General features: G+C 43.6%; 3 protein-coding genes across 7 annotated transcripts; all 3 read right to left on the bottom strand.

The window, feature by feature from the left end:
- Positions 1 to 37,620: 37,620 nt before the first annotated feature.
- ANKRD46 (ankyrin repeat domain 46) lies at positions 37,621 to 56,442 on the bottom strand. 4 transcript variants are annotated; one of them, XM_034065064.1, is made up of 6 exons: positions 56,313 to 56,369; positions 53,369 to 53,476; positions 51,767 to 52,167; positions 45,574 to 45,916; positions 44,101 to 44,259; positions 37,621 to 39,701 (listed from the first exon to the last, which is right to left on the bottom strand). In XM_034065064.1, exons 4-6 carry the CDS (start codon positions 45,882 to 45,884, stop codon positions 39,485 to 39,487), a joined length of 687 nt encoding a protein of 228 aa, XP_033920955.1. In that variant the 5' UTR covers positions 45,885 to 45,916; positions 51,767 to 52,167; positions 53,369 to 53,476; positions 56,313 to 56,369; the 3' UTR covers positions 37,621 to 39,484. The 4 variants fall into 4 exon arrangements, with proteins under 4 accessions (XP_033920955.1, XP_030906428.1, XP_033920952.1 ...); XM_031050568.2 differs by lacking the exon at positions 53,369 to 53,476 and having other exon boundaries at positions 51,767 to 51,879; positions 56,313 to 56,442; XM_034065061.1 differs by having other exon boundaries at positions 51,767 to 53,476.
- A 3,261-nt stretch (positions 56,443 to 59,703) lies between these two features.
- On the bottom strand, positions 59,704 to 92,616 carry SNX31 (sorting nexin 31). Its single transcript, XM_034065594.1, is given in 18 exon segments — positions 59,704 to 59,799; positions 60,763 to 60,822; positions 61,860 to 61,937; positions 63,779 to 63,820; positions 63,822 to 63,869; positions 64,397 to 64,602; positions 65,245 to 65,335; positions 65,855 to 65,924; positions 67,717 to 67,804; positions 69,436 to 69,526; positions 72,785 to 72,895; positions 84,184 to 84,334; positions 84,813 to 84,834; positions 84,946 to 85,023; positions 86,098 to 86,181; positions 86,184 to 86,211; positions 91,456 to 91,530; positions 92,545 to 92,616. Coding segments are annotated over 18 exon segments (1,491 nt in total).
- A 9,902-nt stretch (positions 92,617 to 102,518) lies between these two features.
- Positions 102,519 to 118,133, bottom strand: PABPC1 (poly(A) binding protein cytoplasmic 1). 2 transcript variants are annotated; one of them, XM_034066675.1, is made up of 15 exons: positions 117,345 to 118,133; positions 112,462 to 112,655; positions 112,243 to 112,358; positions 110,303 to 110,442; positions 109,343 to 109,437; positions 107,798 to 107,935; positions 107,595 to 107,690; positions 106,869 to 107,141; positions 106,590 to 106,683; positions 106,290 to 106,400; positions 105,299 to 105,453; positions 104,763 to 104,847; positions 104,452 to 104,582; positions 104,070 to 104,165; positions 102,519 to 102,953 (listed from the first exon to the last, which is right to left on the bottom strand). In XM_034066675.1, the coding sequence occupies exons 1-14, from the start codon at positions 117,535 to 117,537 to the stop codon at positions 104,073 to 104,075; spliced, it is 1,914 nt and encodes a 637-aa protein (XP_033922566.1). In that variant the 5' UTR covers positions 117,538 to 118,133; the 3' UTR covers positions 102,519 to 102,953; positions 104,070 to 104,072. The 2 variants fall into 2 exon arrangements, with proteins under 2 accessions (XP_033922566.1, XP_033922559.1); XM_034066668.1 differs by having other exon boundaries at positions 102,519 to 102,957; positions 117,345 to 118,080.
- Positions 118,134 to 144,179: the final 26,046 nt, after the last annotated feature.

Raw genomic sequence — 144,179 nt, 5'->3', positions numbered from 1 at the left:
GAAATGGTTTTTTCATCTTATTGACTGGCAGTGAGTCTCCAGTAGGTGAAAGGATGTTTGGTTTAGAGTAGGAAGGCAGAAGGATGAGAGAGCACTTCAAATCAAAAAGGAAACTTTGTTGGCATAAAAAATTAACCCAAATTTCTGCTGTTGGTGGCCAGAAACCTGCTCTCTTGCCGTGACCCCAGCTCCCATCATCGGTGTATGCTTGTCTGGAGTTTTGTTGTATGTTGGTTACAGCTGTGTGTGTTTGTGCCAGGGCTGTGTGTCAGTACAACTCAGTATATTGACAGCTTACACAGAAACACCCTCTCATGGGTGCAAAGCACTTGCTTTCTCTGCTGCTTACTCCGCAGCCCAGCCAAGGTGGTAGCCTTGGGACACAGGAGAGGAAGGTGTTGGTTCAGCTGGGAAAGGCAGAGCACACTGAGTGCCCAGGGCAGGGCTTACCTGTGGATGGCCACAGTACCTAAAGGGCCCAAGGGTGTCCAGGCTGAGCTGCCAGGTCTGCCCTGTCCAGCTCTTTCACAATAATGAACTGGAACCCAGGGCAATAAATGAGGTTGAGGCTGGGGTCGAGTAGCCTGTTCTGTGCCTGAAGCATTGTGTGGGGCCACTGTCTCAGAAGCAGCGTAAGCAAGAACTCATGAGCCAGGAAAGCAAGAGCTCTTCCTTGTGCCTTGCCTTCTTCTGAGGTACAGGTGATGTGCTCTTCACTCTTACTACACAGACAGAGAGTGAGTAATGTGCTCTTAAGCTCTTGTTTCTGCTGGGAGGTGCTTTGGAATGGCTGAAATGTCATTGTAAAACCTGTCCTGCCTTTCACCTACTCTCTTTGATAGGGCAGCATATTACTCCCTGCACAGTCATTCCCTTCCTCCTCTACCTCAGCCTTCAGCCCTTTCTTGTGCAAATACGTGTAGGGTTGGAAATGGCTGTAATCTGAGTGACAGGAACTGTATGTCCATGAGAAACCAGTTTCTCATCCTTAGATCAATGAGAAGCTGCACGTGAGCTGGCAGCTTGCGCTCGCAGCCCAGAAAGCCAACCATATCCTGGGCTGCATCAAAAGGAACGTGACCAGCAGGTCGAAGGAGGTGATCCTGCCCCTCTACTCTGCTCTCGGGAGACCTCACTTGGAGTATTGTGTGCAGTTCTGGTGCCCTCAATGTAAAAAGGACATGGAACTGTTGGAACAAGCCCAGAGGAGGGCCACGAGGATGATCAGAGGCTGGAGCACCTCCCATATGAAGACAGGCTGAGAAAGTTGGGGCTGTTCAGCCTGGAGAAGAGAAGGCTGCGTGGAGACCTCCTAGCAGCCTTCCAGTATCTGAAGGGGGGGCTATAGGGATGCTGGAGAGGGACTCTTATCAGGGACTGTAGTTATAGGACAAGGGGTAATGGTTTTAAACTTAAACAGGGGAAGTTTAGATTGGATATAAGGAAGAAGTTCTTTATGGTGAGGGTGGTGAGGCACTTGAATGGGTTGCCCAAGGAAGTTGAATGCTCCATCCCTGGTGTTGTTCAAGGCCAGGCTGGACAGAGACTTGGGTGACATGGTCTAGTGTGAGGCATCATTGCCCATGGCAAGAGGCTCAGAACTCAATGATCTTAAGGTCCTTCCCAACCCAAGCCATTCTATGATTCCTGGGTGACCTGGAGCATGTGTGCCCCAGTAGTTGATGCTAATAGGGAACAGGAAAGATGTGGCTCTTTTGTTTATCCTTGTAATCCTACAAATGGTGTGTGTGTGGACTTCCTCTCCCTGCTATATCCCTGGTCTGACGCATAACCACAGTGTTACAGAGCTAAACTGTTTAAGGACACATGCCACCACTGCTCAGAGATGGTTCAGCTAGATTGATGTCCAGGCTGAAAATCAGTATACCAGGGAATGCAATGCAACACATTAATGCAGTAAAATCACAAGTGTCTCCGGAAGTTATCCCAAAACCGTCCAGATGGCATAAGAGGGTGACTTTCCCACAGATGTTTCAAGCCCTCCCATAATGACTGATGTACTCATAGTGAAGTTTTGTGTGGCAGCACCCAGATTTGACTTTTCCTGTGCAGTGTAATCCTCTTTACTCTGTTTTGGATCTGCTTCCTCATTTAACATATTCTTCATTGTACAGCTGGTTTAACATGCCCCCTATGATCAAACACATCACTATTATCTTCCTTATTAATCACATCTGATATTCAATTGGCATATTTTGACAACCTTATCAGTAAGATTTGTGTCCTCATTTGACCTCAGCCTGTTGGGGATGGGAGGACAGGGAGTCCTTGAACAAACCTCAGCCATAATGATAAATACTGAACAGAAGAGACATCTTTCTTGTGATGTCTTGCTATGCTCTGTAAGAAATAATAGGTCAGCCTATTGCTAGGCTGAGTGCCTAGACTAAATGCCTCAGGACCCCTTGCCTTCACTGGGTTCACTGGGCACAGCCAGAACACACAGTACTACACCATGTGGTACTTAATCATCTGGTTTAGTGCAAAGAATCCCATCCCTGTTCTTCCCCATCTCTCTCTCTGTCCCACGAGTATGGTTGAGTCAGTGCCTGTCATCACTTTATGAACACCAAAGCATGAACTCCTCTGAAGCTGCCCTGCCATTGCTCCTGTCATGTCTCACCAGTAAACATGGAAGAGTGGTCTAGTACCTTAGCTTTCTGAAGGGATTCACAACAACACCGGATTTCTGCCAGGAGAAAGCAGGACACCCAGTATCAAAGTGTTTAGCCACCGTTTTGATTCCAGAAAAATTACTAAGCAAGGCCTTCAGGAGTTAGCCCATGAATTGTGATTCTTGTGGCACACACAGATCCTGAGTTAATTTGAACTAAAATCATGTCAGGGAGGTCTCCTGCTGCTTCTGTTCCTGGTGGGGCAATAGTTTTAATGTCTTGTTAATTGCAAGTTGCTGCACAGGAAGCAATTACAGACAAGGCCAGAGCTGCCCAGCATCATGGCTGCCTTCCTGGCTCTCGTTAAGCATCTGGGGACAATTGGATGGATGGAATGTGCTAACAAATGTATTCCCCTGCACATGGCTTGTCCTACTGTTTGGCTCATCAGTCACATACTGGAGCCAGGGCAAATCAGGTGAGTCAGGTAAAGGTCTCAGTGGGGGATTGTCTTCAAGCAGCAAATGTTGAGGTGCATGTGTACTTCAGCCATGCACAGAGCAACCTGGGGAGGGAGGTCTGGAATATAAGGACTTTTACTATAGCTGTCCTTTGAAAAGCTCCTTACAAAGGAAGCTCCTGGAAAGGGGAGGCTACATCTCCTTACATTTTCCTAAATCACCAGATGACACTAGAGAATATGCAAGATCAGACAAAATTGTCTGGGTGTCCTGCAAGAGAGAAGCCAGAGGAACTAGCTGTAGTGTGGTGTAGACTGCAAATGCAGACCATGCACATGAGCTTGGTTTCGGCCTGGGCCACATTGTACCCTCTTTTCTCAAGCCCACTGCCAATGTGCCAGGCTGTCAGTGGGGTTACACAAATCTCACATGGGGTGTCTGTACCAAGCAGGTTATCCCTTACCCAGTAATAAGCTGTCCTGAAAGAGGTTCCCATTATTTTTACCCTCCCTCTGATGACACATTTTCTGCACCACAAAACTGCTTTGTTCTGGGCAGCTCAAGAGTCATGCTGTGCTGTGGCTTTTCCCTTTAAAACTCTTGGCAATTTCTCACACTGACAGCTATGCTTCCCCTGTGTGCCACTGCTCAGAGATCCTCCAAACCTCTGAGCAGTGGGATGGATGCTTTTGTGTAGTTCTGGACCTTTTTTCTTCCCATGGCCTTCATCTGATTGTCCTCGAGTCTTGGCTGCCTTAATAGCTGCAACTAGTAGCATACTTGAGTCCAAACCTTTCATGTATACAGGAACTTAATCTGATGTAAGCATCACACTGCTGACTCCTTCCTTGCATTCATCCTCTGCAGCCAGGTCAGCACACAGAACTTTTGCAATGTGGCGCTCCTGTTTCATGACCCACATGGATTAGGTGCAATTGGACAGACCTATCCATGATTCTTTGAAAAGCTGCCTCTGACTTCGGGTTTAGGGCAGGAGAAAGGCTAGTTTGATCTTGTGTGGTGCTACCATGTGTGTCAGAGAAATAATACTTGGAGATCTGCTTATTTAAATGGAGACTTTGGCTTCATCTGACCTGGGTTTAGTCATGACTGCTGCTTTGGGTTTTGATTCCAGTTTCTGGAGCAGATGGTGTATGGGAAGCTGTGTGCTAGCTTTCTGCCTGTTCCTGCCTGTAGCTGGATGTGGTCCTGGAATATTCTTTTGGTAATAACCATGAAGCACCAGCAGAGCCAAACCATTCTGCCTGGCAGCCTATCTGGGAAGGCTGTCCCTGCTGTCCAGCAAGGATTTTGGAACTACTGTATAAAATATTCTGCCACCAGGACAGCACTGCGGAAGCCAGCATGGGTTTCAGGCACAGAAAATGCAGCTTTTCATGGTTTTGTTCTTGACCTCACTTGAAAAGAGGAGAAGTTTTCAGTTGCCACGTGGTCTGCAGATGTGTAATTGGTGGTGTCCATCCATTTCCCCAAGGGCACTCTTCCATGCAAAAGCTGCTACCAGCCACCTCTGCACCTAGGCTACGTGACAGCTGTCCTGGCTCCTGATGGCAGGAGGCTCCCTGGGCAGCCAGGGTATGGTGTGCCTCTAAAAGAGACAGTGAGGTACACCAGGGCCCTCTGTGCCAATTAGAGATCTCTGAGCCAGACAGCAGCTCCCTGCCTGGGCTGGTGGCCTACCCCCTTACCTTTCTCATTGGCCATGAAGTGTCAATCAACGGACTCTGCTAACAAGGACTTCAGCTCACTCTAAGAGCATACAGTCACTTCGTGAAATGCTAATCCTTCAGGACTTTCCAGCTGTGCCCCTCCTCTCTTCACTTTCTCTGCTGCAGCAGTGTATAGAGGCAAAGTGAACAAGATTCCTCTTTCTCCCATCCTCCATACAGTCCTGCTCACACTCCCAACCATGCCTCCTCTTCCCTGTTGTCTGATTTATAAAGGGTTCCAGTTCCTCCAAGCTCAGTTGATTTCTCACCTGCTCCTTGCCTGCCTTTCTGGGCCGTGTTCGGCAACAAGTGTGAGCTATGCAAAATGCCTGTCTCCCATCAGGTGTAAACAGATATTACCATCACTTCTGCCCAGCTCCACTGCCAGTAATAAGGATGTAAATAATGCATGAGCTGATGCTAGAGGAGGATCAAATATGTGCAGCTGTGAGTTATTATGTGGTACTGTGCTTTAAGGTTGGTGAAAAGAGCCACTTTACAGCTACATAGGAATTTTGTATTCTCTTCCCAGGAGCTTTCATCTGAATGTGCTCACAAGATAACATCTTAATTAGTCACAGTCCTTCATTTCAGTTTTTGCTTGGCTCTTGGTTAAACACCTGGAGTCTCCCTGGATCAGGGTCACAGCAAAGCCAGTGGGAGGTGGGTGATAATGGTTTTGGAGAGTTCACTGCAGAAAGACAAGCAGAAACGTGAAAGGGGAGGATTGTTCCAAGCTTCTTGTCTCTCCCCTCACTCAGAAGTGCCCTGAATAATACAGCCTAAACCGTCCCTATCTTGAGGCCTATGGATACCTCCCATCTTTGACTGCAGGATGGAGAAAGTTCACCCTGGGCAGGATATTGGCACTGGGGAAACAAAGCAACCATTTATCTCTCCAGAACATTTTGACTGTGCTTCCTGTTCAAGTTTTCATCTTCTGTGAAACAATTGGCAAATCAGGCACAACACAAAGCAAATTGTCTCCAAAGCTATCAAAATTGTCACTTTTGGGCACTTTTTTGTTCAGCTATTGCAAGTACATTTTTCTAAATCTTTTTCTGTCTTTGTTGATGTCACTGTTTCCTGCTGAGACATATCAAAAGGCTTGCAATGCTCCTTTTTTCTCCAGTGCAAAAGGCACCTGTGCCTCATGCTGATCTGTTTCCAGCACTCTTGACATGGTTTAGTGTGAGGTGTCCGTGGCATGGCATGGGCTTGGAACTTGATGATCTTAAGGTGCTTTCCAACCCTAACTATTCTATGATTCTATGACACACACAAGTCAAATGATTTCTCTCCTGCTTCTGAGTTTGTGCATCATGAACCAGCTTATGCATGTGAATATTTCCACAGCCCAGGGCAGGCAAGCAGCACGGTAAGGCAGCGTGGCCAAAAAACAACGAGCTCAGGTCAGGAAGGCTTTGCTTTGCAAATCATCTCACCAGGGGCAACCTAACCCCAACACAGGCATGTGCTTAGATGGAAGGGCACCATGATGAGATTTCCACCCTCCTCAGATGGGAAACTGCAGGCAGCCAGAGTGAATGTCAGAGGGTCAGAGTGGAGATGCCACATTCTCAGGATGTTTTAATATTATAAAGAATGTTTTAGGGTTATACATAAGGTACTCTGGGAGCAGAGGAGGCTGAAAGGCCTGTCCCCATTCTCCCCAGAACCGGAATGGTGTCTGTGGGACAAAGTGGGGTCCTTGCTTCAGAATGCTTCTTCTCATGTGGGAGCAGAGGGCAAGGACCTAGGCCTTAAATTGTAGGGAGAAGCTTGGGCACAGCACTTCATTCATGCCCTATCACAGTGTGGTGGGGTCTTGGTGAAAACATAGTGTGCAGTGGTGTGGGGAAAGACTATTGCAATGCACAACATTAAGCTGAGGAGGTTCAGCATTTACTTGAGCTTTTTGGGTATGTCACTTTGCAGTTTCTAACCATTTTTCATCTCATCTTGTACATGGCATTTCTGTCCCCAGCCAAGCTGTTGCTTTATTCCTAGTGATAGCTCCAGCATGTTGTTCTCTCAAGAACTGTAATTAAATCAAGTGTCTTAAATTAACCTTCCTTTAGGTGGACATAGTCACTGGTACCCATGTTATGCTGTTCTTCACTGGAGTACCAAGTGCAGGCTAATACAAGGCACCAACTTGGGTCACAGGAAGGACAGTCTCCATGACGGAGGGTAGACCAGCAGCAGCCCAGCAGCATTTCTCCCCCAAGACATGGACACCAGCATTTGCCAGTGTGAGAACAGGGGTGGGCAGAAGGGACCTGTGTGTCTCTGGTGATTACTGTGCAAAGGAATGTGCGTTTTCTTTAGATTTGTCACAGGGAGAGGCTTCTGGCCTGGCCATCTGCATCCAGACTGCCTCTCAGTCCTGTGGAGGGCACTTCCTGGGAAAAATCAAGACCAATAAAAGAAAAATGGTTGGAAAGATTGTGACTTGTCAGTGCCCAAAGCCTAGGCAGGAGCAGAGGACACCAGCAAGCAGTACTCTGGCAGTGACTCTGGGAGATGAAATGAGAAGCCATTAGAGGAGCCTGGAAATTCCTATCTCTCTGTGGCTCAGAGTTGAGCACATGAGAGCAGGAGAGAGATTTCAGAAAGACCTGAGAACTGCAGGGAGTGGCTGCTGGTGCTGGCCATTTGTTTGCCCCATCTTCCTCTGTAACACCCTATTACACCATCTCAGAGGCGAGAGCCCTGGATCCTATTTATCTGTGGTCATTAGAAATCCCTTTTAAACTTTGCTGAGAAAAAATGGTCCATCCAGCACCCTCCTGTTGTGTTCCATCTAATGGCATACTTTTGGCTGAGGGATTTTCAGTGGTGCTTAAAACTGTTACACATCCAGCACTTCCATAGCTTCCTGGGTGATGAGCACTAGATTGTTGCATTGGGAATATCTGGAAATCCTGCTGGGATCCTTCCTAGTTTTCCTCTGCTCCATGGTGCTGCAGTAAGCATTCCCAGCAGCGCCTATAGACACGATCACATCCCTCTTCCATTTGCTGACATATGGAATGAATAGCTAGCAGCTTTATTGACATTTCTATGCAGGGTGCAACTGTCATAACAAAAAGATACTAGGGCATCCAATTTAGCTGTAAATTTAGCTCTGTCACACAGCCCTTAGACCTGCAATTCCAAAACACACTGCCATAAGAAATGACAGGTTTTTCCAGTATGGATACTGAGAAGTTCAGGTATTCCCACACTCTGTCATCCTTTCTGAATCTTTTTTTATATTTTGAGTCTGAAGTAATACAGCAAATCAGTAGTAAAGCCCTTGGATGACTTCTACGTAAATGCTTAAGAAAACAGCGTCAGAACTCGGGAAGAAGGGAGAGGAGCTCAAAAAGAAGAGGCTTTTAATTTCATTTAATGATGTCTACTAATATTTGCAATGTCAGAAGATGAAGCAACATCAGCTACATCTGGAGAAAAGGAAATAGCTGTAGCTCCAGTTTCAAATCCTAAAGCTTACAAAGTGACAAATGGTGTTTATCCTATCTGGAAAAAATGTTATTCTTAATTGTTATACTGTCACCGCTGCCAGCTCTCACAGCTTCAATGTGTGGCTCATGACAAATGGTGTCTTTTCAAGCCCTGTTTGGAGGATATAGGAATCTCAACAATGCTTGTTTTTTAAGCTTGGAAGTATATTCCAGAGCAGAACCTGAAGGGTGAAAAAGTGGAAGACAGAGAATTCCCTATATATTGACTTTTTTAAATCTCATAATTTTTAAGAAAGTGTGATCATTTTGTCTTATTTTTTGGTTTTCCATGATAGTAACACCACAGGACAGGAATGCACAATATGCACATGTGCACATACATGCATGTCACTTCATTTGCTGCTGCCGTGGCTCTCTGCAGAGAATATCCTTTGGTTTTACATTCATCATATTTCTACATGCAAGCCTTGTAGTTTTGCATACAAGCCTTGTAGCTTTACATATCTATTGGACCTTTACATGTATAGAAGGTGCAAGTATCCATACCATAGGATCATGAGGATAAACTTTCTGAAAGACATCTAATAATGTGGTTTGAAAACCCAAAAAGAACCTGAACCCCCCCCCCCCCCCAGCTCATCAGACACTAGACTTTCACATGGAGATACAGAGAAACTAGAAATGAAGGAGTTTCCAGGAGATGTTTTTCTGCTGCTGAAGATTGGTGGAAACATGCAGGTAAGTCAGATGCTTAGATCAAGGCAGCTGGTACACATATTTTAGCATATATATTTTTATTTGACATCAGAGAGCATTAAAAAAGTGGAACTGCCCATCTCATAGCTTCCTGGAAGTGCTGGCCACTCATTCATGTTCATAGCAGCAATGCTTCTTAGGCACTGAGCCACCACTGACTGTCACTGTGCGGAGAGAATGTTGTTGTAGGATGCAGGAATGCCTGGCTGTGACGTTTTGACTTGAAATAGACCTTGGTCCAGTCTGAGCAAATATTTTCATGCTTAGCCACAGAAAGAAGTTGTCAAGACGATGGTTTCGCACACTGAAATTAGAATATTTCTTGTAAATAGTAGCCTAACTTTGTCCCTTTGAATGTAGAGGAGCGTCACCACAAGAGAACACAGTTTATGGTCATGCTGGCATGCTTCCTGTGACAGAGAGAGCAGCAAAAGCAGCAAACCCAGGAAGATAAAGCCAGGCAGAGAGGAGGGGAGCTATAGGAGCCGGGGGAGCAGGACAGAGGACAGACTCTATTTCAGTCTCCTCAGCCCCTGCTAGCTGCTCCTTCAGAGAAGGGACAGGTATCCACAGGCGCTGAGGTTTGCCTGTGGACACTTTTGCGGGAGTATAACCTGTGGGATGCTTTTGATAGGTTGGCTGGATTTTGCCCTTTGTTTTCTCCTTGCCAGAATGGGAACCCATTCTGCCACTGTGCTGAGTGCCCTCAGCTCTTTCTGCCACTGGCTATAGCTGAGGGTGTTCCATCATTGGTTGGAGATACAGCAGTGCATCCTTGGACCAAAAGAAATAGCTCCATTACTATGGCTCCAAGCCGAGGCTTTTGATGGCCCCCCTCTTGGAAGGTTGCTGATGAGATAGTGCTCATTTGCATCTGTGAGGAGCTTTGAGATCCTTGCTTGGACCATGATGTGGAAGCATAACATCTTGTAGATAACAGTGCCCTGAATGGAAAATTCAGCAGGAGCCCAGCCAGAGGCAGCTTTTGGAGTCACTTGGAAGGAGTAGCTCAAACATGCTGTCTGGCACTCAGCAGCAGAGAGCGTGAGAGTCAGAACTTGGCTGCTCAGCCCCCATGCACTGGCACACTGCTAGGGCAGGCATTCATTTGGGCCATCCCTCTCCTTTTGGGGTCAAAAGGAGTTAAATTATCAAGCCAACAGATGATTTAAACTGCCTGATCTCACCCAGCTCATTCTGACGGAAGGACACTGGGAGCAGCCTCAGCGTGTTGAAGTGACAGCAGTCTCCATCAGAGACAAGCAGTTTGTATCTATTTGGTTTGAACTACTTGGTTTGAAGATGGCAGGGTAAAACATGTCCTTCTAGAAACAACCACAGGATATGTAGAGGATGGGGCAGCTCGTTTCCTTCTGGGATTTCAAGCAAAGGCTTGGTGGTGGCTATATTTACCAGGCAGCTGCCTACTGTGAACTAGACAACATCAGTTTTGCAAACTGTCAAAACACAAGGGTGCTGGGACACTGCTGATGTGTGGGATTCAGACCAACACCCTTCGTGGCACTGTACTTCATGTTCCTAGCAGAGCCCATCCATACCTAGAGCAATTCATAGAAATCAATTGACTCTGTTTGCATTTACACCAGAGTAGGACAGCAGAAGCCCCTGAGAAGTTCATGTCCCCAGAAGAGCCGTGTGCTTTAGTACAAAGCACACCCACCCTTTTCTCTGGCCTCTGTCTTGAGGATGACTCATGCAGACTTCTGCTTGCTGTTGCCTTCTGTCATTCCAGTGAGTCTGCTGTGATTCAGCCGTTCTCATTTTGAACTCCCTGAGAGCATTCAGTCAATTCCAGCTTACCAAGGTTGGAAACTAATGAAAACAACATGATATGATTTCCAGAGATGCTTGGTACCCTTGGTGCTCAGCCACCTTTCTCTGCTGAATCGTCAGGCAGCTTCTCCACAGGTGCATGATTAACTCCCACACTGGGTGGGACAGCAGACAAGGGGGTGTTTGCCACCACCTTCAGTGAATAGTATGTGTTCCAACCAACTACTTTTTGCCACATGTTATGAAGAAAATATGACATACTATATGCACAGAAGTATTTGGGAATGTTGTTTTAATGGGCAAGATGGTATAGGGCTGTCACTGGTGGCCTTAAGAGTCATGGCTTCCCATTAAAAAGCAGATGTCCTGTCTGAACCAGGAAGATGCAAAATTAAGACAGATAAAAGGTTCAGCATCTCCAACGGTGCTCAGTATGTGGAGCAGATGTGGTGGAAACTCCTCTGAGTAGACCTGGAAAACTGAGCGAGGATCACGTCTAGGAGCTCAAGTACAAGCTTGAGTGAAAAAATATGTATTCAGGAGATCCTGAGAAGAACAGCTGACAGGGAGAACCAGGGAAATGTGCCTATGAATCAGCCTGGCATTTTTGTGGAAAACAGGATAAATGGATACTTGAACAGGCAACAAGTTACTTTAAATGGGAAGAGATGAAGGAAAAGAAAAAAAACAAAACAGGTTTTGTTGTTTAGAAAGTTCCACTGCATTTAGCAAAGGCCTGAAGAAAGTACGGGATGAGGAAAGACTTGTTTGGGGAAGGTTGCCAACTGAGCTGTGATGGTATTGTAAAAAGCTATTTTGGGTCTTGCGCAAGTATTGGGAGGCAGTTTTTAAAGATTCCAGGGAAAAAGGAAGTCAAAGCAACAAGTTCTGGTGAAATCTCTTTTCTGCCTGCTTTTGTGAGCAATAACAACTTAAGTTACACCTGAGGATTATTCATATTGGACATTCAGCACACTACCTTTTCATTTCCAGTGAGACAATTTCCAGTGCACATCTGTGAACCATCTAATAAGTCCTAGAGCAAAAAACAGGAAAGATGAATGATGACATTAACCAGTAAAACAAAACAAGGCAAAAAATACAAAGACAACAAAAAAAAATCCTGTTTGGAAGGAAACTCCAGACAAAGGACTCCCCCTCTCCTCCCCTCCCTTTTTTTTAATATCCTATCAAGAGCATAAAGGGCACCCCTATAATTTCTTTTCCTTTGGGACACAACTGCAAACCACATAATGGCAAAAGACACTCAAAACAAGCTGGCCAGAAGACTGGAGCAAATGCCTTGCCCTAATGGAAATGCCTCAGCACTGATGCAGATCACAGGACTTCTGCTTCTTCTCAAGTAAAAGCTCCATCACTACTGCACACCCACGGACTGGGTCGGTCCTTGGCTCAAGGGTGACAGAACAAAAACTTGACTTACTGCAGAACACATGATGTTGCTTAGCCATCTGCAGAGCCTCCTGGGCACAGGGTGTGATGAGATCAGAGGAACAACCCTGGTCCCTGTGACAACAAGTTCCTCTGGGGGACTACCAACACCATCAACAAACCCCTTTGGCTTCCTGCAAACAATTGCTTTTCTTTTTAACAAGTTCCTCCCTCATTGCCAGGTGACCAGATTTCACACCCAGCTCTATACTTTGAAAGATAAGAGCACAAAGAACTCTTGATCATGCCCCAGCCATCTCCTCTCTAATGTGAACGATCCTGGCATTCCAGTCTTTCCTCTTAAGGAAGCTGATCCCCTCGGCACTTCTGGTTGCCCTTCTATAACCTGCTGTATCCTGCAGATGCAGAGACCAGAACTACGCACCCTACCTCAGATGTGGGTGCACCAAGCTGGAGCAGCAAAATAGTGCCCTCCATCTTCTTCTCAGCAAATTCTCTGAGGATGCTCACCCTTTTTCTGGCTGCCACCAATCACTGAGCCAAGGTTTTCAGGGAGCAGTCAATGGTAACTCCAAGAGCTGTTTCTTGAGTAATGGCTGCCAGCTGTGAGTTCAGTACCAGGTGAGCATGATTTAGATTATTCTCCCCAAAACATTGTCTTGCCTTTGTGTGACCTGAAAAGTCAGTGTTGAGCCTTAACTTTTCCTTTCCACTTTCAAATTACAAAAGGACCCTTTTGTCCATATTAAGTCCATGGTGACTTAGTATCTTCATAGCCTTTGTTCAGAAACTGTCAAAGCTATCTGAAAATCCAAATGCATTATGTCCAACTTATCTATGTACTTGTTATCCCTCCAAGTAGTTCCAGCAGACTGATGAGGCAGGATTGTCCCTTAAAGCAATCATGTTGATTGCTTCCCTTGACATTACCTTTCTCTGTGTGTACAGTGGTCTTATGGCCCTGCTGTAACAGGTTGGATGGAAGTCAGACTCATTGGTCTGTTGTTCCCCAGGACCCCTCTAGCTGAGAGTTACACTGGTAACTCTGCCCTCCTCCAGCACAGAGACCATCTGTAATGACAGTCTATACACCCATAGCTTCACATGGGAGCTATCATGTAAATAGTGCCTGGTCCTGCTGGTTTACTGACCTCCAGCTCTCTGGGCTGGTATTTCCTCTAAATTGAGTTCAGATTGGTCGAGCTCTTCTGATGAAATGCTATCAAGTATATGTTGCATTTGGGGCTCTCCCAGGGGCCCTTTATGTACCAGGAAAGACTGGTACATAAAACTCACTGAGCATTTCTGCTGATTCCTTGTCTTCCCTGAGTGCCCTTTTACATATTTGTCATCAAATTAGCTGGCTTCCTGCCTTTGCTATATAAAGAACTATTTATTATCAGCCTTTGCAAGATTCAACTCTTTCTTTTTTAGCCCTTTTAATTTCTGGTATCTGGTTGACTTGCCATATTTTATGGGCTTTCCTGTTCTTATAATTCAGGTAAGCTTCTAATTTTTTAAACATTAACTTACTGACTGTGATACCATCCTTAATGTTCCTGCTGAGCCATGAAGTGCATGACTTTTACCTGGGATTTTAATATAAGAATTTTTAACAGCAGTTCAGCTGCCTGTCCTCTTCTTGAGCTTTCATGGCTCTTTTTAAGGTTTGCTTTCTTTCTCTCTCTCTCTTTTTTTTTTTTAACTTCATATTTTATTCAGTCTCATTTTGAAATACTCTTGAAATTGAATATTGGGTCATTCTTTCCCATTGCAACACTGATCCAACTGTACCATGATTACTATCACAGAACTGCTCTCCCATTAACATTTGAAGGAGGTTCTGTGTACCATTCCACATTAAATCCAGAATAACATCTTTTTGTGGGTTCTAGGATAAGTTTTTTTTAAATTATATTTTATTGTATCTCTGGATCTCATGTTGATGAGGCATTGATCCAAATATGGGTAATAGAAATTTCCTCTTCCTATAACCTGCCTTAAACATATAGCTTCTTTAACCCCACTTAGCAGTTCACAGAATCACAGAATAGGTGAGGCTGAAGGACATCTCTGGAGACCCACACATCAGCCTACCCCTGCTCAAAGAAGGGTAAGCCACAGCCGGTTGCTCAGGGCTGTCTTCAGCTGGGATTTGAGCATCTCCAAAGATGGAGGCTTCACAACCCCTCTGGCGAACTGAAGAGTGTTAGACCATCTTCACAGTATGATGTCATTTTCCTTACATTTAAATGGAATTTCTTGTATTTCAGTTTGTGTCCATTGTCTCTTATCCTTTCACTAAATACAACTGAGAAGAGTCTGGCCCTATCTTCTTTTCCTTGGCTTTCTCAGAAAGGTAGGAGAAAGGGTTAGTAGCATGCTAATTAAATCAGAATCATAAAATAGTTTAGATTGGAAGGGACATCTAATTCACACACACACACACACCCCTTGAAGTGAGCAGGGACATCTTAAATTAGATTGGGCTGCTCAGAGCCCTGCCCAACTTGACCTTGAATGTTTCCAAGGATGGGGCACTTACAATCTCTAGGCAGCCTGTTCCAGTGTTTCACCACCCTCATCATAAAGAATGTCTTCCTTACATCTAGTCTAAATCTCTTTCAGTTTAAAACCACTATTGTTTGTCCTGTTGCAACAGGCCTTACTAAAAAGTCTTTCCCCATCTTTCTTATAAGCCCTCTCTAAGTAATTGCAGTGATGGAGTTCTCAGAGAGTTCAGCACAGCCTGGTCAGGTTTGTAATTCGTGATAGTCCTTTTCCTTGTAAGGATCCATGTAAAGATCCCCTCTGTTTTGTACTCCTGGGACTACATTTGGAGTACTGTGTTCAGTTTGGGCCTCCTAATAAAAGAAGGACATTGACAAATTAGAAACAGCAGAGGGTCACCTCCCATGATGGTCATGGTGCTGCAGCACACGGTGCGGGAGAAGGGACTGCAAAAACTGCATTTGTTAATCCTGGAGCAGAGAAGGCTGAGGGAGGGTCTTCATGCTGCCTACATCTACTGAATAGAAAGTTACAGCAAAGACTGAGTTACGTGCTTCTTGGACATGCACAGCAAAAGGAGAGTAGATGGGGTTACAATTTGCAAGAGAAATTCCAGCCGCACATGCAGAAAACCTTTTCACTAGAGTACTTAACCAGTGGAACAGGTTGACCAGAAAGGTGGTGGGATCTCCATACTTGGGGGTATTCAAGTATGGCTGTACTAGGCCATGAGAAACATGAAGTCACTTTGAAATTAGTTATACTTTGAGCAGTAATTCTTCCTCCTCCCTTAGTTGTTGGCATTCCTTTCCCTGAAAACTCACCTATAGCTTATGGCAAGATAATTGCCTTCTCTGGGCAGAAGCATTTGTGAATGCCAGGCTTCGTTACTAGTCAGTGCAAAGAACACATTTAATGATACAGCTGTCTGGTAATAGAACGAGTTTGGCATCTCATAGTGCCTCACAGTGCCTCGGGACATAAGGCTGAGTGCCCTCCAGGGTAGAAAGGGCAAGGCTAAAATGAATAACTCATCCATGCAAGACTCCAGAATAGACAGGGAGACTTTGCTCCTTTGCAGGCAAACTAATCCCTGCTTTCCCATCCTTTCATGTAATCCACCCACCACAGAAAGTTGCTAACTAGGACTTGGAAAGTAAAATGTGGCTTAAATGAATGGGTTTGGGAACATCTGTTTGTGAGTAACTTCTTGTTCTCTACATATGATAATGGTTATGAATTAGTGTGCAGAATACTGAACTTGTTTACAGCTCCTAGGAACTGTATGTTTTGAATCATTAATAAGGAGTGGTTTTAAATGCTGAATTTCTCATCAATATGAGCATTGCTGTTTTCCCCCTCCCTAAATAGGTGCAACTCAGTTTGCAAATTAATTATCAGTGAGATTCACTTACTGCCACTATTTCAGCAGCCACAGAGATCAACACTTCTATTATCACAGTCTGTTCTACTTGGTATGTTGATATTCATGACAGTTACCCAGCAAAAATAGAACCATTTTCACATGATCTGTAAAAGATAGTCCAGGTTTAATCTGACATGACACCCAAAGGAAGTAGGAAATATTTAGTGGGAGGTGGTGGGTCTGCTTGTTTAAAGTATACCTGGGAAACAACCTAAAATGAAATTATCCCTAGCTCAGAATATATATATTTACCATTTTTTCTCCATACAACAGGGTAGTCCCTTCTAAGGGAGATGTGCTAACCAGAAGATTCAGGAAGAGGACTCTGCGTCAAATGCTCTGCCTCAAAGAGTTTTCTATGATCTAATTCTCACCTTACTCAGCTCAGATGCTTCCTTCTCTCTTTGATTTTCAATCTATGCTTTAGGCAGCCATTCTGTTGTGGGGCTACCACCTTTAAAAGCAATAAAAATAAGTTCTTAGTAGAAGTACATATGTGCAAATCCCAGCTAATCATTACAGTGACTTAAGCTCTGGCTAGTGTTAAGCGCAGATTTGTGGAGCTGTGGATTTGCTGAGTGTCCCCCCCCCAGCACATGGGTTTTGCTTCTTCCTTCCTGTCACTTTCATCTGATATTGCCCCTGTCTTGATGCTTATTTTCTCTAGGTTGCAACGTGAGCCCCGCAAATGCTGCCACTCCTGTGTGTGACTGGGAGGTCTGCATTCCAGCTCCCCATCTGAAGCCCGTCAGAGCTGGGAGCGAGAATAGTCCGTGACATATTCCAGCAGGAATGCCTTTTTAAAAGAGTTTTTCTGGCAGCCCTCCAAACACAGCAAGTGCGGGACGGGGATCTGGTTTCACCTCTAATGCAAGAAATATTCATGTGAAAACTTCTCTTCCACAGAAGAGATTGCAACAGCAGTTTAAAGTTGTAATTAGTTTCCTGGTGTTATCTGATTTTGATAAGCATACCCATGCACCACACCCACATAACCACACTCACACCCTCTCATAGCTAAATTAACCTGAAGGGAATCAATAGCATGGTTTTTCTTGTGTCAGAAAAGACACGCAAAATGGCTTGGGGATGGCTGCACAAGTTTATCAGACAAGTTGAGGTGACAGGAAAAAATACCAAATAATGAGAAAATTCACTTTGTGAATATGTAGACTATATTTTGGATTTTTATTACTTATTTGAATTTTATTATTACTTTCCCCGGTGTAGAATTTGAGGGGGGAAGACTCTAGCTGTCATGTGCTACAGTCTTTGAGGGAGTGAGCCCATGAGCACTGCCCACCAGGATGACCTCTCCGGAACAGCCTTTAAACCAGCTTCCCATGAGAGAATATTTTTCATGAAACAACCAGCCCACCTCTGCTCACCATTCTTGAGAAAAACCCACCACAGGTAAACCTAGGAAACAATATTCACCTCTGCTAGCCACTGAAAATCAGCACAGACGTGTGCTTCACGTCATCCTGCACTGTTTCACCCACTAATCCCTCTCAGTCCTCAGGTGCTCCCTACCTGTTGCTGGACCGCCCAAGCATATCACCTCTCCCCTTGCCAACTCCCTCTGTGGTCTGTGGGTGTCATTACCTTAGTCTATTAAAAGTATTTTATTGAAAGTGAACTGATCTCAATGTGATCCTTCCCAACCAGTACCATGAAAACTGCAGCTTCTAGCTCAGACCTGTAAAAAAGATCTTGGTTGTCCAAAGATTTTTGTATAGTTTTTGATGGCATAGGTTGGTCTTATGAAAAATTAAACCTACAGTCCTCTCCTTATTTGTGTCCTTGCACCTTCAGACCTATTACAATAATAAGTAACATTATGGACATAGCCACTTCCTAGCATTATAGAAAGGCTTAGGCTTAGACTCCCTTCTGGAACCAAATCACTCCAACAACAGAGATTTCTCCTCATAACAAAGGCAGAGTGTCTCCTTTGCTGTCTCTGATGGTTTGTGTGAGTGTAAAAGACATGCAGACACAGCAGAGAAAAAAAAAAAAGATAGCAGCTAAGTGCCAACAAACACAGAAGTCTTCATAGCAGGAAAAATCCCCCCACCCTAGCACAGACTTTTGGCTGAAAGATAATGCCTTTGTTCCCAGCTCCGAGATGCTGTCACTCCTATTTCATTTCTTCTGCTCTAAAAGAAACAGATTTCTGCACATGCTTTGTAAATGAAAGGGATTGTGTTAAAAACTTTATTGTTATTTTTTCTTCTTAACAGACACTGCCTGCAGGGTCCCTTCTTTCAGCCAACAGCTTGTCAGAATGTATGCTGAAGGAGTTTGATGTGGTACCTTCATCCTTATTAGCCATTGTTGATCCAAATGAAGGAGAAGCAAATTGTACTGGGTGGATGCTGGAGTATCTGAGCAGAGACTGTCTATATAGAAAGTGATCAGGTATTTGAGCTTTATCTATCTTTGTAGTTAAATTTTCCAAGACACTGTTAAAGGGTCCCCATAGAGGGTACAGCCTGTGGTGGTTATAAGCTTGAGAGGACCTCTTAAAAAGATTAAATCTACCTCCTCTAGGGAGATTTGCACATTCCAACCCATCTTCCAGAAACAAGATCACATAGCAATATGTTATAATCCAGTCATGCATATTTTAAAAAGCTCAAGAAGAGTAGTCCATCTAGCTGGGCCTCAAATGGTTATATAATATGTATATTATACAAAATACGTTAGAACATGATGGGCTTGTTTTGCAAAGAAGAAATTCTGAAGCTTCAAGAGTTAAACACCTTTAAACAATTTAAACACCATCTTCTACAATGCTGGACATTGTATTCAGAAATACAAGTAAGAAACTCAAGAATCTTAAACTCTGCATTGCTTCTCACTGTATCATGTCTATTTTTTTTCTGATGAAGACTCCAGAGTTACACAGATGTAAAATGAGGCTACAGGAGAGAATAACGGTATGTAACATCAGCCCCTGATGATGCCTACCACACTGGCACAGTTGTACAGATTCTACGTGCCATGGCAGTTAGGTTCCTGACCTTGTCCCCTGGCTCCAGACTGTAAGTAACTCTCGTTATTTAACTGTGATTATGGGACTTCTTATGTCTGTTGCCACAGGCTTATCATAAATACAAGTGTTTTCACCATGAGCTAAAACTACTTATTAAGGCTAATATCTCAACAGCTAACACGCCCCTGCCAAACTGTGCATAACCTCTCACACGCATGACTTTATAAACATAGAGATTTATTAAAAGGGAAAGAAGAAATGAAAATATCGGAGTGATGGAAAGAAACTGAAACCCATTTGACTGTCACCTCTCTGAATGCGTCAGGCAGCATGTTTTCTGCCGCCAGCCATAGCAGGCAGATCTGGAGTAGGCTGTACACTGAGAGTATAAACACAAGATAAGAACTGCTCCAGAATGGATGGCTGCATCACCGCATGCTGCCGGCATCTTTCGCTTTAAGCAGGCACCCCAGAGCAGAGGGGCAAAGGATGGGAGCCTGCTGGTAAGCAGGACTGTGTGGCTGGGACAGGGGCCTGTGTTGAACTCTTGAAGACAAAAGGCTTTCCTGTACATGAAGAGCATTTTAAAAGCTCCCTCTCATGGCCTGGGAGCTGGTAAACAGGCTGTGCTAAGGCTATTTAAAAACTTTCCTTGCCCAATTTGGACACAGTGGCCCTGTTCAAGAAAGCAGTGTTTTTCTCTGGAGATACATCCTGGCTTTGGATGTGAAGCATTTTCTGAGGAAGACTTCATTAGCGATCTAGAAGGGATGTTTTCCCCCTCCACACCAAGAGAGGATGTGGGGTGGGAAGGGCCAGTGTGAATGGCTGGGGCAGGAAACAGACAACCAGGGAGGGGAGTGGGATCCAGGAGTCAAAGGAAGGATCCAGGATCTGTGTTTGAACAGAACCAGCATGAAGATTGTAAACAAAAGACTCCCTGGGATTCCCAGGGTGGTTGTGGGAAGCCAAGTATTCGTTCACAGGTTCTTTGGGAACTCCCACATGTGCCTGTGATGGCAAAGGGCATCTTTAAGCATCCTTGGGCCTCACCCAAGTGCCAGCCAGATACAAGTCAGTATGGCCAACTTTTGACCATCAAATCCATTCAGAATAACTTTCCCTGTATTCACCAAGCAATTTGGGAACTGGATAAAAAGTCTTCATAATATTCAAGACGACATAGTATATAACACTGCTGGCTAACATGCAGCATGGCAGCATGGTTTTGCTGTTCTACATGCTCTCCCCAAATGTCCTGTTACCACCAGCACAAAAATAACTTCCTCCTGGTTCTCCTTTTGCTACCACCATTATCCACAGTGCCCATAATGGATAGCTGGGGATAAGCATTCTCTATTGCGGTAGTGGCTGTGGTAGACACTGGTCACTCAGGCAGAGGCAATGCCTGCCCTGAAGAGCTCAAGCCTGCAACAGAAGATTAAAATGGAAAGATAAAATATCAAATTTTTAACTGAATTCAGCTGAAAGAGATGCAATAAAACTCATAAGGGCCAGTTTTTCCCCATGTTCGCCTCTTCAGACTTGGCTGAAGTCTGGGACACTGTCATGCAGATGAGAGCATTTTCCAGCTCTCACCAACATCTCCGGCAAAAGGAGTGATGAAAAAGCAATGAGCAAAGGTTTCATCTGACATTTAGGACAGATTAACATCTCTTTGCACTGTTTGAGTGATGCAGTAAGATAAAGGCTGCAGCCTTCATCACTGAAAGCATTTTTATTTTGTAGTTGCTCACAAAGTCTGGTCCCAAACTGTAGTTACCACTGCCCCTCTTGCCACACACAGAAGCACCACAGTCACAAGGTGCCTGATGACCACATGAATTCTTCCTTTTTTTTTTCTGTAGGAAGTCACTGCTCAGATCAAATAAATCATTACCGCATGAGACACAAAAGCAAAGCTCTGTCATTACGATTATAATCCGTCCTGGCACATATTTCACATTTCAGAGGTGTTAATCCCAAAATACCGGCCAACTTCTTTGTCCCCAGTTTCCTTCTGTGCCAGAAATAGAGCGGCTGCAATGTGAGTGAGTTTTTTCTTCACTGTTTGCACTGAAGCTACTGTGTGGCTCTGCACTGCAGGCACCATGTATGCCTGGTCAGAAATTTCTGACTAAAGTATTTTCCTCACCCTTTTCAGAGCTACTTTTCCAGATAGGGTATGTGCTGTGCCAAGGAAAGTGGAAGGAGGTTAGCACTTCCTGGCCTGAAGATCAGGGCACTCTTCTTGGATGAAAGAACTCCAGGTTCAGGTTCAATTACTATTTTATTACCAGACAAATAGCTTATCTTTTCTCATGTCCTTTTAGAGAAACAAAACCCAGACTAGATAAATCCTAGACAAAACCTAGAAAGGCTCTGTTTGCCTCTCTTTAAACATCACATTTGGTGCTCCTGCCCCCACACCATCCTGGTGAGCCCCTGCTGATCTTCCTTCAGTTTGTCAATGAATTTGTTTAACTGGGGAACTCCACAATGGACACAGTACTCCAGCTGTGGTTTCACAAGTGTGGAATAATAGAGAAGAATAATCTCTCCTGACCTGCTGGCTATACTCTTGCTAATACAGCCCAACACAGTTGGTCTTTACCACAGTGGCATTGCTGCTCAGCTTGGTGCCCACCAGAATACCTATTCTAAGAAGCTGATTTCTAGACAGTTGGCCATATTGAACCACTGCACAAGGTTATTCCATCCCATGTGAAGGGCCTGGCATTCATCTTTGCTGATTGTTATGAGGCTCCTGTCAGTCCATTTCTCCCACTGTCAGGCCCCCTCTAGATAGCAGCCCTGCCCTCCAACATGTCACCCACATCCCTGCAATTTGGTGTCATACAAAGGTTCCAGTTGTTAATAAATGCATTTGGCAGCGTTGGCCCCAGTATCAATCCCAGAGGGACACCACTAGTAGTAACCTGCCACTAGATGGATTTTGTGCTGCCGATCCCAACCTTTTGAGTCAGGCAGTCCAGCCAATATTCCATCCACTTTACTGACAATTAGTCCACCTATATCTCATCTTCTTACAGAGGCGTAGTGAAGATTTTGGGGTGTTAGTAAGATGCTTTGAGAGCTGCAGCCCCTGTATAAAAAAACCACAATCGATTTCAACAGAAATATATTTGTAACATTGAGTGCTTGACTTTGCAAATTAACTGAGGTTTTATTTATATCATTTATTTATATTTATACCAAGTGGGAATTGTTGATTTGGGGCTCAATATATTTTACCTGTTGGGGGTTTATTAGTGGATTCTGTTTGTTTGTTTTTCAGGTAGGTGCTTTGAAATCCCATGCTTAAAAGATGCTGCAGGAATAACTATGGGTGATTGTTCCTAATGAATCTCAGTAACTCCAACTATAGTGACCAATACTCTTAATGTACTAATTTTCCACAAGACTGCTACCTGCTGTAGTGGGTGATGTAGTTATTCAGGTTTCTCTTCATTTGCTGTGTAGTTCCATGCCATTGCTCTTCTCTGTGTCGTGTGTGGTTCACGAAGATAGCCCACCCGGCTGCAGCAAGTCACTACTACATCCTCTTCCAACTGCACTGGCAATGGCAGAAGCAGCACATCTGACTGCAGGCCCACCCCAGCGGTTCCTTCTATTCTTTCAGTTCTCACACTAGGCCAGGCCATCCTTGCAACAGCAAAAATCAGTTTCATTTGCACTGCTGAGAAACTTAGAGCTCAGTTTGAACAGATGATTAATTTGCTTCACAACCATGACTCATTCCTACCACTGAATGGGACAGCAGGGGGGATGGAAAAACTGTGCTAGAAGGGGGATGGCTTTTTGCAAAGAAACTGAAGAAATCTAACTGAGGAAACTGAGGAGATCTTTACTGTGCCAAAAAGGCAGACATGGCTTTTGGTGACACTGTTAGTTGTTGTCTTCCAAAGACAAAACATCCACTCCTGAAGAAGAGGCTTTTGTGCTAGAGGAGTAGCTGCATGTATCTGGGGCAGGTTTGGATGGTGGAAAACCCCGCATGTCACAACAGGCACATGAAAAGAAGGTCATTTGCCAAATGGGTCAAACACAGTGGAGTCAATGCAGCTCGACTGCTGTCACTGCCCATCAGGAGTGAGTCTCACTGTCAGAAGAGCTATACCAGAACTGTAGGCTCATAGCAGAAGTGGTTTTGAGATGGTCACACATAGTGGAATTTCTGTTTTGTTTCTGCTTGGGCTATGAGAAGAGCTTAGTGACAGCTTTCCAACAACCAAAATTAGGGAACTATTCAAGGCCTTAGAAGGCAGGAAAAAGAAATAGAACACAAATTGACAGAAGAGCTATTTTGAGAAAAAGAAGTCTGTATCTTCCCACACAGCAACTGCAACTGCTGAAGCTACTCAGCAGCTTGCTAAGTTGCTTTGGATATCTGGATGAAGATGGGCACTATCTGAGAAAGTGAGGCCTGAGCAAAAATAGCAGGAAGCAGAGTCTAGAGAGACTGTCATTTTTTTGTTAGAAAGCTCAACTGGAAAGCATGGACACATGGCAACAGTGAGCAAACAAGCCCCACTGGACAGATGTTGGGCAAAGTGTTTAAGGCATCACTCAGAGATCGTGGAGATGTGGCTACTGATGGGATAAAAGCCCATGCAGAATGAAAGCTTTGTAAAATCTGGCTTTGCTGTAAGATCAGATAGATGTGTCTTAGGATAGAAAACAGTTTCTTGCTTTCATCACTGAGTTTACAACATACATTTGGGAAAGAGGCCCAAGAGAGCCATGGCTTTCTGTGCTCTTTCTCTGTGAGGACCATCAGCATAGCAAGCTATGTACCTGGTGGCTGGATAGTATGAGTGATGGTTTTTATTTAATGCTAATGCAAGTATTTTTTGTGATATTTAAAAAATATCCATTAACATGAACATCATGTGTTAATAAGAAACCCCAAAGCTGATTGAAACTAATGCCACACAGAGGAAACAGACTGAAGTTACTTGTGGGGTGGAAAATGACAATTGTACAAACAGCATAATGGTGTATGCACATGCTTGTCAGAGAATAAGGAATGCCAAAGTCATAGAATCATAGAATAGTTAGGGTTGGAAAGGACCTCAAGATCATCTAGTTCCAAACCCCCTGCCATGGGCAGGGACACCTCACACTAGACCATATCACCCAAGGCTTCATCCAACCTGGTCTTGAACACTGCCAGGGATGGAGCATTCACAACCTCCCTGGGCAACCCATTCCAGTGCCTCACCACCCTAACAGTAAAGAATTTCTTCCTTACATCCAGTCTAAACCTCTGCTGTTTAAGTTTCAACCCATTACCCCTTGTCCTATCAGTCCCTAATGAAGAGTCCCTCCCCAGCATCCCTGTAGGCCCCCTTCAGATACTGGAAGGCTGCTAGGAGGTCTCCATGCAGCCTTCTCTTCTCCAGGCTTAACAGCCCCAACTTTCTCAGCCTGTCTTCATACAGGAGGTGCTCCAGTCCCCTGATCATCTTAAATGGTTTGTGCTTTCATTCTGTTTAGCATGAAAAGTGGCAGCTCTGGTCAGGACTTACTGTTTTCTACTCAGCTGAAATGGCAAACGAACTCTTCCTGCCCTACGGAGAGATGCCTCTACCTTCATTTACTTGCCAATATGCTAGTCAGAATAATTTACCTGCATTCAGGAACTGATCTTCAAACCACCTCATTATTAAATGATTTTTGCTCTCTACAGAAAAAGTCTTGCTGACTCCTGCAGACAATGGCTCAAACTCCTCTAATGTCAGCTGGTATCTTTCCAGAAATAATTTACTTCCTGATGCACCTCCTGAAGATATAAAACACCCATTATCATTACCAAGCTTGCCATCAGCAGTGCCAGCTCCAGGGTACCATGACGATTAGTATGTGGGATATGTCTGAACAGAGTTTGCCTGCTATGGAGGAACAGGATGCTTGTGCCATGCCTAACACAAACTGGTCCCGTTCTCAGCTGGGGAACCCCAGGCTACACAAGATAAAGAACATGGACAATCTTTGTAGAATGGTGAATCATGTTACACTGATAGAAAGAGGGCCAAGAACTAGAAGGCTACAGGGAAGCATGAAGTCAGTGCTTGAGGCCTGATGCAGCTTTCAGGTAAACAGGTACTAAAATCCAGAGTAACTCCACGAACACTGAATCTATTTGCCTAATTTTAGTTTGACAGAATTTTCACTATTCTTTATTTTATAATCCAAAGCTCAAAGAGAATGGGTTTTACCCATAGTATTTATGCTTCATAGCTCTGTGCAAAGCACACTGCATGCATTCCCTGACAGAGGAATCTGGGGTACATCCATAAAGACTGCATTGCCATTAGCTGAAACAAGAGCCAGTTCTCAAGAATCCAGTACCTGCAAGGTCTATGGAAATCTTTGATGATGATAACCTCATGCACATCAGCCTTTTTGAAACTACACTGCCTGTGATTTACAAAGCCTGTGCTGGACTCTCTCCTTCATTATTAGGACAACTGAAAAAAAGATACAGGGTACATAAACTAAGAAAACAGCATAGAATGTATTCTTTCCCTTCTAATATCCCTGAAGTAATCATGGAAGGATAATATCACTTTCTCACAAAGAGGCCTTTAGTGTAATATAAATTATGAATAAACATGGCAAGTAAAGACAAAGCCACTGCAAGCTCACGAGGCAGGGTGCCATTAAAATGGGGCGAGGGAATGACTGAACTGAATTCTAATGTTAAAAAGAACCATACTTCATTGTTCCAAGTGAAACAGTATTTTCCTTTCCTGAATCACATGGCTGTTTACCTGCTGTAAGTCCCTCTTTATATAGGAAGACACATTTGGTCTAATTCTTTTAGACTTCCTGTTTTCTACCCAGCTGAGATGGCAAGCTAACTCTCCCTTCCCTCTTCAGAGATGATTTTGCCTTCATTTACTTTCCAGTACGCTATTCGGAATAATTTTCCTGCACTCAGGACTTGTTTCAGGACTTGGTTTCAAACCACCCCATGATGAAAACTCCAAGTTCCCTCTTTTATTTTTTTATTTTTCTCCAATACAAAGGAAGTGCATTCAGAGTTTAAAGCTAAAGATGCTGCGAGCAGAGCCCAAGCATCTTAATCAATATTTAATTTAGACAAATGTGCCAGATAACACTGGGTAGCCAAGTTCCACCCATTAAGAATTATCTTGCACCTCCAAGTTTTATAAGCAGTTTTTACCAATACAAGCATTGAATCCCAGCACATCAGCACCTGCATCTGCAAGGACTGAGAACAGGCTGGAGTCTTGCACTTCACACTTGTTATAGATATTTTTCTTAGAATTGAGTAAGAGAGGATTAAGATCCTTTAGCTGTCAAACCATCTCTCCCAAAACTTAAGCTTATTCTGGTGTTGCAGAGAGCAGAATGGACCTAAACCAAAAAAGCTTTTGGAAAGCCTCACCCTGCTTGCCAGTACAGTTCATCCAAAGGATCAGATCTATGGCCTAGATTCACAAAAGGAGGCAAGCACCTCATCTTAGGGATGGGTCATTAAAAAACACCCCAACAAAACAGCAATTCAGCTTAGGCAGAGTAAAAGGGGTGTCAACATGGCCAGTGCAGCAGGGTGCCGAGGGGACACACTGACTGAATGTGTCACTGGCTGAGCTGTGATTTGTAATGGCAAATAAATTTGTTTGTTTGCAAATTGTAACAACTCCTGGAAGAGTATTTGGCAACAGAAACCAGTTCATCAAGGCAGCTCAGCTCCCCTGTGTCTCCCCCATTCTCAGAGAAACTGTCAATCAGTATTGCCACCCTTTTGTGTTCCTGTCACAAATTATAACCAGATGTTTACACTCACAGAGCCGCTGTAACGAAATCTACTGGGTGAGTTACTTGTTAGCTGCCCTGTTAAGGCACAGCAGTATCTCTGATGAACTGATGAGCTGCCCATACCCAAAAATACTTTTCTGGACTGGGAATCCTTGGAAAGTTGCCTCCAATGCACACAGATGGAAAGAGACAGTTTTATTTCTTACACAGTTTTGTCAATCCCTATGGGATATCTCTATGTACCATGAGCCTTAAGATAATAAAGATGGGCAAATCCATAGTCAGAAGCTTGAGTAATAGCACTGTTTCAGTGGAGCTATTCTGGATTTACAGTGGTGAAAGTGAGATTGGAATCTGGACAACTACTGAGGGTCTAGTAAGTCCTTTTCTCACCTTTTTTACCCCTAAGACAGACAATGAAGCTAATAAAAATGAATTGGGCTGAAAGAAAAGTGAAGTGGCTGTTGCACACAACAGCGCACACAGACTTCTCATAAACAACAGGGATTTTTCACCTGGGAAATTCCCTAAAAGTCTGTTTATCCTTATGGAAGATGAGCAAGCAGCCAAGGAAGGGAATGCACAGGGTAAAATTGCTCCAAAGGAAGATGGATCTTTGCAGAGGGAGAAAGATTTTTCTAGAATCAGAATTACTATTATTTTTAATCACAGAATCATAGAATCAAGTAGGTTGGAAAAGACCTTTAAGATCATAAAGTCCAACCTTTACCCCAGGACTGCCAAGACCACCATTAAACCGTGTCACTGAGGACCTCATCTACATGGCTTTTGAACACTTCCAGGGATGGTGATTCCACCACTTCCCTGGGCAGCCTGTCCCAATGCCTGCGCACCCTCTCTGTGAGGAAATTTTTCCCAATATCCAATCTAAACCTCCCCTGGTGCAGCTTGAGGCCGTTACCTCTTGTCCTATCACTGGTTACTTGGGAAAAAGACCAGCCACCTCCAACAATCAACATGACAGATCACTTAGTGGTCAATGTGGCCAATGCAGGCTGAGGCATGCACACCAAGGAGAGGGATTCACACTTGATCTTGCCCCAGCCCAGGGCAATAAAATCTGTGGTAAGGGACATTTTATAAAGCACAACGCAATAGAAAACAGGAACAGGGAATCTTACACAGGAGCTCTAAGACTGCCTAACTTGCACCTTCTGTAGCCTTAGGAGCACTCTTGAGTCTGGGTGTTTCCGCAGCACATAGGTGTCTCTCACTTAGCTATGTTGCACCAAGAGCCCCACCAAAATCAAAGTGATATTTCCAGGCAACTTTTCTCAATGCAGCAGCCTGAACACCGGAATTTTGTTCCCACAGCCCAATGCCATGCACAGTGGTTGTGAAAGCAATGAGTTTTGCAGCCAAAATAAAACCTCATAAAGTACTACCTGCCATCAGGGTCTTGAGTGCCCTTTACTTGTTTTGTCTCTGTGGATTCTTGATTGCTTTTACCTTTTTTTGTCTTTTTTTTTCTCTTCCTTCCCTTTAAGTTTTCTGATCTTCATCCTTCTGGATGCCAAAGCACATGTTGGACCACTAGCCCCTGCCTCCTCCATGGCTGCAAGAGGTTTTGGCACTAACCTCTACAGCATAGGACCCTGTGCTGGCAAGGGCTGTACGAGAGCTGAATAAGGCCTTTAAGATATGGTCCGGGGTGAGTGCCTGGGCTGGCAAGCCAGCAGGCAGAACAGGTAAGACTTGGAAATGCCATGAGAAAGTGAGCAGCCCCTCTTTAGAAACTGATCTTCACCCTGTGAAAGTTGAGTAACTGTGGGATTGCAGAAGTCTGAGCAAAGCAGCTCCACAATGAGTCCATGGCATGGCTGGAGAGCACTCCCCTAGCTTCCTGCACACAAACATGCAGTGTCTGGCCTGACTTCTGAGACTGGGCGCTGGATTTAGGACCTGGCCATCAAGTGCTGTCATTGAGTGATGTGCTAAGAATGAAGAAATGTCACTGAAGACCTTCCAAAGCTCTGATTCCATAGCTCATACATCCTCCTGCTGCCAAACTTGTTTCCAGAGTGAAAACTGATCCCCCGCTCAACAGGGAAATATGAGAGCCCCTACATCCACCAGAAAAAAGAAAGGGAAGTGCCTTGGTCACAGTCCTTCCTACTCTGTCTACACTGAACTGCAGCCAGAGGCACTGAACCTGGGAATGGATTTCTTAAGAACTTCAGGAAATGGCAGACACCTGGCTCAGCTTCTGTATTTCAGTCACCTTCCATTTTCATTATGTCGAGCTGAAAACAGGCAGGTCTTCCATACTTGGCCACGCTTCTGGGTCTAAATCACCTCTGGACACCCACTGCTCTTGCCCATAGCCACTGAAATCAATGGACTTTATACACTGGTGCATAAGACTCAGCTGGAAAGTGATGATGTGAGATCAGAGCTTTTGTCTGCAATCCATGCATGGCTAAGAGTGCTAGAGAAACAAGAGGAAACAACAATTAGTTGAATAACTGACATATCAAAGGCTATCTATCCCTTTGTCATTAGGTTATGTTTAGAATATATTGGGTAAAATTAATACAATCACTCTGAGTAAAAAAGCCTACAGGCTCTCAGTACCAGCATTTGTTTTTAAAGTCCTTTTATGCATATTAATGACAACATATCTCAAAGATTTATAAGTTATTCTGAATGTACTGGTGGGGAAGCAGAGGTTAAGTAAGTTTTTTAAGGCCACACAGCAAGCGCCTGGATTTATAACTCCGAAGTCTGCCTTCTGCTCAGCCCAGCAGGCCACGCTGACTCACTGTGGAATGCGTATTTCCAGCAGACAGTTAAGGGACAAGAGGAATCAAAAGGACCAAAAGGTACAGATAAAGTAAGTATTGATTCTAAAACATAAATGTTTTCTGCCATTCAAGAAATCTGATCCAACTTCTGTTTGTCAGACCTCACTAGCACTTAGCCAGGAACAGGAGCACTAGCATAACAGGAGGGAGAGTGTTCCAACCGGGTTTCAGCAAAACTGAAAGTCAGACACAACAGCCTGATGTCATGAGATTTCAATACAAACAAAATCCAGTCTGTGTCTGAGATTTCACATGAAGTTTATGGAGATTTATCCCAAGGTTGCTTTTAAGTCCAGAGAAACCACAACTGTTTCTTCCTTCCATGCAGACCCTGGTATCCACAAGGCTGTAAGAAACTGTCATCCCAGTTTCTGGACTATTATTTCTGTGCTTCTACTCTACATTATAGAAGTCTGCTCCTCAGTGTCAGACCTATTTGTATGTACTGGAATACTTAAAAAACCCCACCATCCCGTTTTAAACAAATTAGGAATTGAAATATTAATTTACTCCTCTTAAGGATGAAATATTTTAGGGAAACTAAGAAAATTAAATGGAACTGACCCTGCAATTTCAAAGACTTTTTGTGAGACATTAACCAAGATGAGTGTGAAAGGAAGTGCTGATTATGTGATAATACTATAACCAGACTGTCTGGAATTTGGCTCTGGAGTGGGAATAAAGAATTCATTTCCATTCCATTAAGAGTCTCCATCCATAAAAAGTTCATTTCCTTTTATAGGTAAACAGAAGGGAGATGCCCAACCTGACATAGCTCCCTGAGTAATCAGATGGGAGCTGTAAAGGCCTTAATGCACAGAGCAGTTCAAGCTGCAAGCTACCTGCTCCATGTACTCTCTTCCAGCTGCATCTCATTTATGCTTATGCAACTTGCATCACAGCATAAATCCCAGCCTGTTGCTGGCAGATTCAGATGTAAGTATCTACAGCAAACTTTTTCTGTGCACTGAGGAGGTAGAGGCTGAGATCTGAGTGACAAAATATCAACAATAAAACCCCAGAAAGTAGAGAATAAACTGAACAGCCCTGTTTGAACTTGGCTTTGGTTAAAGTCCAGCAGCCAAAAGTGCTCCTGTTCCAATACACACATGTAGAAAATAGATGGGGAAATCACTTACTCTGATACTGAATTTAGAGCCTGGCATTATAAACTTACTCTGTGGGTAGGTAAGTCAGAACCAGACACTACTCCTGTTACACATTATCATTTCAGATTCATGGCCTTCTGAGTCCCAGTATACAGAAATGCTTAAAATGATGTTACAAATGAAATTCATAATAAAAATCTTATCAGTTTTAGTCAAGAGGAAAAACTCCAATTTTGCTTATGTTTCTTGCTACAAAGCTGGGACTGTGTTACTCATTTTGAAAGCTCTGGTAAAATGACATTTGGATATTTACAACTGGAAGAATGAAAATGAAAAGATCTTCCCAAAACTGTTCTCTTCGCCAGGAGCACAGTCTGCATCTGCCCAATTTTCCTTGGAAACATCTGCAGTTTCTAAGGAAGTTGCTAAGCTCTCTCTGAATCTTCCTCCGTACTCTTTTTGATCCATTAGCTTCAGCATTCTTCCTTCATGTGCCAAAAAGTCACACTGAACCTCACACCCTAAAGCTTGCTTGCCTACCAAAAACCCCCAAACTGGGGAAGTTACCCATATAAAATTTTATGAAGAAACTGTGCTCACTCTCGTGCACCAGTGACTTTCACATGTGGTTGGTGAGCTCCAACCTGCTTGCTAACTGGCCATGCAGAGGTAAAAGTGCACAGAGCAGACCCCACTTCCTCTCCCCCCTGCCTCTGCAGCAGATGTGTGTCCACGTCTCATCTGTGCAGTACACGGCACAGCTGAAAAAGCTGAGGTACTGTCATAACCCATGGCCCCTGTGCAGCTGGTTATACCAGATCATTGATACGTGGCAGTACTGGTCTCATCTCTTAACATCTCTTTTGGCCTCATAGACTAACTCTGCCCTGCGTAAGAAGTCTTGCAACAGAAGGGGAGTGTCTCCAGTCGTGTATGTCCACTTTAGAAGCCACTTCAGCATCCTCTGTGTGACCAGCATAAGTCTATTATGGAGTCATAGCCAAAAGAAGAGCGGTAAATGCGGGGCATCCCTACGTGCTGCTCCTGTGATCTGTACTGCTTCTGTAGAATACAGGAGCTCAGAAGCTACAATACCCTGTTCAGTGGAGCAGAGGCTGGTCTCCATCTAGTCCCACTATACAGAGTCTCACAAGTGGTGCACAGACTCCTCATACCAAGCTCAGCTTGTTCACATGTCGTTTTTCAGACATTTTCTACTGAAAGATGAAGCTATCCACACATGACTTAGTTTGATTTAATGAAAATACCAACAGAATCAACTACAGCGTTAGAAAAAGGAAGTAAAAACTGCAAACAAGACTCATACAATGTTAGCTTCTTGTTTCTTTATTACAGGAAGGTAAAAAGATGACTACTACTGGTAGCAATGGACTGGTGAATTAGAGCAAACTGATACCCTCTCTTCAAAACATGGTATCTTCCACCTCACCAACAGCTTTCAGCATAGCCTCGGCTGGGCTAGGCTCAAATAAGATGCGTTACGGTGTGCTGTAAGCAGTGAAGATGACAAGATGAGATTATGTGAGAGAACTATCTTCTATGAACAAAATCCCTGGTGCATAAGAAATGGTGTAAACCTCAAGTCAAGGTGAAGCATGAGAGAAGACTGGACTGTAGGGCAGGAGACGAAATGAGAGGGAGGGGCAGAGCTGAGAAGAATGCAGTGGGAGGGCTAACTGGCACAGCTTCCCAATACAGGTCCCTGGGCCAGATGTATGCTAGCATTAGTATCAGGGCAGGGAAGCACATTGGCAATGAAATAGCAGGTACCTGAGCACTCACAGGAGGTAAAGTCTGAGGCCTTGTACCCTTACATTAGTTAAGATTTATAAACTGACTTGCAGTTAAGATTGCTTACTTGGCTTAAAAGTAGTGCACTAGGGGAGCATCGCTTGTTGCCTGGAGGAAGACAAGAGCTGACAAAACTGTTCATGTTTGAATTTTGGAACATATAAAGGCCAGAAGTGTCTACAAAGCTGTCGTCCTTCTGGCAGTGACTCCAAATGCCCAATATGAAATTCCCAGGGTCCTGAAAAGTGTGAAAATGCAGGGAACAGACAGCCCTATAGATACGTCTCCAGCTTTATTCCTTTTAATCCTCAAAGTGTTTGCTCCATCTGCATAGGCTTTCTGGAGGACCAGGTTAAACCAGGGCCAACAGCTCCCCTGACCACTGCTGCATTCCACATGAAAAATGGACAAACCAACCAAGCCTTAACACTAAGCAAACTGCAACTCTGAAAACCAGAGAACTGAGTAACATTCTGAAACAAGAATTCACTTACCATCAGTACAATGGCACGTTGGTGGGTGTAGCAACCTTTGTGAGGTAGGTAACGTGATCTACGCTTCCCAAACTGCATCACTGAGACCAATGTAATACATTAAGTCTGTGCAAGGAATAAAACCAGAGCTGGTGGTATACTAAACACCAACCTGGTGATTAAAAGCCCCAGAATTCCTTAAATCAGCCTTATTTCAAAGTAATCTCACTGGAGGCCTTGTTTGTTTTTCCTAAACCTCCTTTTGGATAGGAGTGCACAGGGTAAGGACACACACATGCTCATTATCTGTGCACATTTGCAGGCTGTAATTCTAGTAGACATTAGATAGAGAAAAAAAAAAGAGAGTTCCTTGAACTCTGAAATAAAGACTAAAGCTTTGCCTTCTGTTCTAATTAAAATGTTTGAAAACAGCCTTCAGTTCAAGCCCTGGTTAACCACTGTTCATGGACTGACACAAGGACTCAAACCAGCACCGTACATGGGAAACCCACAGGTTTGTAAGGAATGCATCTGGCAGGACTGACCAGTCCACACAGAAGCTGCCATGACTTTCACTGGGGTACTCAATTAGTCTGTATGTCCACTACAGAAATGGTGGCTGACAGCTTAAACCTATGTATGTCTACATGCTTCATTTTTTGTCTGAAAATATCTGTACTAAATCAAACCAAGCCAGATGTTCAGCCTGCAATGAGACAAAAGCAGTACGAGGATGAGCATATGGCATTTCAGTTCCTACTTGCTAGCAGAAATCCAGCAGAAATTATTAACTGGTTTCTTTCAATATGCACACTTCATTAAGCCAATGCAACCTTTACACATTCATACCTTCACACCAATGCAAGGCTCTGTCAGCCTTTCTTCCAGACCACTTACCTGACAGAGATTGTGTTATGTGAAAAAGTCCTCATATGAAGGAATTTGGCTCAATAACAAATTCATATTCTATAGTTCAAAACAAATTTGTTGTGATTTTCTTACTGCTTTACATTAAGAGAATGTTATCTGTTCTTTTTTTCTTTGGCAAAGAAAGATACTACTGCATATACTTGATCCTTCATTTTGGATTCCTGCCTTCTGGTATTTAGATAAACATAATTTAATACACCAGAAATATTTAATGTTTTACAAAGAGATTCTGTTCACATTTGGTGGAACTTCTTTTGCTAACCTGTGTGCAAAAGGATTCTTGTACGAGAGGAACCAGTTCGGGCTCCACACAAGCAGCTGTTAATGTAGGCACACATTCAAACATGCTGTTGTCTGAAATAGCAGCACTCTAGCTGCTGAAAGTCAAGAAGGGCCAGCTCAGGTTGCAGGGCTGCATGGCCACCCCTGTGCCATGGTGTCATCACCAGCCAGTGAAATCCTCCTCCTGCTAGCAGGCTGTTACTGGTCACTTCTCACGCTTCTTACAGGCATTAGGACTGGCCTTTAAGCAGTGATTCATGAAGGTACCACACTGCTCTGCCTCTCTTGCTGCTGTCTTGGCTCACTGCATTCACTTCCCTCCTATTTTCTGCAAACCACCACACAACAAATTCTGTTCTAAATGTCTCCCTATTTTTCCTTATCCAGAAGGCAGTTTAAAATCACAGACAGAAAGAACATGTCACTTGAAGCTGTGACTTGTTCACACTTTGGCTTTAGAAGAAATCCTGTTTTGTTGATTTTTAGTTGTGGCAATTTCCAGTAGATTTCCCATTCCCTTGGCAGTAATGAAGAACAATCGTTTTGTCTCATCACAGTCATTAGGAAATGCTTGTTGCTTAACGTTTAGTTACAATGATTTACAAGCTATAAATGCCTCCAGCAGAAACACATTTTTCAGGGTTCTGCACACAGACTGCTTCAGCTGCAACACCAGAGCATCAGTTCTGCTTTGCGTGAGAGCACAGGCTGCACCACATCACTGTCAGATGGAGACTTCCAGTTTTCATCTCAGATTTCTGTGGCAGAGTGACCGTGGGAACACACTGCTCCCTGGCAGTGAATTCCCTGCAAAGACCTACCAATTAGTTGCATTTTTCTCTTAATACTGTGTATCTTAGAAGTGTTCCTCCTTTGAAGCATTTGCAAGAGTGGTACAAAGATACCAGGCAACACAAAACTCAGCCAAAGCACTTGAGTAAGTTCAAGGTAACAGGTGAATCACACTACCCTGCGAGTTTGGGTACAGAATTATCTCTACTGCCACCAGAAATTAATTGCAACATGTTAATAGAGATTTGAGATTCATGATTCAACACCTGCACCTGCAGCAACTTGCTACAAGTTTCAGCACTTGCAGAGAACTGAGTTATGAAACTGTGCAATGACATTTGAATTCTTCTAGAAAGCCCCAACACCAGGGATGAGAAATGCAGCAACAATTTGCAACAACAATTTCTACATCATTCTGGATGATTTAGGAAAGTGTATCCCAAGTAACCAATCCACAAGGATTAATGCCGAAATGTAAGAAATCAACACTGAGTGAAGAAAAAGCACTCTGACGTAATTCTCACGTCATTTAAAACTTATTTTAGTTACCAATGCAAATCTGAGTTAAACAAAGAGTTGGCTTCAGGAACAGGAACAACTTCAAAAACAACTGGCTTAGAAAAACAAGTTAACTTGTGTGTCAGCTGAGGAAGAAATCAGTTCTGTTAATATTCAACTCCAGGTAACATTTAAACATATGCTAGACTTGCAAATTCTGAATGTGACAATATTAGCCATTTTTTTTTGAGTTTGCAGAGAGTTTCAATTGCAATTTACACTTTTTAGTATTACTTTAAAATGATGTTATGGAATTTCTGAATAAATTACTTAATTTGCATTTCCCTAAAGTATTACGACCAAACACATTTTGATTAGAAACCCAGCTACCTAGCTAACTAGCCCATCTACAACAGATGAGCAAGGTTATAATTTTGACTTCTTATTAAAAACAGAGAGATGGCTCATGCTAAAATCGATCTTCAGACAAGCTGCAGACCCCAAAACTGACTAAAACTTTTGTTTCAATAGCTTAAAGTGCAACTTTGCTCTTTCTCTCATAGCAGCTTTCCATGATGATACTCCTCACAGTGCCAGGTATGTCCAGTAATGACATACCTGTTGTATTGCTGCAACCAGAAACAGCCCATGACAGTCACAGAACAGATCATCTCCTTCCATAAAGCAAACTACCAATATGAGTGAAAACAGAAGCCCTTGAAGATAAAAATAGATGGTACATGAACAAACTACTAAAACATAAACCAAATGTGGAATAAATGTGAGTGCAGGGACAGCCCACTGCAGTATAGCCTAAATGCATCTATTTTATACTTCTGTTTACCTTGCATGATCTTGTCCATCAAGTTTTATAACACTGGAAAAAATCATCCGTCCATGATCGTTTCCTCTCTCAATTACTTACTCTGTTTTAGCTCATTAGCTTGAGAACAGCTTGAAACAACAATCTGTCTTGGATTTGAAGAGTGCTTTAGCAAAATGGAGTCCCTGGATCAAGGTATGCAGACTGCAACAATAACTAAATAAAAGAAATCTTACTGACCTATAGACAATCTGAACTGATCTATGTCATTACGCTGTAACAGTGAAACTCCCTATGACAACAGTTTCAAGAGGAAGCAGGCTAAAGTCTGTTCCTGTAAGAAAGACAGATTGTATTCCTTGGATTCTAGTGTAAAGGAGGTAAATTAATTCTTTAGAATCAACCTTTGAAAAGGAAGATGTTAATGTTTACAGGTATATTGAAAGGCAGAGCTGCCCTTTTTCAGTAACAGAGGTATATCCAGATCAAACCCTTCTTGTACTCAGATGTTTATCACATCCTCATTTCAAAGAATAGCAGTCATTACACAGTGAAGTTCAAACACTGCTTTGGATCTCTTTGGGTTTAAAAAGTGAAAATACGTTAATTTAGAACATACACACAATTTTTTCAAACCTTTTCAATGCACAGTTCTGAAGCTGCATAAGCAGCTGTTGCATACAGCATAAGCAAAGTGCAGCAAAGTAGGAAAGGCTACTTGAGGCTCAAGCTTTGTTTTCTTGGCTATATTTTGTACCCCTTTATAGATAATCTTATATCTCGAGGGACCTCTATACCACATGTTCAACACCTGAAATCTTATGTAAGAGAGAGACAGGCCAGACAGCACTTCAATTCAGTAACACCAGTGAAAATAAACCAGGCAAATCTAAAGAAACCATGCTCTAAAACCTCATTTATACTGACAGTGTGGCTGCCATTTCTCAGGGTGGGAACCTCCACACTTCTGAAATGCTCATCATCAATACACAACAAACAACCAACCTCAGTAAGATGGGGTAGGCATCATTAACATGCACTAATGTAATAATAAGCAAAACCATATTTACTACATATATTTATTTGTGGCATTCACCCATACGAGAATACAGTTACAAATTATGGAGATGGTACACACTGAGAGACAACATGATTATCCAAGATACAGAGTATTATTAACAGAAATGTACTTACTGAGAGAAGTGAATGTGATTTAGGTATCTACGAGTTTATAATTCTCTGTTGATGACCAGACATATAATAATTGAAATATTCAGAAGAGGAGCATGCACTGTTTTTTTTTTGTTTGGTTTGTTGGTGTTTTCCTCAGAGGCTTTTCTTCCTGCAGCACTGCAGCTGCTAGAAAAGTATCGTTTCATTAACCTCTGCCTTAACAAATGAGATCAAGAATTATTCAGACGCAATTTAGAAGGGGGCCCAGCTCAGTGAAGCCCGCGTCACATCAAAACAAAGACACCAACCCTCTTTACTCAAACCCATAAACAAGAAAGAAAAATACATGTGGTAGCAGAACAGAGAGATGTAGGTTACTTCTGCCAATACTTAGACATTTAAAATTTCTTAATTGTTATATGTTATCTAGCAACAATTCAGGAGTGGCTAAGTCAAAAAACAAAGATTCATTAGGTTAGCAGAATTCATTTTGGTTGGGATTTTCAAGGCAATAGCAAGCAAGAGAGTCATCTGTCTGATCAGCATGGGAGGAGAGGATCTGCTGTCTTTGAAAGCCTCCAACTTACTACTTAGTAACTTTCTAGCTTTCCTAAAAGAGTAACTGATTCATATCCCTAGGCTATTTACAGACAAAGGATGTCACAGCTAAGTACAGAATGGGTCAAGATTTCATTTAATTTCATACAATGTTCCTAAATAGTAACATTTAAAATCCTTTTATTCTGTGTATTCAGAAAAATAATCCATAAGCCTATAAGTATTGTCTGAAAACAACTGAAATGGAAAACAATTCTAGAAAGGAATCCTATTCAGTCGAGTCCTCTCCACAAATGCTAAACCAATACTAATTGTATGGTTCACTCTGGCCCCTGTGGGTGGAATAAGAAGTTATCCTTCATGACATGTTTCACAATGACCTTACAGAATTATTATATACAGAGCAGAACACCTAAATCACTTTTTAATCACCCTCACAAAGAAAGGCTTGCTTAGTAACATTGCAACAAAAAGGCAAAATTTTCAGCCTAAGGCTGAAACAACTTTACTTCCAAAGCACAACAAACAGCTTTGTTCTACAAGATTTACTTCAGGCAGGTATTAACAACATTAAATCCATGTAGAGAAGAAACACTACATTAACCTAATAAATAAAGGGGTGATCTGTTCATTAAAGACATAGAAAAACTCCAACTATTTCTCATTCTTTTCATAAGCTAGCAGATATGAAACTATGGAGAGGCATTAACAGAACTACGAAGTTGCAGCTTATTACTGCCTATATATCAGTACACATTATTATATTATCCAGATTTCTTGAAGAGGACTTCCAAAAGAATATTTTTCTTTCAAGCGGAGCACACACAAAAAAAATCCAACAATAGATTTACCTCCTCATAGGGAAAATAAATCAAATTTGGTTCTGTACTAGGATATATTTTTCACACCCAGGAATTTAATATTTATTAGGAAAGGCCTTTTCTAATCATAATATTTTATCAACAGAGAGGATTATCTTCACATCTTATTTGCAGTCAAGGTAAGTCAGAGGTAGCTTAGGAATGCCTCAGAATTTAGTGTTTTACTTGAAATGAATGAATCCCTCTTTCAAAGGGGTTAATAATAAGTACAAAAGGCAAACAGTATCTACAGCTGCCACTGCCTGCACCAAGAGAATAATTCCAAGAAGTTCGAAATAACATTAGAACAGGGAAAACCATGCTGTACTCCTTCACATTGCTTCAGTGCACCAGTTCAGGCTGGTTTTCTACAAAAGGAAGCACCCCACTAACATAGTATGCTATGCCAAGCGACAGAAGAGCAATGACAATGACGAGGAGCAGGACCCTCCAGAAGCCCAGGTCTTCCACAAACTCTTGCCATGTTGTCCGGAAACTGGAAAGAACTCCTTCACCTTGCTGTAGGTTTGGATTAAGGAGGGAATGGCTTTCCATCGCACTACAAAGGATTAAAGTTAAAAATACATCAGAGCAAAAGAATGCACCTTTAAGTATGACAGTAATCCTACTAAGAGCAACTGAAACATTCTAAATTAAAAACTACATCTACACCTACAGATTTACAGCATTGCCTCTGCTAAATCAAGACAAAGCAGATCAGGAAAAGACTCCTAACTCTAAACTTAATTTAGTTGAAAGGATGTTTTATTAACCTGTGTAAAAAGAATGCTATTTGTTTGTAGGCTTGCCACCTAGAAGCCTTCTAAAGTCAGTTCTCATAATTACTACTAAATACAGCTTACTAAACTTTAATGAAGCATAAGCTAAAACCTCAAAGGCACAGCTCTTGTTAACAAATTATGATGTAAAAATAACCTCTGATTAATAAAGTGGAAACTCTGATCAATATAATGTACGTTCTGAAATCTGTAGTGATCTTTGCTACTCTCCTGAATCTCTTCATTCCAGAGGCCTCTTCTCTAGCATAAAAACATCACAGAAAACAATAAATTTGGGTAACAAGAAGTTCAGAAACTTTCTGATCTTCAAGACAAATTGGCATTGCTGTGTTTTCTACCATATGGTGTTCAGCAACTGCTCTGATGTTTAACATTCCACTACCAATCCATCAGGACCTCTTAAATTGTAAGACTATAAATTAGGGACTGGAACTCTCACTTTTAAATAAGAAACAAATACAAAATCAGAATGAAGCTGTCATCTTGACAATGAATCTCCTTCAGAAAAACATAAGTTGTTTCAAATGCTGCATGGCTTCTTGTATCATTCTCCTTATTTTGCCGGTTTCACAACTAGTCTGTAACAGGAAACTGCTGCTCTATGAAAAACCTCACAGAGAATAGGGAGTTTCTCATCACTTGATTTTACTTACATAAAATTTTAGCCTTCTGCACAGTCCTGTTACTTCTCACTTAAGTGAAATTACACACACAGGTGTTTACAGGATCAGGCTTTGACAAGCACAGAAAAGAAATGGTGAAACCAACTACGTACATGATGATGTCAATACCAGAAGGTAAGCAGAGAAAACCCATTTTCCCCCCCTTCTAATTGCTTTCAGTTACCACATTCCTATATATCTCTTATAGCAACAATAAAAGAAAACATTTCAGGGAAAAGTAATTTCCATGTCAAACTAATTGCAGAAATGCCATTGTTCTTGGTGACAATAATAAACTGAAAAATGATTGTTATCAGAAAAAGGTCTCATTTATAAATCTTTCTCCTAAGATTACACCACTGAAAAACTTCCCACTATTCATGAGGGTTTTTTTCTTAGGAAGTACAGCCACTGAAGAATAATTAGCCTGAACTCCCATCGCTTGCTCAAGTATCATCATGAGCAGAAGATTTCAGAAATTGCCTATTAAACAGCTTGGCTTTTTTGTTTTTTAGATATTTACCCACTGTAAAGCTCTTTTTGCTTGCCCATAGCTGCAAGATTTAGTCATCTTCCTTGCTTATTATGCTTTCCCAAGTGAAACAAAGGGTTTAATAAGACAGCCATTGGTGCTGACCAGAACTACTCACTCACTAAGTACTAACTAGTTAATACATAACCACACAGAGGTTAAATAAAGGTGCAAGGCAATAGAAGTGAAAAGATCACATGCTTGCTCATTAAATAGAAAAGGGTACATAGAAAACACTTTTGCTATTTTATATTACAACCCAATTAAAATCAATGTTATTCCCCTGTCCTGTCACAGGCAGGGACATCTTCCACCAGACCAGGCTGCTCCAAGCCCCGTCCAGCACTGCAAGGGATGGAGCAGCCAAAGCTTCTCTGGGCATCCTGTGCCAGTGCCTCACCACTCTCACAGTGAAGAATTTTTTCCTAGTATCTGATCTAAATCTTCCCTCTTTCAGTTTAAAGCTATTCCCCCTCATCCTGCCCCTACAAGCCATTGTAAAAAGGCCTTCTCCAGATTTCTTGTAGGTCCCCTTTAGGTACTGGAAGGCTGCTCCAGGTCACCCTGGAACCTTCTCCATTTGTTCTTATTATGAATTATAGCTGCTTAAGATGGTAATGGCAATGCAGCAATGCATCCTACAGAAGAGGTTTGTGCCCCACAGCCCAGCCAGATGTTCTCTTCTGTTTCCAACACAACACGGAACTGACATTTGGATGCACTTGTGGGCACAGTCACAGGTCATGCTGTGCTGTGCACATGGACAGATTGTCTGCGCTGGAAGATGGACAGAGTGAGCTCTGCCTCCAAAGAGCACAGTGCCACTCCTCACCGGGAGGAGTGCCAAGCAAGTGAAAATAAATTTGACTCGGGAATCTAGGTCTGGCCTCTGCTTCCAGAGCAGCAGCACTGCACGTAACAAGGAGCAGAAAACTTAAGTCAGAGGCTGTTTTCCAAAAGAGCAACCATTATTTCTCCATAGGTTCATACATAATGTAAGAGAGTTGGTGTGGTGGGACAGGACAGAAGACATTCATCTAAGTGTCTCTAAAATGTGAAAATAATACCAGGAGGAACGAAACTGTGGAGGTCTCAAAAGCCAACTGTTATGAAGACATTATTTATTTACAAAGCAAACAGCAGACAAGCTCGCTTCTCTTGCTGCTGTAGGCATCTGTTATTTGTTATTTTAAAAATAACGTATTTCAGACATTTTAAACACGTTCACAAACAAGCTGGGTAGTGCACTGTTTATGTCTCTGTGCCTCTCCCCAGGGAGAGTTGCTGACTTCCTTGCCAAAGCAAACAATATAACATTTATGAAGGTCAAATAACAGAAAGGAAGCTATGTTCATTAAAGGCACACTATCGAATCAAAAACTGGAATTTAAATGAGGCTGAGCTGTTGGTCCATATGTTTAAACAAAACCAGCATAAATGCATTTCTGTGTGACAAGCAACCTTCAGAGAAATGTAGTTAAGACAACATGCATGAATTCTTTCTATACCCATGTCGTTTTCAGAATAATATTAAATTTTCTATTTCAGGGCTTAAAACAGTTTCTCTGATGACTGAGGTCACTAATGTATAAGAATGAACTTCTAATCTGCTCACTGGGAGTATCTTAGATTACAACTCCATCTACAGGGTTTAATTTTCATTTACAGTAGCAGCTGTGTACATTTTAACACAAACTGAACAACGATTATGTAACAAAACCCCCTGTCTTCTGTGATACAGTGTTCCAGCAGTCACAGTTCATGCTCATTATTAGACAATAAAAACATGACAATTTGAATAAATACAGTATAAAAGCAAGTATTCCAAGCAACACTGACATCCTGTTTCCAATATCATTAAAAAAACCCCACAAACAAGCAAACAAAATACCCACAACAAAACAAGCCAACACAATATAACAAAACAGTACTGGAAGATCTCTTGCATTATTAATCTGAGACCCATGTTCTGTCATGTTTACTGGCAATTCAGTGATCTCTGCAAGAGAATCAGCCTGCTTGGAAATGTGCAAGGCTTCTTGCCTCATCTAAATCCTACAGGAAGGCTGTCTTGGAAGCTCACTGTAAAAAACCACTCCCAGTTTTCCATCAGAAAAGTATTTGTGGTCTATCTGTGTCTTTTTTCTCCTGTGCTATCATCATCTTTTGTCTTAAATAGTCACTTTATGTTGTCCAAAACCAGTATTTCTTGTCAGCAGCCACACACCTCAGCCTTCCCTCTGCCAGGCTACACAGAGCTCTAGTTGCCTTCTTTCTCAAGGAGATGCACTGTTGCCTTGAGCACTGAAGTAACGCTTCTCCACGCTTCTTAAGGGATGAAACTTACTTCGATTGGGGCTAAAGAGCATTACAGACTGTACTACACAACATACATTACACTGCTTTTTACAACAGCACTGTCAGCTTTACACAGTGGACGTATGTCATTTTATGCTTTGTAGGACTTCACTGCATTTTCAGGGTAGCATCAGCTCCTGGAACTGACTTCACTACTTCCACTTGAACTACATCAAGCCTATTCTCTTATACCACTTTCCACTGATGAACTTCTATTTTACAGCATACAGCTTTAGGTAAATAAAATTCTAGTTCGTGTTCCTGAACCACAATTTATCCCTACTAATTTCCTCTCCCTTGTCATCCCAGGTTTTTGTCTATGCCATCCCAGTTTTCCTCTGGGTTGCCTGTATCTCACTTCTTAGTCCCACTAACATGCTACTACTTTCTGTGCCAATAGAATTTATGCAAATTCTAAATAAGCACATTCCCAGAATCAGACCTTTACGAATTCATCAGTAACTTCCCTCTAACCCAACACATTCCCTGAAATTGTCAGCAGTCTTCCTGCAATCTTCAGTTCTCCTTTAGCTCTCAAGTCAATCGCAGAAATGGAAAAGCCGTTAATATTAGTTCTCCTAGTAATTATTTTTGTTTTGTAAATACCTTTCACTTTCCGCAGTTTGCATTGTTTCCAGCTTTGAGTGAGCTCCTCTGTTAAATCCTTTCACCTCTTGCTCCTCTAAAGATTCCAGCAGTCTAATCACATCTTTATTCACACCCCTTCGTTTTGCAAGAACAAGCGGTGTTGCACCTTGGTGATTGCTAAAATGACCCCACAAAAGGAAATGAGAAGAAAAGAAACTTTTAATATAGAAATTTTGTGACAAGACAACTCAGTATAAAACATTACAATTTATTAAGTCCCCAGAACTATTTTCTGTCATACAAGACAGGAAGAAATTCCCATCTATAAAAGCTATAACGTAATTGACTATACAAGAAAATTGGTATGTTTAGGTTTGAAACTGCACAACTCTTCTAAATAAAATAAAAATTCTTAGTAGTACTGTAATCTAATTGGAATCTCTGGGTGTTAGAACAAAAAATAAGCAGTATATTTATGGCAGTGTTCAAATTTAAACTTAATTTCAAGAAGGAATTGTGCAATCTGGTTCCTCATAGTTCCTTTTCCATGGGAGTATTAGGACATCAGGCAAAAATGAAATAAAATACAGATGGTCCCTCTGCTGTTATTAAAATCGTACCGGATAGGAGTAGAGCTGCCTCCAGACTAAGCATTTTCACCAGTTGTTTGAAATGAGGACAAAGAAAGCCCAAGACATAGCCCTTTCTCTGAGTTGAAAACATTAATGACGTACAGGTGAAAAAGCAACAGATTAAAAAACTGAGAGGTTTTGAAGTTACTACTGGTTTTGCACATGTTGTAAGTATGCACAAAGTGCCACAAACTAAACAATTCCATTACTGCAATGAAATAGCTAGTTATTTTGCAGCTTGAGAGCTTACATCTGAGCCCTGGCATCTGACAGCTGCTGGAAGCCAGAAGGAAAGACTATACAATATTTAAAAGAAGAACTGAGTCATGGACTTTGAGGGAGGGGAAAAGCACTGAAAGGAAGCATTGTAACCAAAGGAGTATGGGAATGAACTGACACACACATACACTGTATTTCCTTTGTCTCATACAGTGCAACAACTAAAACAATAGAACTGGAGTGGAGAAAATTCTTTTAAAGCAGTCAATGTGATTTTTCCTTTGGTGTCAACCATCCACACCTGGCTGTCTGGCTAAACCAGGGTAGCAATGTCAGCGGTGAGGCAGGATTAGCTACAGCAGCCCCCAGCACCAGCTGCTCTGTTTATTCGCTTTGCCTGTTGCACAGACTAGCAGAAGTGGCCTCTTATTGTTTTCCTGCCTTCTTAATTTTGTGGGATTTTTAAATGATATCTTAAAGGAGAACTGCACCACATACAACATGTCAGCAAGAAACCAGTACGCAAGGCTCTGGCAAGAGAAGACTAATGTGTCACAAAATATGTACATATAAAACATTAAACTTTAAAATAAGTTTAAAGTAAAAAAAAAGACAAAAAAAAGAAAATAAAGTGACTTACCAAATATCAATTTTAAGTCCATTAGAAACTAGGAACTGGATGGTGTCCACATGCCCACACAGGTGAAGGGCTGTGTTACCTTGGTAGTCGGTGGCTAGTAAATCAGCGCCAAATTTATGCAAGAGTTGACAGATGTCTACGTTTCCTCTGGCTGCAGCAAGGTGAAGGCCAGTTCGGCCTCGGCTGTCACGAATATTGGGGTCGAAACCGCTCTCTAGCAGTCGTTTGGAATAGTTAAAATCTCCATCAATGCAAGCTTGCAGCAGCGGCACATTTGTCTGGGAAGAGTCGTTTACAAACACGTAGGACATTGTTCTGATTCTCTCTGGAGCAGGTGGCTAACCTGCAAATAAAGTGGGAAAAAATTATGGCTAAACCAGGCAAATAAACACGATTCGGTAGTGCTCAGGTTTCCCAAGCAAAAACGCAAACTAGCTCATAAACCAACTCTAAAATCTTCATGTCGTATATACTAACTCTGTGTGCTGCATTCCCTTCCAGTAATATGGAAAGAGCCCCTTTCAGTCTTACACCTCTGGAAATAGCAGCAAAGCTTTATTATTACAGAAAATGGATAAGATCAATGTCACAAATACAAGACAAGCCATTAGCTTTACACCAGTAAGATCACATGGAGTGAGTGGTATTGGTACTAAAGAGCAAAACACTGGAGATCAGAACTGGAAGGAAGAACCACGTTTCATAAACTGGGAAACTATATACAATCCAGTCAATAGCGATGCTAACTACAGTTCTTACTAGCGCTTAGCAAAGCTCCAGCATGTTTTCTACTATATGAATTTGAACTTGATGTACAAAGTACAGTCAGTCATTGAAAATGCGTGATTACTGTAAATACTAATTCCTTCATTCTGCAAGAAACGTATTTTTCAATACTCTTTGCAGAACATTATTTTTATAGTGCCACAGATATACAGATTACTGAAAAGCAAAAATAGCAACACTGACCATAGAAAACTGAGTGTATTATGTGAAACTACTCACCTTAAAGTGGAAACTGGAAGTGGGTACAAGAAGGACAATGGTAAAATCAAGTACAGAGCTACTGTGGGTTCAACTAGAACTTCTAATAAGGAAATACAAATGTAGTTTCTCTGACTTACTATTAAATAAAGGATTAAGTCCTTTTCTGTATCAGGACCTAAAAGAGGAAGATGAGTGTTTCACCACTGATTTCTTGATAGAGAGTATTTAATGAACTGTGATTTAAATTTTGCAGAATAGTATTTTAAGAATGAGTCAGATTCTGAGGTGATGATGACAGTGTGCTTATGGGACACAGAAAAGATGACTTAAAAACAATAAGGAAAAAAGGGAATGCCTATGCAAGAGGGTGGTAAAATATGCCTGAAGCAATGCTAAGAAATTAAAACATCTAAGAGACTGGACAGCACAGCTTTGCACTGCCTCAGAGAGGAGGCAAAACAGGGAAAAAATCATATTAACTAGTAAAAATCCTTAGAAGAAATCTCAATACGGAAATGACACCATTCAAATGACAGGAAGGAAAAGTGATTTTACTAGATAAACTTTGAATGGAAACTGAACTGAAACTTCACTTGAAACAGTGTATTTCACTTGCCCTGGGGTTTGTATTTTGGGCTCATGATGTAGCAGTGTTCTGAACAGCTCTTGTTAAGTGTGCTATACGCAGATTTACATTTTCTCATCTATATAAGGTATTCTTCCACACCAGTGCACTCGTTCAGCCAGGAGAACGGAAACATGGCCTGTAGCCAAAGAGTGAGATTTAAAACCTCTCCTTTTTTCAAGAGTTTATAATGTCTGTATTCTACAGCTCTTCCCCCTTGTTTTAGATCAAATTCCAGATCAAAGTACCTACGAAAGTAATTTCAAAATGTTTACACACTGGTCTGATTAACAGCTGCAGCATCTGGGGCTGCTGAGGTTAATAAATCATATTTAAACTTTATTATTGTATTTCCTATCTGGACAAATTCTGCTACATATATCAAAACTGTCTAGTTTCCCAGTGCAGGAATGCACAACTGTTTTTTTTTATTCTTGGATGCAGAAGAGATGGGAATAACTTCTACATCCTGGTATCTGTATGAGAAATGATTTTAAGCAGAGTACATTCCCCTAGGCTGTAAGCATGTTTTTAAGCACATGACGGTATACCACTGGCTCAGGCACCCTTTTCCACAGTCATTTCCAATAGCAAAAGACAGTTCACTGATGTACCATAAAACATTTCACGCAAGACTGGTGTCATTTAGGGTACTAACAGCTTTCTTATTACTCTGCCCAAGAAGAAGCAAAATGTACTTACTCACATTTCCAATGAATATGTTACAAAACCCCTCAGTGTTGCAAAGCTGGAATTCCCAACTGACAGCAATTTCAATTTTCTTGCCTATTGCCCACCCAAGTCATAAAAGATAAAACAATTTCTCTTTAACTCTGCTAGTCTCTTTGCTGAGAAAAACATCGAGCAGTTTCTGTACAATGTGATTGTGACCTTTACATTCTGAACTAAATCTTCCTTAAAGCCACATCATAAATCATTTAAAAACCTCCGATTATTAGCCATAGTAACAGCATATCAACAGCACAAAACCCTAGCTGTACTTGATAAAAAGATGGTGGTTCACTTGTAAAGTAATATTTGAGTGTTTAGACCTGTTTTATAAAACAAGACCTAACATAACACAACAGAATATTATGTGGGAAGAGATGTATGCTATCTGAGAAACTATAGCACACTCTGTTAAACGTAAGCTTTCATACCAGATGTGTATATCTACTAAACCCTTACAGAATTCCCTGTCACTTCACATATAAATCTGATGAAACATTAGCTAATAATACCAGAAAAAAAGCTGTCACTACCTTATCTCCTCAGGAAAGGAAGTACAAAGATTAGCAGTTATCAGAAAGTCATTCTGATTCAGAATTTATTATCACCAGAATCTTTCAGAATTGATCACTGAAGTATAGAAGGCTAAAGTGAAACCTTAGTGTTGTACATAAAGAAAGACAAAATCCCAACAAATCCTTCTTCCCAAGGCAAAAAATCTGGACCATCTGGTTTATTTTTGTGATTTAAAAGATTTTTTCCTACAAACACAATTCTATTTCACATATGGCTACCTAACCAATGCCAGATACGAGCTGCATACAATGCTGAACTATACACCATCTTTAAAATGCCAGCCTCCAAATGATACATTCTTTCCTCAAATTTAACCCAATTTAGCAGTATTTCTTGTCTAGCAAAACTCAGAACAAATTACAATAGCCAGCTTAATTAGATATTTTTGAATAAGCAAACTGTGGTTACATTTCTGACGACAGTATGTATCAAAAAGCTTATTGCTGTAATGAGTATCTAATGCAATGGATTTAGAAACAAAATTCCAAAGCACTGGCCATTCTCTTCAAATTGCTTCTGAAAGATTAATTGGATAACAACTCTGAACCTGCCTAGGAGCTGGTACACCTACATTAAGCACTGATAGCACAGGCATATATTAGGACAAACAGACTTGCATTAGGAACAAGACATGAAAGTATTATAAACTGAGAGTTCTTAGTATCTCTATATATTCCTGCTACTACTGGAGTTGAGTACATCTGATTTGGTTCTGTAAATTACTGCTTCTAAAAATGGCTCAGTATCTAATTAAAATATACCTTTTAAATGATAGGGTTTTAAAAAAGAAAAAAGTTTTGATGTTAATAACTTGGTCCTTTGATAGAAAATTAGGTTTTGTGAAAAAAAAAATAATCAAAGACATCCTCCCAACCAAAAAGTACCCCCATTAGAAAGCCATAATATAAGAATACATTTTCCCTAAATTTATACAACTTGGATGTGGCCTCAACACAGTGTACTGTTATTAATAGAACTGCAGAAATTATGCTGCAAGCACGTGTGCTAGTACAGGATAAGAAAATTTAACTGAATGTTTTGCTTTCAGAAGGAATGCTTATACTAAGCAATTCTGTGAGAATTATTTACTTATCTGTATTAGAAGCCAGCTGCCTCTCAGGGTACTGCGTACAACAGTAACCCAGTGTCACACATCGATCTGATGTACAACACATTCACACCCGCAGAAGACAGCAGTGATCCTGAATAACTCAAACCATAGAGCTAGATACAAGTTCTGTCACTTCTTAAACTAGTCCTAAATTGGCACTAACCATGGACAGTTTTATTTTGCAGTAAATATATGCTGTTGCCTCTGCCTTCTCATTTTGTCTAAGTTACCAAATAGCTCTGGAAAAAGGAGAGAACAGCTAGATTGTGAGACAGATTCACTAATGGGACCCATCTCTCCACTTAAAAAATGTGAATGAACTTGACAAGTTGTAATTCCTGAGCCAGTCACTGCTACATGGGATATCCAGTTCTGCAAAACTGTGATGTTTCCAGGAACATTCAGACAAACTGAAGTAATTGTCCCTATTTTAAAACAATACGTCAGGACAAGGGAACAATACCAGATTGCTCAGGACTTGACACTTCCTCAATATAAGCACACACTTCAATATCTAGAACTTACACATCAGTAAGACTACAAGAGAAACTGCCTCCTCCAAGAAATGGAAACTAAGTCAAGAAAGTGCATTTTGAGAGTACTTCAGTGGCAGTGGCTTGCAAAGATCTTCCTCTTCAGTCTTTAAATGAATGAAAAACATTATAATCCTTTGCTTAAACTGAAAGCCCATGATCTCTGAAGGCAATGTTTCCTGGTCAAATGGGATTGTTCCCTTAAAACCACTATGTGAACATAAGCTCTATTCACATATACAAGATTAAATTTTAAAGTAAGCTCAACTTAATCATTTAAAATAAACAAAGAAAAAACCCACCACATTACCTTGGGCTTCCTCTGAACATCAACCAATTGATGAAATATAAACCCAACAATATTATTCTCTTCTTTCTAGGTAGGCTGAGGGAGAAATTCCTTGCACACATTTTCATATACACATTTATTTATGTGCAAGTCACTGGGAAGTCATTTAACTGAGTCAATGTTATGCTGAGTAAAATATCTTATGATCGATTATAATTTCTGTTCACGAAAGAGCCCCTTTATCTACATGAAGTTTCACTGAGAGCTCTGTCTCTTCCATTAAAAACCTGTATCTCATGAATTCAACAGGAACAGAGTTTTATTGCTTCACTAATAAGGATTTGCTGCTAAAAGCAGCATCTCAGATTCAGTACAGCACAACGTCCATTCTACAGAGCTATATTTTGCAGCATTTTAGTTATTTTTTCAACAATTCCTCAATTCAGTATAACAGCAGGTTCATAAGACCTACCTCTCCCTTCTCGTCCCTAGCCAGACACATGGGTAAGTGGCAATACAAGAACATTATTTATACCATTCATTTTCAGTCATTCCCTTCTGCAAACATGAGACATGCAAGTATACTCTCTTGATGTCAGGACCACCCTGTGAGCAGAAACTGTGGTGTACTGCACATACCTAGTGCTTTGCATGTACAGGCTATAAAGTGCTTTATGAAAAAATCAGAATAACTATTGCTGCTTGCCTACGGATCAGCAGACAGTGGCATTGAGAAACAGGAAGCTTTGCTCATCAATGTACAGTATGTCAACATTACAAGATAAAAAATGAACAAGATCTCAAATACCATTCCAGGGTTGCAGAATACTTCCCCAGACAATGTAGTACATGCATTGTGTATTTATGTATACAAACTAAGGGAACAATAGGAAAGAGATCATTCTTTTAAAGCACCTTTATTGACAAGCAGATTCACAAACATTTTATCCTTCCTACATTTAAATGGTAAATCAATTGCATCACGTTTCAGTGCAGTTAACTTCTATCAAATATACATTTAGGCATTTTTGAACCTTGCTCATTTTTCATCTTCCACAAAGGAATTATTTAGAAAGAAAGGCAATTTACAGTTTTCTTCAAATCAGCTGTAAATTCAGCTCCCCACAACTAGCTCAGATAAGTCAGTAAATAACTGCAGTACTTCCCTGATCACTGTGGTTGGTTTGCACACATCTGCTTTTATAGGAAGTTACCAAGTCACTTACATTGGTCATATTTATCAACCTCTTCACAGACCTGTATTCAAATTCCTTCTTTGATTCTGCTGGGAACAGGTAGGGTGCTGGTACAGGCTAATCAAGAAATCATCAAAGGTCACTTACTTATTGTTTAGCGGTTGGTTTATCTGTTTGTTTTTCAACAGACCACAGAGAATTCGTCCTACTCCGAATGAAGTGTCAGCATTTAAACTTGCTGCAGAGCTCGAAGAGGCCCTCTGCAAGAAAAGGAGCAGGGAAGGATGCAGGCAGGGAAACACTGCCGCCACGCGGGGTGACAGCTCCCGGGAGGCAGTAACCGCGGCCCGAAACCCATTCACACACACCCCGCACTGTTGTGTTCCTGAGAAGAAAGCGGTGGGAGGCCTGAAAGGAAGATTTTATAAAGTCTGGTGAAGAAGTCTTCTGGAATCCAAACTGCTATTCCTCTGCGGTACAAAGAGCAACCTTCTTTAAGCTCTGAAGCTGTACTTGTGCAATGAGGACTGTGGTATGTGGCTTGAGCTCTGAAGGCAAAGGTATTTCCTTTAAAAACATATGCATTTATGCCAGTTTCTTAAAAAAACGAAAATCTCAGACCCTTCCTAGACAAACAGTAGTTCTGAGGTGACAAGTTTACTAAAACGGGAAAAACTTTCAGTGTTCAGCAGGAATCAGCAGAAGTCAGAGCTTAGTCAGCTTTATTCCAGCAATAAAGAAAACTAACAGCCAAGAACCTGTCACTAAACCACTTATTACTGTACAGTCCATATTATCTTACTTTATTTCTTACAATGTCTGTAATACCTTATGTCATCTTCGTCATACATAACCTTGATGACATGACCTTAGTAACATATGCAACACTAAATCCAACAGCCTATGAACAAAAGCAGGTCATTTTAAAAAGCAGATGTTGCCTAAACTTGTAAGTCATTTATAAGTCATTTGACTTTACCTTTAAAATATTACTCTGCTTGTTCATTAGAGTTTGTTATTTCACATTAATCATTAAACCAGTTTATCAAACCCAAATAGTTAATTACTACTTGCAAATATTCTAAATCTCTATCAATACAGCATGACTTTAAATATTTAATTGGATCATGTTGGTTCATGTTACATGACATTATAAGCAAGATGATATGGTAACACTATCAAGGTCATATTTCTAATTAATATATATTGATGCTATTTTTCATAAACAGTTATTCTCCCATGCTTAGGCTCAAAATGATTTTCCATGTAGGCAAACCTGTAGTAGTACTGTCTGCCAACACTATGTCTTAATGGACTCAAGGGGATAAATCAGCAGTCTACACGTTCCAGGGACACCTGGAAAGTCCCAGGGAGAATCAGGGAGACCATCTTTAAGCTCCTGATGTGCACAAGGGCTTGAATTGACTAAAAATATAATGGAAAATTACTGGAAAGATGTGAAATAGATTTGAAATTTTAACTATGGCACCTGAGAGTGAAGTAGCTCAACTAATGTTTACCAATTTCATCAAAGGATCCTGTTGAGCCTAGAAACAGAAAACATCACTTGTACAGGGAAAACTTCCACCTTCAAATAACTTAGTAAATGCTAGTAACATGTGAAAAAGACTTCATACTCAACATGAAAGCTGCTGCCCAGACACTGAACAGCAACAGCCATGTTTCTTTAAAGAGGTTTGGCAGGTGGTACTCAGTCCTATTTGAGAAAGGGGTGGAAAAAACCCATACAGAAGAAAGTCCATGTCGATTGTCACTCCCGTGAATAAGAAGCTCACGTAAAAGTAGCTACAGGAGATCACAGCAAAGGTCCATTTAAGCCTATTCTTCAAATGGTGGCTAAAATCAAAGATTAGGGGGAAAAAAAAAAAAGAAGAAAAAAGAATATGGCAAGTGTAGGTAACATTGCATTTTCCATTCAAAACCTTTCTCATCTGAATGGGGTTCTGTATATTTAGTACCCCTCAGTGCCCACCCTGTGAACCTGCACATTCTCCTCTTCAACACATATAATATCCACAACAGACTCTGGTAAGCTCTCCAACTCAATTCTCGGTGAAGAGCCATATCTTTTGATCTTGCTGAATCAAAGCCTCATTAGCTTCACTTGTGGACTAGCTCTCCTGCTGGAAGAATGGAAAGTTGACCATTAGGGTTGTTCTTTCCCTGCCACTCATGATTCTACAGGCCTCCTCATATACTCCTCAGAAATCAGGATTAATTTTACAGTTTCTGCTTTCTTGGCCATTCTCTATATGGACAGGGGTCTGTCTTTGACCATTCTTGCTTTGCTTCTCCTAATCTCACTAATTTTTACTATATGCTTTCTGAGCTGGAAGATGGAGTGGGGGAACCATGCAGGGCATTTGAGGTTAACCACGGATTAACACAGTGGCACAAGATTCTCTGGTTTGTTCTTTATGTGTTTTCCAATAATATTCACTATCTGATTTGCCTTTTTGACTGCTGCTAATTATTGTGGTTACTTTTTCATGGAACCGTACAATGTAACTCCAAAATACTGCTCATTACTGTGAGACCAGTATTATATATGGGATGTTAGGATTCTTTTTATGCTCTCTGAATCACTCTCCCTATACTAAATTAATGTGCCATTACATTTAGTAATCAATTACTCAGACTTACAGTGTCCTTCTGCAGCTCTTCATAGTAAATCTTATCTTTGCTACCTGTCATCAGCCAACACTAGCACCTTGCTGCTCATTGCCTTTTCTAGGCTGTTCATGGAAATGCTAACAGTTCAAAACCCAGAACTGAACCCTGCAGAACTAAAATTTTCCCACTGAAAAGAATGATCACAAGCTCACAGAAACTGCTGTCCTGGATGAGATTGATGCAGCTTGCCCAGCACTCTGCTTTCCACAGTCAGAGATCCCTCTTTGGGAGAGCACATGAGTCTGGCTGCTCTCTGCAGTCCATTCCCCAAACACACCCCAGCAGTCACCTCCCTGACTTGTCCTTTTAGCAGCCCCTCAACAGACTTCCTGTTTGTCAACTTTCCTAATCCCTTGCTGAACCCGCCCATCTTCCTCCACAACTCCCCATCACACTCACTGAAGTCCTTGCCTATTGCCATCTGAAACTACCCTCCCAGCAGCCCCAGCAAACAACCCCCATCCCAGTGCTGCGAGACTGGATGAATAACTTCCATTTTATCCACTGCCTTCATTTCATAAGTCTTGGTCATGCCCCAGCTTCTCTAATGTGAGCAATCCTGGTTTTCCAGTCTTTTGTCTTAAGGTAGCTGCTCCCTTTGGCCCTTTCAGTTGTCCTTCTATAACCCGCTGTATCCTTCGGATGCAGAGATCAGAAACACAAACACTTCCCCAGATGTGGTACACCAAGTTGGAGCAGCAAAATAGTGCCCTCTGTCGTCTTGATTTAGGTGACAGCGGAATCTCAGTAAACACCACGACTGAAATTTGCTGGACAAGGCCCATGCACTCAAGGCAGGCCTGTCAGCCTGTCTGTCATCTGTACTACAGAAAGCTGAATGCATCAGGGATCGTGTGTTTCACATAACACGTATAAAGCAATGCCCTCTGAAATATTCCATGTGCTTATATATACACCTTGTGACTATCTAAAACATACTTTGGGTGTTGCTTTAAGAACTTCATCTGTAAAGTGTGTGCTTACCATGCAAACCCATGCTCTTTAAATTGTTATTGCTCTTATTTCAAACTCCAGCCCTCAGGATCACTGAATTCTCTTTGTCTAGTACTGTAACCCTCTTCTGTATTGCCAATGCCTCCTAACCCTTCATCATTACCGAATTAAACCACTGAAGTTTTAACTGCTACATCATGATCTTTTTTAAATTTTCGTAAGATTGGTCTCAAGACAGATCTTCAAAGAACTAATTTTATAATCTTTTATTCTCAGACCTGATGGTGTTTCTTTTCAGTACTGCTCACCAGTTTGTCTCTAGTTACTTCCCCATCCTCTTTACAACTCAGGTGTGATCCCTATTTTTTCAGCACAATAATAACTCCCTTTGCAGCAGCTGATCAAAAACTTTAGTCTTGTGTAAAGAAAAAAGTAACTACTCCATTTCCCTTAAAGACAGCAATTACTTTATCAAAGACAGCTTTGAGGCCACGTTAAAAAGCAAAAACACGCATCGTCTTTTAGCCTCCTTTCTCGCCTGTTTCCTCCCCAGCAATACGCTCACACAGGCCGCAAGCCCTGCGCGCTCACTAACGCCCTGTCAGGACGCAGCCGCTGTCCTGCCGCCGTCCCCCTCCCGTGGCCGCGGCTGCCGCAGACCTCGCCGGTCTCAACCCACCGACGCGGCACCGACACCCCTCCCCAGGAGGTCTCGGCCCGGTGTCGCTCCTGCCGCTGCTCGCCGTGCCTGTCACGGCCGGGCCCTCTCCGCGCTCCTCCGGCCGAGCTGCCGCCGCCGCCCTCACCGGCGGCCTGGAGCAGCGCTGCGGCCCGCTCCCCGCCGCCGCTCCGGCCACAGCGCCGCCGCCTCGGGGCAGCCGGTGCCGCTGCTCTTCACCCCTACTCCGCGGTGCACAGTGCTCGGCAGGGCCCGGGCACGGCGCCCACCCCTCCCCTGCCCTCCGCTCACGGACAGACCGACCCACACCGGCGCTCCCCCCGCAAACCACCCCCGTCCCGCGGGCGGACCCCCCGCGGTACCTACCCCTCGGCGGCAGCTCACCGCGGGTCAGGGGAACCAACACGGAAGAAGCACGGCGGAGACTGCGCGCGCCCCCTGCTGGGCGGAGGTCGCGCCCGGCTCCCGCTACGTGCGGAGCGGAGCTGAGCGGAGCGGGCACACGCCGCCGCTCAGCGCGGCCGCCGCCCTGGAGCCGCGGTGGGGAGGTGCGGCCTCCTCCGCTCCCCAGGGGAAGGTTTGGTTGCAGCTGCTGTTGGGCTCTGAGTCCCTTACTCGGCTGCATCGGGAAATAAACCCTGCAACGGGACCCTCGAACCCTCCCCTGGAACGTCCTTGGCCAGGTAGGGAACGAAGAGCGAGAGGCAGAAAACGACGGGAGAGGGGGAACGGCTCGAATGGAACTACCCGAGGGTCTGGGAGATAGGAGAAAATTAACAAAAATTGAGGAGTTGACTGTTTCTGTTAAAGGAAACGTCACGAAGTTGTTTACCCCTTGAGGGAAACTGTATTTTTTATACCGCTGTGTGTGCTACTGCGTAGCTGAAAATGCAGGCAAGGGTATGCAGCTCCTCTGCCCTTGGAGTTGATACAGGGGTAACCAATGTACAGGGGGGATAATACAGAGAAATTGTACAAGGGGGTTAAAGGAATTCCTTTGCTTAAACAAAAGTATTGTCTGTCCTAAGTACCTGACATGCCAAGGCATTGACTACTGATGAGGGGGAGAAGCAGATGCTTAGTTCTACCGATAAGGGACAAAAGCAGATACTTAGCTCTACTGGTAAGGGACAAAAGCAGATGTTTGGTTCTACTGAGAAGCTGGGGAGAAGCAGACTGGGCATCGACCAAACCCTAAGGCCATGTGTGAAGATTAAAAGGTGAAAAGCTTAAGAAGAGGAAGACTCGTTTACTTCATCTTGAAGACCCCTACCCACAAGAGGAAGACTCATTTACTGCATCTTGAGACCCCTGCCCATGACCAGAAGGGGCACTGAGCAGGCGCAAAGGACCTTCTAGCTCATTATAACACAAAGCGGGGATAGATAATAAATATGTATAGGCGTATAACCTAATGCATATGTATACCTTAAGAGAACAAATGTAAAGGGAAAACAACCCTGAGGTGTGCATACCTTGGAGAAGCTATCCCCATGCACCTCAGTGCTGAATAAAAGCATACCTACTTTACAGCTTTAACGAGTTGTGGAGTCTATCCGTGCATCAGAATATGTCCAGCATCAAGGTGGTGTGAGTATAAGTATACAAAAGGGCTGAAGGTATTTAACTTCCCTGAAAGCACATTACTGGGGCTTTGGGGTTTGTTGGGTTTTTTTTAATTATTATTATAATTTTCACTTCCTTCCCATTTTCTCACAGCTGATCCTGCCCTTCAAAGGGAGAACACTAAGAATCCCAGATCCTTCTGGCATGGAGAGTAGCATGGTTTAGGCCCTTTAGTATCCTTGCAGTAGTAACCAAGTTAGGCATGGGACTAACGGCATGCCTACCTTTATCCAGCTACCTCAGGTATTTGCTTTCCTCAGTGTCATTAAGTGTAAACCAGCACAACTTCCTATGTAGTGACATACGTTAACTGGTGCTCTTCCCACACTCCAATTCTCCAAAGCATGGCAGCTTCTGAATCAGCAGTGACTTAACAAGTCAATAAGGGCATCACATCAGCACCACATTCCAGAAAGGAATGACTGGCCCTGATAAGGGAGATGATTGTAGGAAATCCTTTTCCACTCACTAGGAATGCCTTTTCCAGACAAATGTCTAGGTGGCAACAGATAATGATGATGATGAAGACACTTGGCAGGAACCTTCCATGGGAGTTAAAGTAGGATGGGCTTTAGAATCCCTATTTGCCCAAGTGGCAGCATATTGAAATAGAGAAATTATTGACAAGTTGATTGGTCAAACGGAAAGATTAGCTACAATAACAAAGAAGGGATTCAGAGAATTATATTTGCAACTAGAGGTGACAACCAAAATGTCCTTGCAGAACAGAATGGCATTAGACATGTTGTTACTTAAGAGCATGGTGTCTGTGGATAGTTAAAAGACAGAGTGGACCATTGCTGCGTTCACATTCCCAATGTGACTGAAGATATAGAGCACGATATTTCCCAGCTGACCAAAATTGAACAAGAAGCAGAAAAGGAAAGGGAAGATACTGAACAAAATTGGAGCATTATTTGACAGTTTGGGCCTGCATCTCTCTGGATGGGTTCGTTCCCTCATACAAACTGTAATCGTGATATTCATTGTGTTTTTGATGATACATCTGATGTATCTCTGTATCCAAAGGAAGATAGCCCGCAGCAGTGCATAGGCTCATCAAATTATAGGAGCAGTAAAGAGAGAGTATCCAAAATACCCAACACCCTCGGCCTACCTATCAGGAGACAGCTACATAAGTTCAAACAAGTGAAAATACTTGCTGAAGATGAAGTATTTTCAAAGGGGGGAAATGTTAGAAAAGGGTGAAATTTTATGTTAAAAAAATAATTATATTTGAAAGTTTGTAAATCAATAGAAGGCCGTTATATATTAACAAGTTGTAATTTTGCTGTTCTGTACCTTAGTTAGTCGTTTTGTACCTTAGTTGTAACTTTGCTGTTCTGTACCTTAGTTGTAATTTTGGCATGGGTGGATTTAAGAAAGTATTGTAAAACCTTACCCAAGCAGAACATACAGACTGACCAGAGGCAGCCAAGTGAAAACAAGAGAATGCTGGCATACATATAATGGTTGGGGCCTGTCCAAAGAACGGACAGGTGAAAAGGACAGAGAGAGAAAGACTTCTTACTTCATCTGAGGAAGACTCCTTACTTCATCAGGACGACCACCAGAGGGAAGCTGTGCAAGCACAGAAGAGGTTGATGTCGTAATAGACTGATGAGACAATCCCTGATGCATATGTATTAGTTAAGGTAGCAATTTATGTTGAATATGTATTAATTGTGAAACTTTTGATGTATAAATTGCAAGCGCGATGTGACGGGGTCGAAGCCAGATTTGGGCAAGTGCCCCTGGTTTCCCAGTGCTGCAATAAAGCACCTCATATAACCATTCTGGTGGTTATGTGTGCATTCTTACACTAACAATCATAACCCCAGTACTCACAGAAACAACTGATAAGTAAATATTTTTTCCTCCTCTAATAGCACCATTTCTAATTAGCCCTCCCCTTTCTGCTCCAACAATTTCAGTCTGGGGTGAAAAAAAGCCAAAAAAGCATCCATGTAAGACACCTCCAGGTTCTCAGCACCTTTTCAAACTGGTTGAGTAGAGTTGTAAATACCACAATGGACTCTGCAAAGGCAAGGAATTACACCAAAGATTGGGGAAACTTTTTGCCCTTATAGTTCAAAGTTTCAACAATAACTTTATTATTCCCAGACAATTTTTACAGGTCCTCTTCTCCAATTTTCTCAAATACACAGTCATCTTCATTTGGCCTAACCAAAAATCTTTTCCTTGATATAAAACCCAAATAAACTACCTGCAGTGAAACAAACAGACAGTTAAAGAGTATGTGTATTTCAATAATTATAGGCAAATACAAAATTAAGCTAGAAAATCTGACATGATACTGTTAAGGAGCAGGGATTGATCTCTTTAAGAGATACTTTAGAGAACAGATTTTATTCTTCCTGCTGGAATAGGACAAATGAACAGTTGTTTCTGCTCTTAAGGTGTATTGCAGTGTACTAATGGTGCAGATTGAACGGCAGTTCCAAATGTGGTAACACATCATACAATCGTATTGTAGAATGGTTTGTGTTGGAAGGAACCTTAAAGATCATCTAATTCCAACCCCTCTGCCACAGGCAGGGACACCTTCCACTAGACTAGGTTGCTCCAAACCCCATCCAACCTGGCAGTGAACACTGCCAGGGATGGGGCATCATCAGCTTCTCTGGACAGCCTGTTCCCATGCCTCACCATCCTTACACTTAAGAACTTCTTCCTAATATTTAATCTATCCTCTTTGTAGGAGTACAGTGATAATAACAGATCAGCATAATAGCCAATAAATTATTGTTTGAATAAACAACAGTCTAGATTTTGTAAGAAAATCAAGAACAATCCACATGCATAAACAATCCCAGCGTGGAATCCAGGTACGTCAACTATATCAGGGGTCGCATGTGGATACATGTATACATGTTTCTGTATACACTCTCTTTAACCTCAAGTGTTTCGTTCAGAAACACTTGTAAACAGCAATAAAATGAAGCAAGTTACCATTAAACCCAAACCAAAATAAATTTTTCATTCAGGCATGTTTCTTGCCCTCTTATTTCTCCGTAAGTTCAAGCTTAGCTTCTTCTCCTGCCTGAAGTAGTTCATATTAAATTTATTAGGAGTCTTCCTAACCAGAAAAACAGAGGCTGGGGTAAACAGCACTAGCAAGCGATACATACTCTATTTACATCTTGGAAACAATTTCTCACTCGCTAACCTGCTTTTGTTGGATGCTGGATTTCTTACTATTTATTGTGGATTCAGACATCTTCATCTCCTAAGCAGACAGAAAAATTTAAGTTTACAGTAAGATTGAATGCTCCCCCAACTACTGTAACAAATTATGCTGAGCAAAGCAGCATTCTGTTAAACCCAGCAGACAGTGTAGGAAATGAACTAGCATAGTTACCTTTCTCGTAATTCTGGTTTAGTCCAAGCTAATCAAGTCCAAGCAATGCTAGCAACAGCTGAATATTAAAGTAATGAATAGACATCTTCATAATTAATTGTTTACTGTATTTCCACTACAAATAAACTTGGAGAGGTCAAATCTATTCCAAAATTAAAATTGGTCTTTTCTTCTGAATCATTTATAGTTTAAAGCTATGAAATAACACACAGATCACTGCCTCATTGCTCACTGTAATCAGCATGGGTCTAGAAGATCACACATGTTCCTTCCCTTTTTTCTCTTCAGAAGTTTTCAGTTAGCATACATTCAAAATCTTTAGGTAGCACAAGGTTAAACAAAGCCATTATTAATGCTGAAAATTATTTCTTCAAATAACAAGTATCTAAACATTTTCATCCTTAAAGGCTACACAAAAGATTGCAGAAGTATTTAACTACAAACCTGAATTTCATTTAATTAACACTTCTATTTAAAACCAAAATGTTTCTCAGTGTGAATGTCACAGATCTCAAATCGGTCTAACATTGCAGCAGATGGAGCAAGCAAGTGAAGTGGGGGGGAAACGCAGAAGCCAGAAATGGATACAACAGGGTAGTGCAGAACATATAAAAATTATGCCATAGACATCCTTTATCATATGCAGCAAAATTTTAAGTCAAGGGGTGAAGGCGAAACAGATTATTAAATCTCTGATGATAATACTTTAAATGTTAAAGGTGGTTTATTTCTGTAAAACTGACCAAAGATGTACTGTTTAGTCAGTTCATTCTCTACTGAAATGTTGGAACATGTAAGATTCTTTTTCTCAATGGACTTTTCTCAGCACATGTGAAAGAATGTTTGAGTAGCAGGCTTATTTCTTTTAAATACAAATTCTGACACCAACAAACACTCATGCTCACCATTTCTTGGCCTTCTTTGGCTGCCTTTATCATCTGCTCTGATACCATTTTCTTCAAGCAGCTACTGAGCAAAAAAGCCTAAGGAGGATAAACCACAGAACATTATGATTTCTTCTATTAAAAGATGTACTCAACTCTTCCATTTGTCCTCCACCAGAAAACTGCAGTCCCTAATACTGAACTATTACTTCCCTGAGTCAGTTAATTTTGCTCTGTGCTTAGCACCCTCACAGTGCACCAGATTTGCTGCAGTTGCTTAAAGCCCATCCTCAGCATGACTAACCCTCACAGCAATGCTCAGAGTTGAGAATATGAATTTTTATGACTGGCTTTGTAAGGCAAGTTATTCTCTCTAGTTGTCTATGGCTCCTACCTTAAAGGCTGCTAAATTAATCCAAGGACTAAGTAAGGTTAATCAAAAGCATCAAGACCACTTCAACAAATGAAGCAAGCTGGAGTTCACAGGCACTCACCACTGTCAAAAATCAAAGGCCTGGTGGTTACATGAGACGGCTGGAGCTGTTTGTAGACCATCTCAGAGTCAAATCTTGCACACCTAATATGAACAGAGCAGTATGCACTCATCCCACATATTGGGTACCTAACAAAGGCACCTCAGAGAGGAGCAGTGTTGTTCCTAGTTCCTAAGGCTGTCTAATAAGCATGTACAACTCTTTGGGATACTGCAGCTCAAGTTAGATTCATCATTTGGTGCTTGACACTCTACCTGAGATGCTGCTTTTTGGAGAGTAAAGTGAGGTGCATCTCCAGGGTGCACTTCAGAACCTAAGACAAAACATTCTACAACATCAGTGATGAAGGGGGAACCATCTCTGGTTAAGCTCCACATCATCCAGTCATGCCATTTTCTGCAGTGGGCTCTTGCATCAAACCCTTATTTGTTCCACATAGAAGCATATTTCTGGCCTTTAGCTCTTCCTCACACTTCTGAGCAAAGCGGGACACAGGGTTGCTAATCAACACATCACTGCATCAAGTACAACCCTAATGGATTTCACAGAGAATTTATACTGAATTAAGTTGGTTTTGTTTTGTTTTGTTCCTCCAGCAGCAAAGAAACTAGAAAGCTTACTGCTTATGGCTCATGTTCTCATAAAACCTAAGTGTGGCAGGAAAATAACACTTACTAAATAGCTGTGTGAACTACATCATCACCCCGGAATTCAGAAGCCATGTGTGATAAATTAAGCATTTTGATTTTACTTGAAAAATACTTTCTGCTGCTGGGTTGGTCTCAGAGGCAAGAAAGAGAAGCAGTTTACTTGAATAGCAGGCTAGGCACTTTTTATAGAAGTTCTGTACCTAAACTGAGACTGGGGCTGTCTTTGATACTGCAGAGTCTGGATTATTTGCTAGGCAGCATAACCACAGACGGATGACTTGAATTCCTGGATATCTTTCTCTTTAAAGGGCTGCCTGAAAAAACAGTAGGAAGACTGGCACCCTATAAAATCTTATTTAAGAATTATTTATATGTAAAAAATATATACTTACAATGCCACATATTCACACCCTCTATGAACTTGTGTTAGCATGGCATATTAATATTTGAACAATACAATTTTTGTGGATAATGGGAGCCCTTGACCTTAGGTAGGTCTGACCACTAAATGATTTTGGATAGTTACTGAGACCAGTATAAAAATGGCTCCTGTCTACACTCCATCCCAGGCTTGCTGCTGATTGCTAGATATTTCTCTTCAGTGGAAAACAAAAATGCTCCTCCCCTTACACTAGGAACTCAGATGCTTTCCCCCACATAACTCTGTCACCAGGCTAACCTGCTTGAAAGCATCACTGCTGCTCTCCAGTAGAGGTGGATCAACCACTTCTGAAGACTCCTTATGGCTGAAGATGCATTTTAATCTGATCCTTTCCTAAAAGGGCTGGGAACTAACCTGTTTTGTGTACAAAATTATCCACTGCCATGTGGATAATGACTGAGTAATTGTACTCAAATCTAAGCTCCAGAGTGTCTTCTTCACCATCCTTTGTAGCACCCTGTAAACCAAAACCAAAACCAGCCAATGGACAGAAGAAACTACTAAAAGCAACATTAAGGTGTTCAGCCTTAAATCAGAATTAATCAATTAGGGTCATTTTATATAGCATATAAATAAAGCAGCTGAAATTTCGACCAGCACACCTCTCAGGGAGGGTGCAAGTGGGAAGCAAGACAAGGGAGTCTTCAGAAGCCTAAAGATGGCTAAAGCAGTTGTTTTGCTCCCATGCAAAACTCTCTTGACAACTCTACTTCCAATAGGAAAGCAAAGTGGCAGGTAAAGTATGACATGGAATACCACAGAAGGGAGAAATATAGCAGAGTAAGGCTAGATGGTCACTGCTATAAAGGCTGCCTAAGGGAGTATGTTTCAGAACAGGTTTGGAGGGGAATATGGGCAAGTGAAAGGGATTTAAAAGAGACTACCCCTTCTCCCCAGATCTGCCCTTCCCTGACTATCTTAGTTTTCATGAAGAAAAAATTAATTCAGATACAGAATCAGTGAAGTACTTACAAGAAAAGTAACCTGCCTGCTTCTTAACCTGTTGATTTTATAGCTCACCTCTTTGGTCTGGTTAGTAGGCAGTTTTATGCAGCAGTGAATCTCATTATTGCTGATAAAGATGTCAGCTGAGCAGCCTTCTTCTGGATAGTCACAAATGCAAGGATCAATTCATACGTATCCATAGAACTGCATTTCCCGAATCAGCTCCAGGAATTGCACCAAAAAGACAGAACTGAAATGATTTACTGTAAAGGCAAGTGAAATCTAGTGACTTATAAAGGCATATCTTTCAGATTCCTAACACTTTCTCCTGGGAGGACACAGATTCACCACAGTATGTCAGTGCTTGATTCAGAGAAGAGCACTCACAGTCCAGACTTAGTAACTTCATTTCTACACACACACACACACACACACACACACACACACACTGAATATGATGAGCTGAGTCTTTTGGATGGTTATGAGATATGATGATAGGAAGACAAAAAACTAACCAGTAAGAACTATGAGAACAGTAGTCCCAGCACTCTGAATTTCCATCTGATCTCCTAATCTGGATGACAAACCTTTGCACCTGAGTTCAGCAAATAAAGACTAACATTCACAGTCAAAAACTTCCATCTAACCTTCAGGATCCAAGAAATTCTGCTTGGATGTTTTAAAATGCTAGCAGAGATGGTAACCTTCTTTTCTATTGGTGGCTCAGTATCTAACCAGGAGATGGGATACCTGGCTCTCTAGCTCAAACCACTCCACAAAGCCACGCTCTACTTTTAAAGTCACATCATTGCTTCAAAAACCACCCCTTTGATCCGTTTATGTTATTTTTAAAATATCATTTTACCTTTACTTTGTTTGCCTTTTTTTTTTTTTTTTTAGGAATCCAAGTTCCTGCATCTGTTCTTCTGTTGATTTAACCCAATTCCTCTCAACTTCCTGGATTGCCTTAAGAGTTTTATAAAATAGCCAAAGAAGTCAACAAAAATGTACTTCCTTTTGCACACAAACATTTAGAAATACACAGAGTGCTTTTTTTAAGCAAGCCCTTTGATTTTAGGTCAAGTTCACTCCACACTGTTCTTTCCTCCTGAATAAACAGTTTCAAAAGCTAGTACAGCTCAACACACCTACAGTTCAGAAATCAAATGCTCTCACAGCATAGCAGAGTGCCTACGTATTACAGATACAGATACATCCATATACACTTGAAAATAGAGGAGACAGATACCTAAATATCCTAAATGTCTTTTTTATGCAATACTTTTCCCATGCACAAAACATAGATCGGTTAGAATTTCTAGCACATGACTTTGGATGGGAAAAGGAACATGATCAACCACAGCTACACCCAGCACCTAGAAAAGCACAAAAAGCAGTGCTAAACAGGAACCATTTACAAACATTTCAAGAAATATTAATATTGGAAAGATAGCTTTCAAAATTACAAAGACCTTTTAGCTTTACCTGCATATATAGCAAGTTCAGTGAAGCTGTACAATCCATCAGCAGCGTGTCAAGAGAAGGATCCATATACCTTTTCCAAGCCAATGGGGAAAAAAAAAGGTAATAAAATATGTAGATATGCTTCTAAATATGGCATTGTGATTTTTCAGCTAAATATGATGGGAGCACAACCTGGAAAGATCCCATTACTTACCAGATTAACAAAACAAAAATCAGTTGTGCCTCTGAAGTGTGTACTATGCTTATTCTTCATACACTGTAGCAGAATGGAAATAAACTGAAGTCTGGTGATCCAATCTCTCCACTTTGATTTTGGTGGTACCAAACATAACAGCTGCAGTTTAGAACTAAAACTTTCCTCTTCCTTTTCTCAAACAACTCAGGGTTTGTCTATATAAGAGTTGGTAAGACTCTCAGAGCATCCAGTGCCATGCTGCAGTGTTGACGTACAAGACCGTACACCAGCCAGCTGCAATACCAGCTACTGTAGAATTGCTGCAGTACAGCAACAAAGCAAGTTAAATACTCAGTTATCCAAGTGCCATGCTGCAGCATCTAGCTTGAGGTGTTTTCTGGAAGACAGCTTAGGTAAGTCTACATGACAGAATGAATACAGCTGGACATCTGCATTACATTGAGGAGGCAATACACTTTCTGCACCACATAAACCACCCCAGGGCTGCCATTTCCTACGTCTGTGCTTTGCAGCTGCATGAAGGGAGAAGTGTCTCCTCAGACAGTCACTTTGTCATGCCTTAGAACCACACAGTTCTTTTATTAGACTGCTAGGTTTTGCAGTTTATAAGGGCGCATATAGGGAAACAGAGAAAGCTTTACAGAGGTCAGGCTCTAGCCCAGTAGATCTAAACCAAATTACAAACATCAAACAAGTTTCTGTTGCTTGATGCTTGCTATCACCAAAAGATATGTATGGTCTGTTCTTCCTCTTCTGTTCCCAACCATGATTGCTGCTCTAGCACTCATTTGGTGCAGCCAATACAACTGAGCATGCAAAAACCTTTTCTTTTTTTAATTCATCATTGTAGGGAGCAGACCAAGTTACAATCACAGTTGCGAGCCATTAGCCTGGCTCAGCTATACTGCCTAACTGCAACCCCAGGGCACTATTTGACAAACAGGACTTTGGCACGACATTCCCTGTCCCTGGGGTGTATCCTCACCCACCAGTCAGCACAACTGTTTGCTGCACAGCAAACAAGACTGGGGAACTGACCAGGGCCAAAAATAGGCCAGCAAACCCATATAAATTTAACAGCCAGCAACTTGTTTTTAGGCCAGGCTAGCTCTCCACTCCAGCTCATCATGTCTGCCACCCAGTTCTATCAGCATGACTGAGGAGAAGCCCAAGGCTTGAGCAAATGAAAGGCAAAGAGTGCACTGCTGCTTAAGCCAGGCCACTTACCAAAAGTAATGCTCAAGCTATGGCCTCAGGTATCTTTTGCATTAGCATATAGAAATAAGCACTTCCGATACAAAGTAACCTCTTTCTGCCCAGAGCTGCAGCTTGCAACTCACAATTTACAGTTCTTTTCTACATTGTTTACAAGTATATCCCAATTTGTGATCACTGCATTATGCAGGTATAAAAGTTAGGGGGAAAGCAGCCACAAAGCACCTCTCTAGGTTCTGAAAGAATAGAGGGAATAAATAACTAGCTGTGGAAAAGGACACTTTCAGTGATAAATATAAGACCTGCTGGGCCAGCCAATTCCAGTAACAAATTAGCCTCAGAGAAAAATAGTTCAGTTGCTGAGGCTTAAAGACTTTGTAGCCAAGTTATTTCAAGGGACTTCTTTCTCTGTTCAGACATCTTGGTAGTTTCTCTTAAGCTTGTTGCTCACCATTTTCTGACCCCAAGCTTACAATACAACTCCTTCATGCTCGGAAGACTCACATAAGGAAGTTCAAATTCTGCCACTTTTTTCACCACTGGGAAAAGAAGAAAAACCAGAGACAGTCAGTGAAACAGCCCTGCTGCTTTCATCTATCAGTTAGTGCTGGTTACCAGTGTGCTTTTGGAGAAGCAAGAAATTTGACAAAATTAAATTCTGGGTAAAGCATGGAGACAGCTTAATTATCTTCCTCACTTCTCGAGTGTAAACTTACATAGCTCTATTACTTACAGAATATCTGCTCCCTGAGACTATGCTCTTACAGAATATCCTTCTCTCAGAACACAGCTTGGCAGGATAGATGTTTCTGCATTGAAAAGATGTTGATGCAAGCCTCCAGGACTGGTGCTTTTCTTGAACAACAGAACACCAGACAAGCAGTATAACTAACGTACAGCAAGAAAAGCATGTCACTCTTCAGAGGTCACTACTTTCCTGCTCACTCTTAAAAAGATCTAAAGGCCCAAACTTGTAACCATTTATTTCTAAGCTAACACCACAATTCAGCAGAACATCTAAATACGTCATTTTAAGCGTGCGAGCATCAAACATTTTTTGTCAGTGGACTGTGGGTTACACTTGATGTGTTTGCAAGGAATATTGAAGATGCATTGAAATGTAATTAACTGAAAGAATTTTATCTTATGCTGTGTATTTGATTATATCTCAATGCAAGGCAAAACTAATTCCATCTGCAAACACAGAAGAGTATATAAAACGTGTTATATCCAGATACATGAGACACAGTAACAGCCAGGGATTCTGTATACTCAGATACCTATCACAGACAGAGAGGAGGGGGCAGGGGAATAACATATCAAATAGACACAAGAGTAAAGTTCCTACGCCACTGGATAAGCCTGATTTTACTAGTGGACCTTCATCTAGAAAACGTTCAGGAAAGCACTAACACCTTTACCCCAATAAGAAGAAAAAAGGCTGAATGACTTGTTAAGGCCACACAGAGAGGCTGCAAAGCCAAACTTTTTTCCAGTGAATAACAAACACTGTGTTCACTTCCTTGATGTGACCAGAGCCTATCCCATCCCAGGTCTGGATTCAGCCTCATCCACACAGCTGCCCACATGGGAAACAGGACATGAATAGACCAATGAGGACAGAAAAGCCCCTTCACACTGACCACGGAGACTCACAATCCTGAGATATAGCTTGCTCAGTACCCTCATGGTTAAACTTACATTTCTGTCAGTTGAGAAAGGAAACATGTCATAATACAAAGGAAAGTAAGCCACAGACATTGTTTATAAATATAACAAAAGAGCTTCCTGTCCCATTGTTAAACTCAGCATGTGATCCATAAAGTAAGAACTGTTTTATGTAGGTATGGCCATCTGATTAAATACCTACCCAGAAGATACACTCAATAGTTCCCATGTGGTAAAGTTGCTACATGTTGTGTAAACTGAAAGAAACATGATATTGGTATGTGAAGGTCTCACCCCTGTACCACACAAGGTACTGTCATACTTCATTCCCCACTACCACTCTTTCCAAGCTATATGGAGAGGAATGGAAGGGGTTTATCGAACAGGGTGGGTCTTTCAGCCTGAGCAGGCTCATACAAGCTCTGTTCAGACTCTAAGTTCAGTCACTTCAGACAACAAAATATCTAAGGGAGGGATGGTTTAAGCATCATGTAAAACTTACGAGAGAGTGCTCCATTGTCATGTTCTTGAAAGAAAAATAAGCTAAAATACTTTATTAATTCTCTTGATAGCCCCATCTTGCACAATGTAACCTTTAAAAACAAAAGATCAGGAACTTAGCTACCCATTAGTAGGAATACATTAAAAAGTATTGAACATTTTTTCCTTAACTTGTTTTCAGTTTTTTCCTTATGTCCCATTTAATTGCCTGTTTAAAAGCAAATATAACCATTCCTGTATTGCAGCATTTGAGTCTGTGAGCAGTTTCAAACTTAAAAAAGGTGTTTCTAAGTTTCAAAAGAACGTAAAAATGTAACAAACCAGCAAATGTTTGCTGCTCTGTTATGCATTTAAGTATCCTCTACCAGAAGGCATCTGCCATGTTCTTCCAAACTTTTATTACTAAATCCTCACATCCTGTTGTACAGTGAGCACTGTGTGCTGTGATCTAACAACATTGCTCAGAAGCATCACAAATATGTATGTTTGCAGGTTGTATGCATTTTCTGAGCTGATAGAATCCTCTGCTTTTCTAGGAAATAACTAAAAGTCCTGCCCATTTATTGAAAGCACTGGTCTTACTTGCAGGGTTCTACAGTTCTGCAAGAGGGCTTCTGACAAGAGCAGACTTGAGGTCTGTTGAGCTTTCATTATTGCATACAGAGGAAAAATCCTATCCAGCTTGATATCTGGATTTGTTTTAGCTTGCTGCAGCCCCTCTACTGCCCTCTCAGAGAAGATGAAGCAGCACCAACAGAAGATGAACTTATTTGCAGGACCAGTTGTGCAATGGGTTAATGGAGACAGAAAAATCAGGCAGAGGTAAGCACAGAAACTGCTGGATCAGATGGGGGCAATTGTCTTGTTCTGGTTTAGGCCCTGAAAAATCAAAGCATAAGCCAAAGTAGCCATAGCCTAAGAGAGCACAGTGCCATCAGAGCATTCCTAAATCCTGCAGTGACCATAATCTCCTGAGATCTCTCAGGAAAGTGGTGTGGCAACTGTAAGAAAACTTTCCACCCCTGAGAATACTCCTGTCATAGCTCATCTGGCAGATTGTGCAACCTGATGGAGGAGTCATGCTGTGGTCAAAGAAATTGGACTTTCTTTTAGCATAAGGTGGAAATACCGGTTTTCAGTCTTCTTCCAAAGGGTGACCATCCCAAACCACTTCTAGCTCTGTGTCACAATGGTAGCATTGTAAATTCAATCATCTTCACAGTTCAGAAGGGTTTTCTTCAGCTGTATCAGCTGGTTTAAAAAGCAGGCTTTTTTTTTGTGTGTGTGCATGGAAAAAAGTAGACATTGAGTTAAATACAGGTTGGGAAGAACTGCTCCAAGTTAAAGTTGAAGAACACATTCATGAGGTTTTCCTTATACTTGTTAATATGAAGGCTGTTACCAGAGAGGGCAGCAGAGCATAAAAATCACTTGCCTCACACTCAGTTCAGACACCAAATATAATGGGAGGAGTTACAGAAGTTCAAAAAGTACAAAAAACATAAAAGTATTAGCAGCACCATCTTCCATTCTTTCTGCCTCTGTGCTAAGAAGTCCCTTTGTAGCAAAATACTGAGGATACTGGATGGCACACCTTTCATTCAGTAGGATGTTAACTTATTTCTCAGATCAAAGCACAAGTTGGTATGTGCTGCCTGAGCACCAGGACGTTAGGGAGCGGCTGTTGCAAAAATCTACCTGCACTGCAAAAAAGACAGTCAATGTAGCAGCACATATACAATGACAGAAGTTAAATAGTTCTTAGAAATTCTATCTCAACCTTAAGGTCACAAGAGAAGAAATGGTGTCTGCAGTATTTAACATGCCATTGTTTCTTTACAGAACCACATAAACATTAGGTGTCTATAAATGCAATACACAAATGAACATATAACACCACTGCCTGGCTTGGAAGTTATCTGGACCCACTGCAAGGTAACAAGTTTATCAAGCCCAAATTAGTACTATTTTTTAAAGTATATTAGCAAATCCTTTCCTTACTCAAGGTCCCTAAGGAAGTCTCTTATCTAAAAATGTCTCCTTACTTCTTCCAATCTATTGTACTGCTCTCCTCCAACATCAAAATTCCTATCTTCCTGCAATCCCCAACACTTTTTGCCTTCAGTATCTCCCACACCACAAGTCTCCTGTTGCAGGGTCTAAGGCCAACTCTGACACCTTCCCATGGAAGAACCAATCCTAGCATTGCCTCAGGTGATGCAAACCCCAGGGCAGAACAAAGCCAACAAGGGGTTACCCTGTGTTATCTAACTCATGGTGACTGTGCACAGACACTGTGTGTATCTGGCATGGCCAGACCATGTCAGCTTGGTGGAGGAGAGCAAATACATGTTCAGCTTGCATGTACCTATGGCCAGCTGAAAACTACCTTCACAAACTCAGACTGCAAAGGCAGAGCAGAAATACAGTACACAGTTTCCTGCATGATGAGAGGAAGTTTCAGATTCCCATAAAAAATGAGCTCCCATCTGGCAGTTGTATGCTTTATTATTGCTGTAAAGATTAGGAAATGGAAGCAACCAAAGCAGAGGCTTCAGCCTTGCTTGTGCACACAAACATGCAAATACACAAAACATGCAGAGTCACCACTGCTCCCCCCCTCCTGGCATATGAAGGAAGCCCCATCTGAAAGTTTCAGATGCAAGCCAACCAGTTGTGTAAACAGCGTTTGGTTGCTCCTGGTTTCAAAATGCAACTAGCAATTGTTTACTGTATGTATTACAACAGCTGTTACAGACATCCCAGAGCCACAGTACTTGAACTGCACCAACAGGAAGTCCCACAGTTTCACAGCAAACATCAGGGGAGGGTTACCAAGCATTGGAACAGGCTCCACAGGGAAGTGGTGGAGTCACCATTCCTAGAGGTATTTTAAAAGGCGTGTAGATGAGGTGCTTAGGGACACGGTCTAGAGGTAGACTTGGCAGCACAGGGTTAACGGTTGGATTCAATCTTTTCCAACCAAAATGATTCTGTGACACAAAACAAGTAAATCAGAAGTATGCAGAAAAACACAATGTATCAGTTGCACACCAAGTTCTAATAGCAGTGCACCAGCCAGGACATAAATCAAGATTAGATCATCATGGTAACATTGTACCATGTGTAACATTAAGAAGAGGCAAATTATGGACAACTGCAAGAATCAAAACCACTCATGCAAAATGAGCAATGCCTCCCACCCCAATAAACCCCTCAAAAAAACCCAGAGATATTTTTCAGTGTCTTCAAATAGGGTCTTCTATAACTTCCTGACTGAAATGATCTTTTTTTTTTTCCCCCGACTTGTCAGAAACAGAAGTTTCAACATAATTCTAGAAACCTATTACCTCTAATATTCTTTCTGCAGTGTCCAATGTCTGGATCTCAAGTCTAATATTGCTGCCATCAGTGAGGTAAACATCCAAAAAGGCTCTCTGGGTTTGGATCATAAATGTATCCTGTTAGGTAGAAACACAACACTGTTTTCTTGCTTTTCATATTGCTGGAGCTCTTCTGAAGATGCTGATGCTCCATTTCCCTATTCACTCAAGTAAAATAAACAATTCAGATTACTGTTTAGTAAACAGTCAGTTACTAAAATTACCTTTAAAGCTTGTAGATGACAAAAAAAAACAACAAACCAACCCACAAACACCCAAACATATGCAGAACTGCAAGTGGGAAGATACTGCAGAATTAGAGGAAAGTCACTCTGAAGTTAAGCTGAGCACAGGTTAGTGTCTCAGCATCTGCAGGAATGATGCAGTCACTGTCCTAGGAAGTAGAGACTCCAAAAAGAGGAGGTGGATAAGCAGCTGCATGCAAGTATTCAAAGCCACAATCCTGCCAAAAGCTAAAAAATGCACCCCTGTACCTATATATAGGAAAATCTCCAGTGAGAATAATGAAGCTATGGTATCTTAACAGAGCCACTGCTACTGTGCAGTGCCAGTACCCAAGATTCAAAGGCACCACAAATGGAGAGGGTATAAGAAGAAACCTGAAAGCATTTAGGTCATGAGAAAACAGCTCTCAAGTAAGTGACCTCAGAGAACTGTCATACGTCTAGACATAATAAAGGGTGATTTGCAATCTGGAAAACTGAGGTACAGAAGCCAGATCCGTGGCCTGTCAGCTGATCATAGATGCAGTCAGACTAGAAGTAAAGCATGCTTTTCTAACAGTGAGGCAGTGCACAGGAATGGGGCATTTTCCGCTGGGTTTATATGAAGACTTTGTGTTTCTCTAAACGATTTTCCTGAACTCAAACTCAGAAAGCCCCATGCCTTGCTATGTATAAGAAATTAGTTTCTTTTTTCAAGAGAATTGAGGCTAGTTTGAGAATTCCCTGGGGAATGGGGAAGTGTTTGTGTTTCTGATCTCTGCATCCGAAGGATACAGCGGGTCATAGAAGGACAACTGAAAGGGCCAAAGGGAGTAGCTACCTTAAGACAAAAGACTGGAAAACCAGGATTGCTCACATTAGAGAAGCTGGGGCATGACCAAGACTTATGAAATGAAGGCAGTGGATAAAATGGAAGTTATTCATCCAGTCTCGCAGCACTGGGATGGGGGTTGTTTGCTGGGGCTGCTGGGAGGGTAGTTTCAGATGGCAATAGGCAAGGACTTCAGTGAGTGTGATGGGGAGTTGTGGAGGAAGATGGGCGGGTTCAGCAAGGGATTAGGAAAGTTGACAAACAGGAAGTCTGTTGAGGGGCTGCTAAAAGGACAAGTCAGGGAGGTGACTGCTGGGGTGTGTTTGGGGAATGGACTGCAGAGAGCAGCCAGACTCATGTGCTCTCCCAAAGAGGGATCTCTGACTGTGGAAAGCAGAGTGCTGGGCAAGCTGCATCAATCTCATCCAGGACAGCAGTTTCTGTGAGCTTGTGATCATTCTTTTCAGTGGGAAAATTTTAGTTCTGCAGGGTTCAGTTCTGGGTTTTGAACTGTTAGCATTTCCATGAACAGCCTAGAAAAGGCAATGAGCAGCAAGGTGCTAGTGTTGGCTGATGACAGGTAGCAAAGATAAGATTTACTATGAAGAGCTGCAGAAGGACACTGTAAGTCTGAGTAATTGATTACTAAATGTAATGGCACATTAATTTAGTATAGGGAGAGTGATTCAGAGAGCATAAAAAGAATCCTAACGTCCCATATGTAATACTGGTCTCACAGTAATGAGCAGTGTTTTGGAGTTACATTGTACGGTTCCATGAAAAAGTAACCACAATAATTAGCAGCAGTCAAAAAGGTAAATCAGATAGTGAATATTATTGGGAAACACATAAAGAACAAACCAGAGAATCTTGTGCCACTGTGTTAATCCGTGGTTAACCTCAAAAGCCCTGCATGGTTCCCCCACTCCATCTTCCAGCTCAGAAAGCATATAGTAAAAATTAGTGAGATTAGGAGAAGCAAAGCAAGAATGGTCAAAGACAGACCCCTGTCCATATAGAGAATGGCCAAGAAAGCTGAAACTGTAAAATTAATCCTGATTTCTGAGGAGTATATGAGGAGGCCTGTAGAATCATGAGTGGCAGGGAAAGAACAACCCTAATGGTCAACTTTCCATTCTTCCAGCAGGAGAGCTGGTCCACAAGTGAAGCTAATGAGGCTTTGATTCAGCAAGATCAAAAGATATGGCTCTTCACCGAGAATTGAGTTGGAGAGCTTACCAGAGTCTGTTGTGGATATTATATGTGTTGAAGAGGAGAATGTGCAGGTTCACAGGGTGGGCACTGAGGGGTACTAAATATACAGAACCCCATTCAGATGAGAAAGGTTTTGAATGGAAAATGCAATGTTACCTACACTTGCCATATTCTTTTTTCTTCTTTTTTTTTCCCTAATCTTTGATTTTAGCCACCATTTGAATGCTTCTGGATGAGGCAACAGGTATCACTGCAGCTCCTCTTCCTGTTAACTGCCCTGTACCAGAGGACAGCAATGGTCTTCCTGACATTTTGATTCATTAAGGAGAGGTACTTCCCTTGCGACTCATAGTGGAGGAAAATGCTGCAATTGTACATACTGCATGCAACATTAATTTTTAATTTCTTGAACCCACCTAGCCTGGTGGAAGATATGGGAGTACTTAAGAAGATCTGGGAGCCCTTAGGTTTCAAGTACTATCAGGATCTTGCTGCAGAGTCTTCATGGTGCCTGTATATAGGAGCATCTTGTGACTCCCCCATCAACAAGAGCAGGGTGCCAAGGCTGACATTTATGCTGGGTACTCCATTGCCCCTCTTTGGCTACCTGGGAGAGCACAGTAGGATGTATCTCTCTTAGCTCATAATGGTAACTTTCTGGAGTCTGAAAGACCACATTTTCCAGTAATTCTGGCTTAAGAGTTACTTCAAGGTAAGATCAAATGCAAACAGTTTTTTCCAAAGTATTTAAAAATTAAGAACATGTTGTCAAAAGTTTGTAGAATGATATATGGGGAAAAAAAAGGTCTTGAGAAAAAAACAAAACAATTACCTTTTTTTATTTAAACAGACTTCCCGCAGGTTTTCCTGGCACCAGTATTTCACCTAGCTGCATGCCTGCACGTCTGTTTGCACACATTAAGAAGATAACCTCTTCTCCAGGCATTAACCAATGCTCTGGCTGAAGTCCGTCTGGGGATCCACACAGATTTAATCTTTATCCTCAAATTAATTTCCTTTTTATCCAGGAGAAAAGTCTAATCATTCTTCTTAATTAATATAAGCATTACTTTGCCTCTGTGGAGATACAAAAGCCCCTCTCTTACATCAAGGATCATCATATCTTGTGCTTACCTAAGTACTTTACCACTTTCCTGAAGGGGGAAGGAGCAGACACTTCTTACACATATTTCAGCATGAAACATTTCACATGTGATAAAAATGTATATGAAACTCAGAACAAACATGGGATGTGAACAGCAGAATGAGGTAAAAACATGTAGCTCATCACTGATTCTTGACAAAGAGCAAGCAGGTCGCTATATAGCAAGTTTACTCAGCAGTACTGGGTGAAGGTGAGTGCAAAGGCTCACACACCTCAGTAAGCACTTCTGAGTGTGCGCTGCTAATGTTGAAGCTCCCACAGGGAACGGACAGGGAGGACTTCATGCATCTGCTTCTGCCCAATCCTCACTGCTGCTACTGTAGCTTTCACAGACTGGGTATAGGCTACCTCATTCACTGTGGCAGCCCAGAATCAAAGACATAAACGTCTCTTTACCTGTCTGCCACACCAAGGGAGTCACTCCTCACAGCATCCTACCTCACTGACCACCTCACTGTTCAGCAGTCATGAGAGGAAGAAAAAGGGCACTTTGAAGTCACTTCCTAATAGTTCAAGTTCTCCACAAGCACCATGCAACCTAACAGTAGGCAGATTAATTCGAAGATCTACAAGAAAGAATGTGCTAGAGAAAAGAAAATCTCAGTCCCATCTACAATAGTCACATTAAATATCACTGTTTAATACTCAATCCAGTGGTTTCTACAGTCTTTTAAAAAACCTGCTTTATTTATCTTATTTGACTCTGTTGAACTACAGGCATAGCTTCATTTCATGGTCCTGGGGACAAATTCTCTACTTTCTTATCTCCAACTTTTGATCACTGTTCTCTTACTATGGCTATGACACAGCAAACCAAAAATAAGAATCAACTTAAACTGTTGGGTTTGGGGATTTTCTTCCTCCTTTATCAAGTGCTTCTGCACAGAAGACAGAACTGTCAGTGCCAGAAGCGCCACACATTGTTCAGTGTTAAATATTTGTGTTTAGCCTCTTATCAGCAAAGTATTGTTGAGATAAAAAAAAAATTACTTACAGAAAAACAAAAGGAGGAAACAGTGCAGGCTGTAAGGCAGAAGACAGTATTAAGTGGAGAAATACACATAGACATGTCCCTAAAACAACACAAGAGAATCCAGCATAAGTTTAGCAGAAATACAAAGGGAAGATCATTTATCAGCATTAGCAATAATTCATTTAGTAAATGCCCATGGCAATCCCAATCACAAAATCACAGAATCCCAAGGGTTGGAAGGGACCTCAAAAGATCATCTAGTCCAACCCCCCTGCAAGAGCAGGGTAACCTAGAGTACATCACACAGGAACTTGTCCAGGCGGGCCTTGAATATCTTCAACGTAGGAGACTCCACAACCCCCCTGGGCAACCTGTTCCAGTGCTCTGTCACTCTTACAGTAAAGAAGTTCTTCCTGATGTTCACATGGAACCTCCTATGCTCCAGTTTACACCCATTGCCCCTTGTCCTTCCACTGGATATCACTGAAAAAAGCCTAGCTCCATCATCCTGACACACACACTTTACATATTTGTAAACACTGATGAGGTCACCCCTCAGTCTCCTCTCCTCCAAGCTAAAGAGACCCAGCTCCCTCAGCCTCTCCTCATAAGGGAGGTGTTCCACTCCCTTCATCATCTTTGTGGCTCTGCGCTGGACTCTTTCAAGCAATTCCCTGTCCTTCTTGAACTGAGGGGCCCAGAACTGGATGCAAGATTCCAGATGTGGCCTCACCAAGGCAGAGTAGAGGGGGAGGAGAACCTCTCTTGCCCTACTAACCACAGCCTTTCTAATGCACCCTAGGATGCCATTTGCCTTCTTGGCCACAAGGGCACATTGCTGGCTCATGGTCATCCTCCTGTCCACCAGGACCCCCAGGTCCCTTTCCCCTTCACTCCTTTTCAGCAGGTCAACCCCCAACCTGTACTGGTACATGGGGTTGTTCTTCCCCACATGCAAGACTCTACACTTGCCCTTGTTGAATTTCATCAAGTTTCTCCCCACCCAACTCTCCAGCCCGTCCAGGTCTCACTGAATGACAACACAGCCTTCTGGTGTGTCAGCCACTCCTCCCAATTTAGTGTCATCAGCGAACTTGCTGAGGGTACACTCAGTTCCCTCATCCAGGTCGTTGATGAAAATATTAAACAGCACTGGTCCCAGCACCGACCCCTGAGGGACTCCACTAGTCACAGACCTCCAGATAGATTCTGTGCCATTGACCACAACTCTCTGCCTTCTTCCTTTCAACCAGTTCTTGATCCACCTCACTACCTGATCATCAAGCCCACACTTCCTTAGCTTATCTATGAGGATGCTGTGGGAGACAGTATCAAATGTCTTACTGAAATCAAGAAAGACCACATCTACTGCTCTACCATCATCCCTCCACCTAGTTACTTCCTCATAGAAGGCTGTAAGGATGGTCAAACATGACTTCCCTGTGGTAAAACCATGTTGGCTGCTCTTAAGGACCCCCTCATCCTTGATATGCCTAGAGATGGAGTCAAGAATAAGTTGTTCCATCACCTTTCCAGGGATGGAGATAAGGCTGACCAGTCTATAATTACCTGGGTCCTCCTTCTTGCCCTTCTTATAGACTGGTGTGACATTTGCCATCCTCCAATCCTCAGGCACCTCACCTGTTTCCCACGACTTACCAAAGATGATGGAGAGTGGCCTAGCAATGACCTCTGCCAGCTCCCTCAGCACCCGTGGGTGCATTCCATCCGGACCCATCGATTTATAGATGTCCAGATTGCTTAGCTGATCCCTAACCCAATCCTCATCTACCAAAGCAAACTCCTCCTTTCTCCTGACTCCTTCTGGGGCTATAGGAATCTGGGGCCCCTGGGGAGAGTCTGCAGGAGTAAAGACAGAGGCAAAGAAAGCATTCAGCACTTCTGCCTTCTTTATATCCTCTGTCTCCAGGGCACCCACCTCATTCAACAGTGTGCCTATATTGCCTCTTGTGTTAGTTTTATTTGCTATGTATTTGAAGAAGCCCTTTCTATTGCCCTTAACCTGACTTGCAAGATTAAGTTCCAAGGAGGCCTTAGCTGTCCTAATTGCCTCCCTACATCCTCTAACAATTGTCCTGTACTCCTCCCAAGTGGCCAACCCCTCCTTCCATAATCCATAGATTCTCTTTTTCCATGAGTTTGCCCAGCAGCTCCTTGTTTAACCACGCTGGTCTCCTAGCTCCCTTACTGGATTTCCTACCCATTGGGACGCTCTGATCCTGAGCTTGGAAGAAGTGGTCCTTGAATGCTGACCAACTATCATGAGCCCCTTTACCACTTAGTACCCTTTCCCATATGACTTCCCTTAGCCGTTGATTGAAGAGGCCTTCAGAAATCCAGAACTGTGGCCTTGCTAGGTATTCTATTCCTCCCACACAGGATCCTAAACTCCACCATCTCATGGTCACTGCAGCCAAGGCTGCCATTGACCATCACCACTTCAACCAAACCCTCCTTGTTGGTGAGTACTAAATCTAGCAGAGCTCCTCTCCTTGTTGGTTTGTCCACCATTTGCATTAAGAAGTTATCATCAATGCACTGGAGGAACCTCCTAGACTGTGAATGATTGGCTGTGTGAGTCTTCCAGCAAATACCAGGGTAGTTAAAATCCCCCCAGACACAAAAATACTCTTGAAAGGAATTTGCAGCAGTGAGTCAGAGAAGTTCAGATCTTCTCACAGGCTGCTGTTGTAGTTTTGGAAAAAGCAGTAGTCATTGTCTCATCTACTCAAAGCAGGCACCAACACAACTCCCACACCACCCCCAATCCCCTCCCCCTGTGTTTTGCCATCACGTTCAGCAGTACTTCGCATGTCTCTTACACTACTGCTCCTGAAATTCAGAGAATGTGCCATGTAACCAGAATTGGACACTCTTGCACTGCTTACTTGAATCATCCCTTCATGATGCTACTATTACCTGTGGTAGAATCTCCGGTAACATCCAGAACTGCTGCCAACTCCCTGCTTCCTGGCTCCGGTAGCTTGAAGCAGAGCTCAGTCATTAACATAAGAATACAGAATAATATAGAGGCGGTGAGGGGTTTCCTGTGTGTTTTGGTTTTGATGAAAAGAACAAATTCTTTTAACAAACAAAATAAAAACCTCAAATGAATTAAAAACTGCAAATAAAGGAATCAAAATGAATATCTATTATACAGTTCCCTGCTGGCAGCTACATCTTTCCTCACAGTTTTCCATTAGAAAACTCAAAATAAGTGATTTTGTTTCAACAGAAGTCAACGCCAACCTGAACCCTCAGCAGACTCTCAAGGGATTTGTTGCTCAGCTAAGAAGCATGTGCCATAAAAGGAGAAAGGGTGAGAACAGAGGCCCTTATTACAACATAGTTGAAAAGAACAGCAGGTCAGGGCTCTGAACTGAATCTTAACATAGAAAACTAAACCAAACATCCTTGAATTAATATTCTTCAGAGTTTTCTATGCCAGAAACCTTCCCCCCAGCCAGCACACAAGAAATGGGAACTTTGCACATGAAATTCAGATTTCAGGCCAGCTGTACTTTTAAAATAGAAGTTAATAAATAAGAAACCCAACCTCTTTTGATATAAAGAAATAACATTCTTAGAGCAGTGCTTAAATTGTAGCTATTCAGCCTGACTCCTGTTTGTGTACATACATATCCAAACCCATTTGTGAGTTACAGGACTGTTAAACTGTAATGTTAAATTAATTATTTAATGTTAAATGTTAAAACATTCCTCCACTGCCTGCACAATGCCAAGTGTGTTGCAAGGGCAGAGAAGAAGAGGCTGCATCATCAGAGACATGGTCTCTGTCCAACAAAATGGAACCCATGATCAGACCGTCTTTGATTCCTGGTAACACCTGCAGATTTCTGGCTTGCCTTTTACCTACACTTTCAATAGCACACACACCACAGCTGTCATGTTATTCAGTCCTTGACCTCATGCTTGCTTTTCAGAAGGAAAAGCACATTACAGAGTCCTTTGATGAAGGATTACATAAGAACTCTGCTTTTTGCCTGTTATCAGGCACTGGTTGGCACTGTTTGTTCAAGTTCTCAGAAACTTCCCATCTGTCCTTTCACCAACACCTGAATCTTTTTGCACATGCTAAAAGCTGCTGTTTACCAGCAACAGAGACTGGAAAAAGGTCAGCCTGCTACATCACTAACTCAAAGCCTCTGCTGCTGCAAGAATAAGTGTCTCAATTTTATTTGCATAATGACGGACTGTCCTCACAGCTACATCCCAAATAAACCATCTTACTCCACAGGTGCCTAATACAGAGACACACCATGATCTTGAATTCCATTCAAGGATATAGTGGACTTCCATTAAAAGGAGACTGTTAGGGTTGCACATAACTGCTCACACTGTCTTTCTCCTGATGAAAAAGAAGACAGAAAACAGCCACAACAGTCACATCTTGTTAATGACTTTCTTGCAAGAACTGTGCCATTTGTCTTTAGGGGCGGCAGGTAGCAGTGTGGTCACTGGCCAAGTCTGCAGAGTCTGGAAGAGTGGAGGGGCAGGAGGTTTATGGGTTCAGTTGTTCAATTCCACTACATACTATTGGAAATATTCGAGCAATGTTCATTCTGAGCAAAGCACCCATTGTGCCAAGCTGCCTTCCCATATGTCAGGAGCCCTCCTGTCCCCTGACAACTCCTCACATGAGACTAGGTTGCTGAGGAAACAGCCAGAGAATGCCTGTTATAAGGAGCAAACCATAACCTATGCAACAGGTATGGGTGTTGCTGTGCCAAAAGAGGGGCTTGGAAAGCAGGGTTAACCTGCATGGCCTTGTCCCCACTTTAAAATTTTGCCCTGTTAGATATGATACAGGGGGTAGAACTGGTTAGCATGATGTTGAGGGCAGGTACAAAGGAGTCATATTCACTACTGTCAGGCAGATGCAGTAAAGTACTTGCACAGCCTTCCCACTCCAGGGAGTGCTCATCTCTGCACAGCCTTCACATTCAGAAGAAAAATACAGGACAGGGACCAAAAGGGTCTCAAATTCAGTGTGATTTTCTTCTGCATCTTCTATTGCAGTCAGTAACATACACAAATCTCTTCAGTGAGAAGCTTAAATACTGCTTGTTTAAAGACAACCCAAGAAAACAAAGCAAGCACTACTAGACTACAGGAGAGAACAGCTCTATTCTCTCTCATAATGAAAGAGAAGTGAAGTGAAAACAAATCAGCAGTAGAAGTTTTAGGAAAAAAAAACCTAGCTTAGCAATCTCATCTATCTCAATCTACTAAAACTGAAGGTTTCTATTCCAAAAGCTGGTTTTACCTTCAGACAGATCTGTGCTCAATAAATAGCTGTGGTGGCAGAAAAGTGGCCGACTGCTTCCTGTTCCTCACCACCTGCAGTGTGGTTCCTTTGTCACTTCTACATTAGCTGGCAGGTTGTTTGTACAGGTGTGCACTAACTTCTTTCAGGTAGCCAAGACTGCCTAATGAAGCCAGTCCATGCCACTGACAGAAAAGGAGCATGCTATTTCATCACTTTAATGATGCTTTATTCTTGAATCTTTCATTAATCATTCCTCTTGCAATGTAACATAAACAAGAGAAAGTTTGGGGTAATGGCCAGTTTCAACACTTAGTAGCAATAACACTGAAACCTTCATGAGCAACACATAGGATGCCAAGTGCTGCAACACATTTGCAACATCTTCAACAATGAATAAGGAAAGATCAGTACCAAGATGCTTTAAAGATGAACTTCACTCCCTGTCTTCAATGGTGTCACAGAAATTTCATCACTCTGCCATAAAACATCTCACAAGTCCCAGTATACTCATAAATACTGGAACATGCACACCAAAGCCAGTTTGCTGAGCGAGATTCTTCAAAAGCCAAAATGAATACTTATCCAACCACCAGTTACACCAATTTAAGGCACCATGCACAGCTAATGACAGTGGATGTGCTCCTGTCTCTCACAGAGTTATTTGATTTCTCTTAGGAGCTTGTTCTTTGCTAAATTAAAGAACACATAAAGCACTACTGTTATTTGTATTAGGAAACAGTAATTTATGTATGCACAACCATTTTTAGTTTAAATTGTAAACAAATAAAAGCTGGAGAACTCCTGTCTTTGCCAAGCAGTAAGCCTAAACATCATGTATGAAATTCCACTGTATTACAGAACAGAAATTTGGGGTAATTTTATGTCTTGAGAATGTACTAACCTTGCACTAACATTTAAGGTATAATTTAGTGCCCACCTTGAACTCTGCAAAATAACTGACTGCTTTTGGCTGCACAATCATCACATGGCTTAATAAGCACAAACACATATGTACATAACCCATAAATCAGGTATTACACACGTGCTGATTAAGTCACCCCTCCTCACCAAAATGGCCTGTAGTACAGAAAAAACTAAATATACAACATCATTTCTGATGGGGTGTTGAGAGAAATCTACTGGCATGCCAAGACATCTTTAAACACTGCAAACATGCATTTTGAGGAGTTATTTCCTGCCAGAATGTTGCCAAAAAGAAAGAAATTGGCAGTATTTGAAGGAAAACTGCAGGCATTCCTCATGGATTTAACTTTATTTAGCAGACCTGTTATCAGTCTTGTCAAAAGTACTTAAGACTCAGCAGTAATTCCTGGGAGTCATCCATAGGGCTATAGCTGGCACTGGATCAGAACTAAAGAGACTACTCCATACAAAAGAAAACTGAAAGGGATTTTTAATTCACTGTCTTGAGCATTTTGGTAGGTCTGAATTTAAAAGACTGCAAATAAACTGTCTTTTTATCTACAAAGTACATAGGCAAAACCTTTCTAGAATTTGTTAGGAATACTTCATTTCCTACAGCATTTCTGAACTTCCTTTAATCATACATAGCAAGCAAAGAGCTCTCAAGTCACAAACCTCTTACATGGCCCTTCAAAACATTTCCTCTCTCCAGAATAACTCACCATAAGTGGGGTTGCAGCAGCACCAGAAGCATGCCAAGCACTTCCCAGAAAAGTAAGCAGCATCCCATCCCTGAAAATACTGTTGGAGTCATACTGCACCCACCTTCTCCAAACCACCACTATCCTCATAAGAATCACAGCAGCTGGAGAACTGGTAAGGGAGAAAAAGAGAAATTCAGCACCTTGCAGTAGTCAGACACAAGCAAGAGCTATCCAAGCCTACTAAGGATCATACATGTCATGGACCACATGAAAATGGATTTGCAAGATTTACCTAGGTTGCACCAGCCCAAATACAATGCCAGATTCTGCCCATCACTACAGTTGCAAGATAAGAGAACATGACATTTTCACAGCAGTCATCAATACACTTATCAGTCCAAAGCACTGACACTACCAAAAAGCATTTACAGCTGCAAAATCCAAGCATGTGTGTAATCCTTCTATTGAGCTCTCACAAAGACTCTTCTGGGAACTGCTTAGATTCATCAGATACACCACAGGATATCAGACCAAAGCAAACAGCTCTTTCCATGTGAGAAAGAAGTTCATATATGGACAAAACAAGAATACCAATATTATTATTGTCACCCAGGCTTCACAGAGAACACTCTGTCATCGGAACTTACTGCTTTACAAGATAGAGAAATACTGTAAGAACATGAGGAAAGGAAGATAGCAAAGGAAGCCTTGAACTCAAGAGGTAGGATATTTCAACTCTTTTATATAACAAACTATTTGGCTGAAAAATTCAAAACTTACCTGCTGTAGCTTTCAAAAAAAAAACCCCTCTGAAGACATCACTATTGGTAATATTGGTAATATTTGAATCCAAAGTAACTGAAAACCAAGAGTAAAACAGGAAGGGAGGAAGCCAAACTTAGCCAAAAGATGGCTAATGTCTAAAAAGTTGTATACATGACTGCTGGTTAAACTACTTTACTTATCCTTTGATTTCTGGCACAGTTACCTTTACTAGCCTGCTGTTAAATCACTGAAGCTATGACAAGTGTGAAACACATGTAGTGTTGCTATTCTCCCAAAGCAAAACTATGGGAAGGTGCTTGGCCACATAAACCCATGGTCATTCTTGGCCTCTAATGCCAAAAGTAACTGTTGAATACTTAAGTGAGAAAGATCAAATAATCACCAAGTTTTAAAGACTAATCTTAAGGCTTTGTTTTAGAAGTTCTAGCACAAAGTATCTGAGGCCAGAGGCTACAAAACCTCTTCAAGCTCATCCCCTCACACACCCTTCTTTTGAGGTAGTTGAATATTTTTATTTATTTTATTTCCTGGCTTATATGAATCTCCTGAGATGCATTCTAAGATCCTGCAAACCTAGATCATAAGACAACACATTCTGCCTGAGATTTTTCTACAACCTCATTATAATTATGACATGTCAACCTGGAAACTCTTAAAGCAAAGAGGCTGATATAGAGCCCAGTTCCATCTTATGTTTCCACCAATCCAAGTGCCTGCCTTTTTTGCCTCCCTCTTTTACCCACCAGTCATGAGTTCTCACACCCAGCTCCATGTCAGCTTTGGCAACTGTAAAGCAGCAGAGATGGTTAGCTCAACTCACTGATCTGGAAGAACAGTGAAAAGCCAGACTACAGGCTGCCACTGGAAGGCTAAAGTGAATTAAGTTTAGTGTGAAACTGCACCTTTACATTTTGGGAAAGCTGCAGAAAGGCAGCTGCTTCAGAAATAAGAGAAATAACATGTGCTGCTGTTCTACAAGCAATGAACCAGACAGGACAGGGCTGCAATGCCTAGTCCCAGCCTTTTAGACACAGCCTTACTTAGCAGAGCATAGAAGGTAAAGCACCCTCCAGTCACAGTTAGAGGCACATCAAAGGTTTTAACCTTCTGTATGAAAGGTGATCAGATTGTTCTAGCCAAGCTTACCATTCTGAAGGTACTGCTCCAGCTGAGTCCATTTCTCATCTGCCATTGACTTGGTCATTGCCAGGTAAAACCTTGGAGGAAAGCAGGCACAGCACTCCCAAAAACCTGTCTCAGCTGCAAAACAGCCAAAGGAAAGCCTCAGATCATTGAAGAAACATTCATAGTTTCCAAGGAACTTCCAATGCTCTCTTGTTTTGACAGTGAGATACAATGACCTACAAAGGGCACAGGGTACCCACCCAGCACCTCCCTGGGGGCCATCAGGGACCACGGCAAGGGCAAAGCATTTGCCTGGGCAACCACCAGAAGAAGCCCAACTGAGCAGCCTCTTTTGACAGGTTTCTCATTTTCAGTCTTATCACTTCTGAGCTCCTTCTCTGAGACAGAAAAGTAGCATTGTATTAACCTCATCAGCTAGGTCTTACACACCTCATGGACAAACAAGGTATGGTTAGAGATGTCTTCTTTTCCCAATATGTCCATACAGGATTTATTTAATCTATATTCAGAAAACTACATTTTAAGAGCTGGTGACTTCTGCCCTTGATTAGTGCTACCTCAGAGGCTTTTATTATTTTGTCTGTGAGAGGTAGTAACTTTTGTCAGATAATCTAATACTGTCAAAGAAAAAAAACTAAACAAACCAAAACCAAACCACACATACACATAAAACCCCAAATAAACAAAAAACAGAGACTCTTTCAGGAACACAATCTATCTGAAAGTTTGATTCTTGCTCCAGCTGTATTAGCTGGCTAACAAGAGCATGTCTCTGTATAAACCCTACCACTGCATGTATAACCACACCTGTAAGGACTGGAGAACCAAAATTACCTTACGTTAACATAAGAAGTTATAATATAGGTTTGGGCAGTAGTTGGTCACTTGGAAGTGTAAAAATTCTATGCCGTAGGCAAATTGTCTCAAGAGGAGGATTAGCTATTCCTTCACCTAAATTAAATCAATACAGCGTCTGATCAGGAAAATGAGATTCCCGTAGTATGCTGAGCCATTCCTACTAATTAAATTTTAAGCACCAGTATTTAACTCAGCAATTAGCATTATTAAATCCTGTGAAAAATGACATTTTCCCTCTGACCCCAGCTGCCCTTGTCTTTCACATGACTCCAGCAGCTGAAGCTTGAAGAAAAAACAAAGTTTACTCCTGCAAGAATTAGCAATACATTTTCCTGCCCACTGGCTAAAAAAAGGAATAAGGCATATTCCGACAGATCCACTTTCCCTACAGTAGCCACACACTGCTGATTCCAAGTTCTTGCTTATTAGATATGCATGAATTACTCAAGAGATACAGCAGCAAAAAGAGTTAGGTAGCACTATATGCTTTGGTTCTGTGTAAAGCTAAGAGTAACAGCTAAGTATAGAGGGCCTTCTATCTTCAGAGTCCTACATGTATGTGATCTTCCCCCAGGGACTGAAAAATATTATCTCTGCTCTACAGGCAGGCAAACTGAGGAGGTACAGAAAAAAACACCTGCCAGAAGTCAGAAAGGCAGAGCCACACTGACAAGGAGGTCCTTTCCCTTACCACTGTGTTCAGGCCATGCCTCACCTACGCAGAGTGGTACCACCTGTTGTCATCTGTTTGCACAAGCTGAGACTCTGGCCTACTTAGAGTAAAATAAACTAGAATGAATTTATCTCAGTGACAGCTGCTTGGTCAGTTTCCTGAACCACAGTTGTGTATCCCCAGGATTTGGGCTACAGCAAAGAGAAACTTCTCCAACCACTTAAAGAAAACTACCCATAAACTAGGTGTGTATTTGCATTAGTGCTGAAAGTCCACCAGACTATCAGCCACTAGCATGGCATTTCATTCTAGCAGAATGAAACTGGACAGTATTTGTCTTCACAGACTCCATCTACATTATAAATGCAAGTCATCAACACTGTACCTGGTCATGTTGGGTGCCTGCTGCCCTGCCACATGAAAGCCACCATAAGAGATGGATCCCCTACCCAAAACCTGCTGCTAACCTTCCCTCTTCTTCCCCCTTCAAGGCTCTGGGTTTCTTTCTGCAACCTAAAGCCACCCCACAGAAAACATGTATCTCAGCCTAAAGCCAAGGTACCCCGAGCACTGCCATTTTCTCTTGGCTGGACCTACCTGACCAGGCAGCTATCCAGAGCCATCAGTGTTGCATTTCACTCTTAACCCTACATAGGATACATCCTATTTACTCCCTGCCTTGAAATACAGCAGTGAATGCTCAAAAGGTATGCAAGAAATAATCTGTTCCTTTCAGTCCTACAACAGGACATAGATTCATTATTATGATATTTGTTTAGAGAGCAGCTGCCAAACTAAAAAGCCACATGCAAAAATCACAACATCAAAGGCAGAAAGCAGGGAGAGCCTGTGTCTTCAGCAGCTGCTCAATTTTAAGGGCATCCAGTAACACTTTTTGTTCACAAAGCACTGTCCAGGTAATCTCCAGCCCCACTCTAGAAGTTTGTCACTTGTATAGTCTTGCGAGAGAGCCTTATCTCTCCACAAACAGAATAAAGACCCACAGCTTTACTAGGGATGCTCTGGTTAGTGTGCAGTCCCCACAGAACTAAAGCCAGAGAACACAGCTGCAGCACAGCACATCCATTTGCTGTCGACACTCCTGCTGAAGCTGCTCACAGTCATTTGCAGAGAATGGCTACAAAAGTCTTAGTTCAGCAAGTGCAAACAATAAGGAATGCTGCCGAACATTTATGGTGACCATCCCTAGCAAAGGGAGACTGATCCTTCAGCTCTTCTTCCTGTTGCTAATGCTTAATACCTAAATACTCAGACAGACTAGGGAATGAAAACTGGATTTCCCAAAATTGAATGTTCTAGGTCCTAAAAGAAGGGACAGGAGGGAAGAAGGTAGAGTCACCTCTGAACCGTCTTACAGCCAACACAAAGCCTCAGATCAAGACAGGCACCTCCTTCTGGCATCCACAGCCTGTCCCCACAAAATGGCTAAAGGTGCACTGTTCTCCGCAGCATTTCTGCCAACCCTGTCTAAGCAACTCTTCCTAAGCAAGATGTCTTTTAAGATATCATTCTTGATTGTTCACACTTCCCTCTATACTATTTGCTTTAGGTGCTCAGCTTAAGGCTGGAAATCCCATTTGGAAATAAGGAACATAGAAGTAAGGAAATGTGGCTCAGAGTTAGTATACCTACACCGCCTCGTTCAACAGTGTATCTGAAACCTCACGTGCTCCATCACACCACACTGCCTCTGAACAGTTGTTCCCTTCAGACAGTAGGAAACAACCGCTCTGGGAGACAGAAAGGAGCTGAGTTTGGAAGTGACAAGCAACAGAAGCACTCTCAGAATACAAAGTGACAGGGAGCAGCAAGAGAAAAGGGGCAGACAAGGCCCATCACAACAAAAATTCCATGTCCTGATTTCGTATCACAATTTAGGAGAGGAGCCTGTAGAGGTGGAAAAGCAGTGCTTTAGAAATCACCACCCTGAAGGAGATCAGAAGCACAATTAGTCCAGAGCAGGGTTAAGAAATTATTGTCAAATACAGTTATGCAGGAATCTGTCCACAGAGGAAGCTTACTTCCAATTCTTATTCATCACAGAACTGCTGTATGTGTGGGACACACTGATCAGGAGGGTTAAATTGCTGTATCCTGGAGTTTAAGACTTCTTTATGTGTGCATTTCTCTACCTTAACAAAATATTTAAGGTAAAATAAGCAGAACAGGCTGTAATGATTATAGACAAGCATCTCGCCTAAGGATAGGGAAGGCAATTAAGGGACTGTAGTGTAGCTGTAAGTTTCAAGACCGAGTACGGCAGTTACCAACAGCAGGAATGAAGCAATTAAAAATAAAAATCACCTAACAAGTTGTAAAGCCCAGCAAGGGGCAAACTGTTAGTTACACAGCATGTAGGGAAGGAAAAGATTTTGCTGAGCATGTTAATGAAGTTAAACTCCTGAGCAAGAAACCCTAAGCCTCGAAGAAAAAGCATGCAAATACATAAGTTGGTTTATTAGCTCAGATATGTTATCCAAAATGCTCCATTAACCAAAGCAAAATATTACAGTGAGAGCTCCCACAGGGAAAAGAATTGCAGAGTTTGGGGCACAAAAGCACACCTCAGCAAACAGTTTCCCGTGGCAGCCCTGCTGCTGACTCAGCTGTTTTCTAGCTGTGCTGCTCCAACTGCTTGTTCAGTCACACAGAGTTGGGAGAGATAGATCCATCTCCATCTGGAGTTACCTGGCTGGCTGTAAGAACTGCTCCACAGTGGTTCTATCATTGCAACTGAGAGCATGGAGAGGAGGCTGCCAAGAGAAGGAGTACCTACCTAACTCGCTACCACGAGACATGTTCAACAAACAGGGGCCTAAAATAGGGTTGTCAAGGTAAAATAAGGCTGCTCAGCAAGGACGACTCACACTGACGGAAGTGCTGGGAGAGATCTTGCTTGGAGCCAAAGACTGGCAAAGGCCAGAGAGATCAGGCTAGCAAAGACAAGGCTGGCAGCCATTCTGCTTCCACGAAAAAGCTCAAATCACATGCTCCCTTTTATCATCATAAAAAAAAATGAAACAGAGGATAGAGGGGAAAGGGACAGAGGCAACTCGACAAGAAACAAAACAAAAGCAGAGATAAACAGGCAGGTTCACCCTGAAATACTCCACATTATTTCCTAACGCCCACTGTTCCTTTGAATACTCCAGGCCTGTGTTCCAGCTGTTTTGCAATTGCCTTCAGGGAAAGGGTCACTCCTGAGGTATTCACTTAGGCAATTCAGGCCAAAGGATCCAACACGCAGTTAACTCCTGCCTTGTCCAAAACACCCTGAGCTGACTGTGCAGCTTGCATGGACTGACCTCTACATAACTCTAAGACTTGTTCACAGGATTAAAGACCTCTTATTGGGGTGCAGTTGCACCTCTCTCCCAGAGCCCAAGGAAAAGAGGCATTTGGAGCCCACAGCTTGGCCAGTGCATTCTACTAAGCCAGTTTACCATACCCTTCTGTCACATCTCTTAGCTTTCTTTGGATTTGTCTCTCATTTATTGCTGGATTTCATCCTGCAAACACGGGTGCCACACAAGCAGAAGCTCTGCCTTTCCAATAGCCCAGCACTGGGGGGACCAAGCACATCCTCCCTGCGGGATCAGCATGAAGGAAACTTTAACAACACACATTTGGGTAGAAACAACTCACTGTCCTCATCCCACACTGAGCCTTCGAGGGCCAGGAGAGCCCCTCCTGCCCTGCAGCCCTCACGGGGCCCGGCCTGCTGCAGGGCCCACAGGTCCCCTCAGACTGCCCTACCGAGGCTTTCCGGGGTGCCCCTCTCCCCGCCATCCCCCGGCCGGCCTCACCTGCGAGTCCCACCGGCGGAGCTGGCTGTACCGCGCCTTGCAGAACAGGAAGCCCTCCAGACACACAGAGTACACCTGCAAGCACACGGCCAGCACACCACCAGCACACCGCCAGCACACCGCCAGCACACCGCCAGCACACCGCCAGCACACCGCCAGCACACCACAGCACACAGCCAGCACACCGCAGCACACAGCCAGCACACCGCAGCACACCGCAGCACACCGCAGCACACCGCCAGCACACCGCAGCACACCACCAGCACACCACCAGCACACCACCAGCACACCACCAGCACACCACCAGCACACCACCAGCACACCACAGCACACAGCCAGCACACCGCAGCACACAGCCAGCACACCGCAGCACACCGCAGCACACCGCAGCACACCGCAGCACACCGCAGCACACCGCCAGCACACCACCAGCACACCGCAGCACACCGCAGCACACCACCAGCACACCGCAGCACACCACCAGCACACCACCAGCACACCGCAGCACACCACCAGCACACCACCAGCACACCACCAGCACACCACCAGCACACCACCAGCACACCACCAGCACACCACCAGCACACCGCAGCACACCACCAGCACACCACAGCACACCGCAGCACACCACCAGCACACCGCAGCACACCGCAGCACACCGCAGCACACCACCAGCACACCACCAGCACACCGCAGCACACCGCAGCACACCGCAGCACACCACCAGCACACCACCAGCACACCACCAGCACACCACCAGCACACCGCAGCACACCACCAGCACACCACAGCACACCGCAGCACACCACCAGCACACCACCAGCACACCGCAGCACACCACCAGCACACCGCAGCACACCGCAGCACACCGCAGCACACCACCAGCACACCACCAGCACACCACCAGCACACCGCAGCACACCACCAGCACACCACAGCACACCGCAGCACACCACCAGCACACCACCAGCACACCACCAGCACACCACCAGCACACCACCAGCACACCGCAGCACACCACCAGCACACCGCAGCACACCGCAAGCACACCTGCAAGCACACCTGCAAGCACACCGCAGCACACCGCACCTCCGGACCACCCCGCCGCCCGCGCCTGTCCCGCAGCTCCTCGGCGGCAGTGATGCTGAAGTGCAGCTCCATGGCGGGGCTCGGCCGGGCCATCCGCTCGCGGCAGCGGCGGGGCTGCGAGAGACGCCGGGCGGCGCGGGTAGGAGCGGCCTCGGCGCCAGGGGGCGATGCAACCCCGCGGGCACTGAGACGGAGCTGTCCTTGAGGCGCTATCTCGGCGGCAGCTTTTAATTAACATCCCTCCGGAAGAGGTTAATTAACACCCCCCGAAACAGGGGCCTGTGGTGGTTCTGTAGCAGGGTCTTGGTAGAGTGATGGGGGAAACGAATGGTCCGCAGGGAAAGGGGGCTGGAAGGGCAGCAGAGGTGATGGGCACTGTTCGTGGCCCAGCGGTGGAGCAGGTGTGAGTAGGAAAGTGGGTTACAAAGTGACAATTCACTATGAAGTGATGACAATTCGCTGTTTTTCAAGGAACAGGAACTAGGAACCAACTGGTGAGAGCAGTATGCAGCAGGTTTAGAAGAAAATAATTTTTCCCTGCAGTGCCTCACTGAAGGTCAAATACAGTTAAAACAGCAGGTCCATCTCTGCCATCATACACTGCTAATTGCCAGCAATAAGGATGAGTTACAATTGCTGTGTTTCATAGTGTATTTCTGGCACACCTGAGGGAAAGGAGCTGCAGGAGCCACTGTGTAAATTCTCACAGCCTTACCCAAGCAGTGTGAGCTGTTGGAGACATGAAATGAGTTCATCAGCGTGGCAACAATACAGCTGAAATGGCTCTGCTGCAGACTGGGACCTGGCGTAAGTGCAGTGCTCTGCCCTCACCAAAAGGAAGACAATTACTCCTGGAAGGCTGTGGCTCACTAACCAACCTGGGGAAAACGCTTCCTGGTGGAACAAGAAGTGTTTTTTGAGAAGCAGGATTAACTGTGGGCATTCTTGAGCAAACGGAGAAGACTTGGTAAGATAACATTGTGCAACATGTTTGATAATTTGACTTGTTTTTCTTCTTCATCTCTGCAGCCAAATATAACCAGTCTGACGACTTGTGGAGCACCCATGTAACCTCCCTGTTACAGAGCAAATGCTGTAGCTCCTCATGCTGCCCTGTTGCACCTGGGAGATGGGGCACCCATGCTCTGAGAAGCTTTGGAAGGACTTTCCTTCCCCTCCCGAACAAGGCTGTGTACATCCTTGTTTTCATCCCAGGCCACTCCTGTGGCTGGGATGTGGCAAACATGGCAATTCCCCATCATTACTTGTAACGTGGGAGACAAAGTGGCTGCAAAATGAGTTTGATGGAAAAAAGGGGGTATAGGCAGACAGAGGAAAGCTCTTTGCCCTGGGATATGGGCAGGAATTTTCCACTTCTGCTGCCATTCTAGATTGGTGGTCTTTTCTCATCTGCCTGAATCTGGTTCCCCTATGGAAAGCTATCAGAGGGGAAATGAGCACTCTTTTGTGGCAAATCTCCCTAACAGTGGCAAGGGACAGGATTAAGCAACCTTCCACCTACAGGTATGGCAATGTAATACATGGGGGGGGGGGGGGGGGGCACTTTTGAACTGTAATCTCTGTTTTATGTCATCTGCTGACTTGAGGTTTAACTTAGAACATGTGTAACCCAAGGTCCCGGTTACCACAATGTGACACAAGCAGTTAGCATGCCCTGGGCATCATTTTTGTTTTCTGGATGCTCAGATATCACATGGAACATTTTAAAGTGTCCTCAGAGCTATAATAAAGTACATACCTCTGGACAGCTATAGCCAGCTGGAACATGACTTGACTAGGGATGTTTCTTTAGCAGATTATGTGGGAAGCAGGAGACTGTTTGGCACAGATATACTGCTTTTAGTATTTAATGTGCAACAGGCCAGTTATGTTGGCCCAGCTTGTCATTTCCTTCTTTCTTAATGATTACATTCAACCCCAATACAAGTGAGAAATCTAAGTTTCAGATTATTTTGTTGGAAAGATTTTTCCCTTGTTCTTGTTGCCCAAGTCTGGCTACCTGTGCTCCTCGTGGCCTTACTGCAGCTTGAAAATATGTGTTTCAAATCTGCATTCACTTCAAAGGCCATGCCCTAAGGATCTGCAACCCTGCCAGCTGTGTTTTCCTGTGTGGGTACAGCTGCTATCTGTCATTATTGACCACATTCTACAAAAGGTAAATGCGACTAAAAGCTTTCCTTTGCAGAGGTGGTTGTACCACAAGGACTCACAGCTGCCTAAGGAACAACAGTTAGTTTGCTGGTGTCTTCCTGCCTTGAGGAGGAATCATATCTTGGTGGGTTTTTTTGCATACTTCTGGTTCATCAGTTGAGGGAAAACCTCTGAGGTGGGGAGGCAGTGGCTCAGAAGAGACAGGAACCCAGATGGAAATGGTCCCCTGGCAGGAGTAAGGTGTACAAGGATTCCCCAGGTTTCAAGTCTTCACATGAGAACAGGGAGGTCCCAGGCACCTCCTCCTGAGGACCAGCAGTTAAGCTGCAGGTCTTCTTCCAGTCAGCATGCTGCCTTTGAAACACAGCCAGAGACAACCTGAAGCATTTCCCAGCCAGACCCTATAGCCTTTCTACGGCTTTCACTGCAAAGGTGGTGTGAGGCTCTTAGTATTGCTTGCCCTAACATTGATGAGACAGTTAATTGATGTAGCAGGATGTAGTGTTTCTCTTTGTAAGGAAAGGACTAGTTGAAGAGGCTTGAGGAAAAGGGTGGTTTAATTCAAAGTGCATACTTACACCAAAAAGTAACCTGAGAGAAGAACTGAGACTTTTTCAAGAGTAGCTGCTGGTGCCACTAAATCCAAGACTGTGCTGGGTTTGCTCAGAAGACATTTCTAATCTCAGATCACCTCTCAGGGGCAACTCATGTATGTGGAAAGCTATGAAACATTCAGTAGTAGTTTAAACTGCTTCTGGAGGGAGTGAAAATGGAATGCTCAGTCGTAGAAATGGAGTTTCCTACTGAATCCCAAGTGAAATGGCCAGGAACACGTAACTGTGAAAGCCTAGGGAATTGTGGTCCCAAGAACAAGACTGTGACTCTCAGTTTGGCACACAACCCCTGGGCCTACTGAGAATAAATACAAATCCTCACTGGGTTTGGGAAGTTTGGTGGAGTTTTCTCAGTGTATGCGTCTCCAGTTATTCCTAGAATCCTAGAATGCTTTGCGCTGGAAGGGACCTTAAAGATAATCCAGGCATCCCTGCCATGGGCAGGGACACCTCACACTAGGTTAGGTTGCTCAAAGCTCCATCCAACCTGGCCTTAATTTCCTTAAAGACACAAACAAAACCCCCTTAATCTGGAACCAGAGCACATACAAGTTATGCAAACAGGTATGCTAGTGTACAATATCCAAGGTGAAATCTGTCTATTAGATGTGGAATTCAGAAAGCCTTTTTGTCAAAGATCCTAATCCAAATCAGTGTCTGTTTTTCAGCATCCAGTTATCCATAACAATCATGAACAGTGCTCCTGAGAAAGAAATGCTTTTAGGTACAAGGACTGAAGACATCCTTTGTTCAAGGATGTAAACCATTAGTGTAAACTTGCTCAACTCAAGAACATCTTGATTTCCATGACCTTGCCACTCCTGCCCCAGGACCTAGTGAAATCCAGGTTTCCTAACCTTCTGCAGAGCAGCAAAGAGAACACATATAATCCCCATAACCTGTGCATGCAACCTTTGATATGGTTGCCTGTAGAGCCATTCTGTTTGGGAAAGGAGATGGTGAGTGCAAATTGCCATTAAATTCTGGAGCAGGCTTTTCAGTGCTGCTAAACTCTGAAGCATTTGCTGTGGTTAGAGTGGAAGGCAGGGAAGGACTGAAGGAATGAAATACCAGAGGAGCCAGCAAAATCAGCTTAGTGCTGGGTGGCTGCAGGGCAGTAGAGGATCAGTGTAAGCCTCTGACATATGTGGCAGAAGGAAGTAAGTGCCAGTGAGTCTGCCCTTTAACACAAGGGAACAGGGCTTTACTGCTATTGAAGAAATGGATTTTTCTCTGTGGTACACTGCTTTACAGTAGTACTCTAAAGACACATTGATAAAGGTGCTAACACACACATTCATTATCTCTTAAGATTAAAAATCCCCAAACAAACCACCTTTAAGACATTGGTTAACCAGGTGCCTGTGGTATACAGTGGGCAATTACTGCTTAAGCAAGAGTGGGAAGAAATAAACCCAGCCAACCCAGGGTTTTGTTTTCTTAAACTATCATGACCGACTCAGCAGAATTGCCTCACTGTGCTATTCCATCACAAACGTTTCCAAGTATTTCAGGCTGGTACAGATGCTACTGCTTGACACACCCACAAAAGCCTGGTACAGAGCTGGAAGAGCCCTTTTCCTCCTATCTCAGTTTCCCCATATGCAAGAGGTTAAAGAACTTCATTCTTACAAAACACAAAGATTAGTTTGGTGAACTCCAGCACACTCACCAATTACCTCTTATCTGGGGAAACAAGCAGAACTGAGGTGGGCTCTTACTTTCCCTGATAGTGCCCTGAAACTCCTGCAAATATGTCTTTACACCATCCTTTAGACTTCTGTTAAACTTTTATTGTCATCTGATTCTTCAGCATGTCTATAGAATCATAGAATCACAGAATAGTCAGGGTTGGAAAGGACCTTAAGATCATCAAGTTCCAACACCCCTCCCATGAGCAGGGACACCTCACGCTAAACCATATCACCCAAGGCTCTGTCCAACCTGGCCTTGAACACCACCAGGGATGGAGCATTCACAACTTCCTTGGGCAACCCATTCCAGTGCCTCACCACCCTAACAGTAAAGAATTTCTTCCTTAGATCCAATCTAAACTTCCCCTGTTTAAGTTTTAACCCGTTACCCCTTGTCCTATCACTACAGTCCCTAACAAATAGTCCATCCCCAGCATCCCTGTAGGCCCCCTTCAGATACTGGAAGGCTGCTATGAGGTCTCCACACAGCCTTCTCTTCTCCAGGCTGAACAGCCCCAACTTTCTCAGCCTGTCTTCATACGGGAGGTGCTCCAGTCCCCTGATCATCCTCGTGGCCTCCTCTGGATTTGTTCCAATAGCTCCATGTCCTTTTTATGTTGAGGACACCAGAACTGCACACAATACTCCAAGTGAGGTCTCATGAGAGCAGAGTAGAGGGGCAGGATCACCTCCTTTGACCTGCTGGTCACACTCCTTTTGATGCAGCCCAAGTTACAGTTGGTTTCTGGGCTGCAAGCGCACACTGAAGCTGGCTCATGTTCATTTTCTCAGTGACCAAAACCCCCAAGTCCTTCTCCACAGGGCTGCTCTGAATCTCTTCTCTGCCCAACCTGTAGCTGTGCCTGGGATTGCTCCGACCCAGGTGTAGGACCTTGCACTTGTCATGGTTAAACTTCATGAGGTTGGCATCAGCCCACCTCACAAGCGTGTCAAGGTCCCTCTGGATGGCATTCCTTCCCTCCAACATATCAACCGAACCACACAGCTTGGTGTCATCAGCAAACTTGCTGAGGGCACACTCAATCCCACTGTCCATGTCACCGACAAAGATGTTGAACAAGACTGGTCCCAACACTGATCCCTGAGGGACACCACTCATTACTGTTCTCCAGCTGCACATTGACCCATTGACCACAACTCTGCGTGCAGCCATTCAGACAGTTCTTTATCCACCGAGTGGTCCACCTATCAAATTGATGTCTCTCCAATTTAGAGACAAGGATGTTGTGTGGGACAGTGTCGAACTCTTTGCACAAGTCCAGGTAGATGACATCAACTGCTCCACCCCTGTCCATCAGTTCTGTAGCCCCATCATAGAAGGCCACCAAATTGGTCAGGCAGGATTTCCCCCTAGTGAAGCCATGCTGGCTGTCACCAAGCACCTTGTTGTTTTTCATGTGCCCTAGCATGCCTTCCAGGAGAATCTACTCCCAGATTTTGCCAGGCACAGAGGTGAGACTGACTGGTCTGTAATTCCCCAGGTCATCCATTTTCCCCTTCTTGAAAATGGAGGTTATATTTCCCTTTTTCCAGTCGTCAGGAACTTCACCTGACTGCCATGATTTTTCAAATATGATGGCCAGTGGCTTTGCAACTTCATTTGCCAGCTCCTTCTGGACCCGCGGATGGATTTCATCAGGTCCCATGGACTTGTGTACATTCAGGTTCTTAAGATGGTCTTGAACCAGATCCTCTCCTACAGTGGGCCCAAGGTCTAGATTTTCAGTTCCTGCATCTGCCTTCCAAGACTTGGGTGGTGTGGTCAGAGCCTTTGCCAGTGAAGACCGAGGTAAAGAAGTCTTTCAGAACCTCAGCCTTCTCCAAATCCAGGGTAGCCAGTTCTCCTGACAGCTTCCAGAGGGGGCCTACATTGTACCTAGTCTGTCTTTTATTTGCTATGTACCTATAGAATCCCTTCCTGTTTAACATCCCTAGCCAAGTTTAATTCTAACTGGGCCTTAGCTTTCCTAACCTGGTCCCTAACTTCCTGGACAACATTCCTGTATTCATCCCAGGCCTCCTGTCCTTGCTTCCACCTTTTATAAACCTCTCTTTTCCTTCGAAGTTTCCTCAGCAGCTCCTTATCCACCCAAGGAGGTCTCCTGGCCCTCCTGCTGCACTTCGTTCTGGTCGGGATGCAACACTCCTGAGCTTGTAGCAGGTGATCCTTGAATATTAACTAAGAGTCTTGCCCCCCCCGCCCCCACCCTCTAGAGCTATATCCCATGGAACCTTACTAAGCAGGTTCCTGAAGAGCCCAAAGTCTGCTCTCTTGAAGTCCAGGGCAGTGAGCTTACTGCATGCTCTTCTCACTGTCCCAAGTATCTTGAACTCGATCATCTCATGTTTGCTACAACCAAGGCTGCCCTGGAGCTCCACATTTCTAACCAGCCCTTCCCTGTTGGTGAGCACGAGGTCAAGCATGGCACCTCTCCTTGTCAGCTCCTCTCTTACTTGCAGAAGGAATTTGTCTTCCATGCAATGGAGGAACCTCCTGGATTGCTTGTGCTGGGCCGTACTGTTGCTCCAACAGATATCAGGGTGGTGGAAGTCCCCCATGAGAACAAGTGCGTGTGAGAGTGAGGCTGTTCCTATCTGTCTGTCGAGTGCTTCATCCACAGATTCCTCTTGATCAGGTGGTCTGTAACAGATCCCCACAGTAATGTCTCCCATTGCTGTTCTCCCTTTAAACCCTGACCCACAAACTCTGTTGACTGCTCACCTATCCCCAGACAGAGTTCCATACTCTCCAGCCTATCCCTAACATAAAGGGCAACTCCCCCTCCCCACCTGCTGGGCCTGTTGTTTTTTCTAAAGAGCCTGTAACCTTCCATTCCAACACTCCAGTCAAAGGAGCCATCCCACCATGTTTCTGTGATGCCTATTATATCATAGCCCCGTAGATGTGCCCACATCTCTAATTCCTCTTGTTTGTTCCCCATGCTACTGATGTTTGTATACAGGCATCTGAGCCGAGCTCCAAATGAAGCAATAGAAGTATTTTAGTGCTTAAAGCTATCTCCAAAGCTCCAATGTTTTTGCAGTTGAAATTACATGAAATTACAGCTGTACATTCAACCTCTTATCCTGTATGGATCTGTCTGAACCATCCCCTCTGTAGATTTACCATTCAATTCAAAAAATTCTTAATTATAGTCATACCCTTCAGGACTGCAAATTCAAGGCTAACCCAGCCTACCTACATCAGAACAGGACTGAACATAAGACTTGTACGAGGTTAACCTAACGCTTTTGTAGTGAAGTGACAGATTTTAAATAGGATTCATTTATGCCAGACCAATTTCACCTCTCTAGGTTAGAATTATTTCTCAAACTCACAAGAACTCATCTAAAAATCTTTGCACAAAGGGAAAAATAAGGGCACTCTTGAAATTTTTTGTCCGTTCAGACAGCATGCTGAAGGGCTTTAAGACTGCAACAACCGGTCCAAACAGCACTGGCATTTTTCCTATGAAACAAGGATTTTGGAGACCCTTCCAGAAAGAACTCACTAGCCCTTTCCTATGATTCTGTGAAAATCTATCCTTCAAATACACTGACAGGGGCCCATTGGATTGCCACGGATAAGGATCATGCCATCTTCTGCAACAGCTTTGTTCCTTTCGTTTCCAGCTTGCCAGGTTTCCCTCGTCTGTAAGATGAGAACTTGCCATCTTCACTGCTTCCTTTCTCCCCTGTACTATCAATTTTGATTAAGGAGCTTATAGAGCCAATTACAGGCTAAACTAAGTAGAAAATGCCTCTCAATTTCTGCAAGTCTGCAGAACATATTCCCCTGAAGAAGGGGGGAAGGCAAGACAGCAACTGTAAAATAATCTGTCTGTAGATGGCCAACTTCAATGTTATCTGCTAACTTACAGTTTGTTTTACAACAAAAGCGCTTGTTACTCTGTCTTGATTAAGCATTTACGTTTTAAGCCTACAAAGCGCTCAGCCTCAGTAAGGTCCTGTAGCAAATTAAGCAGCTCATGTGCCAGTGTTGGCTCTGCTCACTTTTGCTGCCATTGCTCATTTGCTTGGATGACTCTTTTTAGTGACTAACACATAAGCTGACCTGAAGGTCCTATCGGCCCTGAATGGAGAGTTATTTCTATGTTCAATTATATTGCAATTATAAAGTATGGGCAATTATTATTTCAAGGCCAGGCTGGACGGGGCTTTGAGCAACCTGGTCTAGTGGAAGGTGTCCCTGTCCATGAGTAGGGGGGTGGAACCATACGATCTTTAAGGTCCCTTCCAACCCGAACCATTCCATGATTCTATGGTATTGTACACTAGAGCAGATTTAGATCAAGCAGCAGGTTTTTTTTTTTAAAGAAGTGACTCCACCCCCCTTCAATTGTATCTTTTCAATGACAGTCAAACATGAGGATGAACCCAGAGCTCACCTTTTGCAGGAAGATTCCTGGAGCCACTAAACCTGCCGGAATTACTTCTGCATTCACAAAATTCCATAAAACAACACCCAACCCATTCGATTTTGCATTAGGTCACCATATGCAGAGCTTAGACACATTGCAACTGGAAGTTATGGACAAGATCTTTCGAGTCAAGCAATAAGGAATCCTATTCAATTTCAGATCTCTTTCAGTTTCAAACCTGCTGATTTAAAGCACTCCAACTGTATCCTTTTTCAGTAATAATTCAGTAATTTACTTACCAAAGAGCTAGCCAAGACTTTCAAAGTTGCCTCTGACAAGAAGGATTTGTTCAGCACATAAAAACCCACAAAATGTACCAAAGTTAAACCAATTGTTCTCTCACTAGCAGATTAAAAAGGAAAAGCTAACAGTAGCCATCCGCTTGTTAGGATACACAGGATTAGAAATCTCTTCCTCAGAGGATTAGGCAGTCCTGTCCACAGAGGAATTTACTGCATATAGTAACAGTATTTTTGTTACTATGCATTCAGTTCCCAATACATTGCCACCTGGAAGCCTCACCTTTTCTGTTCTAGGAACACTGTGTGTTCTTATGCTCACAATACTGCTATTTCACAACACTGCCTATTGCAGCCAGTCCTTGCTCCTTCACCTATATCCGTATGTGGCTGTGCCTCCACCTTGCGGTTCACTGGCCAGCTAAAGACACGGCCAGAGACCTAAGCAGACTGTTCCTTCCACCCAAACCTGCACCATGCACATGTGGCCAAATGGGATCATGTGTCAGTGTGTCATGCAACTCCAACAAAGGCCTTTTACACTTCCTACCAATAATCAAAAAGTAGGGTATTTCAAATTTGACAATGACAAGAGCTCATATATCATGCTATTAAGCCAGATATGGATCTAGCTTTTCATTTGTTTTAATGCCTAAGTTTACATTATCAGTAACAGATGGCTAAATGTAAGCTTAGTTCTAGAAACACACTACAGAGTGAGATTCTAACTTGGCACCCTGAACAGACACCTTATGAGAAGTACATTGTACAAAAGAAACTGGCACAAGTCAGTCAGTGTTTAAGGAATTTTTATTAAACCAAGAATTTTATAATCCAAATTACGTTTCTTTGCTCAGCTATCAATTCTCACTGTCAACTAAAACAGTGGTGATATTCTGAGCTTTTCCACAGTAAAGAATTACAAAATTAAAGAAAGGAATGCTTTAAATTTTTGTACTGTGCTGAAAATTCTTTTCCCCCGGGTTTATAAAACATTAATTTGTATTTTTTATTTTACTATTTTTTTTTATTTTAAATCAATAAGTAATCTAGGACTAGCACTTGTTTTGCCAGCCCTGGCGTTGCTCTGTACATAAGCTTCAAAGTTTCCTTTCCTTTTTTTAGTTATTTTATATTTTGCAATGTTTTTCTCAATATTTAATAGTTTTTCCATGTTTAGATTTTTTTTTCTTCAGTGAAGCGAAGTTCTAGATTGTAGTCCCGGATCTTTCTGAAAACAAAAAAATATTGTTAGGCTGTAAATTAAAGCAGCACCTTATGTTTCCTGACATGCCTTCTGCAGCTCTAAGCCTGACAGTACTTTGGGGTTTCGCAGTATCAATCACATCAAAGTGACTGATACCATCACACAGCCTCACACAATAGCTACACACAATTAACTTGTTACTGTAAGTAACCTGACAAAGTAACTCTACTCTTAACACCAACATACTAAGGCTCAGCAAATAACTGTACCAGCAGTGTCATTTCCAGCTACTAAAACATCATGAGCATATACAATATTTGTCTCAAAGCAGTGTGAAAATGTCATGAAGAAAGCAAGAAGTGTGGGAAAAGCATAACTCAAATTCTGTCTCCAAAATGAAAGTTGCAGAAATAAGAAGACCAAGAAAAAAAAGGGCAATTTAAAGTGATCAAATATTAAAGCAGGCATCTTCAATTGATGGCTATAAATATGGAAAGTAAATCCATAGGCAGAAGCTAACTGGACTGAATAAAAAGTAGACTCCTGTATTATCTTTAACTCCACAACATTTCCCCTTTTCCTGTCATGCAAATTAAGACACTAACCCCACAGGAGGCAGTAAAGAGCATCAGAATTTTAATTGACATCAAAGTTAAATTCACCAAAATGTGAAATCAAGACAATATGAGGTTTTAATTACTGTATACTTTTAGATTTTGGCAAATGTATACAAATTATACTGTGAATAAGGTACTTTATTTCTAAGGAAAAATAAAGTTGCAGTACCATTTTAAGCTTACTTCACAAGTTCCTCTGGAACAACAGTATGAATAGAGCACTTGACAGAACTGCTTGTTTCTGCACATGTACCTAGAACTAATTCCAGCTAAATACGCTGTTAAAACCAATGCTCTAATAACAGCTAAATATGCAAGACATACCAGTAGCATTTACTAACCATGAGCTACAGAACTGGACAAGAGGATTTAGTACAATATTTGTTAACAAATGTGGCCATAGGTGCCACTTGCTCTAGGTGCAAATAATCCAGACTGGAAGCATGATGTTTAGAAGGCCATGGACTAAGGGCTATTGCCCCAATCAACCTATAAAACCAAACTGCTAAGAAAACTTACTTATTAAACACTTGGAACCCCAGTGGGATTATTAACTGCCTTTTGAGCAGCCTCTTTAGCTTGGTGGGCTTGTAGTACGGCTACAGCTTCATCAACCTGTTAAGAAGGAAAATTAATAAAGGGAAGCTTAGTCATTTCTGCATATTTAAGATAATGAAACAGTTTGAATTAATATATACAAACAATGCCTGCACTATTAAAAAGAAAGGGATAACATTACAGCTGCAGTTCATGCATGCAGCCACCCCCTGAAAGAGGATATTCTAACTTCTTGCCCTGGGCCACCATTGCATTGCTGCTACTCTACTGTGCCAGCATAAACAGCTGTTCAGTCGGTGCAGACTTAACTGCTAATAAAACTAGAGAGAGGCAGTCCACCTACCTTCGAACGAAGAGACTCAGGAGACTCAAGCATGTGGAGGAGTTCAGAGTTGTCAATCTCCAACAACATCCCAGTGATCTTACCCGCCAAAGTAGGGTGCATGCTTTGAATAAGAGGAAAGAGACGTTCACCTAGAGAGATAAAAGTTAATCTGAGTGACCAATCTCATAGGACAAACACAGCCTATACTTAAGAGAAAGGGAAGCAAACACCTGTTCTACTGATAAAACCAGTTATTCCACATTTTAACAACGATAAGACTACTTTGACTACCCTGCTACAAGGCATAGAGAAACATATTGTGTACATACCTAACATCTGCTTTTGTTCTTGTGGAGGGGCAGAAGCCAACATAGAAGCAGTCAAGGGTTCCTGACCTTGCACATGGACAGCAGGCTGCAAATTTAATTTAACACCATTTCAAAATTAAATTCTAGTTTGTAATTAGGCACAGCTTAAAATGCCCAGTGTTTCACAAGTCAACATAAACAATGCCTGCACTGTCAGAAACATGAAGAAATTACAAATAAGCACTTTAATCAAATACTGCTGGTTAGAGCCAAGTGATACTAGAGGTTAGTATCAACTGCTTCACTGTGGAGCAAGCACAAAGAGAATTCAGGCTAAGGTAGCAAGCAACTGGAAAATATGAAGCAACATGGGATCACATTCTGTCCCAGGTGAACTTGAAATATACTTAAAACCCCAAGGCTCTAACTCTGCTGCCATAATGCAGAGCTTCAATTCTAGAATAATAAAGACAACTCAACCACAAGTGCCCCCACTCACCACATTCATTTGCAAAAAGCATCAGCAAAAGTGTGGACCAGTTCCTGAAGTCACATACCTGCTGCATGGCCACCTGTGGCTGTGTGTTAAGATGCTGCTGAGGATTACGAACACCTGCAGCATATTTGTACTGTGGTACTGTGCGTACAGCAGGAGTAGCTGCAGTAGCTGCTGCTGCAGGACGTGGACCCATGGTTTGTGTTGCTGTATTAGCTGAAAAAAGCAAGATAATTCTGTGTATAATTCATTTTTCTACTTAGTCTACGCTGTACAAATTAAAAAACAAAACAGCAAATCAGCCCAAACTGAACACCTAATACACGTACTGCATTATAGATTCACCTCAATAGCTTTGTCAACTGTCATATCACTGTTTGTATCTGAAGGTTCAAACCTCAAAGTTTAGTGGATGTTACTTTCCATTCACTTTTCTAATTAATTGCTTTTCCCACACGCTACTGAAAGATCTGTGAGACAACAACCACACTGGTTGAGTATTAATTCAATTTCACTCTAACCTCAAAGAACACTTTATTTCCTGAGCAATTTATGTCAACAGTCACCGTAAAAAAGATGCTTTCGTGAAGTAGATAGCTAAAAAATACTGCTGCATAATACATTCTGAGAGAATTAAGACTCCATTATAATCAATTTTGGTTTATTCAGTGATGTGCAGATTCTGCATACATGATACTGGCTCACAGTAATCTATGACAAAATAATAAGAGCTAAAATCATATCATCTTGCTATTTCTACATGCAACCTATTACAACTGCCACAACAATGCTTAGAAATGGCAGCTGTCACACAGCATTATTGAAGTGCATACTAAAAGAAGAAATGCTTCTTGCTAAAGAGATGGTACTACAGCAGGCATGTCTGCTGGGACAATATTTAAAGCAACTACTAATTTACTTATTTAGTAAGAGACATGGAGGAGGGAAGTGTTACCACTTGTGATACTGAAGTTATGAATGCTCTTGAGAGATCATTCTGAATGAGCAAAATAAAAAGTCTAATACCTGAAGTTTGCATAAATCAAACTCACCAACACGTTGTGCTGACATGACTCGTGGAACTTGTGAAGAAGCTGGTCTCATGGCACTAAATGGTGGCCTAGGTGCTGCTGGGCGGATAGCACCAGGCATGTTTTGGAATGCTATGTTTTAGAAAAAATATACTAAGTTACATGCTAAAACACTGGACATCAAGAACAGTTCAGAAGTTATACCACTATCATGACAAAGAAGACTGATACTATAATGCCATGAAAATGTATTTAAAAGATCAAAGGTAAATGCTTTGGAGTTTACCACAGTCACTGGAAAGAGGCGAAGAAGTGACTTACGATGAGGTCTGGCACCCTGAGCAGTCCAGCGAGGACTAGGTCTAGCAAGTTGAGCAAGTTGATTAGTAGGGTAGTATGCAGCACGGTTTTGAGTCTGTCAAACAAAAACATTGTGTAACTATGTTAGCTTTGAAGGGCACACTGAACAGTCCACCACCTTTCTGCTAGGACATTAGAATGCTGAGATTCTGGACACCTGCTGATAGTTGTATTAACTGTTAAATCTAAACAGACTTTATCCACAGAACAAAACATTCAGTTACTCATCTCCACACGTACCTGTGGGATAGCTGCCATGAAGTAACCTGAAGGAGGTGCTGGTTGGTATGGGTTAATTACAGGATTAGGTACTGCCCTTACGCTTGCCATTCTCTGCATATACTGGTTGGTGAGATGAGCCTGACGCTCTTCTTTACGCTGGGCTAGAGCTACATATAATGGTTTAGTAGCCACAATTCTACCATTCATTTCTGTGACAGCTTTGGTGGCTTCTTCTGGTGACGAAAAGCATACAAATCCAAATCCTTTGCTGCGGCCACCTTCCATCATGACCTGTCAGCACAAAATTTAGTTTTGAAACAAGAGGATGTCATATCTACTCAACCTGCATGAGTTTCAATCTTCAGCTCACTAGAAGTGAGCCACAATTGGTTTTATTCAACTGATATATAAAAAGGAATATAACTGCTTAACCAATTGCTGTTTACCGAATAGATGAAAATCTCTACGAAGTAATGATAAACATATTACTCCAATGAAGACATGTCATTTTCTCACATTAATACTAGTACCCAGTTTATTTCAAGAAAGGACGATCATATGCAATTTAACCTGAGATGTACAATAATCAAGAAAGCAGATGTCCACATACATACAGAATATAGTAGCAATGATAAATGACTAGGTGACATCTGTTGTCAGTGAAATAAATCACTCTTCCTTGGGGATGGAAAATGAGAACTGCTCATTTTTAGAAAAAGGATAAGCACAATCTATGAACTTTACCTTTGCACTAGTGATTGTACCAAATGGGGAGAATTCTTTTCGAAGACGCTCATCATCAATCCCATCATCAAGATTTTTCACATAAAGGTTTACACCCTAAAATAAAAAAATTAAAAAAGGCAAATTATTTTTGAAAGCAAATGACCTGTGTAAATCTAAAAATATTGTAGAATAAAATTAGTCCTCTAGAATTAAAACTGAACCTGGTATCTGGTGATCCTGTCCTGCTTCATCTGTTCAAACTTGCGCTTCAACTCCGTTTGTCTTTCCACCTTTTTCTGAGCCCGGCCAACATAGATTTGTTTCCCATTAAGCTCTTTCCCATTCATCTCATCCACAGCCTTCATTAATAAACAAGAAGTTAGCAGTGCTTTGTATTCCAGTGTTTTTCAGGCATGCAAAAAAAACTATGTAATTCCAGTGCAAAAAGTTAGGTAAGTATTCCAGAAAAAGAGTCAATCTATTTAAAATACCACTAGCTGAAACAAAATAATCCAAGACTTTCTTGGTAAAGTAAAATGGAAATTGCTTTCAGAAGGTCTTCCATCCAGTTAAAGTGACAAGGGATGCAAAAAACTATTCTGATATGGGGGAAAAAAGATAATCAACGCACATAATGTATGTTAAGCTACAGCTGGTATATATGGCTTTTTCAAAAAACTCATTTTTAATCTTTCATTACGGAAATTCTTAGAGTATAAAAAAAAAACTTTTCCCCCCTTACATTGTTTTGAGTTACAACTATTAAGAGGTAAAAATTCTGGCATAGGTTTATTCAATTGATTGAAAACCAGAAGTCACCAGCTTATTATGTACCTTCCTGAGCAAAGCCATTAAATATATATATACTAAGATATTCGAATTTTATATTATCTGAAACATTAAATATGTGATTCTGACTACTGTAAGAGAAACAATTCTTCAGTGAATGTATACAAGACAGAACAACGTAGATGCAAGACAAAAAGGATTTGTTCTAATCTCCTGCTTGTACACTTGCAGTACTGACAAATCACCAAAATGCCTTTTGAAAAGCAGACTTCATCTGCTGCCAATTCATTCTGTGCTGAGTTTTTCTCTACTGCCAGTCAACTGACATATGAAGGCAAACAGCTGATGAAGGATTAAATTGTACAGCATACAGGCATGTTATAGACATACATACAAAACAAAAGAACCCTTCTTTCAAAGTTACTCTTCACAGTAAAAGCAACATCTCATAGGGCACTATGACTACTTATAGCTGTGCTGAAGATGCTTCATAGAACTACTAGCTTTCTTGCTGACTTTGCAGTACTGAAGTCTGAAAACACAATTCTTTCTGCCTTGCACAAATGTTTTGTGCAACCAAATTGGATCCAATGATTCACCTGGGTTTTGCCGAGATGTAGTAATTTATTATGCTTATATATTGCCCAGCATGAGGGAGTGCAAATCTTACCAAGACCTTTAAGAACAACTACAATAACTTACTAAATTATTCAAGATTCCACATTTCTACACTAGTTCCAGCTGTCTCACAGAGTATCTTGACTTAATAGGCTCCTCAAATCAACTGACATTTGCACCTAAGAGATCATTCTAATGACAGAAACTATCCTAAGTTACTTAGGAAGCTGACATCTGCTTTTTCTGCAGAGTTCTTGACTAATTAAAAACCCTTAATTCACAGGATTTCAAATCACTCAATAAAACGTATTATTTGGGTCCCAGCTACAGAATTCCAAAAATGAAGTCCAACAGCTTACTTTTTGGGCATCTTCATGTCTTTCAAAACTAACGAAGCCAAAGCCTTTGGATTTTCCACTCTCATCAGTCATAACTTTCACACTTAGGGCAGGACCTAAAAAGAGAATGAAATACTTAGACTTTTCCTAGAGAGTATATTCTCACCTTTCCAAAGTCCTGTTTAGATACCTTAATATTGTTTCACTTGTATTACAAAGTACTCCTGCAGCAATAACACTATTTAGCAAACAGCACCCATCAATACAAAATTGCTAATTTGCCCTCATGGTGAACTTCAGCCTTTATGAAGGAAGTCTGCCATGCTGAATTTCTCCCCTACTGTGTTTTCAACCTAACTGGGGTCAGAATTTCATCTCTACATTAATTAAATTGGTTTGGCATTCAAAATTATGACATTTAAAAAGCATTAGTGCTTCCATCCTCTGAAATAGATACTGAAAGCTGAAGAAGAAGCCTTTCTGTCAGGTATGTGCTTCATCATTTATTCTGGTGAAAGACCATTCCAGTTCAGCAATTCCAAATCATCAAAAAATTGCAGTTCAGAGACTAAATTGTGAAAGACATTAGCAGCTAAATTTGCTACCATTCCAACCACAGACCCTTCAACAGTGGAATTTCCTGTAAACGTTGCAAACTCATTTGTCATATAACCTGTAGTGAATTCATAACATCAATATATACTAAACCAGAAAATACTTCTATTTGCAACTTTAAAATAAAAATTTAAATCCCAAAGACATATTCTAGACATAATTTTAAGATTACTGGGAACAATTCTGATGGCAGGATTATATATACTATTCTGCGTTATTTAAAATTCTGCAGTGGCTATTACTGCACCCTGAAATTGAATTAAAAACCTACAGCCAACTGATTCCTTGTATTATAAAGCACTGTACTGATAAAATAGGAGCTGAAGTTCATTCGTGTTTATATAAACTTAAGGTTTAAGACATTACCAAACTTGCCAAAGAGTTCCTTAAGTCTTTCATCATCCATGTCTTCTCCAAAATTCTTGATGTAAACATTGGTGAACTCCTTTGCTCTGGCTCCAAGCTCTGCCTCACGTTCCTTGCGGGATTTAAACCTTCCAACAAATCTGGTTGCAGAACAGGATAGTGAAGATTAAACCATGTCTGTTAAATCTCAAAAATTTACTTTAATCCTCTGGCATCAGCATTTTAACCTTAATAGGTCTCATTGTTCATTATATGCATGAAATTCTTTAGATAAAATATTGACCATAAAACTTTATCAGAAAACCAGTTTCACTATCCTTTGCTCCATCAGTGTGCATATCACAGTTACTACCATAAAAATGCTTTCAAGGCACTGGCAAGATTGTTTACTCTCACAAAACAGCCTTTGATAGCAAGAGCTGGACAATGGGCGGGTAAAGTGGCTAAACAGAAATTCTAGATATCAGCATAATGCCTCTGACATACTAAAAACTTGGCAGCCTTAAAGCAGTTGCCATTCTCTGATCCACCGGTCCAGTTTTAAGCAAAGGATATTTAACTAAGCCCTTCCACACCTTTCCAGCCTCTACCAAAACAAGATTTTTTGTTTGTTTGGGGGCTGGTTTGTTTTTTTAAATAGGCACAGGTAAACAGCAAACTGGCTGCAAACAGCAAAGGTCAGTTCACACAGAGAAAGCCAGAAACTGAACCAAGCACTCTGTAACCCAATGAACTTGCTCTAGTACGGACGTTATACAGCTACCACTAATTTCTGACTGTAGCAGACTTCTGCTCAAATTTTATTGTACTGTGCAACTTAATAGTTCCAAATAAGACAAATCCAATGAAATAGCACACAGTATCTCAATATTTTCTTAAACTTTGTCAACTTGGCCCCATCTATAGTAACCAAGGATGGCAAGAATGGTAGTGCAATGTGGTGCAGATTTTGACTGTGAAATACTTTCACTTCTAAAAGCCTAGCCTGAATAGAAATTCAAGGCAAAATCAGCTCTTGTGATGTAATTTACCAAAGTTTACATAGATCATATGTTTTTACAACTACATGCTTCTTTTTTTTTTACTATTTTAAAAAAGGTTAAAATTCTATTTAAAGATAGAGTTTGAGTAAAAACATCCACAGTATGCCAGTCAAGCACAGAATAAGCAGGAATAACTGTTTGCTCTCCCTGTATGTGACTTGATCTATCCATCTCTACATGTAAGAGTAATCCATGATGGTAAGCTGATGCTGATTTCTGTTTTTCTTTTTCCAAACCCTCCCAAGTATTTACAGAGCTATTTTGCCACTATGCCAAATACCATAATGATCCCTCAGGCATAGCTGTGAGGCACATTCATCCCCCTACCCCCCAGCCTAGATATCACTAACCAAGTAGCAAATACCTTCCCCCTTAGTATAGAACAGCGATGTTTAAAAAAATTGTTTCTGTAAGGTTTATTTTCTACTCCTATTCCCTAGATATGCCTATTAACAGACATTCATATAAATACGTTAGTGTAACCCAACCACTATTCAGGACTAAGTAACTCTAGAGCTTTAAGTTTCATCCAAAAAATGGATCATGTATCTAACTCACTCTTATAAAGGAAGCATTATTCTGAATACCTGATGGATTGTAGTTTATCTCATACCAGTCAGATCAGAAAACCAGAGAAGTTCCCAAATCCTCATTACAGCATTGGATTGAGACACAATTTTTTCCTTTAGAGTCAGTTACTGCTCTTTTCTGAACTTATTCTGCCTTTAGAATAGGCAGTGATACAATTCATAGTACTCCTAGCACTACAATTATAAATTCTCTTCAGAATTAAAGATTTCCAGAACAGCCCATCTTCTCTAGGTGAGCTTTAAGCATTTATCTGCTGTAAAGTGAATTTTAGTCTGTTGATCACCAACTACATATATATGTACTTACACTTTACGGTCGTTAAGCAGCATACCATTCATTTTTTCAATAGCTCTTTCTGCAGCTTCTTGTGTCTCAAAATGTACAAATCCATAACCCTTGGATCCATTTTCATCACATACCACCTATCAAAGAGAAAACCTGTTGTAAAACCCATGGAAAGTTTCCAGCATGAACTTGAGGTTTTTTGTGTTAAACCATTAAACGCACCAATGATTTGCCACTCACCTTACAAGACAGGATGTTTCCAAAAGCAGAAAATGTGTCATACAAAGCTTTGTTATCAATTGATTTGTCCAAGTTTTTTATGAAGATGTTTCCTACACCACTTTTGCGTAGAGATGGATCACGCTGAGACCACATGATGCGCACCGGTTTGCCCTTAATGACATCAAAGTTCATGGTATCCAAAGCTCGTTCAGCTGGAAAAACATCATTAAATTAGTAGGATGCACAAAATTTATCTTAATAACCACACAAACAGCATTTGAAGTAAAAGTCTTCAGAAAACTTTTACTATTTTAAGTTGAGCACCACTATTAGATGCAAACCCAAACCCTTTAATGTAAATACAACCCACTGTTTGAAGCAAATAAAAACTGGCAAAAACTCCTCAGCAAAAGCTGCACTCAGGACAGGAAGGAGCACAAGTCAGCTGAACAGGCTGTAGAAATGCTAGTAAGCCCAAAGGATCAGACTCCACTATGAAAAAGTAGCACAGTAACAGGAGAAAATGCATTGAGTGATGGCAATTACAACCTGTTCCATAAGAAGTTTAAACATTTATCTCTGAAAAACAGCTGGCCACTCCCACACCACACAGATGTGTTATCATATCAGTAACAATGCTTTTAGGGGTATGGCTGGTGCCTACGTGAAGCCTTTTGCAAACATTAATATAAGAACTCCTAAATCACCAATAACCCTAAACTGACAAAATATCTTCGCTAGGTGGAGTTCAAGCCTGGTTCATGCAGCTGTTCCACACAACTCCTTCCCTAGTGACAAAAAAAAAAAATAAACAGATCTGTAATGGATTTCTGGGAAAGGGACAGTCCAAAGAGCTCAATTTTCAAAATCTGAAATTATATGTATATTAAAAGCTATGATCAAATACATACAAGCTCAGTGAAGGAGCAAGCATTAAAACAGCAAAATGGTAAACCAGGGTTTGTTACTCCAATTAAGCAGTTTTTACAGTAGAACTCTGTAACTAACTTTTCAAATCGTGAATTTAAGATCTCAGTAAACTTCTACAAGTATCAAGAGTTCTTCAGTTTTCATATGCCCCTCCAAAGCAACAAGATATGCCTGTAAGGTTTTAAGTCAACAAACTATTAAGCAATAATCTCCTGCATTAACTCCTTTTTGCCATTCTTCCTGTATGTCTGGAAGAACACTGAAAAAAGTCCCAATGAAGACCTGAAGTCACACCTAAGTCACTTCACTGCAATTTGCATATAGCAGAGCCATGATGTTAACAAGACTGAAATCAGTTTAGTATTTGTTTAAAAACCATGTCATTAATTGCTATTCTTAGAAGGATCAAGAGCCAATCTCATTGTGGAAACCTCTATTTTATCTTTTTGCTCTTGAAGTGCTGCTTTTATCTTCATGGTAAAACAAAATCTGTCATCAGCCTCTGATTCAGGTGGCACACCCTGCTTTACATCCTTTCCTGCCACTTTTTCAGATTACAAGTGCATTTGAAGCTCATTCTCTGAAAGACACCTGTAGAAATTAACAAAACAAACATCTAACATTCATTTGTAGAAAAAAATCTGTTGATAATATCATATTCACACAACAGTAGCAAGTCAACAACTGATTTAAGTTGAAGCCACAAAAAAAATTTAAATGTTGCCAGTCTTTAAAATAAGTTAACAAAGGTTTCACAAACTTTAACATAAATTAAGCAGGAGGGAAAAGACAACCTACATACTGATAACGAGAAACAAAAAGCATTGGAAGGCTTTACATTACAAATGGGGAAAAAAACCCAACCCAAACAAGATGGCCAAAAAAGTAAGAACTGTGGATAATCAGGTTGCCTGCAGTAGAAACACTGAACACACTGCTACTGCCCTGAAAGTAATTAGAATTATTACTGCCAGCACCTATAAAAGTGCCAGCAACAAACAGTTCATTATTTCCAGAAGCAGTAATAGGACTTCCTTTACTAGAAAAGAGGCTTTTCTAATTCATGCTAATTGCTTCTAGAATAATCCCAACACTCCTCAAAAATGTGTGTTCCTGGACACATTTTCTAAACATCTGACTCAAAGTTGGTCCCTCACAGCCTTCACAAGCATTGTCACTCTTAACTAGCAGCAAGCATGCACTTAGACCAATGCAATTCCTCCACAAAGACAAGGACAGCATGGAAACTCTTAACAGCTCTCCTCACCTCTGCTGTGGAGCAGAAATAGAAGTTTAAAGATTCCTGCTTAGCCAACACCACATCATCATTCCACTAAAGATTTTAAAGCATTACTGGAATACATTTGACAACAGGTAGGAGCCAGAGTCATTAAAATTCATAACTAGTAAAACTGGCTTACTTTCATTGCAGTTCAACCAGCAAAGGCTGCATGCTGGTGAGACAATTCCATTCAGCAGTTAACTTGTTACCAAGTGGACACACCTACCCCATGCTGTACTTCTGCTGATTCTGCTGGAGCTTTTACTGAATGAGTCACCAGTTCCCTTTTTAGTTGTGAGCAACTGGCCGGTCCAGTAAATTTCGAAAATCATAGGAAATATACACTTAATGCTAAACCGTGCTGAACATGCACAGCAACAGCTGTAAAATAAGAAACCTCTGGTAACATAACCACTTGAAAAATGTGATGGGAGAAGCACAGTTTCAGATTACTCAAGAATATTTCTAGTTTAGTGATTAAACAAGAGTGCCTGGGTTTTTGCTCCAGACTGTGACTCAAATCTGAAAAGTCACAATTATGAAATGTGTGCATACCTCACCAATGTGTCATCAGGTCTAATGAGGTTTTGGGAGAGCTTTGAGATCCCCAGTTTACAGACAGCTGGTGATGTCAAGCACACCTTCAAAGACATTTTTCTAAACCCCAGCTATTTGTTACTAGCTGTTTAATAAGCATAGCTGGACATATAGCTAAGAATTAGGCTAAACCAAGAAAAGGCAGCTACTCTGGAATAAAAATAAAACCTGTGTAAGAATAACCCAGCTATTTCACCAATCTCCCTCTTCAAGGTTTCAGGAAATGGATAGAATGATCTATGAAGAACAAAAAAAAATCAGTAAATGCTTTCTAGGTATTTGCCAAGAATATCAAATCATGTTGCAAAAGTATGATCACACAATATCATTTAAGTATATTTTAAACAAATGCTTACAGATATGTGCCAGCTGCAAGTTTGATACAGATGAGAAATGCTTTTAGCTGAACTGGACTAAGTGTAGAATAAAATATGTGCACTTCCTGAGGTCTGAAACATATGTATGACATTTGGAGTAACAGCATTTTTGTAAGAGGCACATTCTCAAACTCCAAATGCAAGCACTGCTCAGGTGAATAAGCTGCATTTTTTTCCCCATATTTGATAAATTACAAAGCAAGTCACAAAATCTAGGGTTGAACAGGTTGCTCAACTAATGACAATGATAAAGTTGCCCTTACAGAATTCTGTCATCACTAAGCAGCAGAAGTGTTTGAATCACCTTCACTTCTGCCTTGACATTATCAGAACACTGTGCTAACCCTTTATTTTTCTGAGTAAATTGTACTGCAGGTTTTTATCGAAAGAAAGCAAAGTATGTTAAAACGAGCATTCAAATTGTCTCATCCTAAACAATGGCTAGATAAACTGAAAGTTTTCTGAAGTGAGTGAGCTGATAGCAGGTGAAATATCTGCCCATTAAAAGATGAGACAATAACTTTTACCACTTAGATACAGATATCATTGGTACACCAAAGTCTGATCTGATAATGGCTATAGACTGAGGCAAATTTTGCAAGTCAGTTAATCTAACTGCCTGAAAAGCTTGTTATTTAAATATCTCACTTTTATATCCTTGAAAATAAAACCATTATAATATAAAGTTCTTAACTGTACTTGAAATCAAACATGTTCTAGCTGGTCGCTTAGGGGTTTTACTGTTGTTTGGGGGTTTTCTTCCTTTTAATTGTACTCCACAAAACTTAGAATCAGTCACATTTGGTTCTTTTATTGAAGCACCTCTCAAATGAACAGGCCTGTTTGCCCAATTTAGCATAAACATGACCAGAACTACATGAAAAGTTTCTCTAGTGATACAGAGAGCCAGCAACACGTTGTGGAAAGCAAGTTTAATAAAGAGTTCACTGTAAAGAGAGATGGATCAGCATACAGCCTGCCACATGAAGAGCAAGCAAAGGAGGCCCAAGCGACTTCATCTCCTCCCTACATGTGACAGACATGCCATGGTGTCCTAACACGTTACGCTTTGGCCTGTGCTTTGACTGGACATCTGTGGCACTACCAAACCATCCTGGTACGTCCTGCTTCCTTCTTTTTGGCTTCTTAATCATGCACACACACCCAGCTCCTCCGTAATTATTAAAAGGAGCTAATGACTATGATGCTTTCTTCAAGCTAGCCTTCATCCCAGATTCCTCATGCAGCCGCGCACGGACGCGCCGTGCCCGCCTGTGTAAAAGCCGCCCGTACACACACACACACACACACACACGCTCGCTCCCCCCGACCCCACCTCTCGGCTCGGCCCGGCCGGGGCAGCTCCACCATGCGGGGGCCCTTCCCCGGCTTTCGGTTCCCGGCGGCGGAAGCGCCTCCCCCCCATCTCCTCCCCGCCACGAGGCGCGGGCGGCCCGAGGCCGCGTGTCAGCCAGCAGCGGCCCCGGCGCAAACTTCCCCCGCGCGGCGCAAGTTTGCCCGTCCCGGCCGCGCCAGCGCCCGCTTCGGCAGCGCCGGGATGGCAAAATGGACGCGGGGCGGCGGCGGCCCGGGAGGGGGGTGGGGAAGGAGGGTGGGGGACCGCGCCGAGCCGTGGTGGGGGCGGGGAAGAAACATGGCTCCTCCGGCGGCGGGGGCCCCGGCTCGCCCCACGGCTCGGCCCCCCCAGTACTCACCGTCGGCGGGCTGCTGGAAGTTGACATAGGCGTAGCCGAGCGACCGGCGGGTGATCATGTCCCTGCAGACGCGAATGGAGAGGATGGGCCCGGCTGGGCTGAACTTCTCGTAGAGCATGGCCTCCGTCACGTCGGGGTGCAGGTCCCCCACGTAGAGGGAGGCCATAGGGTAGCTGGGGGCGCTGGGGTTCATCCTGCCGCCGTCTCCCGGCGCGGGAGGGCAAGGGGAGGGCGCTGACGAGGCGAGGAGGCCGCGGCGGCCCGGCGGTCCGTGAGGGCTGGGGCCGGCAGTGGCGGCGCGAGGAACGGGGCAGGGGGAGCACGCCGGAGGCGGATTCGAAACTTAACGGCTGCGGGAGGCGGCTGCGCGGCGGTGGCGGGTGAAGGGGCGGGGGGGGTCTGGCTCACTCCGTGCCGGGCCTGGCGGAGGTGGCGGCGGCGGCTGCTGTGGCCTCGGCGGGGGTCGGGCTCGCTCGGTGTCTCCTCTCGGCTGCGCCGGGTCCGGGGGCTTCGCTTCACCGGGTTATTTTATATCAAACCGGCCGGTTGCAGAAGGTTGTCGGGAGGCGAAAGAAAGGAGGGTTGGTTTTTTTTTTAAAGGTATTTTTTAGGATTTTTGGATTTTTTTTGGCTTTTTATATATTTTTAGTAATAAATGGTGCGGCGGGGCCGGGCCGGCGTGTCCGGGTGTCCGGAGCACACGCACTGCGCACACAGCTCCGACGGCGGCCGGGGGACAAGGGGGAGGCCGCCGCCCCGGCCGCGCGCTATATATACCCGCCCCGCCCCCACCCGCCCCCACCGCGCCGCACGCCACGCACCGGCCGCGCGCACCACGCACGCGCCGGGAGGTGGGGACACGCGCGGGCCCCGGCGCCCCCCGACGTCAGCGGAGGGGGGGCAGCAGCAGGGCGCATGCGCCCGCTGGAGAGCACATGTGCGCGGCGCGCACTGGGTGGGGGCCTCAGAGTGCGCGTGCGCGCCGAGCGGGTGAACGGTGGCCTGGCGGGGCGGGGCGTGGGGCGGGGTAACTGCCGTGCGCGTGCGCCGCGGCTCGTGCCGCCCGTGCGGGGAGCGGTGGGGGGGGGAGAGAGGAAGGTCGCGTGCCGGCCGGAAGGGGAGGGGCTTGGCAGCCCTCCCACGCGTGCGCATAGAGCGGCTTCCGCCTCGGGGCGGGGCTCGCGGTTCCTCAGTGGGGTTGGGGTTGTGTGGGCTGGGGAGCTTGCCCCATGTGGGGGTTGAGTCTGTGGTGGTGGTGTCTCTCGGGGACCTGTCTCGTCTTGGCTGGCTCTGACGGGACTTGGTGCGTGGGGCTGTGGCTGTGCGGGTAAACGCTACATCTGTGTGCTCCCGCTGCTCAGCCTCGGGCCTCGTTATGTGACTGGGGCGTTGGTATCGACACCTCGTGGGGCTGGTGTGCCCGCACCAGTGTGCGGAAGCTTTGCGGGTATCACTGCTGGCCCGCGCGGAGCCCGGCAGTACTTTTACTCCCTCGAGCCTTGCAGATCAAATCTGCACCGTGTCGTTTTGGGGCTTTTGCTCAAGAAGCAGGAAAAGGTTGGAGGAAAATCGGAAGTTGCATCTCCAGGATCTCGGGCAGACTGGCAAAGCTCGTTTTGGCAGAAGCAACGTTTATGTTCTGCCTTGGTTGTACCTTAAGTTTAATGTCTGTTGTTGCTGTATTTTGTGTTAAGCCATTAAAGTTTTGGTTGTATGTTGAATTGGGAATGTCCTGACTATCTCTCTGTAGCTGTGATACGTGTGTAAGGTATCTGCCGTTGTTGGGGGGTGATGTAAGGCTATAATGCCCCGTTACAAACTTGTCAAATGTGTCTTGTTACTTGCGCCATATTATTTTTTTCAGAGAAGAAACAGTCCTGTGGAGCTTAGCAAACCCATGACAGGCAGGCTGCTGGGGCAGTTCCTTTTTATTTGGCTTGGTCCTAAAAAAATGAGCTTTTTACAAAAAAGGGAAAATACTTCCCTATCTTTTCAAATTCTCTGGGGTTTTATTACCAACTAATTAGACGTTTCATATTCTCACAAAAGAACAGAAATCCAATGTGCTTTGTTCCTACTAAATAATTCAGTGCAGATGGAAGGCAAGAAGCCAGATCTTAGACTTGCAGAAGTCTTGGAGATTACAGCTCTTTCATGTTTAGTTTTAATTCTGTGTATTTGTTTAGTAGGTTCTTTTTGTTTTACATCGTTTCAACAGACAAAAGAATTACATTTTTGTATCTTGTTCTATTATTTTATATTAAGTATCTTGTTTTATTTTCCTTTCACTGGCATTTACCATCTCCATTTTAAACAGAGCTGTAGGAGGGAGTACTCATGGAATTTCGCTGTCACGTGTGGGGGATTTCTCCTGTGTTTGTGAGCTGCTGACTACCTCTGGTTGGAGATCACCAAACCCATGGCGGGACTGGCATCTCCCCGTCTGCTTCAAGCTGAAGTATCATCTTCATTCCACCCCACACTGGTGGCTTAAACCAAAGCACTGGCTGGGATTTGAAGCAGCTGACAAATGAACATTTGCCCTTCTGCTGGCCCTGCCACAGCAGTGGTTGCTTCTGTCCCATGAGAAAGCAAACAGCCAGAGTCAGCAGTATCTTAGTGAGGTTTGACGTGTTTGTTAAAATACCAACTATGATTTTTATAGGAAAAAAAAACACCCTATAGTTTAAATGCTGGCTTATAATGCCCTCCCTAGGATGTATTATGTACTGTTTCTGCTCTCTCCCTTCCTTACTCTATTGTGTTCTTCAGCACGTCTCATTTCCCCAGACTGTCCTTTTTCATGCTTCTCTGTCACTGGCTCCTGGGCACATTCTTTCATGGTTCTTTTTGCCTAGTCATGATTTTGTCCTTTCACATGAGTAAGGTCACCCCATTTCAGTCCTCAGCTCTCCTGGGTGATGGCAGGTAATTGCCCAGAGCGTGGCAGAGCATTTAAAATTAAAGAAAAATAAAAAATTTTAAAAAGCAACTTTTGTGCAGCAGAGAGGAACTTTCAGTGATCTTGCTGTTGGCCTCGTTAACAATGTATGGCTTCAGAGTTTTCTAACACTAATGGCTATTGATACAGTAAAAGTGCACTCCTGACCTTGGATGGATATCCAGAAAAGTTCAAGTTGTGTTCAAAAGCACTAGAGCTTTCTAATTAAACAAGTCTAGTATTTCTTCTTTCAGCAAAATAGTATGTTCTTGGGGCTTGTCTTCATGGATTGCAGTCCTTTTGCTCTGACTTGAAGCAGGGCTGTAACAGTCAGTAAAGGTTTTGCTGTCAGTCCCCTCGCACCCCCATACAGCCACACAGGCTTAGACAGGAAATTCAAAGAAACCCCCTACACAGTAGGAGGTGGGTATAGCTGGTGGTACCCAAGACAATTATCTTGTCCTCATATAACACTTACTTTTCGAGATGTGGTCTAAGTGTTGTGAGGTGGAAAGAAAGGGTAGTTCTGTGGCTGAGGCACAAGATTTGTATTAAGCTTTGAATTGTGCTGTTGGCAAGTTCTAGTCTTTTAGGATTAAATTTCATGAAGGACTTAGACGTTCTCATGCTTCATTCTGCCAATTGCTCACCCAGAACTGCAGTCCAGAGCCCCAGGTGAGGTTTGAGGTCCAGAAGGGGTCCTGGTGGGAGAACTGTTGTTGGATGTTACCTCATACTCTCATCGTGTCCTTCCAAAATCCATTTTAACTCTGATGCTCCGTGTGGTGGGTGATAAGAGTTGCTGTATCATGCTTGTCTCGTCAGCCGGGTTTGTTGTCTAGACCCAGTGTATGCACTGTCACTGCAGGTGTTCCACACCTGTGGCTGGGCTTAGAAATTGGCCTTCCCAACAGAAACTGCTCTTTTTTCAAGCTCCAGACTTGAGATTTAGCTATAGGATGTAACTAAGCCTCAGGGGATCTAAGCCAAACAGGAATTTAATGAGAGGTAGTAATTCTTTAATTCTAAATCTTTGCAGTATTTTGCAATCCAGATAAGAGAGCTTACCTGATGGATGCGTTGCCCCCTTTCAGCTAAATGTTCATTGAACTACCAAATGGGAAAAGGAGCAAAGTTTACACAGTATTCTTCACCAACAGCACTTGATTAATATTTTAGACTACACTCATACATGTTTTCCAAACGTAATTTCTACCAATGTTAAATAATGATCCTTTGTAACTGAAAGCTCTAAGCAGATACGATATTTTTCTTTTGTGCCAATGGCATTATGATTTGTGAATGCAATTGTTATTTTATTGCAGGCTGTCATGGAAATAGGGAAGTTATTGAAATGTGTTCAGACTTAAGTAACTTTCCTCTCTGTTGCCTGTGAATTCTGACTTTTTGATACACTGGATTGCACCGAACTGTTGGAAATGAGGCAAACCCAGCTTTGTAGTTAGCCACAGGAGACTTTCTTAAATTGCAGCTGAAAAGTGCTAATATTGAAGATCTTTCTTTCTTTCTTTCTTTTTTTCTTTCTTTCTTTCTTTCTTTCTTTCATTTTCTTTCTTTCTTTTTCTTTCTTTCTCAGTGCTAATAGTCGATTTAAGAAAAATAAGGTTTTATTGTTCAGAACACACACACTGTGTTTCTGCCTTCAGGAACTGCATGATCTTTTTACATGTCAGAGTTTTCTGGTTAGCTGCAGAGCGATGCCATGTCCTAAAACTGCATTGTGAAAGCTAAAACCTTGATGGGCTGTGTTAAAGAGATAAGGAAGAACCTGAACCTTTTGCAGGGGAGTGCCCACTTCTTTGGACTGAGTGCCTTGCTGATAACACTCTTTGCTTTTGGTAGCATGCTTAGTCCAGATGGGCTTTTCGGTGCTGGATGATCTTTTGAAAAAAGCCAATCCCAAGTTCTGAGAAATACATCCAGTAAAAAATAAAAGCCTACATCAACCTCAGAGCTCTGTATTTTGAATCTTCTCTAGTGTGGGCAAAAGCAGTTTTCTCCCTTATTTTCTGGGCTATTTGATGGGTATTCTTCACTCATACAAAGAACTGTGTCTGTTTCCTTTACTGAGCTTGTGAAGAAGTCATTTTGGCAATGAAGAGGGAAAGAAGTGTCATTCTCAAGCAGTCATGACATGGAAAAAGTGATAGTTAATTACTTTATAATGTGCCTGAAGCAAACAAAGCAACAGGTTTGTGCATTTCTCCAATGCCAAGTGCAGCTGAGGGAATGGGAAGGTACTGAGCTGTGTTTGGTCAGGAATGCTGCTGCATTTTTCTCCTCATATCTCCTCAAGAGTATGCTCTGTCTCCCTTCCTCACTCTAAGAACTGGTTAAGTACTAAGCCTTGGGAAGTGACGTCAGGGTTGGAAGGACGGAAGAGCTCCTGCTGCTCCAAGAAGGCTCTGTCTGCAGGAGTGGGAGCAGGGGGAGGCTCTGCCTGGCTGCCACCGCCTGCCCTGTGGGACTGGCTCCCCTGCTTGGCTCTCCTTCCTTCCCAGAGGGAGCTCTGTCCTGCTTTGCCCCTGTCCCTCATATACCACCTCTCAGCCACATCCTCTGCTGTTTTTCCCTGTCCTCTGCCAGATACAATCCACCCCCCTTGCTTAGAAATCACCAAGTTAAGGTATTTTGAAAAGCAGGTTAGTGGGTTTTTTCTCTCTCCCTGTGCCCTTCACTAGATAGAGTCAGAATTGTTTAATTCTGAGGCTTGCTCCCCTCATCAATAGCTACAGTATTTCTTCCTTAAGAACTGAAGTACTTGAAGCAAAAACATTTGGGTATCATGCTGCTGCTCTGAGTGTCCTTGGAATGCCACACAGGGACTGGTGAGTGGTGTATACTTGGGGAGACAGAGTTATTGCCATGTTTCTATGCAAACATCTAGATTGTGGCAGATTGTAGACTGTTAAAGGTGCAGAATTATTGGGAAGGGGTGGGAGAAGAGACAGGAAGCACAGGAGTGTCCATTCTTTTCCCAAGTGAGAACACTGTCCTGCCACTGAGATGTTTCAGGCTTTTTCATAGCAGCCCTCCAAGGATGGCAGTGCAGTGATCTCTCAGGCAGTCTGTTCCAGGGCCTCTCCTCACATTAACTTAGAAATTATTTTCCCAGTGTGTGACCCAAGTTCCCATTTTTGCAGCTCCTTCTCATTCTGTCCTCAGTGGAAATGCAGAACACTTTTTTTATCCCCACCTCCCTCCCCCCTCCTAACAAAGCCATGTCTCCCTTTGTGGATATGTACTAGAAAGCATTCATACTGGTCTTGTGGTGCTGGCGCAGTGAGCGGGTCAGACTGGAGTGAGCTCTGCCATGAACAGGTAACCTGTTTCGGATAGGCGTTGCTGTATTAGCATGTGTACATGTGTGGTGGGTTGGCTGTGGCTGGACACCAGGTGGCCACAAAAGCTGCTCTGTCAACAGGACAGGGGAGAGAAAATACAGCAAAAGGCTCCTGCCTCTTACAGCCTGGTACTTGTGGGTCTGCAGATGCAGCATGGCATGGGAAGGATGCCTACTGAGGAAGGCATGTGCAGGGCATAGAGATGCAGCTCACACACAGCATGATGAGTTAGCTGGTGACAAGACCTTATGATGAGGGTCTTACTTGACGGACTTCCACTGAGTCAGTGCTGGCTTGATTTACCTCTCATTCCTCAACTTAGTCCATAGCTGTTGGCTCCACAGTGCTGTACCACCTGAGGACCTTGCAGATCCACTTGTCAAGCTCCCCTCTCACATGGCCAGCAGAATTTCAGTGCTGTGCTCACCTTTCCTGGGTGACTTGAAACCATTGCATAAGTTGCAGTAGGGTCTGGGCAAAAGTCTTCTTAAGGAGTTGGGCACAAAACCTGAGATATGGAGCAGGATGAACGTGTAGCAGGGAGAATGTACAAAGGATTGGCAGGATCTGCATTTGAAGGAGGCTGGTGAGGTGCCACAAAACCTTGGCTTGGACACGTGATGACAGAACCTGCATAAAGCCCTGCTAGTATGAAGTAAAACCACCACAGTTGTTTGGACAAACATGATCTGCCACAAGGAGTTAGTATCAGTGAGTGCTTCATGTCACACACTGCTTTTAACCCAGAGACAGGACATTACAGCTCCATTTATTGTATCATCAGACTGGGGCCCTCGCTTGTGGGAAGAGCCAGACAGCCTGCTCATAGTATGACATAGGCAGCCTGGCCACAGCTGCCTCTGTTCCCCTCTCCACCATGGACACCACAGCAGTTTTTCTCTCAGTTGAAAGGGATTGTACTGGCAATTAATAACTGCCTTATATTAACGCTCTTACCTAAGAGACAGGAAGTAGTTACTGCCATTGTTACATACTGCAATAACTGTTCGGTTCTGGTGCATTTTGCTGTGTCTGTAGCTTCCAGTGCACTTTGGGTTACAGTCAGGACCCAACATGGCCAAATCTGGTGTTCTAGGAGAAGACCGGGAGTGTGGCTCTGCCTGGCCATCCTTTAGAGGGCTCTGACCGTTTGCGGTTCCACCAGCGGCTGAACAGACCCACTGAGAGGAGGAGGTCCATTCCCCTTTCCTGCTCCCTTCTTCCCTCATCATCACAGCTTTCTCCCCTTCTCCACCCCATACAGTCCCAACCACTTCCCTCTTAAGGGCTGGTTGATTGTAGGGTCGGCTTGCATTTTTTGCAGTAAGCTAATTTGGGATGTTTTAGCGACTTAAATCCACTCCCAGAGTCAGAGCTGACACAAGATAAGCATTAGGATGTGGGGCCCAGGGACAAAAGGAGACTGTTCCAGTGCTGATAAAATGTTAATTTGCCTTAAGGCCTCTTGTGAAGCTGTGTCCTTTGCAGCAATTCTGGAGGAGTAATTAGCACTAATTGTTTGGTCACCCTGTTTTACCCAAAAAAGGAGGGCAGTAGAAGGGAAGGAGAGAGACGCAAGGGCTGAGTGGAGAGTTGGTGAACGGGCTGAAGAGAGAGATGATGTGTAAAGAGGGACCTCAGGCCCTGGGTCTGGGAAGTGATCTGATGGGAAGAGGATTTCAGTGACTGCCCAGAGGAGGGGGAGCACACTCTTCTCCAGAGATAAGGGGTGCTATGGGGAGGATTTAATTTCTAACATGTGTGGCTCCTGTCCCCTTTCTTCTCACAGAAGGATAGGGGACAACTGGTGTGGAAAATAGATGGTGGGTCTCTGGCTAAGCCCCTCAGTCTCTCTGCAAGCCCAAATTCACCTCCCACTGCTGCATGTTATCAGTGTTAGATAAACACACTACGATTTTTGTCTTCTAAGGGTATCTATTTAGACTCCCAGAGCTGCCTCTGTCCCTTATTGCCAGGTTAGCTTCTTTCCACTTGGGCTTTGTGTGAGTCTGCAAGGGAGCAAAGTCAGTGAGCAGAGGAAGAGGAGACCTGTGCTGGAAACGGAGCAGGAGCTCTCCTGCCCACTGAGATAGCCACAGGGCCAAGGAGCCATGCTGAGGATGGTCCTTAGCTGTTCAACTGCTTCTCCTCTTCGTAGAGAGGAACTCTGCTCCCCTGGTACAGGAGTCAAACCAGTCCCATCACATGCAGCCCCAGGGGGCAGCCAGCAGAATGCCAGGTAAAGCCCAAGTTGGCAAATGAGGTAACACTATAGAAATCCCCACCCTTTCTAGGGAAGGTGGTGACTTCGCTGACTTTGAGCTGGGGAGCTGAAGCAAATAGCATGTACTGAACTGAGACTGCTTCAGACTCAGTCAACCCTGCAGAGGAGTGGAGCGAAAGCACTGGCTGCTGGAGCCTGTGGCAGATGCTGCTTGTGGGTGGCTTAGAGGAATATGAATGTTTCAGTGCTTTTCTGCTTTCTAGAAATGTTCACCCTGCTCTGAACATCCCTACCTCACTGTCCATCTATACCTTCCTTGTGCCTGCCCAGCTTATGGTCATTCTAGTGAGGCAGTGCCAAACCTGGATTGTGATGACATTTTGTTCCCGCTCAAGCTCACTGGAGAGGGCCTTGGTGAGTGCTTGGTGAAGGCTTCTTCCCCCAGGCCTAGGTGTGTGGTGAATGCAGGCAGAGAGACAGAGGTGACCTGGCACAGAGAAGTGAATTACCAGTAGTCTATTGCGACATCAGCCTCTCTTCGCTGTGACCAGGACTGGGTGCTGTGGGTGTGATGTGGTGCAGCAGGAGCTCTCATCCACCAAAGACTTGGGGGAGAAGGGGAGAGCAACGCATGACATCAGGGATCTGAAAGGGGACTGGAAGAAAGGGAGTGTGAAAGGAATGGCATCTGGCCCGCCACTGCAGGCCTAGCTTGGAGTAAAGGCTAAAAACAGCTATGGTGCTCTGCTTGGCCAGCATAGTCTGATCTTAGGCAAATTCTTCCATTGTGGTTCCTGCTGCAGTCACATGCAGGCTTCACCCCAGATCTGTACTTGCTCTGTCTATACCACTGACAGAGCCCCCTGGACAAGCACAGGATGTTAGCTGCCAGCCATTGAGGATCTGACAAAGTCCTATGGACAAGCAATATGGTAAATGTAACTGATTACATGAAAGGTGAACCATTAAATGGACAGTGATTCTGAACTGCAGTAGCATGAATGCAATTAAACCCAAAGGGATAAGAAAATTAAATGGAAACCTCTATTAAAAATGTCATTGCAAAGACAATCCAAAGAAATAAATGAACATAAGAACAGGAGCTGTCTTTTCATGCACTTGAAGCTGCCACTTTATGAAAGCATCAAGAAGCAAGCTGTTGAGTGGTGGAACAAAACCAGGCTCCCAGCCTCCCTCGAGCTGCTGGCCCACTGAACCTTGCTGCCAGCCCTGCTGCTGCTGGACCAGAGGCAGGCAATGGCATGGCCACCCCAGCTGTGCCCACGTGCTGAGTGGCATGTCATCTGCAATCAAACCAAGCTCCTACCAGCTTTTCATGGACACAGTCACTGATACGGGTCTCTCTTTTCTCTGCCCAGCCACCTATTGCCACTAAAATTTATAGGAACTCCAGCATATTTGAGGTATGTCAGCTAAACTGAATTGAGGTTATCTGGGGATACTGGGAATCATAGAATCAGCTAGGTTGGAAAAGACCTTTAAGATCAAGTCCAACCATTACCCGAGGCATGCCAAGACCACCACAAAACCATGGCACTGAGAGCCTCATCTACATGGTTTCTGAACACTTGCAGGGATGGTGACCACTGCTGTGGGCAGCCTGTTCCAGTGCCTGAACACCCCTTGGTGAAGAAATTTTTCCTCGTATCCAATCTAAACCTCTCATGGAGCAGCTTGAGGCCGTTACCTCTTGTCCTATCACTGGTTACTTGGAGAAGAGTCTGACCCCCACCTCACTGCAACCTCCTGTCAGGCAGTTGTAGAGAGCGGTAAGTTCTTTTCTCCAAGCTAAACAGCCCCAGTTCCCTCAGCTCTTCCTCATGAGACTTGTGCTCCAGACCCTTCACCAGCTTCATTGCCCTTTTCTAGACACACTCCAGCACTTGAATATCTCTCTTGCAGTGAGGAACCCAGAACTGAACACAGGATTCGAGGTGCAGCCTCACCAGTGCCCAGAACAGGGGGATAATCACTGCCCTGACCCTGCTGGTCACACTATTGCTGGTAAACGGCAGGACACCGTGGGCCTTCTTGGCTGCCTGTGCACAAACTCATGTTCAGCTTGGTCAGTCAGCAGCACCCCCAGGTCCTTTTCTGCCAAGCAACTTTCCAGCCACTCCTCCCCAAGCCTGTAGTATTGCATGAGGTTGTTGTGACCCAGGTGCAGGATCTGGCACTGAGCTGTGTTGAACCTCACACCATTGGCCACAGCCCATCCCTGCAGCCTGTCCAGACCCCTCTGCAGAACCTTCCTATCCTCCAGCAGATCAACATTCCTGCAGAGCTTGGTGTCATCCACAAATTTACTGAGGGTGCATTCGATCCCCTCATCCAGATTGTCAGTGAAGACATTCAACAGCACTGGTATTACCAAGCCCTGAGGGACACAACTAGCAACCAGTTGCCAACCAGATGTGATACCATCTACTAACACTCTTTGGGCTCTGTCATTCAGCCAGTTTCCAACCCAGTGAAGAATCCTCCTATTCAGGTCCATGAGCAGCCAATTTCTCCAGGAGAGCACTGTGGGAGACAGTGTCAAATGCTTCACTATAGTTCAAATACACAATGTCCACAGCCTTTCTTTTCCCCATCAACCACACAGGTCACCTTATCATAGAAGGAGATCAGGTTGGTCAAGCAGGACCTGCCCTTCATGAACCCGTGCTGACTGGCGTTGGGGTTATACAAGTCTCTCGCCTTAATGAAATGCAGTTTGAAAACAAATCCAGAGCTCAGAAAAGGGGTGGGTGGCTCTGGCTGTTACAGGGTGGCAGAGGCAGAACCACTTCAATGCACTCTGGCACAGGGGCACTCAGTACTTTTGCAGCAGGTGACACAGAGCTGGGTGTGCAGCACCAGAGGGGGTGACCAGCTAGTGCAGGGGGAATTTGCTGCTGTCTTCCCCTGTTCCCTGTCTGGGCTGTGCCTCTTGCAAGGTGCGAAGGCATACCACAGGGTGCAGATGCCCCAGTACTGAGAGCAGGGATGCTCAGGTACTTCAGAGGATTTGAGTGTTGAAGTCTTGGGGAACATGCACTTTGATCTGGATAGGCAGAAATGCAAAGGCAAAAAACAAGGCTTTGATGGTCATAAGGATTTGGGTTGGAAGTGACCTCTGGAGATCATCTAGTCCAGCCCCCTGCCAAGGCAGAGTCACACAGAAATACACCCAAGCAGGTTTTGAATGTCTCCAGAGAAGAGGACTCCACACCCTCCCTGGGCAGCCTGTTCCAGTGCTCTGCCACCCTCAATTAAAGCAGTTCTTCCTTACGTTGAGGTGAAATGTCTTGTGTTTCAGTTTATGGCCATTGCTCCTTATCCTGTCACTGGGCAGGAAAGATGAAAAAAGTCTGGCACCATCCTCCTGGCACCCACCTTTGGGATATTTGTATGCATTAATGAGATCCCTTCTCAGTCTTCTCTTAACAGACACAGCTCCTGCAATCTCTCCTCATAAGAGAGATGCTCCAGATCCATGATCATCCTTATGGCCATCCAATGGACCCTCTCCAGGTGCTCCTTGCCTTTCTTGTACTGAGGAGCCGAGGACTGGACAGTCCTCCAGATGTGCCCTCACTAGGGGGTCTATGTGCCTGGTATTTCTGTCCATAAGAACATGCCTGTTTCACCCAGGTGCACCTCCAGCTCTGCTGTTTATGTTTTCATGCTCTTTGCCTATGGGGCACACTGCATAGGCATGAACAAGCAGGTATCAGTGTGGTGTGCTGGCAGACTCCCAAGGGATCTGCAGTAAACAGTGAGCACAGTGATCCTAAATCACCTTCCATATCATGTTAGCAAAGTACAAAGCCCGAGGGTGCTGATGCTACCACAGCCAAACAGGGAGGGCTGGGCAAGCTCTAACATCTCCATGTCTTCTGACAGCACTGCCCTGTGGGGCTCACACCAGGTCTTGTTCAGCAATCCCTGTGCTCCCTAGGGCTGCAGCAGGCTTTGCATGGAAGAAACACACCTCCCTGGAGTGATGAAGGTAACAGCATTACCTTCTGCTTCCATAACTCCTTCTCCCTCCAACAGCATAACCTCTGCCTCCTGCAGCAGCACCCCTGCAGCCAGGTTACTGATCAACACAGGTGATCGCTGCCTTAGCTGCTTTTTGTAAAAGCAGTCCCCCTCCCCATCTTCATAAGGCCTGGCTGGGCAGCTCAGACTCAACAGCTCAATTCCTCCACAGGGCACAGACAGATTAACAGGTTTTAATGTTACCAGATTATAACCCAAAATCTACTCAAACGCAGGAGGAAGCCATTGCAGAAATCACCACAGACAGTAAGGAGAATGGCTCCTTAGAAGTATCCACAGCTACCTTTGGGCTACGGGAATGAAGAGCTAAAACCTGGGGCTGTCTTCCCAGGGCTCTTCAGTCTCAATTTCTGAGAGATCCTATCAATTTTGACAGTGAAAACATTCCTGTATTCAGCTCCAGAAAGACAGCTCCAGTAAGGCACAAGTGTCCCAACTCCAGTAAGGGACGAGTGTCCCAACACGGACTGCTCCACAGGAAGCTCTGCTGCCAATTAGCTTTGGCTTTCCTGATTTCCTGTGTAATTCTATGTGTTTGCCCTACCTTCAGTTCTTTGTGATAGACGAAGCCTTCTGGCACTGTAGCCAAACGGTGGCTGTTCGGGGGTGAAGCACCCTGATGAAAGGCTTTCTCTGCTGCATTTTGCTATCTTGGTAAGGGAATGACACCCAGTCATCAGCTGTCACCCATCTCAGTACTTCAGCTTTCCTGCCTATCCCCTTTCCACCTTTGCTCTTATTGCAAGGCCCCCATGAAAACCAGCTCTTTTATAGCCAGGATTTACCCACACATTCCAGCTGCTGGGAGCAAACAGGGGCCCCGACATGTACTGCTTGGTTTATCGGAAAGCAGGGTTGTATGGCAAGAAACCACAGGAGGCAGGAGTACACAACTGGTTGTGCAGCGCCCTTCCCTGAAGGAAAGAGTTTAACACTACCCTCAGCACAAGCCAGAGCAGCCGAGCACCCTGCACTTCTTCCACACTGCTTTCCTGTCTGCACCATGGGGAATTAAAACTGGTAGGGAGGAGACTTCCCGGGGACACTGGGTCCTGGCTGAAGGCAGCAGCCTCAGGCCATCCCTGAGCACCTGCAGAGAGTACTTGGTGCCTGCCAAAAGGCCATGGGGAGCTGAGCCCAGCTGCCCTGGTGGGTGAAGCCCCTTGCTCTGCTCACTGCCAGCACTGCTTCTGGGGGGGGGTGTCTCTGCAGGCTCCCTGTCCTTCCCTTGCCCTGCCCACACCACAGGCATCTGCAGATCTCTTCACCCTCCTTTTCCCCTCTGCAAGGCAGTCAGAAGAAAAGCTCCATCCACGAGTTTCCTCTTCTCCAAGTTACCCTTTTCATATCTTTGTTTTCCATTTCATTATCGGTTTGTCTCTCAGCCTCCTGCCCGATCCCTGGCTGTTCCCTTGGGCTGTTTGGAGCCCTCGGCCACTGCTCCACTCTCTGCTACCACAAAGGTTTGTGGCCAGAACATGGCTGCAGAACGTGAACCACCAGCTCTCGGAGCCTGGCATGGCTTCCTGTGCTCCAGCCCTCCACCTGCAAGCAGCTATGAGGCCAGTGGTTTTGAGCCACAGCCTCACAGTTTGTTGAGTGTTTCGTATTGTCATTGTGGATATTCTGCACAGCTTCTTGCTCACTCACTAAGGAACTCAGCTCTGAAGACAAGATGGGAGCAGAGAGGTGTGAACTTGGTCTTACATTTGGCGCAGAACATCCCATATCCCATCAAAGGGCTAGACGTACACTGACTCCTTGTGCTAGTCATGAACTGGAGCATGCCATGCGTCTGCACTCAAGGATGATTTCCATAGAGAACACCAGTAGGTATCACAACCAACATGTCACCATGAGCATCTGCTGGAAATAAGCTGTTTGCTGTATTTTTGGCCCAGTTACCTTTTCTTTTCTGGAGCAGCAGGTGACCAGCCAGTGCTGTGATGGCCAGACCTCAGCAAGTGGGGTTACACTGTTGGAGTCCTGCCTGGGATGTGCAACTGCTCCATATGCCCATGACTGCAGTGGACTGTAGGAGATGTGCTCAGCAATCAACAAGATGAGGTCCTTATGCCCTGTGCAGGTGACCTTCACACAGGTGGTCAGAGGAAGTTTTGCTTGGTTGTGGAGTCAGGAGTGAGTGTCTTGACTAAATACTGATCTGGGGGACACTGGGTATGAAGCAGCCAAGTTAAGTCAGCAAATTAGAATCATAAGAGTTTAGGTTGAAAGGGACCTTTAAGGGTTGTCTATCCCAACCCCCTGCAATGAGCAGGGACCTCTTCAACTACATCAGGTGTCAGAGCCCCTGTCCAACTTGACCTTGAATATTTCCAGGGATGGGGCATCCCCCACCTCTCTGGGCAACCTGTGCCAGTGTTTTCCCACACTCATTGTGAAAAAAATTCTTCTTTACATCTAAGTTCCACCGTATTTGCTGAGGTTGGGCTGACCCTGAACAAGGTAACATGTTTCACATTACTAAAGCTCCCAAGTAACTGTGTAACAGCTGAACCACAGGTTTGGTCTTTGCTGCTGATGCTGCCAGTGGTGTGTGCTACTCTGAAATGCAAAATAATGTGAGAGCCCCTTGCAACCACCCTGCAATACCAGCTGGGTTTGTGGGTCTGTGTCTGGCCTGTATCACAGTGGTTGTGCAATGAAGTGTTTGTATACATCCAACATCTTTGGAAAAATGTGGAAGCAATATGATGGTGCACAGGCTGTTTCCTTTACTACCCTCCACAAACTTTAATGAAGCCCTCCCAGTAGAATTCAAGAGATGATACTCTCTGTTCCAAACTTTAGTAAGAGCCAGCCACAGAAGCTCTGCCTTTCTTTAGTCCAGTGTCATAGTAATGGCACAAAGCCTTTCTCCCGACTGCGGACAGGGATTATTGTAGCCAGGGCTGCATCATACACCAAGGCTCCATCATACACCATCACTGCAAGGACCAGGGACAGGCAGTTAAGAACAGTTACCTTCTCCATCTCTGGGCTCTTCCTCTTGTGCATTTTGGCAAGTTGCACCGAGGAAATCTGTGTTTCCTAAGAAAAAATCCTTGTTCTGCTGGTTCAGCTGGGGCTGTGTCAGTGGTACCTTCACCTGCCTGCCTGCCCCGGGGCCTGCCTGGCCCACAGCCTGCCCTGCGGGAGCAAGAAGTCAGAGAGCTGGCAGGATTTTCCACCTAGCTCCTGCCCCTGCCCGTGTACTTCATTGGGAGTGGGAGCCAGAAGGAGGTGGCCAGAGGCAGTGGAGCCAAGATGCAACTCCCAGGCATTACCAGTGCTGCTATTTATACTTTCCCCTCTCCGTGCCATTGATGAGGTAATAGAATAGCTGTTTTGCTAGGCAAGCTCTATTTCTTTTCACCACCTCTTGCTTTGTCATCATTTCCTTGCTTTAATAGGAAGCCCTTTTTTTTCCCTCCCACAAAATGCCTCACTAATTCCTGTAAATGAGAAGGGTGAGGCACATACTGGAGCAACCAAAAATGTTTGCAGTGAAAGCCACTGTTACTGACCAGAGTACTGGGAACTGACCGGGACTGACCATCACTCTGAAGAACAACATCCAGTGATGGCAGTACTTGTCCCTTGATGACTCCTCCTTCATGGGTTTCTGGTGCCCTGATTCCAAGGGTGCTGCCCCTTATGCTGACTTCTGTGGGAATCTCCATGTGCTTTATAAGGGGACACATCACCACTTTGCTGGACCAAGGCTGGGTCACTGGGCACACCACAGGACACAGCCTGCAGGTAAACCAGTCTAACCATTAGTTTCTTTGGCAGCAACAAGGATTGAAACATCCAATAACAGTCCAGAAGGGAATGAGAGTCTACCTGCAGGAGCTTGCCTGGAGAGCTGAATGGAGAATTACAGCCCCATGACACCATTTACGGAAGGCTGCTGCGGGAGCTTCATAGCTCATTAACACCCCCTGCAGTTTCACGGGCTTTGGCGCAGCAGTATGGGTGTGTGTGTGTGTGTGTGTGTGTCCTGACCAGTGCTTTGGGTTAACCAGCGTAAGGACAGAGCTGCAGACAGGGAGCCCGCGGCTGTGCACAAGCGAACACAGAGAGGGGCAGCACTTCCGAAAAATGAGGTCACTGGAAACGTGCCTGTGCTCAGTTCATGCATGTTGCTGTCCTGAAGCTGTGCTGGTCTGGCACTGTGCCCCAAAATACTGCCTTCTCTTTCGGAAAGCAGAGCTATAAATTACAGGAGGGCTTGGACCAGAAGATGGGATGTCGGAAATCACAGATGCTTCTGGAAACATCTGATTCACGTCCAAGATTTGCTGCTGTTCTCTTCACTGTACCTCAGGACTGAACACGTGAGAATGAGCTCAGCTTCCCCCAGCGTTCAAGCTGTGTGGATCTGGAGACCTCTCTCGTTTCACCTGAACAACTGCTACTTTAACTTGGCTAATCCACGTTCATCTGACAGGTGGAATTCAAGCTGCCGGTTATAAGCCTGCATCCCAAGAGGTCCTTTCTCCTGGAAGCTGCAGAATCCTCCCTGAAGACCTGGGCAGCTCTTCCCTCCAAAACAGCATGGGTGGAAAGTCACATTTGGGATATACAGCTTAAAAGGGAGCTTCAGAAAATCGTCTCTCCCAAATTCCTGTCCCATGCTCTCTCACCATACAGCAACCCAGAACAGCTTATTTGATGTGAAAAAGCTGTTTGCTCCTCCCTTGAGCTCTCCCTCATGCTCCCCTTTTTTAGCCAGTTGATTGCCATCCCTGCTCTGTCAGCAGTGACTCGGTGGCACACATCTCAGGTACACCCTTCACTGCTTTCCTGGCTTCCTCCGCGCTGCTTCACACCCCTCAGGGGATTTAAAGAGAAGGTGACAGCAGGACATGGCTCTGTCCAGAGCTGCTGATCTTTTGCTGACCGCCAATGGCCGTGTCCCGCACGCTGATGGAGCAGGGAAGGGTGCCCCCTTTGAACTCACTTCATTTTCCAGGGCAGGCTGAGGTCTCCAGGGATGTCCCAATGTCCATTCTGGTGGCACTGGGAGCAGCAAAGGCAGCGCGGCTCCAGGGGCTGCCCTGTTCACACCCATAATCCCACTGCAGCTCGTGCCAAGGGACTGGATAACCCTGGGTCAGTTTCTAACTTTCCCAGCACATGAGCTCCTTTCCAGCAGGATGAGTGGCCCCGGGTTGCGCAGGCACTGACGAAGCAGCGTCCTGCTGGAATTCCCCTCCTGCTGCTGATGGAAACCACCGCTTCCTTCCTCCTCCCTTCTGCCTGCTCCTGTCCCATTCCCTGGGGAACGGGGTCCTCCCAAGGGCCCCTCCAGCCCTGATAGAAGCACCACATCCCCACACTGCTGCCGTCCTCCTGATCCTCACACACCCAGGGCAAGGACAATGGATAAAGCTGTCCTGGGTGGTACATGCTAAACACAACAAGAGGCTTCAGTGAGGCACAAGGTCCAGGAAGAGGGTTTCAAGGCTCCTGGCAGCACATGGCCATCCCTCCTGAGCAGCACTTGGCCATTGTCACTGCAGGTCCCACTCCAGGCAGGTTCCAAGGAGAATTTCTGGTTTACCCCTCTGGCCAGAGCCAGGCCAGCTGTTCTGGTGTATGAGAGATGGTCTGCAATGGCCAGCGACTGCAAAAGGGTTAAGCAAAGCTGCTTGTGTTAGAGATGCGGGGAGAAAGGCTGGAAAAGAATAACCTGGCATCTCTTCTGCAGTGCTTTACAAACAGTGCCATGGTGCTTAGTTCTCGTTCTTCCAGGGCTGGCATTTCCAACACAGTATTTTATGACTTCATTAACAGTGGGAGCGAGACTTACTCTTGAGCTCAGAGAGACTTCTAAGCCCTCCTGCCTCCAGCAGAAGCTACCTGTACCCGACCCCTCAGCAGCCTCAGATAGCCCCACACAGCTCTTCCTTCCCCATGTGCTGGGGTACTGCTGCTCAGGGATGCTGGGAAGAACAACACGGTGTATTTACCACAGTATTTTCAGTGTGAAGATACCAGGCTATGATTATCTCCCATGTGGATGTGAAATATGGTGCAATTTATGATCCTTACATTAAAATTGCAGCACGTGAGCTGCTAAGGTGGCTGAGAATTGAGCACTACCAGCAGCCTGCAGCTGGGTTGCAGTAGGCACTGAAGTTCAAGGGATGCTCAAGGGCAGGCTCCTCTTGTTCCTCAGCTCTGCATGGCATTTGATGAGGTTCACATGGCCATGACCGTCTGCCCCTGTTGTCAGTGGGAGGTTTTGCCCTGGGCTTCCCTGGGACCGTCCTGGGGAGGCATGGGTAGGAACCGAGAACAGTCCTTGCAGTGCCACATGTGCCTCTGTCAGCCTAATGAAAGCCTAATAATTAGGATTGCAATTCTCTTTGTTTTTAATTATGAGGTAGCACTTTATTTCAGAGGGCAGAAATAACCCAGTAATTACACTGTATGATTAGTCAGTTATTAGTCAGTCTCTGATGCTGCAGACACCCAGGAGAAACCTTGGCAGCCTGTCACAGGGCTACATGGGCTGGATGGGACTCCTGGCAAAAACATCCCATCCTCGTACCCTGACCACACACAGACCCTTCACGGACCAGGACAGCATGAGGCTCCAAGCAGGAGCAGATGACCTCTGGCAGTGAGGCACAGCCATCTAGAACCCTCTGGCTCAGTTTCAGTGGGCTGTTGAGGTCTTGTCATCCCATGTCCCTGTGCACCCAGTCCTGCTGCTTTCACAGGCTGGGTCTGCTAGCTCTGTGCACTGACCACACTCACCAGAAGCAACCTCATGCCGTAAGGTTGAGCATCAGCCAATGTGTTTTAAAGCCAAATTCAATAAGAAAGAAGGAGTGGAGGAGTGCAGAAGGCTGCTGTGAGAGCCCTGTGCTTTGCTGGCTGTTCCTCCCCAGGGGAGGGCTGGGCTGACACTGCTGCCCAGGCAGGTTGCAGCCCTGCCTGCCCCACTTGGGTCTGAAGGATTGAAGACTTCATGTGGTCACTGCAGCAGGAGCCAAAGGTGGTTCACTGAGCACGAAGGAGAGCAGAGCATTGATGCAGGGACCCCTCTGACCAACAGCTGTGCTTAAAACATGCTGGATGGGTTGATTTCTCCTGCTGACAGGCCCTGGACAGGTGTAAACCCTGTTCTCCCTTGGCCTCCATCACTACCTGCACCTCATGCCCTGCTCACGGGGAGGTTCCTTGTCCTCCCTCTCACCCCAACCAGGTTTAGTTCTTTACTGAGCCATTCCAGAGGCTGGCTGGTATTTCAGGCACTGCAGAAGTTAACTGATGTATGCAGCATCCTGTGTAACTGCAGGGACTTCACCGAGATAGAGCTGTAAACAAGCACACTACTGACAGGGTAAGGAAAAGCTACCAAAAAACTTCTTCACAGATAACTGGGAACCATGTTGCCAGGCCAGATGCCACTCCGCTCTCCCACAGCAGCATCCATACCTGTGTGCCATGGCTGTGTCCCATTTTGCTGCAGCTCTGCAGGTGAAGCCCCAGCAGCTATGTCAGCTCATCCTTCCTAGGGCTGGAGCAAGCAACCTCCTTGAAAAGGAGCTTCCAGTGTCCCTTGTTTCTGCAGGCTTCAGCCTGGGCCCTGTCCCAGCAGCAGAGCACTCAGCACCAAGGTGTTTTCTCCCCCACAGCCCACAGGCGAACCTGGGCAGAGCAGTGCTGAGACACCAGATCCTGCAGCACCCCCAACTCTCTGGTGCTGCAGCTCTGAGCTTGGACAGTTGAGGTGTTAACTGAGTGTATTTGTGTCCATGGGTTACTGGTAACCTGATGTCCCTGTGCAGGAGGAAACCCAAACGCCACAGTTCAGCAGTGGGAGGTGGGAAGGCTGTCAGTGGTGCTAGTGTCCCTCTCAGCAGCTTACTGGCAAAGTCTAAGTAAGAAATAACAAAGAAATGATTGCAAAATAAAATGCTTTTGATGTGAAATATTTGTAACAATCTGGATTTTTTCATGTAGATAAGGCTCAGAAAATGTGTTTTGTCAAAGTGACACCCAGCGAGCTCCAGTAGGTGTACCCATTTTGGGATAAAAGAAACAGAAGTTGCTCACTTGACAAACCTGAAAGCTTTCTTAGAATTACAAAAAGGATAAATGATCTTAATCATACAAACTCCTGGGTGGTCACTTGAATGTCTGTGAGCAGCATCCATCACTTCCCAAATGGTGTGGTTTTAAAGTCTCTCAACAAGCAACTTCAGATGATCTCATTATCTCTTTTCAGCCATGTAAGTTATTGCTAACACCCAAAAGGCATTTTGGATTTAATTCCAGTATGAACATGTCCAGTTCAGCACACCTTGGTGCAGGAACACAATGCTGCTCTCTGTCCTGTGGCAGCCTCTCCAGGCCCTCACTGCAGCCTCAGCATTAGGAGCATCCTCCCCACCCATGTCTTGCACAGGTTCTGGTGCCTGACAGCTCCTGGGAGAAGGGGCTGTGGCAGCCAGGCCATCTGCCTCTACCATGCAAATGGCTGGACAGGAGGTAGGGGCCCTCCTCGTGCCGCCTGTGGTCACTGGTTGTCACAGTGCTACTTAGAGCAGCTCCTGCCCAAAGCCATAGCAGCTCAGCACAGCACCTCCCAAACAGCTGTGACAGGGAGAGCGGCCAGAGGCAGCCACAAAAGGGATCAGGCAGATGGAGCACCTCTGCTATGAGGAAAGGCTGAGAAAGTTGTGTTTGTTCAGCCTGGAGAAGACTCTGGGGAGACCTTATTGCAGCCTTTCAGTACTTTAAGAGGGCTTATAAGAAAGATAGTGAAAGCCATTTTAGCAGGGCCTGTTGTGATAGGATGAGCAGTGATGGTTTTAAACTGAAAGAGGGGAGATTCAGGCTGGACGTGAAGAAGAAACTCTTTACAATGAGGGTGGTAAAACACTGGCACAGGTTACCCAGAGAGGTGGTGGATGCACCATCCCTAGAGACATTCAAGGCCAGGCTGGATGTGGCTCTGGGCAACCTGATCTAGTCCCTGCTCACTGCAGGGGGGTTGGACTGGATGACCTTTGATTCTATGAACTGCTGAAGCTGCTATACGATCATGTTTATAGAGAATGAAAAACATGTCTCAGTTGTGTCTTTCCCTCCAGCACCATGTTTTCAAAGGCAGTTTCTCAGACTGTCTTTTTATCTCAGCTGAGTGGGGCCACTAAATGTTGCTGTACTTACACTGGTTCAGCAGTTGTTGCCAGTCTTCTTGATTTAGGAGATCAAAGTTCTTTGCTAAAGGACTTACTCAAATGCAAAATGAATTAGGCCTTTTTTATCTTACTGCACATGTACTTCAGGAATTTTGGAACATCAAGAATCCCCTGAGACTACTTTTCTCCAGTTACCATGGTTCATCTTGACAAGCAGCAATACCCCCACTTGCAGGCAGCCCCTGGCAGTGCCAGGAGCTTTGGGAGCAATCGGGGCAAGTGGGAACAGTCCTGCTGGAGTCTGAGCACTGCAGTGAGCTAGTGGTGGGTGAAGTGTTGTACAAAAAAGCATCACGGGGCAGTGGAAACCAAATTAAGGCCCTGCTCTCCCTTTTCCATCCTTTCTCCTCCAGCTGACCAGGTAGGAGACAGCAAGTGCTAGAAACTGTTTACTGGTCATGTATGATGGAGAGATTCTCAAGTGAAAATGTACTGGGAAAGGCCATGCCCAACATTTACCATCTAAACTTGGTCTGATAGAAGGTATTGGTATCTCCCTACAATCCTCACGGCTCCTATCTCCAGCTCACTGTGGTTACAGCAGCATGCTAAACCCATAATCTTGTGGCAAATGCGAAGAGATCTCATCCACACATTGTTAACCCCCAAGTAACAACACAAGACAAGGATGAGGTAAATTCACTGATGAAAATCTTTATGCGTATTGTCTATAAATAGAAAGTTCACCTTCCTCTCCCCTTAGGAGAAAAAAAGCTGAAGCAATGTGCTCTTTTACTGCCTAACCTAGGTTCTTTTCAGGTATAGAAAAAACTAAACAGTTTTAGGCTCAATAACTATTTATATCTTACACAGGAGTAGCAAGCGTGCAGGATTCGGCACCGCATGACTTCTGCCTCACATAGGAAGGGCTCGTGCATGAATCAGCCCAGTTCAGGTTGCAGGTGCTCACAAACCCACACCTGGAAAAGCTGAGGCTCTTCCAACCCTGCAGAATTAAGCTCTGTTGCCGGCTGCAGCTTCCAAATGGGCTGTGATCAGAAATGGTGACCCAGCTCCTGCAGCTCCTCCTCTCCTCTCAGCAGCCACCAGACGCCCCTCCATGACTTCCATGGGGAGGATGCTCTGTGTGCTGAGGCTGTAGTGAAAGCCCAGGGAGGCTGCTGGGGTGTCCCCGTGCTCCCCTGGTGTTGACACTGGTGTCTTTGTGCCCTTGCAATCAGGAAGCCCATCCAGTAGAAAATAAAGATTAGCTTTTATCTGCATCAGTTTTCCGATTGTGAAACCGCACGAAGAGGCACAGGATAGCCCGACCTTCCTGGGAAAGAACCAGAACTGCACATCTTTCCTGACTGTAAACCACAGCTTCTGCCACAGTGCTTTGGTTTTTTAACTGCAACATGTGCTTTCTGCCTTGCTGAGCCTCCAAGCCAGTTTCTCTGAAAGACAAAAGCAAGAGCCCTACTGATGTCAGAACAGCCATCTCTCCATCGGATATGGGGTGCAGCACAGCAGCAAGGACTTGACACTACAGAGACCCGCCCTGATGTGTGGCTGCATGTGGGCACCACAGCTCCTTTCCTTTGCTTTGCAGAGGAAGTCAGTGTCCTGGTGTGCACCACTGTGCAGATAGCATCAACATGCTGCAGGCAGCTTTGAATTAAAGATACAAAAAAACATGTCCAGATCCCATTTGCAGGCTTCCTGAACACTTTTTCTTCTTGAATACTTACTCTTGGCAGCTTCGTGTATCGTTTTGCTTTAGTGTTCTGTTTCATGTGTATGACGGGTTGAAACATGAAGGGTTTATTATCTGTACAGCTCCTCTCTTTATTTGGGGGATCCTGCTTTTGGCAAGAAATAGCTTCCTAAGGCCCTGCGGTGCCTGCAGGCACAGGGGTCACTTTAGGCAGGGCCCATGGAAAGGACCAGCCCTGCAGAGGTGTGGCTGCCTTGCTCCACTGCCTTCCTGACCCGGACACATGAGCACAGAAGCGCCAGAAACCTGGAGTGTTTTGCAGGAGCTGCCTGCTGCTTGGCAGTGAGGGAATCAGTTATAAAGAGCAGGGTTCGGAGTCTCCCTGCTCCTCACACCATCATCGGCAGCCATGCAGATGGTGCCCCTTCTGGGAGCTGCTCATGCATGGTAGCTCAGGAGTCTGCTCCGCAGGACACAGACTTCTAAACACATGCAGCCAGGCACTGATGTGGGGAAAAGGGCAGTGGACAAGGCTGCATGCACAACACAGAGCAGACAAGAGTCAGAACATGGAGGGGCAGCTTCTCTGACTTCAGCCATCAAAAATGGGGCTTCCTTGCCCATCAAAGGAGACAAAGGCATCTCCAGAAGATCTACCCCATGTCTGTTACAGAGGGGGTTATTCACCTGTGTGAAGGGTCCCTTTCTTTTCTGTTGGCTTTAGAGAAGCCACAGGGATTACTACACCCTGCACTGTGAAGCCTGCTCCTGCAGGCAGGTGGAGGGGGCACTCTCCATCTGCCATCTCCATCTACACTACCAAGTCCGTCTGTAGCTTCACAGTTTGGCATTTTGGCTTCTTTTGTGACTTGATGCTTAGGAATATTATCCTGTGGTCTTCGTGCTGAAAAATGCTTAATTAGGCTGGATGCAGTGTTGAATTTGGGGAGCCTGAGATCTTTCTCCTACTACATGACCCAGCAGATACTTGCTGGAAGATGGATAATGATGCTCTCCTACAAGCTAGGCAAAAAGAAAGATTACTGGCACTTCTGGACAGGAAACACATGCTGTTGGTCTACTAAGGAAGCTCAAGTTCCTTATTTACTACAGAAAACAGCACTTACTTGCAAGCTCCAAGGCTTTAGTATTTAGGTCTCTGGACAATTCCCCACTGAGGTTACACAGCAGATGGAGCTGCCAGGCAGTCATGGACAGAGATGTGAACCTCAGCATCGTGTCCAGCCTCTGGATGAGTTCTGCAGATGTACTGAGCAACAGCAGAGAGCATAAATCCCACCCCAGGGCAAGTGTTTTATATGCTTCTGCAGAGCTCAGCTCAGGACTTGCTGCCATTATCAACAGCACAAACATCTCCTTAGAGAAATCTCTCTCCTCTCATCTAATTCTGCATCTTCTGGCAATTCTGAGAAGTAAAAAACCTTTCTCTTGGTGATCCTTCCTCAACTACAAAATAGCCAGACTTCTACAGAGTATCCTCAGGCTCTTCACCAGAGATGCAGCTAAAGGTGATGTTTTCAGCAGTGGTTCTTAAGTGACTACAAAAATACTGTTTTTTCCATCAACAGCATAAGCAACATTTTCATTTTTTGAAAGGTAGATTTTCCTTCTTTCTGGAATATGCCACAGAAATTGCATCACAGAAGCTTGTTGATCTGTTTATTTTTTGTGTGTTCTATCTTCAGCTGCACATGGTCTCAGCACAAGGGGTTTAAGTCTATGACACAATTGGAAACCTTAGCACATGTCACAAGAAAGAAGAAACATAATTAAAGAGGATTTTCTGCCACAGAAGAGTCCATTCTGTAGAGCTAGCAACTAGAAGAAAAATGTATCATCAGAGTGTAACAGACATTTCTTGAATCAAGAAAAGGTCACCTGGCTCATCCCTCTTGGACATCATATTCCCTCATGAAAGATACTTCACTGATTCTTTAATTCGTCCCAGGAACCTTGTGAGGGAGACTGTGATGTAGCTTTTGCTCAGTATGTGGCACAAAGTCTGCTCCAAACTGAGCTTATGTTTCCTCAAAAATACCTGTGATTTTTGTAAGGTTTAAATTACATCTTGAAGTTTCTTGTTTGAATAATAGATGTTTTAGTCAAGCATTTAAATTAAAAGATCTCTTACACAAACTTAAGCCAATCCTGGCAGCCCTGTAGGCTGAAATCTGCAGTCCATTCTTTAGCCAGGGAATTGGAACAGGAGAAGGCAGGTAGCTATGTTGAGTTTCTCTGCCAGTATCTCAGCTCCGACCCTTAGGGACAGCTTTTAGGGACAGAGAAATTTGGGTTTCCTCATTATCCTTCCAAGAAGATGTAATTTCCTACTGTACCACCAAACCTAGAGAGCACCGATGACAGATGCTGTGATTGCACCAAATAAGGAGCTGGCCTCTTTAGGTGTCCTCTGATGGACGAACTTTGCCATCAGGGAATCCATCCTGCACACTGGAGGTTCATCACCTGCAGAGCTTGCTCAAGGAGGAGATGGCAGGCAGGTGAAGGAGGTTGATCATCTTCCCACATTCAAACAAACTGCTTTTTGGGGAACCATTTTGGAATATTGCATCAGTGATGATGATGATGGCCATAAACATATGCTCAGAGCTGATTGACTTGTCATTCACACCTTCAGCCTCGGATGGGATATACATGTTCCAATGCTTTAATGACCATAATATGTTATCTGTCTAATCTGCAAAGATGACTTGGGCGTTCACTGCATGAGCCAGAGGGAGGAGATCTCCATGGCTTTGTCTTCAAAACGAGTTTGTGCAGTGTTTCAGAGCAGCAAGTCACTGGTGGGAATGCAGCCCTTGGAGCGCTCCTGTGTCGAGCAACTGTTGCTAAACACATGTATTGCCCAGTCAAGATGCTCACAGAGACAGGAAAGCAGCACAGCTCAAAAGTCAGGGGCAGCACAAGACAGAGACACCAGCCTTCTGAACCTTGAAGAAGATGCCTTTCCATTTTGCAACGTAATACCATATATACAGCGTTACCAGAAGAAAGTGAACAGACGATAATTGGCTACCTTGTTTCATCCATTTGATAGGGAAAAGAGAGAAACACCTTGAGATTCAGAGATAAAAAATACAGATTGTTTTAGTCAAAGTTTTTTCTAAAGAAAACTTCTTGGCTGAAACCAGCACAGGAACTTATTTTTCATTTCCCTTTATTACCAATCCCATGGTATTAGTAGGATAGATAAAGGAGAAGGTGACTCACTGTGGCTCTTCAGAGGTATGAGGCACAATCTCACAGGGCTGCAAACTCTTCACAAACAGAATTACTGTGATCACTGAAAGCCACCTCACACACACACACAC

The sequence above is a fragment of the Melopsittacus undulatus genome, chromosome 1, assembly GCF_012275295.1.
Source record: "Melopsittacus undulatus isolate bMelUnd1 chromosome 1, bMelUnd1.mat.Z, whole genome shotgun sequence".
In the NCBI taxonomy this organism is placed as follows: domain Eukaryota; kingdom Metazoa; phylum Chordata; class Aves; order Psittaciformes; family Psittaculidae; genus Melopsittacus; species Melopsittacus undulatus.
This window is presented reverse-complemented; position numbering and strand designations above follow the sequence as displayed.

Bases quoted from the DNA above. Each gene is read 5' to 3' on its own strand.
- PABPC1 (XM_034066675.1), bottom strand. From the start codon at position 117,537: ATGAACCCCAGCGCCCCCAGCTACCCTATGGCCTCCCTCTACGTGGGG. The intron at 112,656-117,344 runs GTGAGTACTGGG...ATGTTTTTCCAG, and splicing joins CTTCCAGCAGCCCGCCGACG to CTGAACGAGCTTTGGATACC. The intron at 107,936-109,342 runs GTAAGCTGTTGG...TTATTAATGAAG, and splicing joins GACATGAAGATGCCCAAAAA to GCTGTGGATGAGATGAATGG.
- ANKRD46 (XM_031050568.2), bottom strand. From the start codon at position 45,884: ATGTCCTACGTGTTTGTAAACGACTCTTCCCAGACAAATGTGCCGCTG. The intron at 44,260-45,573 runs GTAAGTCACTTT...GGGTCATTTTAG, and splicing joins GGACTTAAAATTGATATTTG to CAATCACCAAGGTGCAACAC. The intron at 39,702-44,100 runs GTATTTACAAAA...AATCCTTTGTAG, and splicing joins CAAACTGCGGAAAGTGAAAG to TGCGATGGAAAGCCATTCCC.